Consider the following 144,179-nt stretch of genomic DNA (forward strand, 5'->3'; position numbering starts at 1 on the left):
AGGTGGATAACATGGCTAAGAGTATTAGCTCGGTAATGCATGAATATCGCTGAGTTTTTAGCGATATTCATGCATTGCGGCCGTTTATTATCGCATTTGCGATAAACCTTGATAATAGTAAGGTTTATCTTCGATAATTTCTGACGATGCTTAGTGGTAAAAAATTGGTTGGTAAGCATCGTTAGCGATAAATATCGCTTAACTTTGGTAATATGCCCCAACGTCTGTTAACGTTCGATTCGAAGGAAATGAGGAAGTGTTGAAAAACATTGTCTGCGCCATCTTGCATTTTTTGAAATGCCACACTTTTGTCGTGCACGGCAGCCATTTTAGATGTCTTGACCAGACCCACTCTCTGCACGCTGTCGATTCGTAGCATGGCTCCTCACCCTCGTAAGCATCTCCCCCAGGCACTGGTCACCACCGCTCTCTGTCTTATGCATGGGCAATAAACCTTCCCCCATCTGCGCTGCTCTTCCCTGAGAATCACACTCTGTGCCCGCCCGACACCTCCCTTTCGCCCTATTCACTACCGCACCCTCTGACACTCCTCTTCCTCTGTGTCCGATTGTCCAGGCTATCAGCTAGCCCTGCAGATGTAGTTTATGGCTCCAGCTGTAAAGATTCACCCCTCTTCAAAGGAGTTATAGTAGATCAAGGCCCACACCCGATGAGATCCGTCACACCACACGTGTTCCTACTATCTGAAAACCATCCTGTATTGTGATTGGTGAGGGGACCGAGCCTGAAGCGGAAGATTCTAGGAATGACTCTTTGTACATCAAAGTTTTTACAATTATGTGTCACATTAAAAATATATAGCACTCCAACAAAGTAGTAGGAATATAAAACTTTAATAACATATAAATATATACAACAAAACAAAAACAGTAAAAACATTTAAACAACGAAGAGACCGTGGCAATTTCTTTTGAATTCCTGATGAGGACATGTTACTAGTTCTTTCAAATTATGAAAATTCAGAAGATGTTGCCTGGGGGTGGGTCGTCAGTAGCAGTCTGTTGTGCGAATAGTTCCAAGGCAGCAGAACGCGCTGAAATCTAGATGGCACGAAAGTGATGTCTAGTAAGTTGCCGCCCAGCAAATAACGGCGTGGGGCGCCGCGGGGGTGAGTGAGTCCAGTAGGCACCACAGCTATTCTTACCGGCATTGCAGAATTACTGCTGGGGACAATGCCTGTGCTGTAGCAGGGTCACAGCAGAAACAAAAAGGATTCTGTTGAAGATGTTGTTGGTTTTCAATTTGAAAACAGTTCTGGTGTCAACTGCTATGCTAATGTAGTGGTTAATGTTTTGTTTTCTCTAGAAAATGTAAAAGAGGGGGAGGCAGTCCAAAGTTCCGTTAAAAGGGCAAAGGAAAGGATCGGTGGTTTGAACTATCAGTCAAAAAGGGGAGGGGGTGCAATAATTTTTCCTACCGGGTCACACTGTGCTTTCACCGGAAGTGAGGTCTGCAGGATTGTAGTAATTCAAAGTGAGGCTGGCGCCAGCATGGGAGCGCCGACGTCCCGCGGATACAGTTTCGTCACTCCACGGGCGATCATGGCAGTCATTCCCCATCGGGGGTCGGAGACTCCCGCGGCTCCTCTAGAATCTTCAAGGTCGTGGAGGACTACGGTGGTGGAGTCAACCAGTGACCGGGCCATTTCTTTATGTTGGGCCCGCTCTTGCCAGGTCGACCGCCATTTTGAGAGTTCGGCAGCTACCGGCGATCGCGGGGTCACATGAGCGGACGGGCTCCACCCTGCCGGGCGAGACGTTGCAGCATGGCCACAGTGGAAGAACCGTTATCTAGGTCGTTCCGAAACTGTGCAGCACTGTAGTTGTTAGGATGCCACCGCCTGGAGCGCTGAGGGTGCAGCTGGGAAGCCTCCACCTGGGGAGGCGGGAGAGGCCTGTTCGCACCGTCTCTCCCTCCCAGTGCACCCCACGGCGTCTCGCTTGAGATTTGTTATGGCCGGACCAGGCGATGAGGACGAGGGGGGGGTCCGAGGCATGTGCAAGACATCCCCCTCCAGTGTTGTCGCAGCCATTATAAAAGAAAGAAGTGTCCCGTCCGTCTTCGGGCCGGGCTTCCGGTGGATGTCGGCCGGACGCCCCTGGCTCTGGCCCCATGAACGGGTTTCTTGGTTTATCGGCTGCAGCCGGATCCCGTCGGCCTCGGCCCCCCGACCGTTGGTGGTCGGACCGGAAGAGCATGTGGCGGGACTACCTGCAACTCTCAAGGGCCACCGCGGCCGGACTGGGAGAGAGAGGGGAGGGTCAAGGAGACATTCCCCCCCCCTGCAACTGTTCAGCGTTGTAAAGGCAATCCCCTGGCCGGGTCCCGCTGGTCTCGGCCTCTCCTCCGGCTACACCCTACGTTAGGATCTCCTGGCCGAGGCGTGGCAGCAGGACCTGCCTTATATGGGCTGCTCCCGGCTGGGCGTAGCCGGAACCCTGCCCCACCTTGGAAGTTTCCAGAGTGGGGGTGGATGTTCTACTGACTTGCATTTTCCCTAGTCTATCGATTTTTTTGGCGTGGCAGGCGGTGGGACAGCGAGGGGTGATTTGGTTTCTCTTACTGTTTTTCTGGTCTCTCACCACTGGCATATTTTAACGTTTTCTTGTTTCTAGGACATTAATAGGTTTTATCATTACGTTATGTTATAGTTTCTTTGTTCGTTGTTTAATAAAAGTTCATGTACATCAGTGGCCTACTGATTTTCGTTTTCCTATTTTTTTCTTTCCAGGTTGTTTCATGGTAAAGTTTCTGTTAACAGGATACAGTGATCACTTCGTTATTATTGCATATGTCCTTTTCACTAGGGGTGCTCTCTGGTCGGGCCAGATGACGTATCTCTAGTAAATGGTCCGGGTGAAAAAGGTGCATCAATCAGTGGGGAGTAGATAGGCATGACAGATTACAACGGGGGAGAAAGGTCCGCATTACATACCCTTTCACTACTTGCAAAGATTTTCCTACGTTTATTTGCAAACAGGGAATACCTCCAAAAAGAACTAATTCCCAAACAGTCAATGTTCGGACAATCAATCAATCAATGAGAAATGAAATAGGTACGACGTGTTAAAGGCTTGCGTTACCTACCCTTCACTATCTGCAAAGGGAGATAGAATATTCCTATTCTTCCTCGTTTGCAGGTAGAGAAGATCGTTAAGAGAATTAACTTCGAACAATTCAATGCTCGATTGAAACAATCAACAAGGGGTACTGTGAACACAAATGAACGCCGCTTATATACATACGCATTGCTATTTTCAACAGGTTGTTCCTAATGTTTCTATTTTAGCGAGGTCAAAAGAGATCCCATTAGTGGCCTACTGATTTTGCTCGATTCCTTTTGTTTTTTTACACGATTTTTCGCTATCTGCAAAGAGTAAACAGAGTATTGCGACTCTGTGCTTGTTTGTAAATAGAGAATGAACCAAAGAGAACAATCAATCAAATGGAGAGAGAAGCAGGCACGACGGATTACAAAGGGGGAAAGGGCTGCGTTAACTACCCTTCACTATCTGCAAAGAGAGAGTACTCCTAATAGAAATGAGGGGTGGGGGGCAGCAATCAAAGCAGATCAGTGTGCATAAACACGAAAAAAAAAATTCTTACCACGTACTTGACATTCGACAGCTTATGATATTTGCTATTAAAAAACCATTGAAATTCACTGAAAAAACCATAGGTTATAGACCATATATAGTTAGGAATTAGCATTTACAAAACCTTGAAAATTCACTGAAAAAACCATAGGTTATAGACCATATATAGTTAGGAATTAGCATTTACAAAACCTTATTTTACTCACACAAAACCATTGAAATTCCATATATAGTTAGTTGCACTAACTATATATTGCGCACCCGCAATCCACTGCTGATGATGTCACATATTACATCATTCATGACATGGTCAGTGACATGATGACATCACTGATGACATCTCAAATGACATCACTGATGACATCACTGATGACATCTCATTTGACATCAATGACCACATCACTGATGATATCATTCATGTGACAATACAATGCATCTCCTCACATTTTAATATAACCTCTGTTTCACCCAGTGTTAAAAACAGAGTATAATTTTTGAAACCATTGACACACCAATACTAGTTACTACATACGTACTCACTGATTCCTACGTCTACACACACATTCACTCATTCACCCATACAATCATTCATACATACAATCACTCATGTTTACAACACAATCATATGCACTCATACACCTATACAGACACTCACACTCTGCCACTCATCCATGGAGTTACTCACACACCTAGTCAGTCCTGTAAAGAATCAATCACACTTCCATTTTCTACTCTATACAGTTAAACATAAAGCACCTTACGTTTTCAACCATATACTAACACATACTTACTCTCTTATACAATCATTGATACAAGTACACATTGATCTGTACAGAGTCACACACCTCCCAGCCAGCCACACACACCCTCAGTCTCCCATGCAAATACTTGGGCAATCAATCAATAACCCATATAGTTACTCATATAGCTACTGATCAACACATGCAGCAGTTTACAGAACAACAGACATAATGATGCACAAATTAAGACAGTTTAGTCACTAACCCATGCACTCAGTGAGACACATTTAATCACTCACTCATACATTCAGTCATGCACCTACTAAATCCTTCGTCCAGACACTTATACATCCACTCATTCTTCAATATGTAAGACATATTTTAACTTTACAGAAACATAGTCACTCGATGTTGTCATCAGTGATGTCATCAGTGATGTCATTTGAGATGTCATCAGTGATGTCATCAGTGATGTCACTGACCATGTCATGAATGATGTAATATGTGACATCATCAGCAGTGGATTGCGGGTGCGCAATATATAGTTAGTGCAACTAACTATATATGGAATTTCAATGGTTTTGTGTGAGTAAAATAAGGTTTTGTAAATGCTAATTCCTAACTATATATGGTCTATAACCTATGGTTTTTTCAGTGAATATATATATATATATATATATATATTACCTACTGGCGGTCGCCAGTAGGTATATATAGTTAGGATTTTTTCCCTATGGGATTTTTGAAAATTCTATGTCTAATAACTTTGGCGTTTGTGGACGGAATTGGCTGAAAGTTTCAGGAAAATGGCACATTTTGTTTCTGAGCAGCCCTTGAAAATTTGGGGGGGGTTCGTCAAGGGGGGGCCGAGAAAAAAGGGGGATCCCAAAACGTGTTTTTAACATTGAGTTTTCCATAGGGCGGTTGGCCTCACTTTTAGCCCGAACGGCTGAATGGATTTGCACGAAACTTGGCAAAATTGTAGGGACTGGTAGCCCGATGTGCCTTTTGTAGGTCTCAATATATGTGCTTCAGTGGATTTTGAGAAATTAACGTTCAAAAAAAGATATATATCTGTAACAGCGGACCGGTCAGCGCTCCAGTTCGCGTACTTTTCGCGCAACGGAGCTTTGTGAAGCGAAGCTGATTGGTTCTCCGGCGTCTGTAAACATTCCAAACAGTCCGTAGCGGCCGCCATCTTGTCTCTCGGTAGGATCGAGAGACAAGAGGAGGCCAAAGCGAAGGGGCAAATGACCATAAGGGGGCATAGTAGATCCTCGCTGACCCCCTAGGTTTGATGTGGAGGTTTTAAAAGGGCCCCGCGGGGCAAAAAAAAAAAAAAATAATAATAATCGAACGGCTGAATGGATTTGCACGAAACTTGGCAAAATATTAGGGACTGGTAGCCCGATGTGCCTTTGCTAGGTCTCAATATATGTGCTCCAGTGGATTTTGAGAAATTAACGTTCAAAAAAAGATATATATCTGTAACAGCGCTCCGCTTCGCGTACTTTTCGCGTTACGGAGCTTTGCGAAGCTGATTGGTTCTCCGGCGTCTGTCAACATTCCAAACAGTCCGTAGTGGCCGCCATCTTGTCTCTCGGTAAGATTGAGAGACAAGAGGGGGCCAAAGCGAAGGGGGAAATGACCATAAGGGGGCATAGTAGATCCTTCCTGACCTCTTAGGTTTGATGTACCATTTTGCCAAGTTTGGTGTAATTCCGTTCAGCCATTCAGGCTGTAGACGTATGTAAATGTCCTATGGAAAATTGCATGGGGAAAACCCATTTGAAAGTGTTGAAATTTAGAACCAATTAAAATGTTACTTTGGTTTTGTATTTGTGTGTGATGAAAGTTAATTGGTTATGTATATATGTCAAATGAGAGGAAACCACAGCCATTTTGTGATACTACTGTCTGAGGTACATTTGTGAGGAATTTTTGGTGGTGAATTTCTGGTGTTTGATTTACACAGTACTAACACTTCTCCTACTTTTAAAAAGGTGAGTTGTTAATTTGTAAGGGGAACTATGTTGTACACTTGAAGATAATTTGAAAAATGTTTTCTGTTATTTATTTGCAGTCCTTCTGTTATACTAAATACTTGATAAAGTTAGTTTTATATTATGTATTACTAAAAACGATAAATGAAAGTGATTATTTTTTTCTGCAATTTACAGCAAGCAATTTCAAAATAAAATGGCTCACAATGAAGAGACCGTGGCAATTTCTTTTGATTTGTCCACTACATTGATTGAAATTGAGAGCACCAATAATGAAATATTGTCACAAGGAGGAGATGACTTGTATGATTCCATTAGATTGATTGAAATGGACAGCACCAATAATGAAATATTGTCACAAGGAGATGACTTGAATGATTCCACTACATTGATTGAAATTGAGAGCACCAATAATGAAATATTGTCACAAGGAGGAGATGACTTGTATGATTCCATTAGATTGATTGAAATGGACAGCACCAATAATGAAATATTGTCACAAGGAGGAGATGACTTGAATGATTCCACTACATTGATTGAAATTGAGAGCACCAATAATGAAATATTGTCACGAGGAGATGACTTGAATGATTCCACTACATTGATTGAAATTGACAGCACCAATAATGAAATATTGTCACAAGGAGGAGATGACTTGAATGATTTTTTTGATCAATCTGTTGATGGCGAATTTATCGAATGTTTGGAGACCATAGAGTTACAAGAATCATCATTGCAGACTTTTCATGAGGAAATTGCTGATGAGGACATGTTACTAGTTCTTTCAAATTTAGAAAATTCTGAAGAATAAATTTATATTTAGAAATCAAAAATTGTTTGAGACATTATTCATTTTTATTTTTAATTTATGAGGTTGTAGCGAAGTGATTGTAGTATAAAATGAGACTTATAGTATAGAGTGCAACATTTTTATGTTACATGGTAAGTTTACTCATATTTACTTCCCTTCTGCCACTATATTATCTCCAATGTGTATTTGACATCTCTTCTTCATCTCCGGCCTCCTTTCTCTCACTGTGTGTCTCCGATGCATCTTATCGCTGCTATTTTGTGTAATTACAGAAGAGATTAAAATAAAATAGTTCGGAACGTGAAAAGGGGGCAAAGTAGAGTACCCCTCACCCCCTAGGCCTTTTTAGGCGGTCCCAAAAGGATCAGTTTCTGCTTTCCTGAGAGATTATGGTATGAGTTCCATATACCACAATAATTTGCATTACAACATGCAAGATATCTATCTCCTATTACCAACTTTTGGAGATATTCGCGCTAAGCGCGAATATCTCCAAAAAGTAACACCTGCCCTGAGCAGTTCTTAGCCATGTTATCCAATGGGAGGTGGATAACATGGCTAAGAGCATTAGCTCGGTAATGCATGAATATCGCTGACTTTTTAGCGATATTCATGCATTGCGGCCGTTTATTATCGCATTTGCGATAAACCTTGATAATAGCAATGTTTATCTTCGATAATTTCTGACGATGCTTAGCAGTAAAAAATTCGTTGGTAAGCATCGTTAGCGATAAATATCGCCTAACTTTGGTAATATGCACCAACGTCTGTTAACGTTCGATTCGAAGGAAATGAGGAAGTGTTGAAAAACATTGTCTGCGCCATCTTGCCTTTTTTGAAATGCCACACTTTTGTCGTGCACGGCAGCCATTTTAGATGCCTTGACCAGACCCACTCTCTGCACGCTGTCGATTCGTAGGCATGGCTCCCCACCCTCGCAAGCATCTTCCCCAGGCACTGGTCACCCCCGCTCTCTGTCTTATGCATCGGCAATAAACCTCCCCCCATCTGCGCTGCTCTTCCCTGAAAATCACACTCTGTGCCCGCCCGACACCTCCCTTTCGCCCTATTCACTACCGCACCCTCTGACACTCCTCTTCCTCTGTGTCCGATTGTCCAGGCTATCACCTAGCCCTGCAGATGTAGTTTATGGCCCCAGCTGTAAAGAATCACCCCTCTTCAAAGGAGTTATAGTAGATCAAGGCCCACACCCGATGAGATCCGTCACACCACACGTGTTCCTACTATCTGAAAACCATCCTGTATTGTGATTGGGGAGGGGACCGAGCCTGAAGCGGAAGATTCCAGGAATGACTCTTTGTACATCAAAGTTTTTACAATTATGTGTCACATTAAAAATATATAGCACTCCAACAAAGTAGTAGGAATATAAAACTTTAATAACATATAAATATATACAACAAAACAAAAACAGTAAAAACATTTAAACAACGAAGAGACCGTGGCAATTTCTTTTGAATTCCTGATGAGGACATGTTACTAGTTCTTTCAAATTATGAAAATTCAGAAGATGTTGCCTGGGGGTGGGTCGTCAGTAGCAGTCTGTTGTGCGAATAGTTCCAAGGCAGCAGAACGCGCTGAAATCTAGATGGCACGAAAGTGATGTCTAGTAAGTTGCCGCCCAGCAAATAACGGCGTGGGGCGCCGCGGGGGTGAGTGAGTCCAGTAGGCACCACAGCTATTCTTACCGGCATTGCAGAATTACTGCTGGGGACAATGCCTGTGCTGTAGCAGGGTCACAGCAGAAACAAAAAGGATTCTGTTGAAGATGTTGTTGGTTTTCAATTTGAAAACAGTTCTGGTGTCAACTGCTATGCGAATGTAGTGGTTAATGTTTTGTTTTCTCTAGAAAATGTAAAAGAGGGGGAGGCAGTCCAAAGTTCCGTTAAAAGGGCAAAGGAAAGGATCGGTGGTTTGAACTATCAGTCAAAAAGGGGAGGGGGTGCAACAATTTTTCCTACCGGGTCACACTGTGCTTTCACCGGAACTGAGGTCTGCAGGATTCTAGTAATTCAAAGTGAGGCTGGCGCCAGCATGGGAGCGCCGACGTCCCGCGGATACAGTTTCGTCACTCCACGGGCGATCATGGCAGTCATTCCCCATCGGGGGTCGGAGACTCCCGCGGCTCCTCTAGAATCTTCAAGGTCGTGGAGGACTACGGTGGTGGAGTCAACCAGTGACCGGGCCATTTCTTTATGCTGGGCCCGCTCTTGCCAGGTCGACCGCCATTTTGAGAGTTCGGTAGCTACTGGCGATCGCGGGGTCAAATGAGCGGACGGGCTCCACCCTGCCGGGCGAGACGTTGCAGCATGGCCACAGTGGAAGAACCCTTTTCCGGGCGCCTGGAGCGCTGAGGGTGCAGCTGGGAAGCCTCCACCTGGGGAGGCGGGAGAGGCCTGTTCGCACCGTCTCTCCCTCCCAGTGCACCCCACGGCGTCTCGCTTGAGATTTGTTATGGCCGGACCAGGCGATGAGGACGAGGGGGGGGGGTCGGAGGCATGTGCAAGACATCCCCCCCCAGTGTTGTCGCAGCCATTATTCAAGAAAGAAGAAGTGTCCCGTCCGTCTTCGGGCCGGGCTTCCGGTAGATGTCGGCCGGACGCCCCTGGCTCTGGCCCCATGAACGGGTTTCTTGGTTTATCGGCTGCAGCCGGATCCCGTCGGCCTCGGCCCCCGACCGTTGGTGGCCGGACCGGAAGAGCATGTGGCGGGACTACCTGCAACTCTCAAGGGCCACCGCGGCCGGACTGGGAGAGAGAGGGGAGGGTCGAGGAGACATTCCCCCCCCCTGCAACTGTTCAGCGTTGTAAAGGCAATCCCCTGGCCGGGTCCCGCTGGCCTCGGCCTCTCCTCCGGCTACACCCTACGTTAGGATCTCCTGGCCGAGGCGTGGCAGCAGGACCCGCCTTATATGGGCTGCTCCCGGCTGGGCGTAGCCGCAACCCTGCCCCACCTTGGAAGTTTCCAGAGTGGGGGCGGATGTTCTACTGACTTGCATTTTCCCTAGTCTATCGATTTTTTTGGCGTGGCAGGCGGTGGGACAGCGAGGGGTGATTTGGTTTCTCTTACTGTTTTTCTGGTCTCTCACCACTGGCATATTTTAACGTTTTCTTGTTTCTAGGACATTAATAGGTTTTATCATTACGTTATGTTATCGTTTCTTTGTTCGTTGTTTAATAAAAGTTCATGTTCATCAGTGGCCTACTGATTTTCGTTTTCCTATTCTTTTCTTTCCAGGTTGTTTCATGCTAAAGTTTCTGTTAACAGGATACAGTGATCACTTCGTTATTATTGCATATGTCCTTTTCACTAGGGGTGCTCTCTGGTCGGGCCAGATGACGTATCTCTAGTAAATGGTCCGGGTGAAACAGGTGCATCAATCAGTGGGGAGTAGATAGGCATGACAGATTACAACGGGGGAGAAAGGTCCGCATTACGTACCCTTTCACTATTTGCAAAGATTTTCCTACGTATATTTGCAAACAGGGAATACCTCCAAAAAGAACCAATTCCCAAACAGTCAATGTTTGGGGAAACAATCAATCAATGAGGAACGAAATAGGCACGACGTGTTAAAGGTTTGCGTTACCTACCCTTCACTATCTGCAAAGGGAGAGAGAATATTCCTATTCTTCCTCGTTTGCAGGCAGAGAAGATTCTTAAGAGAATCAACTTTGAACAATTCAATGCTCGATTCAAACAATCAACAAGGGGTACTGTGAACACAAATGAACGCCGCTTATGTACATACACATTGGTATTATCAACAGGTTGTTCCTAATGTTTCTATTTTAGGGAGGTCAAAAAGAGATCCCATTAGTGGCCTACTGATTTTGCTCGATTCCTTTTGTTTTTTTACACGATTTTTCGCTATCTGCAAAGACTAAACAGAGTATTGCGACTCTGTGCTTGTTTGTAAATAGAGAATGAACCAAAGAGAACAATCAATCAAATGGAGAGAGAAGCAGGCACGACGGATTACAACGGGGGCAACGGGGGCAAAGGCCTGCGTTAACTACCCTTCACTATCTGCAAAGAGAGAGTACTCCTAATAGAAATGAGGGGTGGGGGGCAGCATTCAAAGCAGATCAGTGTGCATAAACACGAAAATGTTTTTACTTACCACGTACTTGACATTCGACAGCTTATGATATTTGCTATTAAAAAACCATTGAAATTCACTGAAAAAACCATAGGTTATAGACCATATATAGTTAGGAATTAGCATTTAAAAAACCTTATTTTACTCACACAAAACCATTGAAATTCCATATATAGTTAGTTGCACTAACTATATATCGCGCACCCGCAATCCACTGCTGATCATGTCACATATTACATCATTCATGACATGGTCAGTGACATCACTGATGACATCACTGATGACATCTCAAATGACATCACTGATGACATCACTGATGACAACATCCAGTGACTATGTTTCTGTAAAGTTAAAATATGTCTTACATATTGAATAATGAGTGGATGTATAAGTGTCTGGATGAAGGATTTAGTAGGTGCGTGACTGACTGTATGAGTGAGTGATTAAATGTGTCTCACTGAATGCATGGGTTAGTGACTAAACTGTCTTAATTTGTGCATCATTATGTCTGTTGTGATGTAAACTGCTGCATGTGTTGATCATTAGCTATACGAGAGGCTATATGTGTTATTAATTGGTTGCCCAAGTATTTCTATGGGAGATTGAGTTTGTGTGGGGGTGGCTGGAAGGTGTGTGACTCTATGCATAGATGTGTGAGCAGTTTATTCACTAGGTGTATGAGTTCAAGACTGCATGTGGAAACAGCTACATGGGCAGTTGACTGTGTGCATGAGTGTATTGATGAGTGAATGGATATTTCAATGCTACATGTCATAGTAAGTACATATGTTAAACACAGTACATGTGAGAGTTGGCATATATAAATAACTGTGCATGAGAGCCACTGAATGAGTGAGTGGTTGTATCGATCATTGTGAACTTGTATCAGGGATTGTATAAGAGAGTAAATATGTGTTAGTATATGTTTCAATAAGTAAGGTGTGTTTAACTGTATAGTTGAAGAAATGGAGGTGAGATTGTTTCTTTGCATGACTGACTGGGTGTGTGAGTAACTCCATGGATGAGTGGCAGTGTGTGAGTGTCTGTATACACTGAGTGTATCTATGGTTATATTAGAGTCTGAAGAGGTTTATCGTATTAGCACAAGAATGATGTCAAATGAGATGTCATCAGTGATGTCATCAGTGATGTCATTTGAGATGTCATCAGTGATGTCATCAGTGATGTCACTGACCATGTCATGAATGATGTAATATGTGACATGATCAGCAGTGGATTGCGGGTGCGCGATATATAGTTAGTGCAACTAACTATATATGGAATTTCAATGGTTTTGTGTGAGTAAAATAAGGTTTTTTAAATGCTAATTCCTAACTATATATGGTCTATAACCTATGGTTTTTTCAGTGAATATATATATATATATATATATATATATATATATATATATATATATATATATATATATATATATATATATATATATATATATATATATATATAAATATATCAAACACACAGTTTGCCTGCTGTAAGAAAAGCCTCAATCAGGTAGGTAGGTTTGCGCCAAGAATTTATTGAAGGAAACACGTCTTCCAAAAAACAAGCAGTGCCTCGCACAGGATCTTCACCTTGCCCTACGCGTTTCGTGTTGCCACTTCCTCAGGGGCTGCAGGCATGTTGAAGCAAAGTCACGGCAGTTATCTGATTTGCACTTATATTGAAACAAAAGTCTCCACCCAGGTGGGCGTGGCCTACCGCTAGGCCTGCTGGAACTTGAAGTGCCATCATGTTTCTCCAGTGAGTAGTCGTGAAATTGCTTGATATTATAAAATTGAAATCCCAAGTGGGTAGCGACGACAATGTTCGTGTTGGAATAGTCATCTCATTCCTTCAATGGCATACCTGACTCAAAACTGAAGCGTCGGGTGGCGCCTCAGCAAGAACTGCACGCAGGTGCAGCCGGGCTCTTCTCGCGGCTCAGGCTGGACCGCTTTAACATCAAACACACAGTTTGCCTGCTGTAAGAAAAGCCTCAATCAGGTAGGTAGGTTTGCGCCAAGAATTTATTGAAGGAAACACGTCTTCCAAAAAACAAGCAGTGCCTCGCACAGGATCTTCACCTTGCCCTACGCGTTTCGTGTTGCCACTTCCTCAGGGGCTGCAGGCATGTTGAAGCAAAGTCACGGCAGTTATCTGATTTGCAAGCAATTTCACGACTACTCACTGGAGAAACATGATGGCACTTCAAGTTCCACTTCAAGTTCCAGCAGGCCTAGCGGTAGGCCACGCCCACCTGGGTGGAGACTTTTGTTTCAATATAAGTGCAAATCAGATAATTGCCGTGACTTTGCTTCAACATGCCTGCAGCCCCTGAGGAAGTGGCAACACGAAACGCGTAGGGCAAGGTGAAGATCCTGTGCGAGGCACTGCTTGTTTTTTGGAAGACGTGTTTCCTTCAATAAATTCTTGGCGCAAACCTACCTACCTGATTGAGGCTTTTCTTACAGCAGGCAAACTGTGTGTTTGATGTTAAAGCGGTCCAGCCTGAGCCGCGAGAAGAGCCCGGCTGCACCTGCGTGCAGTTCTTGCTGAGGCGCCACCCGACGCTTCAGTTTTGAGTCAGGTATGCCATTGAAGGAATGAGATGACTATTCCAACACGAACATTGTCGTCGCTACCCACTTGGGATTTCAATTTTATAATATCAAGCAATTTCACGACTACTCACTGGAGAAACATGATGGCACTTCAAGTTCCAGCAGGCCTAGCGGTAGGCCACGCCCACCTGGGTGGAGACTTTTGTTTCAATATAAGTGCAAATCAGATAACTGCCGTGACTTTGCTTCAACATGCCTGCAGCCCCTGAGGAAGTGGCAACACGAAACGCGTAGGGCAAGGTGAAGATCCTGTGCGAGGCACTGCTTGTTTTTTGGAAGACGTGTTTCCTTCAATAAATTCTTGGCGCAAACCTACCTACCTGATTGAGGCTTTTCTTACAGCAGGCAAACTGTGTGTTTGATGTTAAAGCGGTCCAGCCTGAGCCGCGAGAAGAGCCCGGCTGCACCTGCGTGCAGTTCTTGCTGAGGCGCCACCCGACGCTTCAGTTTTGAGTCAGGTATGCCATTGAAGGAATGAGATGACTATTCCAACACGAACATTGTCGTCGCTACCCACTTGGGATTTCAATTTTATAATATCAAGCAATTTCACGACTACTCACTGGAGAAACATGATGGCACTTCAAGTTCCAGCAGGCCTAGCGGTAGGCCACGCCCACCTGGGTGGAGACTTTTGTTTCAATATAAGTGCAAATCAGATAACTGCCGTGACTTTGCTTCAACATGCCTGCAGCCCCTGAGGAAGTGGCAACACGAAACGCGTAGGGCAAGGTGAAGATCCTGTGCGAGGCACTGCTTGTTTTTTGGAAGACGTGTTTCCTTCAATAAATTCTTGGCGCAAACCTACCTACCTGATTGAGGCTTTTCTTACAGCAGGCAAACTGTGTGTTTGATATATAAATATATATATATATATAAACACCATTGTGTAGTTACAAGAGCATAATATATGTAAAAAACATTGAATACTGAAAGGAGTTTATAAAAACTTTATTGTTAGTCGTCTTAATGATCATGTTAAAGGTAAAGTAATATGTAATGTGACTTGAAGGACCATTTATGACATCTGAAATTACATCTGACAATTAAAGGGTGCTGTCATGAGGACTGCATTTGGTATTGGAGTATGGTTTGCCGGACCGTTATGCTGTTGTGTATAGCCCTGCAATATATATGTATATAACAGCCTTGCAAACTGTATCTCGCTCACCAAATGCAGTGCTCATAACAGCACCCTTTAATTGTCAGATGTAATTACAGATGTCATAAATGATCCTTCAAAATAGATTACATATCACATAACCTTTAACACTGACATGATTATGGCTAACAATAAAGTTTATATAAACTGCTTTCATTATGCGTTGTTACTTATATATATATTCTGTTTTTCTTTGCTGTTATTTATTATGATAAAATGTGAGGTCATAGGCATTGCATTCGTTGTAGGAGTAAATGCTTTCATGACAGTTGTAAGAGTTGTAGGTTGCCTGGCTAACAGTAACTGGTGAATGTTATTAGGGTTTAGATTTAGTTTTAAATAATAATAAAAATCATTTATAAAGTGCCTGGTTACCTCAACTGGCCTGGATTGTTTGGCAGGCTCTTAGCCACCCCAAACTGATTTCTACTGATGAAGGATACTATCCAGAAACACGAGCCATGTCTTGTGTTTAGAGACACCTTATACCAAGCACCGACTTGCACCAACCATGGTGAAACATTTACGAACTTTGTCCTGAATCAAACGAACTGCATGTACCAGAATGCAAAGGGGCGACCCAGCTGAGAGGTCAGGAGTGTGCTCCCTCCCTGTTTCCTGTTTAGGGCTCCCGTGAGCCTCCGTAGCTGACGAGCTATAGGCGAAGCACCTCTGCAGCCGAGAGGCAACGAAGCCTGGATTGTTTGGCAGCCTCTTAGCCACCCCAAACTGATCTCTAATTATGAAGGATACTATCCAGAAACTCGAGCCAAGTCTTGTGTCTAGAGACACCTTATACCAAGCACTGACTTGCACCAACTTGGTGAAACACTTACAAACTTTTTCCTGAATCAAACGAACTGCATGTACCAGAATGCGAAGGGGCGACCGGGCTGAGAGGTCAGGAGTGTGCTCCCTCCCTGTTTCCTGTTTAGGGCTCCCGTGAGCCTCCGTAGCTGACGAGCTATAGGCGAAGCACATTCGCGCCCGAGAGGCAACGAAGCCTGGATTGTTTGGCAGCCTCTTAGCCACCCCAAACTGATCTCTACTGATGAAGGATACTATCCAGAAACATGAGCCATGTCTCGTGTCTAGAGACGCCTTATACCAAGCACCGATTTGCACCAACCTTGGAGAAACACTTACGAACTTTGTCCTGAATCAAATGAACTGCATGTACCAGAATGCGAAGGGGCGACCCGGCTGAGAGGTCAGGAGTGTGCTCCCTCCCTGTTTCCTGTTTAGGGCTCCCGTGAGCCTCCGTAGCTGACGAGCTATAGGCGAAGCACCTCCGCACCAGAGAGGCAACGAAGCCTGGATTGTTTGGCAGCCTCTTAACCACCCCAAACTGATCTCTACTGATGAAGGATACTATCCAGAAACACGAGCCATGTCTCGTGTCTAGTGACACCTTATACCAAGCACTGACTTGCACCAACTCTGGTGAAACACTTACGAACTTTGTCCTGAATCAAACGAACTGCATGTACCAGAATGCGAAGGGGCGACCCGGCTGAGAGGTCAGGAGTGTGCTCCCTCCCTGTTTCCTGTTTAGGTCTCCCGTGAGCCTTCGTAGCTGACGAGCTATAGGCGAAGCACCTCTGCACCCGAGAGGCAACAAAGCCTGGATTGTTTGGCAGCCTCTTAGCCACCCCAAACTGATCTCTACTGATGAATGATACTATCCAGAAACACGAGCCATGTCTCGTGTCTACAGACACCTTATACCAAGCACTGACTTGCACCAACCTTGGTGAAACACTTACGAACTTTGTCCTGAATCAAACGAACTGCATGTACCAGAATGCGAACAGGCGACCCTGCTGAGAGGTCAGGATTGTGCTCCCTCCCTGTTTCCTGTTTAGGGCTCCCGTGAGCCTCCGTAGCTGACGAGCTATAGGCGAAGCACCTCCACACCAGAGAGGCAACGAAGCCTGGATTGTTTGGCAGCCTCTTAACCACCCCAAACTGATCTCTACTGATGAAGGATACTATCCAGAAACACGAGCCATGTCTCGTGTCTAGTGACACCTTATACCAAGCACTGACTTGCACCAACTCTGGTGAAACACTTACGAACTTTGTCCTGAATCAAACGAACTGCATGTACCAGAATGCGAAGGGGCGACCCGGCTGAGAGGTCAGGAGTGTGCTCCCTCCCTGTTTCCTGTTTAGGTCTCCCGTGAGCCTTCGTAGCTGACGAGCTATAGGCGAAGCACCTCTGCACCCGAGAGGCAACAAAGCCTGGATTGTTTGGCAGCCTCTTAGCCACCCCAAACTGATCTCTACTGATGAATGATACTATCCAGAAACACGAGCCATGTCTCGTGTCTACAGACACCTTATACCAAGCACTGACTTGCACCAACCTTGGTGAAACACTTACGAACTTTGTCCTGAATCAAACGAACTGCATGTACCAGAATGCGAACAGGCGACCCTGCTGAGAGGTCAGGAGTGTGCTCCCTCCCTGTTTCCTGTTTAGGGCTCCCGTGAGCCTCCGTAGCTGACGAGCTATAGGCGAAGCACCTTCGCGCCCGAGAGGCAACGAAGCCTGGATTGTTTTGGCAGCCTCTTAGCCACCCCAAACTGATCTCTACTGATGAAGGATACTATCCAGAAACACGAGCCATGTATCGTGTCTAGAGACACCTTATACCAAGCACCGACTTGCACCAACCTTGGTGAAACACTTACGAACTTTGTCCTGAATCAAACGAACTGCATGTACCAGAATGCGAAGGGGCGACCCGGCTGAGAGGTCAGGAGTGTGCTCCCTCCCTGTTTCCTGTTTAGGGCTCCCCTGAGCCTCCGGAGCTGACAAGCTATAGGCGAAGCACCTCCGCACCAGAGAGGCAACGAAGCCTGGATTGTTTGGCAGCCTCTTAGCTACCCCAAACTGATCTCTACTGATGAAGGTTAGGACACTATCCAGAAACACGAGCCATGTCTTGTGTCTAGAGACACCTTATACCAAGCACCGACTTGCACCAACTCTGGTGAAACACTTACGAACTTTGTCCTGAATCAAACGAACTGCATGTACCAGAATGCGAAGGGGCGACCCTGCTGAGAGGTCAGGATTGTGCTCCCTCCCTGTTTCCTGTTTAGGGCTCCCGTGAGTTGTTTCAATGTCCTCTGCTTCAACAATAGATCTCTCTCTGCTGCCATCTTTCATGCTTTGACTTGAAATGTCTTCTCGTAGTCGAAGTGCAGAATTAGTGGAGTTGTCTCTGTCATCATATCAGCTTCGGGTCTTAAAGCTTCCAGGTGACCTTCCTATGATTTAATTTCTTCTTCTATATATGATCCCCAAAGTGTCAGTATTCAATGGACTATTATTTGGTACCACTGAACAAGACATCTAAATTGCACCCATGGTCTTGGTACAGAAGCAGCTGACTAGCAAAGGGGACCGAGTGTTATTCCAAGATTTTCTGAGTTCACAGTCCCAGTAACAAGACCGTGAATTTTGAAAGGAAACCTAAAATGGGTCTAGGCGTTTCATAGGCTGTAGTCCAGGTACTGGAACTGACGACCTTTGACAGGTGACACACTGGAAGTTTGCAGACCAGTTGCAACATGAACACATTTGACTTCAATTTTGAACTATGATGGGTTCACTTTAGCGCTCCTTTCATTAAGACCACTTCGGTCAGGGTCTATGCTCCCTGACCCCTTATGTGGTCTTTTATTCTTTTTTCAGGCCACTGCCTGCCAATCAATGCCTTTCGGTCCAGGAAACCAGCTTAGAGCTCATGTACTTGAAAGATGGGGAAAAACGCTTCCTTAGCCAATCAAATTGATATTTCTTTTTATTTCGGTCACAATCGCTCCTTTAACCTGACTTCAAGGATGGCTTGTGGACTAATAGTACAATATCTTCACCTTTTTTGATCCTTTCAAGTCCACTGACAGTTTTTGTTTTACTAATTTCTCAAATACTACTGAACTGATTTACACCAAAGCAAAGGCACTTTATTGAGTAAAGTTCTACTTTCATGGCAAATCTGGTGTCATTCCATTTAGTGATTTTTTTCTAGCAGAGTAGAAAGATTCCTACAGGAGTGAGGAATGAGTAAAGTAATATTGTTACCCCTATGTATTCCCCCATTCAACGGATCTGCATGAAACTTGACAGGATGATTCCAAATCTTTGCTTACTATAAATTTTCAAACGCATTTGCCAAATGGGGTCAAAGTTATTAAGAAACAAAAATGACTTTTCAATGTAAACTCAGTGTGAAATAAATGACGTTATGCTGTGATGCTATAAAGGAAGTACCAACACTGTTAATTATGCAGAATTCATACTGTAGTGTCTCAGTGGTGAAGGCATTCAAGGATCTAAGTCATGAGGCACTGCTGCTTTGTGCACGAAGTTTGGGGCATATTATCAAGGGGGTTTATCTCCGCTTTTTGGGCTTTAAAAGCCAAGAAAGTGGAGATAAAATTATCTCCCTATTACCTAGCTGTCGCTAACACCAGTTAGCGACAGCTAGTAGGAGATAGCGACCATCTTGGGCCCCACTTTGCATGTCAGTGATATTTATCACTAATGACATGCAAAGTGGGCGTGCCAAGATGTTAGCGACTGGAAACAGTCGCTAACATCGCTATCTCCTATTACCAACTTTTGGAGATATTCGCACTAAGCGCGAATATCTCCAAAAGCTAACACCTGCCCCTGAGCAGTTCTTAGCCATGTTATCCAATGGGAGGTGGATAACATGGCTAAGAGCATTAGCTCGGTAATGCATGAATATCGCTGACTTTTCAGCAATATTCATGCATTGCGGCCGTTTTTTATCGCATTTGCGATAAACCTTGATAATAGCAAGGTTTATCTGCGATAATTTCTGACGATGCTTAGCGTTAAAAAATTCGTTGCTAAGCATCGTTAGCGATAAATATCGCTTAACGTTGGTAATATGCCCCTATGTTCTTTCACCAGAAAAGAGTGCACCATTAACACAGGATTTATTTTATTATTTGTCACTCCATCCGTAGGAATGATTCAAGCAGCGTAGTTTATTAATTGAGGTGTTATTAAGTACTGCCCATACATTAATGAGGGAAACCAGTTTGTTAAGCTTTGTTCTAGGTAGTCATGGAGTACGCACAGTTCCAGAAATGAGTGATATTTATTAAAGGCAATGTTAATAAGCATGCCTCAGGTATGGATGAAATAAGGTCATCTATTAATTAAAAAAAAACAATTCTCTCTCAGTCCTATTGATTGTGCTATGGCAATTTAACAAACCCGTGTATTAAATTTACTCATTCAAATATGTCAAATCGTACCATTAAAGACACACTTCATACAGGCCGCTATTTCCTCGACGAAATCTTTAAAGAGAACTATTATTTTTGAATGTTAGTTACACCCATTAGCAAATTTAATGCAGTGCGTTTAAGCTCTTGCTCTGACATAAAGTTGTATTTGAATTCTATGTCTCTCCTATGCTTAAAATACACACATTTTATACAACCTCAGTATCATTTTCTAAAAATTTCACCCCATATTGACGAATGCTGCTCACATAATGTGTCGATAGATGTATCATATTATTACTGACATCATCAACAAATCTTTGGTGGAAAGGTGTGAAAAGTCTTTACACTTTGGTTCAGTGTTATATAACTGATTGGCTCACCATGTCTGTCATAGTCTGGAAGTTTAAATAAATAAATGACCGTTCCTTATATCAAGTCCACAATATTGATTGCAACATGTCATCAAGCTTAATATGTACGAAGTTAAGAATAGAGAACTTGGGGCCAGATGCACAAAGCAATTTACTAGTCACAATCGACTGGTAAAATGTATTTTGTTATATACAGAAGGCAAAGTGGGATTGGTAACTTGTTATTACAGAATCCCATTTTGCTTTTTCGATTAGGTATTAGGAAGGGCTGTGTTGAGGGCGCCCCTTCCTAATACCGAATAGCACTGGTAAGTTAGAATGTTTTGTTACTGGGAACTTCAAGTTGGCGGTAACCCATTCGCAAACAGGAAGGAGTCACCCAGGGACCTCTTCCTCCTCTGTGAACGTGAACATTAACATTTTTTAAGAGCAGGCACAGCTCATATGGACCACTGCTTGATCTTAAAAAATTAAAAAGGTAGCTTTTTTAAAATTTTTGAAATGCATCCTGTTTTCCTTTAAGGAAAAAGGGCTGACTTACAAAAAACAATATTGGTTTATTTAAAAAGCAATCCCAGACATAGTAGTCTGCTGACTACAGCAGGCCATCATCCCTGTGATAGTAGCCATTCACAATGGATCACAAATTACAACCTGCATTATGAATATTGATGAGGCAAGTCTCTATGGGACCCACTGTGAATCACTAACAGTGTCAACACACTGTTGTACATCGCTGTTTGCAATTTCCTAATAGCGAATTGCTAAAATGTGTTTTTTAGGAAATTACAAAATCAGCAATTTTGGACATCTGGGGCCTCATTTGTGAAAAATGACGCATCGCTGCGTGAAAGCAGCGATGCGTCACTTCTCAGTGCGCACTCCTTGCGACATTCCTGATGCGTCATATTTAATGTATGACGCATCATGTCGCAAGGAGTTACAGATACGTCAGTATTTCTGACGTATCTGTAAGCGCAAAAGTGACGCATTGCTGGAGTGTGTCACAAAAGTGACGCAACTCCAGCAATGCGCCCTTTCACATGGGGCAAGCCCCATGTGAAAGGGCCTGCGTCAGTCTTACGCCTGCTGTGAGGGAGGCGCAAGATTTTGAAGCAACGGCGTCCTAAAAGTGACGCAGTGAAATCTCATAGATTTCACTGCGTCACTTCTACGACCCTTCCTTGCGTCAATACGCCCCCCCTTGCATACATTATACCTGGCGCAGGTATAATGTGGCGCAGGGGTTTACAAAGTGACACATCTACCTAGATGCGTCACTTTGTAAATATGGTGCCACGAGGCACATTATTTACGCTGCTGGTGCGTCACAAAAAGTGACGCACCGGCGGCGTAAAAGTGACGCACGGCCTCATAAATGAGGCCCCTGGCCCCTATTTTTTCCTGTTTAGGAATATTGTAGTGATATTGTGATATTGTGGAATTGATATATATGCTAATCAATATTCTGGACCTCGATATTGTGACATGCAACCAAAACCGAACCTGCATTTGCAGAATGATAGTGATTGTACTTACATAGCAAGATGTGCACCCTAATATTAGCTTGATAGCACTCAAATCTATCATTAATGTTTATGTTTATGTATTTATTTTTCTATAGCGCATATATCACCGTTCGGTCATCACAGAGACAGATCACTCTCAGCCAAATGATTGATTGGCCTATACTGCAGCCATAAAGCAGATTCATACGCATGGCCACACTGATAATAGGAAGCCACACTGGTAAATTAAATATACAGGCTGTTGGTAAATATAAGAAACAATCCCAGCGGAAAATATATAAGGTGATGAAATACATGCAGTAATACTGGGTCTGCACAATATTCACAATTAAATGCTGTTAAATTTGTAAATGCATGGCTACAGTGTCACTCCTCAGACCGTGATTACAAGTTCTCTGCTAGGCAATTATTATCACACCTTTTCAAATCCAATATTACAGCGATCAGAATTTAAAAAGATGCAATAATGATTGCCTATTTTGAGTTGTGACTTTAAAATGAGTCATAAAATGCGGAATTGGTGTTCAACATACCTAATTCTGCATATTTTTACCCCAAAAATTGCCACTTTGCACATGTAAGACCTTCCTTGATATATCTGCAAATGTAGTCATCACCCTTGATATATTATGGGATTGCACATTTCTTATCAGGGGCCGTACGCCGACGGAAAACGTTTGATTAGCTATTGAATTGGGACTGGTACTGTAATCTTGTAGGAAGCACTGATTCTAATTTTATATGAGTACTGTATTTAATGCACCTTATTCTCGCTTAGGCCGTTTATTTTTTTTGAATTTTTGTTTTTTATTTTGCACACTGTTTATTTTATTTTATTTATGCAATTTGTAGAGCACGCAAATACCCTTGGGTGTCTCGGCGCTATGGAGTGTCTGGAGGGCGAGACCAGTGATGGAAGTTTATTGGTCAAAAAGCCACGTCTTTAAAAGTTTCCTGAAGATAAACAGATTTTGACATCATTTGATGTGCATGGGAAAGGTGTTCCATAATTTAGCAGTGGCAACAACGAATCTTCTGTCACCCCAGGAGACTTTTTTTGACCAGGGAACCTTCAAGAGGTTGGCCGTTAAAGAGCGCAAGGCTCTGTTGGGAGTGTAGAAACAGAAAGCCTTCTTCAGGAAGTGCGGTCCTGTATTGTGGATGGCCTTCGATGCGATTCACAGGGCTTTGAATTTGATTTGGCTTGTTATAGGTAACCAATGGAGTTTTCGGACTTGCGATGCGATTGGCTGGTATTAGGGGGTGTCTGTTATCATTCTGGCTGCTGAATTCTGCACCATCTGAAGTTTGTTGGTGACCTTTTTCAGGGCGTTAAGGAAGAGGACATTGCAGTGGTCAATTTTTGACATTACTATTGTACTGATTATGGTTTTTCTGGCACTGGGTCATAGCAATGAGAGTGTAAAAGGCTGATGAGACAATTGTGTTGGTGTGTGATAGGAACGTTAGTTTGTCATCAAACATGACACCTAGATTTCTCACTTTGGTTACCGGGAGAGGTGATGGTCCCAGGATGGTTGGCCACCATGTGGAAGACCAAACCAGGTGTAACTTGCCGAAGATCAAAACTTCAGTTTTATTGAAATTTAACTTTAGGCAATTATTGGCAATCCAAGTGCTGATCGCCTGCATTCCATCTTGGAAGATGGCCGCGATTGCTCCTCCGTCATTATGGATAGTGAGCACCAGTTGTGTGTCATCGGCGTAGGAAGTGAGTCTCATCCCGTGGGCTTTGATGACCCTGGCCAGGTCCGACACATAAATGTTAAAGAGTGTCGGGCTAAGGGATGAGCCTTGTGGCACACCGCACAGGAGGGAGAAAGGTGCTGATTTGTAGGAGCCGGGGGCAACAGATTGTGTACGGTTGGAGAGAAACAAGGCACGTAACTCTTTGGCCTTCTGTGTGATGCCTATGTTTGAGACACGATCGATCCGATCAGTGTGGCGTGATCGACTGTGTCAAAGGCTGTTGATAGATCTAGCAGCACCAGTACTGCAGTGCCCCCATGGTCTAGGATGGTCCTTACTTCATCTGCTGCTTTAATGAGGGCGGTTTCTGGCCGTGGCCTTTCCTGTTGTGATATATTTGTGAATGCCACCCTCATCCTTTACAGGTTATGGAGGGGTGAGTTCCTCAGCATGGACCTTCTGCTGAAGGATAATTTTTATTGGGTACTGAATGAGGATTAATAATCAAATCTTTTAGGAAGTATTGTTTTTAATTTTGGGTTGATATTGTTTAACATGTATCTTATTAAGGTCTTGTCAGTATTCTAGTTATATCATGACAAACCACATACATATAAGTGCTAAGAAATTGATAAACAACTATTGTACATGCTATAGTCGCTTTGCTCTTTATTACTATGCATCCGTATAGTTTTATTTGTCTACCCTTTGTGTAAATGTACTTTTATGGTCATAATGTGGCCGAATAAAGTTTTATTGACTGACTGACTGACTGTCATATTTTTCCCCATACATTTCCAACATTTTTCCAGATAAATGTTGGTAGGGTTGATAATTATCTCACAACTCGTAATTCCAATCCTTGAGCAAACACATGTGTGCACACAAATCACTTTTTAGCTCTGCACTTGTAATCAGGGTCACAGCGTTGTTTTTTTAATGCAGATTTAGCACCCTGCCAGTACCATGCAAATCGTAATCATGGCCTCAAAATAGTAAGCAACCGCCCCTGGAATCCAATCCAAAGACTTTGCATACATTAATCTCATCACCATAATTTAATAGTAGTTCAGATATACATCTTTTTCACAAACATCCCCCCAACTCCTAAATAAGGCATTCAAAGTAACTAATAAACCACAACATGTAGTCTACGAATCAATGTGTATTATCTAGACTAGGACTTTCTGAAGAGTTCTATCATTGGGGGACCTCATTATGAGTTGCCCATAATCTCTTTTGGATCCAGTAGCTGAGTGTACCAGCCCATTGTTACTACAGTTAACACGGAAAAACTTCCGGCCCATTGATTTCACTCTGGGGAAACTGGCTGCTCAAATCAGTCGAACGCTCTGGGTGAAAATCTGAGCAAGAATGGTGTATAACCATTTGAATCAATTCTGTTAAATCCAATTCTCAATTTTTCCCCATTCCTAAAGAGACACTAAGGGACCTCCACAGTGGTCTGGCTGGCATCTCTGGGAGGCAGGGGCAAATTTCCAGACTAATTAGCGGACAATTTGCAGTGGAGTCCATGCCCTTGAAGAGGGCAACATCTCATAATCATCTTTTTGATGCTATTGCACAACAAACAAAAAGTGCCAGACATGTAAAGTGTTATTGCTTTTGGACTGAATCAAAGGCTGAAGGGATTTCTGGTTTTTCAAGTTGTGCAAAGCTTCTCCCATATTAAACACACCTTCATTTACAAGTCTGCAGTAGACACTTTAAGAGTCACCCGCAGCTCAACATGTGTTTACACGCATACAATCATTTCCTGCATTTAGGATTTTTGAACAGGTGTTCACCTCTTCACGTCACTTTTCTGCATTTGCTTTGGCCCCCTGCATCATACTCTCTGGCCTTCTTCACCTCATAACTCCTCTGCCTCAGATACCCTGCACGGTTACTATCCCAAATTCTCTTCTCCTCGATCACCTAGTTCCACACCCTTTGTCCAAAAGCAATAATTATCATTAGCATAATTACACCCTGCTCTGCCCAGATTCCCTTGTGACCTGTATATATGTCAAGCACTCTGGGTCCTTTCTCAGTCCTGTTCAAGCAAGGAAGCCTAAGGTAGCTCTAACCAGGACCTGGGACCAAGACAGCACCTTCAGGTATGAGCAGCACTGCACTGCACTATTATCTGTATTCCTCTCTCTCACTCCTAATGCAGTGTGCATCTAAGACACGACTTTGTGAGCTAGTACAAAAGCTATTTTACAAGTTTATTCCACTAGTTACTGGTTATCATTAATATCTTGAGTTTTATATAGCGCTAGCTAGACCCGAAGGTATCAGAGCTCTTTACATGGTATGTGACAATGTTTACAAGAAGTACATGAGGGGATTCATACGATTCATACTTAGCAGCACAACATTAAGTGGTTATAAAGTCATACAAGTATAACTCAAGGACACATTGAGGAATGGCTGTTTTCACCATCATCGAAATATGATTGGAGAACACCTACAAACCTCACCCATGACACCACACATGCAACCACCGAAAACCCACACTCTAAAATCACAATAGTTTGGTTGACCATCCCAGAAAATGGTTTCTTTCCTTTTTTTAGGGGTGTGATCTGCTCCTCAACTTCAACAATATATCACTGCCAATGTGGTCTGTGTGCCCAGTAATATCTTACATTATTAAGTATATATAATGATTAGAAGCATAAATTCACATCTCCTCAAGGCATTGGCGCAGACTGCACTTTGGAAATAATGCACAACTATAATGCCACCAATATAATAAATACATGTAACTCACAACTCCTTAGTTTTATTTACTTTGCTACATATAAGTGATAACAACATTTTCATGGACATTATTTTAAGTAATTTCTTTCACTTCCTCCCTAAACTTTAACTTGGTCATTCACAGGGTTATTTACTAAGGTTGCGCAGGAGCTCGGGCGGCACTATGCAATTTTGCACCGTGCCTGAGGATTTTTATAATGGTAACTAATCAACACAATGCTTACAATGATTTCAACAACTTTGCTTCATGTGCACCACAATTTGCTGTTTTACTTTTTTTTATATCAGCACCTATGTGCACACAAATTTCGTGTATACAATTACTTTTGAAGTGGCACTGAATTATTCTTGGTAGCGTGACCTCACTTCCAGCGTTTATACTCAATTTATGGAAAATATAATCGCAACATTGTCCAGAAATATCTGCCACCCTGTGTGTATGCATCTTTTAATCCTTTTCAGAGGTCAGTTTCACATACAAGCAGTTACTAATATGGCATCCTTCCATGAACCATACCGATCAATAAAAATGCATAACATGGTAAAATATCCTGTTTAATATTTTCTTCCCCCAATTCCACTTGCATAAATGTAAATGTCTACCTGTCAGTATATGTATGTTAGTCCAAAGTTTGACATTAATGTTCCCTTTATATAGTTTTCCAATGCATTACAGTTGCTGTGGAGTGGTTATTGCATAAGTCGATATTTTGAAAGATGAGGAAGGGGAACTGGGGAAACAGCCCGCCCCCCACCCCCGTTTAAGTTCTTCACTGCACCTGCTTGCAGGTAGATCTCCGCCCTGCTTTAAAATTCAAGCCAGTTGCCACCTGTACATTGAAAGACAGACTGCATCTGCTGTAGCCAGTTCCCATTTCATTCATCCTTTGTTCCAATTGAAGGGATGGGTTTGTGCCTTCACTGGACATTGTATTTTCTAATATAACACCCACATGTACCATAGCCAAAGTAGTATTATTCTCCTGGTGCCTGGTAATCACTCTAACTTTTGAATATACAAAGAGCAAGCAATTCGTAAGAAGGGTAAAATGAGAGATCCCGTAGGTATCATACCCATGTCAAGAAAGGTTAGAGGAATATGAATATTCAGAAGCAAGAGCCCTCATCCATTGAGTTGGGTGGCTTGATTTAACATCAGGCAGCTCCTTGTTGGGCCGATGCTGCAATGCCCACCAGGCCCCTCAAGGGGGCTCTTTGCCAGAGATCTTTTTAGAAGTTACTATCCGGTGAAGACCCTAAAGGAAGGGTGCTAAAAGTGTAGAATGGTAAAGAAAGTAAGAAGGGATAAAAATGGTTAAAGCCACCAAAAGACTTTTTTATTGAGTTGATGGATTCTGGCATATCTAAAAGGGACCTGAAACAGTGAAGTAAATGATGTCCATACATGTGTCCAGTGATCTATTTAAAAGAGGGTCAACATGTTTCTGGCCAACAAAGTAGTCATGGATGAACTAGGGCAATTTGTCAGGACCGTTCGAAACCTAATCTACATACGATCGGGTCAGTAGTCCAGCTAGTTTAAGTGTCCAATCCAAAAAACACCCTACAAGTGTGATAATAACAAACCCTTATGTAAACTAATTACATGGAGATAGATCCTACCCTATGTAAACTATTTACTTGGCTACACATCAGACACTATCCTACAGGATTGTGGAGTGTGGTTTCCTTTGCAAGACCTAAAGGGCATAGATTCTTTTTCGATAGGGTCGGATCCGTCCCCATGTAATTATTTTTCATAATGTCAGATCTGTGCCTATGTAATTAGTTTCCACTGTACTTTTTGTCGGTTTCATGTTAGTTTTCAAAGAGCCATTTTCTACCACAAATGGAAAGAGGGCATCAATATGTAAACTTAGTGTATCAATTGGATCCCCACTAGTAGGATATTTTGTACTCAACTATGTTTTTATATGAATGGGATCCTAAGATTTACAGCTAACACAGGAGGATGTTAATGGGGTAAAAATTAATCTTTACAGCTTATCCTTTAGCTGTTTGAAAGAAACCATAATAATTTGTCCAGTCCAGCATTATTATGGTAGCTTTTCCAACACAGGGGCCAGATGTAAGCACCCTGTCGTAAATTCACCCTTTACCATGAGGGACCTATAAAGTGTATTTGAAAAAATCAAATCCATCTAAAGCTTTTCAAACGTTAGTTGCATTAATATTGTGGGATTCCAAGATTCTAATGTCAAAATCATAAAAAGGTCAACTTAGGAGTTGGATTACAAAGTCAAAGGTAAAATATCTAGCAAACTGTTCTCCAATTCCAATATTTTTTTGGGTGTGACACCACACAATTATAAAGGTCACAGTTGCAGACAGGTTTACTTCAAACATTATCATCATTAGGAGTGTCCTGACTAATGGGCTGGTATTTGACTACCTTCGAAGTAATGAGACCAGGTCTACTAGTAACCTGAGGAAAGGAAAAATCTGGCCCTTTTTGAGATGAGCTCTGGGGAATACCCGAGAAAAGAGAAATTGCTGGAGGACTGAGCAGTTATGGTTCAGATTCCCACCAGATATTCATCTTAAGAGTTCAGCGCTGTCAGCAGACAACATCTCTGGGTAAAAGAAAAAGTGATCCACTGAATTCTTGAGGTTCTCATAAATCTGAGTGGGCCGCCACTTCCACAACAAACTGCCTCAAAATGAAGTAGCCACTCATTATGAGTGCCCAGGGGTTCATATGCTTAAATCTGGTCTGATTGGCATGGCTAAACATTTCTATCATGCCTGTAGGTAGTCGCTACCCCCCTACACTGAACATTACCTCTATTCACCCTCAGAATGGAGTGGCTAACAGGGATTTCTCTAGAATGGGTAGTTTCCAGTCTCTTTTAGCCATTTCTATGTGATTAATGGAATGCTATGGCAAATGTAGATGGTCAAATCAATAATTTCACCAACTACTGAATGTAAATGGTGGGCATTATTCATAGCATACTTGCAAGAGGACTTTTCTACCGAGCTTTGACCAAAGTGTTTGCTTCCCTCTTCCTCCCTGTTTCTGGAATTCATTAGCTGAAGCCATGTTTTAAGAAAATATATTATTTTCTAGTAGTACATCAACATTTATTATTTGGGTTTGGTAGCCTGAGGACTCTGAGCACCATGCCAGTCCTAATTAGTGTCACAGCACCAATACACACTTGGTAATTGAATAAATCCAATACACATATTCAGCTTTCAAGTAAGGCCATGCTAAGTTGGCAAAGAAAATGCACAGTGGCATGAGAGCTAAATGTGGCATGTGGGCTGCAGTGTTTATATGCACCACTGAAACCTAAGACTAAAATATATGGCGTGTGGGGGTCAAACACCATTTCTTTGAACAGGCTTGAGTAGGAATAAAAGCCAATTCTTTCAACTCAGCCTGGTAAAAAGTTAGAAAAAATATTTCAACGCTCTTTTTATTTACTTTCAAAATCATTTTCCTTGGTGAAAGCTGATTTTTGATAAATATATTGGAAAGTTAACTTTTAAAAAGGTACTTTGAGCTGCTAGAAATCAGACTACATTATAACCTGTTCTCCTGGGAACCCAACTTTTTAGACTGTAAACATTATTCCAGAAGAGCTGTCATCGATTTCCCTCAGGGAGGAAAATAGAGCAACTTCGGGGAGTGAGAAGGATACCAACAGTGTGCCAACAGTGTCCGCTTAGCAGGGGTGAATCATGAACAGATGTCAATACAAAGGACTGCCTCAATGGTTCTTTCCTTGAAGTTGAGGTCCTGAATGATAGCCACAGGAGTGGAAATCATTCATTCCCTGTTGTGTCACACAATTTTATGTGCCCACTGAAGGCAAAAACCGATGTACAGCATAAGGAGAGAGGAGGTTCCCTCATTTCAATGTGGGTGTTTTTGAAAGTGAATACCTTACTTGTACACAGGAAAGAAGGCTAGTGTAATGTTAAATGAGGCTCTCTGGAAGGATTTGTAGTAAAGGTAAAAAGGGGATGCTGCACCAGCAGATTTTTTTTCCATGTGAAAGTTGACAGGACTGAATTAGGGAACTCTGCAATCAATTCATGTGCACATGATAAGAAAAAGACTACACGTATACCTTTGCCTCTGAACATCCTTGGACCTTGAAGACAAAAGATTCCGCCTGATTGCTGGAGAAGAAAGACAACTGACACCCATGGACTGCGACTGATCTCTAAGAGTTGCAGGCCTCCTGTTAATATTAGAGTAGTACAAACTTTAAAATACATCTGTCTGGATAGAGGCCTGTTGCCTAGAAACCTTCTCTGGGGGCTATGGGTTGTATGAGATACCAGGACTGTTGTTACCAGCATGAATAAATGTTTGGGAGCTTTTTAAACTCCGTGGCTCAGATTTACAAATGCTTTGCGTCAGGTTTGCGTAACATTTGTAACAGAAAAGCCCATGTAAAGTGTTCAGGTGGGATTTGCTATTCAATGCAAATAAGGATTTGTATTGGATAGTAACCCAAAGAAACACAAAGTTGTGCAATGTGCTGTCTTGCATTACTTTGTGTCCCGGAGGCACTCTATGGGTAGACCATGGGTGTTCCCACGCAACCAATCATGGGGTTTGATGCAAATCCTTATATACAAAGAATTGTACAAAGGGATCTGAGCTGAATTTCTAGCCCTTCTTGAGACTGAAGCAATGAGAAGAAATGTTTTAATTCCTCCTTATTTTTCCCAGTGTACATGTGTGTTGCATTGTGCAGCACACATACAAAGTGGGAATAGCCTTGAAGCATAGGTGTTTAATTGGAAAGGATCCCTTCCGATACAATACCTATACTTCGGACAAAGCAGACACTCTTGCACTTGGTGCAGGGTGTCTGCATTGGCTCTTTGATGCCTAAAGTTCAACAGTGCACGGAGAGAGCAGAACAGCACCACATCTTCATATATATGGCACTGCTCTGCTCTCTCCCTTTCATGCAACGCAAAGCAGCTTTATTGTCTGTGCTTTGCTGTGCTACACGACTTCTTGATAAATCTGGAACAGGTACCTAGGCCAGGTTTCTAAGGAGAGTGCACCCTACGGAAACAAGGATTTTCAAGTCAACCAGCTTAGAACATTTGTCAAGGTGAAAAAGGCTTCAGCAGGATCTCACATTGATGGTATCCAGCATTGTGCAGCCCTCTTTGGTTACAGCATCCAGACTTGATTCACCGAAACATATTGGAAGAAAAAAGTGATGAAGTAAAAAGTTAAAGTTTGGGAGCTAGGTGAAGTTGCTCCAAAATCAATCTGTGTCCTGCTCAAAGCTTTAGGTGCCCAAACTGAAGGCTTCGGCTGGAGCACAATGACAACATATCTGAGTTTGATGGGCTTTTGCCAATGTCTGGATCCCAAATTGCCACATTGGAGAATTTTGCGAACTAGAAGACTAAGAAATCCTTGATTAAAAACCTTTGAGCAGTGCAAGTCACTGGATTCGCATGCCCCAACTCCATTGCAGTCAGCCTAAAATCGCTCCTAGGTACTCCTCATGAAAATGATGATATTGAGTAGTGCTTTCTGTTTTCTTTGTATTTTATGTGTCTTAAAAATCCATACATTTGTTATCATTACCTGATTTGAACCGTTTTATACCAATTCACTTTTAATTTTTTTTTAACATTTCGAAACTGGTTTGGGAGATTTATTGCTTGGTCTTAACTTTAATGATTTTTTTGTATTACTTAAACTTACCTCAAAGTTTGCTCAAGAATTGCCTATTTGCTTGTGCCATTGTTACCAGTAGTGAAACGGAAACTGACTTAGAACTCTGTTGTGGCCTAACCATATTGTGTTTATGAATTTGGTTCGGGAACTCCTTACTAAATTAATTATCCTCTTGGCACAGGTACTGTGTTGTTCAACGTCATTGTAAACATTTGTAAAAAGTATACCATTTCAAATGCACTTGGCTAGGTACTCTATTCAACTGCATGGTGAGCTTACCAGGGGGATTTATACATTAAGATAACTTGATAGGATTTCCTGTAATCTTGAACTATTCATATAGGTATATTTTAATGCCTTTCTTTAAAGTTCCTATGTCATGATGACATCCTGGAAAATCCATAAAAGAGACTAGTTATATCTTAACTGTGGCAGTCACTACTCTACTTTCAACCAATATTACAGGTCTCCAGACCAGCCAAATTAAGGCTCTTCAAATGTAAGTGAGGATGCTTGAAAATAAGTGCTTGAAATATCACACCTGTACCAACCCAGAAATAACCTGCAAGTGATGATCAGCCGAAGTGATAGGTCAATACTTTTCACAAGGACCTGGAAGACGTCTGGCCCTTCAGCCTAATAGAGTTCCCTTCCACTGACTCAACCCTTACTTTTTCTTTGACAAAGATCAGGTGAGGCAACCAAAAGAGGTAAAGAAAAGGAGAATGAGAGGGATAAAGAAGAGAAGAAGAGAATGCAAGTAAGAGAAAGAGAGAAGGCATGGGAGAGTTGTGAAATATCAAATAATACAAATTAAAAAACTGTGGCCGACCTGCTGAAAATGTCAAACTGTACACCAGTTTCAAGCCCATGATCTATTATCATAATTGCAGAGGATATGGTAACAGATCAGCTTTTTAGAAGAACCAATGTTCTACAGCTCATCCAAATCAGCTTCTAGATTAGGGAGTGGTACACAGGCAGCAAAAGCTGATATTCAAGACGTTCTGCTCTCTTGCCTTGATGTCCAACCTGAACTTTTAATTCTACTTGATCTCTCTGTTGCAAAAGGTACTGGTGCTTATTAAGTGCTTTTAGAGTGACAGGAAAACTGAGGCAGGAGCCCAAGAAAGGCCCTTTAGGCCCAATCATTCGAATCAATCTGCAGGAAGAAACTGAGAATTCGTTCTGTATTCATGAAAATAACACGTTCCATACTGAGTCACACAGGGAATGATGCAGTTACAAAAGTGCACTGATGATATTTAACTCCATGTCAGGCTAGATTGTCATTAACATCATCACAAACATGTCAGGCTTCCTAAAATACATATACATGTGTTGGAAATTGCCCTTTATGCAGGGTTACCCCCAGACATTTTGCCTTCCTCCTCTCCTTTTTTTCTGCATTTGTTCTTGTTGGCCTTAGGACTCTGGGCACCTTGCCACCACTTGCCAGTGCTGAAATGCATGTGCTTTCTTCTGAAAACATAGTAACATTGGCTTATCCATAACTGGCATATTTAATGTACCTATAAGTCCCTAGTAAGGTGCACTCCATGTACCCTGGGCCTGTAAAGTAAATGCTACAAGTGGATCTACGTTTAAAGGTAACAAAGGTCCTAAGCTATGGGAAAATATAACAAGTGAGAATAGGCATAGACTTAAAATGAAGACTATGTATCTTTTACTCCAATGTCCAGCCGGACAGGGAGGTATTTATTTTAAGAATTTTGTGCATATATACAAGATTTAGGAAGTGGAACAAGCCACAGTTTACTGGGCACAAGCCTGTACCAAGTCAGGGAAAAGGAAAGGACAATACATGGGGGAAGGATAGAATAACAGGCAAACAAGTTGGAGAAAAACGGTGGCTTAAAGTACAATAAAGTTTTTCATAAGCTCAGAACCGACAGTAACTGCAACACATGTAACAAGATTGAGAAGGGAAGCAGTACTGCACAAACTGTCGACGTTACGTTTCGATCCCTGTCTCCAAAAATTAAAATGGGATCATCTTCAGGACTACAATAAACATTTTGCCCGAATGTATTTTTAACAAGTCGGAGTACTTAGTAGAGGGGCGATCACGGCGTGGGGGGACCCGGTGGTGGGAGGCATCAGTCCATCTGGGGCGCCTGACAGTTATGCTTAGGCGGCCTCCTGATGCATCTTCACTGTTAGAGATCTAAAACAGGCACTGGGTGTATGAGGCGTATCTCCTGGCGTGCTGTTGTGCTTAGCGTTGGAGGAGTTCAGAGTCGCCGTACACAATTGGGCAAGCCTGTGCTTAGAGTTCTGTGATACGAATGGCGTCGGGCGGCGGAACTGCTGACTTGCTTGTGCCTGACGTTGAAGAAGTGGTCGCGCACAATGGGGCGAGCCGGTTCTTGGCGTTTCGTGATAGAACCGCCGTAGATCTGCGATGGGACCCGTCTGGTATGCCGGATCTACATCACTAATTGTACTGCCCACTAAAGTAGCCCCTTAAACGTACACCAGGTCCGCCATTGCAGCCTCAATTCAGTGTCAACCTGCTTGTTAGACTTGGCACTATAACGCCCTTTGCCAAGAGTTACGCTTCACTTTTATTGCACATATGTCACCCCTAAGGGAGGCTCTAGGTAACCCACAGAGTAGGGTGCATTCTAATTAAAAGGTTGGCCATGTACCTTTAAGTTTGACATGTCCTTGTAATGACAAACTCCTAAAAGAAATCACTACTTTGAAGCCTACCTGTCCCATAGGATAACATTAGGATGCCTTATTATATTTACTAAGTACTTACTTTTGAATAAGAACAGGAGTCATTTCATATTTGGAATGTAAGAAATAGTAATTAAAAAATCTCTTAAATTGTAAAGTAGGACTTTAAATTTCAATTTTGAAAATGGCACTTTTAAAAAGTTGGCATTTTCATGCCCTTACTATTTGCTGCCTGCATCCTGTCCTAGGTAACATGATTTGGTGTGGCTGGCAGTTGGACTTTGTGTATTCCTCCTAGACATCCAAAAAATAGAGATATTAGGTGTGCCTGAATGGAACATCAAGTGGCAGGATGTGGGAGCAGAGCAGGGCACTGTCCCACTTGCAACTGAATAGGCTTTACGCTGACTTCACACAAAGTCCTTGTCACGAATGCATTGGTACAGGGGAGTCAGGAAACTTCAAGCACTTCAAAGGAAATTCTCTGGAAACCTTTACTACTTCAAAGAAGACACAAGGTCTAAAAAAGGGACCTTCAGACATACTGTTCAGTATGTTTTCTGGACCTGCGGAAGGCATCTCAGAGAACTGTCCACTGCTGTGACCTGCTGTGTACTTCACAAGACTGTTTTGCTGCACCTAGAAGTACTGTTCTGCAGGCTGCAGCCTGCCTTGAACCCTCTGAGGCATGCTATACTGCTTGAGCCTTGCTTTCTCAATTGAGTCCAGGATTACCAGAGTTTCTTCAAGGGCTAGTTGGCTAGCCTCCAGGGCAGAGCCCCAGGGACTGAAAAGGCTTCAACTATCTTGAACCCACACCTGAATCCAGCCTGAGTGAGTCCTAAACGACCGATTGGATACCCCTCCAGTCCTGGACCCAGGTTTGTGGCGTGAAAAGTGCTCAGATAACCAAAATCCACAACAGGGGACTTAAAAAATGTTTGACTAAAACTTGCTCTGAAAACAGAAAGAAGACTGGGACAATCTGCTCATCTATCTGCCTAAGAAGCATTGCCAGTCGGACCTGACTTCGTGGCTGCTACCCCTACTTTCTCACCTAAGGGGTATCTGGCCTCTTGGAACTCTCATCAGCTACAATTGCGTCCCTCATCCTACTGGAGTTTTTTGGACTTCCAAAAAAAGAGAATAAGTCAGAACTTAGAAATTTCAGAGGGACTTTGTCCAGCGGCTCCCTGATGACGACGCTCCTGCCTGCAGCCTTGCCAATTGAAATTAACCTTGTCTGAACATTTTCTTGAAAAGTCCGTACGTCAAAGGTAGGTCCAAGGTTAGCACCAACTGGACCCAATCCACATCTTATATCCGACTCACACTCCATCATGGTCGGCCATATGTCTCGTGCGACTTAATGTCCATAGTTGGTGCTTTGATCATATAGGTGCTATTTTTGACATTAAAATGTATAACTCTGGTTCTATTGATTGGATTTTTTTGTTTTGGTGTCAAATAATTTGTTAAAATTCGCTTTAATTTTCTAAAGTGGTGTGGGATTTTTCTTATGTTGTGTTTCTCATGTTATTGCTGTTTGTGTGCTGCATAAATGCTTTACAAGCCTGACTGCTTTTTGTGCCAAGCTACCAAGGTCTAAGCACAGGTTAATTTAGTGACATTGTGGGTCACCCTGACAGGGACCGTGGCTGTTGCTTGAACAGGGGTCACCCCCATTCAACCAACATCCCAGTTTCTCACAGTGTATATACGTGGGTTCTCCCAATGATAACTGTTGTGAGAAAAAGTTATCATGACTGCAGGACTTTTTGGATGTCAGATGGTTGATTGTGCTGACAATTTGAGTTACTTACTGATGCATGAAACACCACATCAAAGGACTTGCAACTGAAAATTATGTGGTCTGAATAGAAACTGCAGCACTGACTGTCTTGCCTTCTGCAGAATTTAATACACCACAATGCTCCTATTACTATAAAACCAATTACTGGCAGTTGATAACAGTTTGTGAGGTCTCCTTTAAGGTTTTATCCAATCTATAACACCATTAGGAAGGCTGTGTAAATGGAAATCATTTGATTAGACCACTGACAGTGTGTACAGTGTGTAAATCTTTATGAATTTTGGGTGCTAGGCAAATTTGTACGTATTTTAACAGATAGTACTATTCTCTTAGTTTATGATCTTTAGATTTCGTATTGATTTGATAATAGTACTATCTAAATTGTTTACCTAAACAAATTGCAAACTATTAATGGCATGAAAAGACCGTAGAAATGGAAGAACAAGATTAGGGAGTTTTATGGCAAACCATTAAAGCAGAAGCAAAAAACACCCTTGTATTTGATACATTTTAATTTCATAGTGTGTGGTGCAATATATGCAAATACAACCTCCAACAAATAAAATATAAGCCCTGACGTAATGAAACGTATATTACCAGGTCACTCGACTTTCCTCTGATGGCTGCCCTCCTATCATGAGCCTGTTGTACTCTCTAAACTTTTTGTCATGTGGTTATTTGTTGGATGCAGTGGAGATAACTACCTAGGCAGTAATTCTAAAATAATGACAAAGTCATGAAAGGACCAACACTAAGAGTAAACAGTTTCCAAATAGTTACACAATTTTATTACAATGATATAAATCAATAGCTAAAAATATACATTCCATAAAAATTGAATATATATCAACCATAACATAAAAAATTCTTGTACATAGAAGAGTAAGTTGTGTGTCGACGCGTTTCGGCGACCAGCGCCTTTCTCAAGACAGATTTACAACTTTCTGAAAATAAAACAAATCTAGTTTAATTTTTTATCCATTGTCAGTTATCACAGTATTTTCTTTACATGTATAAAATTTCATTAAAAACAACTTATATATACAATGTGGTCTCTTTAGAAAAGGAAACACTGTTCGGGTCTCTTAGGTCCTAACATGATCAATACACAATACACAATTAATAATCTCAAGGATATCCTTGAGATTATTAATTGTGTGGTATAATCAGTACTGACTTTGTCATTATTTTAGAATTACTGCCTAGGTAGTTATCTCCACTGGATTATTCCCTGACCTAGGGGTTGTTTTTCATTTGTTCTCACAGGGAACCCTTGTTGTTTACAAGTGTTATTTGTTGGATGCTCACCTGTATGAAAGTCACTGGTCTGGTCCCCTGGCCTAAGAACATTGCTGGTTGAAGTAGCAACTACCACTTGCACTCAGGTCACTGACCTGCCACGTTTTGTGATAAAAAGGGAGGATATGGCTTTTCATGTGCACTGACTCAATGATCGCAAGTCTGGTTTACATTATCTGTTTATCCCTTTTCCCCATTTTTGCAGGAAAATCAAAGAGTAGCGTTAAGGATGCTGCCCAAAATATACTTCGCGCTACTGTTATGTCAAGCTGCATGGTCCATGGAAAGTAACCCAGCTCTGAAGGTTCAATTCTCCAAAAAAGGAATCAACTATGGTAAGACCTGCTGGAGCAATAGTCTGGTTAATGGAAGCGAAATCCACTAGAAAACTGTGCACTCTCAGTGGTTGTTTCAGATAATCAGTGGCCAGGAGCGGCGAATCTGTGCCATATTGTTGTTCATGTTAAACTCAATCTATGTCAATGAGTTCCATTCAGATTCATTGTATTCACGTGTAATGTATGTCGCTATCCAAAAAATCTTGCATAGCTCTGCCTAGTCCAGACATAGCCTGGCCAACAATGTCCTAGATATTGCCAACCACCAGGGAAGCTATTGCTGTGAGAACCAAATGAGAGGGCAGACTAAGGCTTTCTTCCTAAGGCACAACATTCTGGAAACCAGTAACAGCTAAACCTGATCTCTCATATCATATCCCAAAAATTAGACATATTTTTTTATCCGCCTTAGGGCCCAGCTTTATCTTTACTGATTGAATGTGGAACAAGCCAAACATCTGTAGTATTGTTATAGTCTTATAAAATCCTTGTACAAATCTGCATGCAGCACAACATTAATTTGCTAAGATAGATCACATGCTTCATACAATCACATTTTCATTGCCCAAATTTGTCCGATATTAAAACAGATAATAAGTATAAATGTATGTTTTTTGGTGTGGGGTTACAATGTGATCTGCAAGGAACTAAGCTCAGATTATTTTACCAGATATTGGTTATTTCCAGTACTTAATGTTCGTTCATTGCCTTTGTGAATGAACTCTGAAGTCTAGCGCTAACATGCTTAGTAAACAGGGCACTTTATAAGCTCATGTAAAATAACAACTTGCCATTTAAGAAATATTCAAATAAAGTACGAACAAGATGTGGGGGCATATCATCATGGACTGGTGATAATTATCGCTAAGCGCACTTAGCGCTAGGATAATTATCGCCAGGTAACGTGGAATTTTATTAGCAACGCTTATCTCAAAAGCGATACATTTCCAAGCGCTATACCAAATGTGAGATTATCGCTGGAAATCCCTGCTTTTCGTCCGAAAATGGACGCAAAAGCGGCGATAATTTTATATCGCCTCGTTGATGATATGCCCCATGGTCTTTCATCTTACCTTTAATGCAGGTGCAGAAGGCGTTTGAGTTTAGGTGGAGGTAGTCACGTGATGTCAGGTGCATGAATTGAATGAACACTCTCCTGTCCCTGCAGGGCTTGTCTGTTCTAGGTGTAAAAAGGCATGCACGAGGAGCAACAAACAAAATAAAATGCTAATAGCTCACTGTTGTAAAAGTGGTATTCCTGTTGGGGTTTGAGTTTGTCATAGAAACACTCCATGGCAAGATTCGTTCTCTAGAAACACTGAAACCCTCCCTGGAGAACTTTTTAAGTTCATGATCATCCAAATGATACTCATTTAGTGTGATAGTTTCATAGCTCGCCGTGGGTTTTTGTCCAGGTGTTCCTGTGGCTCAAAAATGTTGGCTTGGGGAGATCTTGAGAGAACTAATGAGGGCACCGGTTGTTATTACCCTCCTTAACGGAGCTCAATTTACCAACCTTGGAAGGATGAGGATTTGACTGGTGACTGCCGCAATTTAAACCCATAACGAGGCAGTTATTTTACACTTAAATATGCTTTATTAAGGACATATAAATGCAATGAAAAATATTAATAGCAAACATTTATTATTTGAAAATATGCAATATTTGTAAGTAATTCTTATAAAAATTATTCGTGTTTTGAAAACGTACACGTCATAAACAATATCAACTGTAAATACATTACATTTAATAGTTGATGGAAAATTCAATACAAAATAAAGAAACGCGAGTAGATTAAAAAGATGAAGAAAGGAAAAGTGAAAAAATACATTTGTTTAAATAGTGGAAATAAACAATAAGGAAGTAGTCTCAAGATAATAATGTGGTATAATCAGTACTGACCAGCTATTGGTGAGAAAAAAGAAAACTGTACTGTAAGTATAACAAACTGTTATAATAAAATTATTATGGAAATAATACATAAAATCATTATACCCATGCAGGTTTTAGTACATCTTTGCCAAATACATCCTTTTTTCTCACTATGGAGACTAGGGTCCTCATTTAAAAATGTTGGGTGCAGGGAAGGGCAGCAATTCACTTTGCTGCATTTCTCTAGGTCAAAAGGAAAGTACAGGAATGGGCCGTATTGATGATATACGACATATTCATGTCCAATCAGCCAGCGCTCAATTTGTTGCCTAGCACCAACGCAGATACCCTTGCATCATAATGCAAGGGCAACAACGTTGTTGGCAGGATTATTTTTGTGCAGGATGGGGCACCTTCATGCAGTTGTATGATGGAACCATGCTTGCGGTTACTATGCATGCCTTTACAATGCAGTAGTCACAACGCGGGTACTGCTACACACGTTACCTTTACCAGACTGTATGTTACAATGATTATCCCTTCACCACGCATGCCTTTACAACGAATTTTGTTGTAAAGGCATAAATGGTAAAAGCATATGCATAGTAAATGTTTTTTCCTCAAAAACAAAAACACCTCTCTCCCAGACCTGAGCCCTAAAACTGGCCACTGGCACAACCTCACTGGCCACCACCCCTAATAGAAAAACCACCCCGACCCTGAGCCCTAAACCTAGATCCCGGCGCGGCCCGCTTTACATTGCACTCCCTAAACTCAATCCCACACCTGGCCGGCATCCACAATCCTACTCCTGATCCCAATCCTAGCCCTGAGTCCTCAAATCGCCCACTTGTGCAACCCCCCCCCCACAGCCCCCAGCCCTTTAAAAAACTCACCCCCAGCCCTGAGCATTTAAGTCCTGAACCCTAAAACATACTCCCAATCCCAATCCAGGCAGAGTCCCAAAACACTCTTGTGTGCATTACCCATACCTATGGCAGGAAAAGGGGGAACAAGGCCATATTGATGTCTATCCTGTCACCGGTTTCTTCCAGGTGCAGTAGGTATTCGGCTTTCGTCACAGCTGAATGAGGTAAAGACGCTGATTACCTTTAACATACATATGCCTTTATCGCCTATACCACGCCTACTCCTTTAACGTTCATACGTTTACAATGTAATTCATTGTAAAGTCATGCGCGATAAAGGCATAATCACTGTAAATTCACTTGTGGTGAAAGCTATGCACGGTGTACAGTGCACTGCATGTGCCCATTGCAGAGCTTGTGTGCAGTCTGATACTGCCATGTTGACTGGGCATGTACACCCACTTGCCCGTCCCTAAACCTTCCCTTTTTCTTCACATCAGACACCCTTATGGTAGGCCCAAGGGCAGGGTGCATTGTAAGTATAAGGTAGGACATGCCCTGGTATGTGTGGCATGTCCTAATAGTGAAGTACAACCATTTTCGTTTTTCACTATTGAAAGGCTAACTATTCCCCATAGGCCAGAATGGGCAGTTTGATTATTACATCTTATAATCTAATAATCTTACTCAGGGAACTAGATAGAAATTCGAGTTTAGTATGCCCGAACTCAGAATGATAAAATACATCTTTTAGTGAAGTTGGTTTTAACATTCTGTGTTCTACCTACTTTCTGTGTTCTACCTACTTTCTAAAAGTGGTATTTTCTTGTCTAACCATCCAAGCCTGCTGTTTGAGTGACAGGGGATGGGGGATTCCAGGAGACAGGGTGAGTCAGCCCAGTGGTGAATAGAGAGATCTGCATCTAGATGGGAGGGAGGAATTGCACCTGGGACCTGAATAGGGCTGTGCCTTCCGTCCACAATGCTGGCTCCACCTCGTGTTTATCGTCTGATGTCTCTGCCCTGCACTGTGAAAGGAGTGAAGGAGTCATGTTAACAGAGTGCTCCAGGGGTGTGCCTTCCCTCCACAATGCTGGCTCCACCTCATGTGGGGCGTATGATGTTTCTGCCCTGCACTGTGAAAGGAAAGAAGAAGTCATGTAAACAGAGTGCTCCAGAACTGGTTTGGACTAGGCAAAGGCCCCTCTGCCCTCAGAGGACAAAGGATTTTGGCATGTAAGTATTGGTACCCTGATCCCAAGAATTTAGATCACTTTTGGACAACAAGAAGAAACCTTTGCTGAGGAGAGGAACCTGAAGAAACTGAGGAGAGACTATCCCTAAGCTGAAGTGCTGCTTGGGGGATTACCCTACAGTGGTTGCCAAAGAAAGGAGAAAGAAACTTTGTGTGCTTTATTTCAACTTGTGAAGGGTCTCCAAGGGCTTGAGAGAAGAGATTGTCTCCTACTGAAGTCTCAGGGACAACAGACTTCAACCCCCAGTCCCCCCAGAGTTCTTCGGGAGTGCCTCCTGCTGTTTTGGGCCTTCAGAGGGACTGCATGTCACTAGGAGCTGGAAGCGCGGGTCAAGAGGGGGAAGCGTGTCGCTGTCGCAGCCGCTATCATCACATCGGGGATGTCGCCACCGTAGCTGACGCATTGCACCAAATCAAGAGAAGCGTCTCGCAATGAGGAAGAAGCGTGTCGCCGTCGCAGCCGCTGCATCACTGAGTAAGGATATCACTGATGTAGCTGTCGCATTGCACCGCATCACAAGAAGCACCTCGCATCCACAGAAAAGCTTGCCACCGTTGGAGCTGCTGCCGTAGCATCACTGAACAAGGATGTCGCCGCTGCTGTTGTCGCATCCAGCGGAACCATCTCGCATCGTCAGAAAAGAGTGTTGCCGCTAAAGCCGCTGTCGTCGCATCACTGTACAAGGGTGTCGCCGCTGCAGCTGATGCATCCAACCGAGACTTCTCGCAACATCGGAGAAGAATGCCGCATCAGGAACAACTTGACGTCATTATTTCTTTGCACCGGATCTTTGCCGCATTTCCATCTTGCAACACTTTCAATGCCCTGCGTGTCACATCTTAAGGTACATTGACTCAAAGTTTTGCACTTTAAGAACTAAAGAGAACTAAGCTAAAACTACCATTTTAAGTACAGTATTTTGGATTTCTGTCATTTGTGATCTTGTGTTAAATCTATATAAAGAATATTTATTTTTACCATAAAACTTGAGTGGTGTCCATCTGTAGTGTTGTCAGTAGATTACTGTATGTGTTCACAAATGCTTTACACACTGCCTCTGAGATAAGCCTAACTGCTCGTGCCAAGTTACCAAGGGGGTGAGCAGGGGTTATTTTAGAAGTGTACCCCCTTAACCTGACTGGAGGCAAGGGTCCCTATTTGTCACAAGTACCTACCTGTGCCAACTAGAGACCCCTAAATCTAACAGTAGCATACATTAAAAGAGGAGAAAACAAAGAGAAATAAAACATGTCTCCTAGTTGCGCCTTCTCTAGGGAGGTGTATTGTTTTGGTGATGCCCCAGCTTTAAGTGATTTTGTAAATCTAGGGCAGTATCAAAATCCATGGGTGTTGCGTTGGAAAACACCACAACACCCATGGAAAGCTTCCTTGATGCAAAGTAAGACAAGACAGTGCTTTGCGCTGCCTTACTCTATATCTATGAGGCCATTCAAAGCATGCAGGGTGACTTTGTGTCGCCACATAGATATGATTGAGAGGCCCGTGCCACTGGCGTAACTAAACTTGAGGTGGCCCCCCTGCAAGGTTTGTAGAGGGTCCCCTCTAGACTCAATTAGGCACTCTCTGGCCATAGTATTGTGCTGAGGGGGCCCCCTTAGAGCTTTCCCCCGCACCGCTAGGATTGCGGGGCCTATGTTATGCCACTGGCCTGTACCACTGTAGCGTAAAAGAAAGTCGCTGTGCAGACCTCTTGTAAATACCTCATATTGCATAACAGCAGGCTTCAAAATTAACATTCATAGCATTCTTCCAATGTGATGTTATTTGATGGAAGCCCCCAGGAAAGCTAAAGATCTATTAGCTGATGGGAATGAGGTAAAATTGATGGGGGACAAACCTCTCCCAATGCGGGGAAAGGCTGCTTAAAAACAACAGTCAGATATCATCTACGGAATATTATCACCAAAAATCATTATGATTTGTGTCCAAACGTTTCCCTAACATCTAGATGTCGGAGGGCTATTAAAGGGGATATGATTTAAGATGTCAGTGGTGGGCACTTTTCTCAAGGAGTCATGTTGGTTGCATATGCGACTTTTCAGTTCTGACATTATTTCGTATTTTCAGCTTCCTTCAACGTATACCGAAAAACAGACTGCTCAACCCATTACTTCAATTTTCGCTTAGCTTCTCTTATGTTAACTTTTTCCTCCTCTTCAGGTGCTCAGACGGCCATACACTACCTGGAGCCAATGTTGACCTCTCTCCCAATTGAAGACATGCATGGGAAGGCAAACGTCAAAGTTGATGTGGACTATAAAGTCACTGAGTGAGTAGGAATGTCTTTGGCCTAAACTGACAACACACACTCTCTCTATCTATCTATCTATCTATCTATATATATATATATATATATATATATATATATATATATAAAAGATATATATATAGATATATATATATATATATATACAGAACGATTGAGTGGCATTATTAACGCAAAAGCGGTTCAAATCAAATGTTATTATTTTTTCTGTAGTTTACCAAAGCACCTCAAAATATAAACCTACACATGTCAATGTTTTTTTAAATACATAAAAAAATGTGTACTGAATTAAAAATAGATATTGCTCCAACATTTGGAATAAAGTGCCAGGTAATTATGCTTCTTATAATTTGTAGTTGGATGTTTTAAGTAGTTTTATGTTTTATTTTCAAAAGAAATATATTCATGGCATTAGAATCACAAAATTAGACTACACTAGACTGTAAAAAAATAAAGTAAAATGTAAAAGAGAGAATAAAATATGTTATAACATAACACGTTAGATAACAATGCTCATAAGCAGCACCAACATGAATTGAGATTACGTTTTACTCTTTTTTGTGCTTTTTGTCATAATTTTGCAGAGGTTGTAGCTAATTTACAGATTTTCGTTTCTTTACTTGCAGTATCAAAATAAACAAGTTCAGTATTTCTGACGCGAATATCACCTTCATCCCGGGGACTGGGATCCATGTGACAATCTCTAACAGCAGGGCAGAAGTCAGTAACAAATGGAAGATTCACAGTTGGGTGGTGTAAGTATACCAGTCATGTCACGTGCTTGGCAATCATATCATGCGAACAGTTTGGGGAAGCAAAACCCCAACCAGTTCAGTGCACAACTCTTCAGCGATTCTCTTTCAGTTCAAATTTGGAATTATTATAATTTCTTTTTTCAGAGGCAGTCAATGTTAATGATCAACTAACTTGCCCAGGGACATCTTAAAGATGTTGGGGCCCAGGGCTAAACGTATTTTGGGGACCTCTGTTAAGAACGCTTTGTATTTATGATCCAATTTCAGCTCTTTCAAGACCTCTCTGTACAGGTCACTGAGATTGCACATTCACACACTGTCTAAATTCTAAATGTGTTTACATCTAATATTGGGGGATGACGTGTGTTTTTAATATTGAAACACAGCAGCAGCTCGCTAGGATTACTACCCATAATCGTTGTGCCCCCTCCCATTTCTGATATGTGAGGTCCCGATTTGTTAAAAAAAAAAAGCTTTTTATAGATGTTGCATGAAAAATACGCACAACATTTATCTGTAAAATATCTGTTATAGACTCTCACACATCACCCACATTAATAGTAAATTAAAGTCGAACAGTATTTAAAACAATTTGTTTAATAATTATTCAAGGTCATCAGGGAACCAGTCTCTGCAGACCAGAGCTGTGTCTATCATGCGGCCCCCAGAAATGGTGAGGACGGCACTGTGGGGCATATTACAAGGTAATAGCGATAATTATCGCTATGCATGGTTAGCGGCTAAAATTATATCGCCACGCTCCGATGATTTTTACCGCTGAGATACCTTGATATTATCAAGGTTTATCTCAAAAGCGATAAAAATCTTGCGAAATGCATGAATATCGCTGAAAAATGTGCGATATTCATGCATTATCGTGACAATGCTCTTAGCCATGTTATCCACCTTCCATTGGATAACATGGCTAAGAACTGCTCTGGGCAGGCTTTAGCTTTTGGAGATATTCGCGCTTAGCGCGAATAATTCCAAAAGTAAGGCTTTGTTGATAATTGGAGATAGCGATATTAGCGACTGTTTCCAGTCGCTAACATCTTGGCACGCCCACTTTGCATGTCATTAGCGATAAATATCGCTGACATGCAAAGCGGCCCCAAGATGATCGCTATCTCCTACTAGCTGTCGCTAACTGGTGTTAGCGACAGCTAGGTAGTAGGGCGATAATATTATCGCCGCTTTACCGGGAAAAAGTCCCGCTAATGTGGCGATAATGGCCCTTGGTAATATGCCCCTTTGTCCGTGCCTTAAAACTTCTCATTTACTTGCTCACTGTTTTCCGGACAATATTTGGCTTTCCAGATGAGAAGTGCTGCATTTGTATTTCCAAAAATCTTCCTTGTATTTCTTTAACTTTTTTTATCTGACTGATGAAAGTATATAGATCGATTGTTTATACTCCAGTGAGCTGCGCAGATAAATCCTTACATCTTGCCAATACTTTTAAACAGAGGTTATATCATGTTATGTTGTCGCCCGTCTGGTTGTGCTATTGCTGTGCTACGCTATACTCTTTCATGCTATCCTATATCCTATATGGCTATCTGGCTGAAATTTATTGGGAGAAAAAGTGTGGGAAAAAAGGAAAAACATGCAGAATTCTAGTGTTAAAAAACAATTGTCAGTTTCACGCCTTGTTTTTCTAATTAAAACACAGAATTAAGGTATTTACCATTTGTAGTAAATAGCTTGCTGTACTCCGCCCAACTCGTAATGAGGGCCTTGGTCAAGACTCACTTTTGTGAAAGAAGATAATGCCCTTTGGGTGGCCACTTATGCACTCTGTATGGAAGTAGTTCTAACTTCCCTAAAAATTCAGTTGAGAGCATCAGGCTTGAGCAGTATTGGGCTGATATGACAGGAGTAATGATTAACATCTCAACTCTGTAATTTCCTAGAATATTTAGAGTAGTTCTCAAGAGCAGTTTGAGAGCTAATTAAATCTGGACCAAAGGGGATGCTCTTCTGGGCTTGTCTAATATATTCTTTTAAGGGAGGGCAGTACATTTCTAACTGTCCAATAGTGCTATGCTTTGGACCAATCATGAGTCACATTTCTGACCCCACCTTTTAATACTTGCCCTACTTTTGTTGAAATATTTATTAGCAACATTCATCTGCAGAGTTGCAGGGAGATGACAGGGCTAGTTCTCTAAATAATCTGTTGTGGTGGGAATAGAACTGATGACTGGATTTTTTAATTTGTGGTGGGTGGAATATCAGATGCAATGAATGCTTTGATAAATTTTGTCAGTGAGGCCGTCCTGCTGAAACTTAAATGGATTGGTTTAGGAGTGTGGATGATTTGCACCCTTGACAGGTTTCGTTCAGATTTGTGCTGATCATTGCACACATTGCTTAGGCTTACTGTGATTCATCGGAATTATGGTTTAGTTACCCTGGGTATTTAGCCTTTGGCATTTTGCATTGTGCTACAGAGTGAAATAATGAATAGATTTTTAAAGATGATACTGCTTGGTATCTAGTGGGTGGAAGAGCAATTCAGCTCTCCAGCTCTCCGTTTCTGTTTACGTTGTGGTAAGCGTGGCCTACAATTAGGCTTTTGTGGGTATTATATGAAACATAGCGGTACATATATATGTGAGCAAGGACTAGTGCCTTCCGAAACGCGTCATATTTTGAGGAATAAAATCAACATCAAGCCATACCTTCCAGTGGTTCGTGTCTCTCTATTCGCCGGAAGGAAGTTGGAGAGTGATCTGTTCGTATATATATATATATATATATATATATATATATATATATATATATATATATATATATATATATATATGAGGCATACAACGTCTTCAATGGTGCAATTTAGCAAAGACGAGACGAACCCAGTACTGGTGCAAGTGTTATTTAATAAAGCCCAAACACCAAGTCAACCATAAATATATATATTAAAAACGTTATTTGATCTTTGAAATAAAGACCATAAAAGTACAATCCATGACACACACTTCAAAATCAACCAGTTTAAAAATCATCCTTGGTATTAACAGTTTAAAAATACATAGAATAAATACACTGTAAAAAAAGGTCCTGCAAAGGTACAAATAATGACAAATTTCCTATACTCCAATGGGGTTTAATTGCAGTTGTTTCTAAACCTAACAGCGTCTTTACAAAAACTAAGGACGCTGAAAATAATGTCTCCTGAAATCATTTGCAAGTATATGAGTGAAGTGCCAACCTGAGTAAAGTTAGCAGTGGTATAAAAAGGAAGCAAGTAAATCAATGGTTCTTTGTGTGCTGGGGCTTGTTGGCCCATTCTGGGGGAAGCAAACCTGCCAGCTCTAGGAGGCAAACAACAGCAGGCATCAAGAGCAGCTGGAGAAAACCATCACAAAGGGTGATGTGGCTTCTAGAGGGATGGGGAGCTCCTGCTTTCGATGTCCACGTCTCTGATAGGTTTGTTCTTGGGTGGGGGGGCTTCCCCAGGTGCCAGAGAATCGGTGCATGAGAGAGAACCAGGGTTAGGTAAGAATTTCCGTAGAAAGCATAAAGGCAAAGGATAGCAGATAATGTACAAGGAAAAAAGGTGATATGTAAAAATGGGAGGCAGATGTGCAGTGGAGAGAGTGATGTGAGGCAGATGTACAAAGAAGGTGCCATGTGCAAGGAAAACTCAAATGGTGCAAAGGAAAACTGAAAAGAAGAGACAGAAAGGTGCGAATAGTGAGTCAAAGGAGTAAACATCGATGTATAAAATATTACTCTAAGGATATTGAGCCACCATTACCAATACGCGGTGAAAAAACAGAAAAGCATGAGTGACCATTAAAAATGCTTTTTGTCACAAACTTCACCAAAGCCTTTCGCTACTTAATTTAGATGTTGATACAGTAGATCATTTCTGGGTCACCTGTTTAGGTGTAAATTCTTTTGTAACTGCCAGAAACACCCAATAAATGTATACAGTAGAAACTCTAAAGAGACAACCTAAGAAAATGACGAAAATATGGGGGTTGTGAGAGAAACAATATAACTAATGTTTTATTTTTTTAATATCAACTTTAACCGAAAAAAATAGCGACGAAAGACCGTAATGTGATTCTCATAACCATTGTTAGAATGACAAGTAAAAAGACAATATCAGGAATTAATTTGCCTGAATGGTGGTGATGTTGTCTTTAACAAAATCTCAGACAGCTGCAGTGTTCTAAATAAAAATTCAAAATTGTCTCTAGACTGATAAATACCATGACATATTATGATTACTTAAACATGCATAGTGCTGTGAATGAGAAATATTAATAAAGTTCCTGCATTGCAGTCTTTTATTTAGATATTCATAGACCACTACTCATTCTAACTATCATCCTTATCTTCCCTTTCCAGGAAAGACGAAGGATCCAGCATTCTGAACCTGGATGGAATTTGCGTCAACGCTGTCATCAATATCACAAAGACCAGCGATGGGCTTCCCTCCTTCACTATCACCAGTTGCAGCTCACAGGTTGAGGACGTCAAAGTCAAACTGATTGGAGGAATTGAGTGAGTATCAGAAACATTTCCACCTTGCCTGTCTAGATTCTCATCATGCTTTCGTGTTAAAAGTTATTCATCTGGGGCCATTTTATATCAACAGTTCCCCGTTATATAGATGGTTATGGTGGAAGGTATCACCTATGGTAGCATTACTTTTGAGTTGCAAAAAACGTATTTTCAGCTACTCCGTGGCCAAAAATATCCCGCCATAGTCAGTACAAATGTTGGCGCAAAGCAGCACATGGATTGCCAGTGTATGGCCAAAGTGCACTTTTAGTGTTAGTGAGTCTATCCCAAAACTCCTAACGATATTCACACCTGCACAAAAAGCTTTGGGGCAGATTTACAAGCCCTGTGTGCCACTTTTATGTCCCTTTTAACATGGGGATAAGGGACACAAAAGTGGCGCAAGGGGCTTGTAAATCTGCCCCTATGAGTTTTGGGATTAACCAGGCAACGACTTTAAGTATTATCTCATGGAAGGTGGTGGGTTTGTATACTAAGCTAGAAAATCAAGACTGAAGAACGCTGGTAAAATATTATGCCATAATCTATCAAGAGCTGGCTCAAGGGCCTGCCTTACATTGATGGGTATGCATATTATTCGGTCCCAGCCACCCCTTCTAAGTCAGGCCAGGCCAAAGGAGGTCTGACCACCTTTATCTCTATATCACAAGAAGACATTAAGACAAAAGAACTTACCTCAACATTTTGTTAACATTTGGTGTTTTCAGTGTTAATGTGTTAGGCAGACACCCGGGGGTTATAAGGATAAGTGGCGAAGCATGAAAGTAGAATAAGAGGTAGAGAGTTTGGGTATGTGGGGGGGTTTGTAAACAGTCCAACAATTTATGTGTGGGCTAAGTTCAGCGGCTTCTCATAACAAAACACGCATAGTCCTATGGGGGACGAACAGCTTGAAAGCACAGTGTGTGAAGAGGGGGAGACTGGAGGAGTTCAGACAGGAGGCAGAGCTTGGGGTTATCTTGACCTCGTATGTCCCAGTCAAGGGGATATGGGAGAGGTCCCATAATAAGCAGAACCAACTGTGTAAATATATGACTATTTTCATCTGGATCATCATGTTCAAAATTGATTATACTCTTTCATATGTTCCCAAACATTCCTTTGTATTTTTTCACCCCCTTATATCATTGTATAGCTACTCTGTGGGTAACATCCAGGAGGACATGTGGTCTGGTGACGTACGTGTAGATCACTGCACTTTAAAAACGCCAGTGCTTATCCCAGCACAGGCCTTGAGCAGAACCACATGTGATTCTGGACCAATCTCTCTCTACCACTAAAAACCTGCCAGTGCCCTGTCAAGTTCCACCGCCCAAACACAACATCCTGGATTTTCTAATGGGTTGTCCATAGAATGAGTCATTATGGGTTGGTCATTTTAGTGAGAGTAAAGCCCACATACATATGTTCCATTAAATGTTCCTCAACTTGAGTTTTGATTTGTATCTTTTTCCTTCTGTCAATCTTCATTTTGGTAGTTCATTTTGGTTTCACATGAATACTTCAGTGGTAGCTACCTTGAAAATGTTATACCCGTGTGCCTGTCCAATCCGAGAATGTTAATTGCTAAATTTGAACTTTACGACGGAAATCCCAATTCTTTTCCTAAAGTTTGTTTTCTGTTTTCTGTGTGATTTGTGTATGTTTATTACATAGTTTGATATATCTTGGAAACATCTTGGAACACAGTCCGTGTCCCTTGTACCAGAGTACTATACACCGTAGCATTGGCCCTTAGCACTTACTTTTGTTGTTGGCATTATGTAGCATACGTGCATATTAGTTACCAACACAAAAGGGGCTTAAGACTGTTGTTTCAAAGAAAAAAATACTAATGTCATGCTCTTGAATTTCCCACTTTTCTAGAATGTTCAATGGCATGATGACTGAACCTATGAAGAAGATCAGCCGTGAAAAATTTAATCAAAAGGTAAAGTAATACCAAGAAAACGATTGACCCCAGAACATCGATACATAATGGAGTAAATATGCAAGCGAGTATGGGGGGATTCCCCTGAGGCACCCAAACTATACAGTTATCCTTTGGGAGGAAAGATATTACAGCGGGCAGCGCAACTATTCTGAAGTCCCATCAGCCACCTTGGCACATATGCCAATAATGTGGTGGTATGCACCAAGATGGACGTTGACCAAAGAATGATATAGAATTTAGGTCTGTCGGATTACTTAAATTTTTCATTCCCAAACTTTGTAGTAATTGGTGATTGCAAGACGTGATAGCACAGGCATAACATTTAGGATTCAAAAGAAATTATTTTCAGTAGCCCGGGATTTGATTAGTAATAGCAATATTAGAAGGATTCATGTTATTTAATATGGAAATAAGTGAATATCCAGGTTGTTCATTTTTTTTTTTTTTTAGAAAAGTCTAACTGTGATCTTTCAGACTCATTTTAAGTTAATAACAATCATGACAATAGCATCATGTGTGTATGAAAAGAATACTCTGGATAGTTGGAGAAAAACAGTACACCAGCTTGAGGTATCAGAGAAGAGAGGGGCAATGAAGAGATGTAAAACAGAAGGAACATTGACCAGTGTGAGACTTAAGTACCTGATGTGGAATCGAGTTAGGAACAAGTTAAGGTCTTCTTTGTAACAATCACCAAGGAGAGGCTTCAAGGAGATGATTTTAAAATATTTCTTTTGTTTTTCTGCAGGTGTGTCCCATCATGAAGGAGCAAATTGAGAAATGGTCAAAGAAGCTCAAACTGGAGCAATGTAAGAGTCTACTTCCTTCTTTACAGTGCTCTTTTGTTAACCAATTGACCCGCATTACCTATTGGAGGAAGAGTTTTGCAGTAGCATATTCACCAGTGCTGATGCTGCCTGCTCAAAAGATAATGTTCCAGAGAAAAGTTGAACTTTGTTTTGGCGAAGAGTCCTGAAATACAGACCAAGGCAGAAAGAGTTAGGAAGTATTAGACGGCCTGGGATGGCGAGTGTAGGGCTGACTGTGGAATAGCTGGAACGGGGCAGTTACTTTATGCTGACTCCTAACAAGGGGAGGGCTGCACTGCTGGCAGTGCTTAATTTGAGCCGGTGGTTTCCGGAGCTCGGCACCAGCAGTTAATTGTCAACACCGGGGCTTGTAACAGTCTGCCACATGGTGGCACTGTCTGTCCTATTTAAAGATGAGCACAACAGTTGTTTATTAATTCAACATACATTTAAAATGAATCATGTAGCTCTGGGGGCCTGGAATAGACACTTATAGGAGTGTGATTATTAGTAAATGTGTTGGTGCTGCCATTGGCAACATTGGGAGGGGCAATGTGTGGTGCATGCTTCAGTGGCCTCCTGATGAAGGCCCTGGCACTTATTTTTTTACAAATTAAGCACTGATTGCAGGGAGTACTGATTGTAGAACAGTGACAGAGCAGCAGGTGTGATCTGCTGACTGTGTAATATTGAGACTTGAGCTGAGTTCGACATGCTCACTGTAGCAGAGTAGGAGTGCTTCAGGGCTTAACCTGCTGCACAGCAGTGATAGTGCAGCAATTAAAGTTATGTTGAGACTATAACAGTGCGAGTGCTGCAGTTGTAGTAATAATGACTGTATAATAGTTGTTTGTATGAGTAAGTGTGTAGTTTTTTTACTTCAACCTAGAAATATATTGAACAATACTGACTACCACAGTATTGTGAAAATATGTATTCATAGGTAAAATTAGGCTTACTATTCTTAACTCTGCATTTATATGAACGTTGATGATATGTATATATTATATAATCTAAACACCAAGCTCTCCAAACCTCCTCCCGGCGAAAAAAGAGTCACAAACTCCAGTGGGTAAATTGGCATGAAAGGTCTTTATTCCTCACAAGCCTCTGTTCTGATGCGTTTCGGTCAACAAGTCACCTTGATCACATTATATAATCTATATCCATATATTCACTGAAAAAAACTACAATGTTATAGATAGATATTCAAACGCTGAAATTAGTTAAAAACGAACGCTTAAGAGCCAAAGCAACTCAGAAATTTGCCAGTTATAGTAACTTGTGCCCCAATCATGCACTGCTTATTGACTTCATATATTGTATCACTCATGACATGTTAAATGACATCATTGATGACATCACTAATGACATTTGAAATGTCATAATCAATTACATCTTTCAATGATAACATCGCTCATGACATTGTTCAAGCTACTGCTCCTCAAATTACTCTATAAGCTACTTGATCATTCCAGAAAAAAAGTAAGTAGTAAAGAGCACACTAACATTGTATGTATGCGTGTGTATCTAAGAAATATTTATAGTGTAGTCCTGGAGACAAGTATGATTCAGCCCCTCCCTCCTGCCCTCCGTGGTCCATTGTGCTGGCTCTCTCCCAAATGCCCTCCATGGACATTTGAGCTGCCACTGCCCAGTTTGGAGCCCGTTGCTGTCACTGTTCCTGTCCCTATCCCATCTCCCTTCTGTCCATTGTCTGAGTCCCTGTCCTTTCCCCTCCCTCCTGCCCACTTTCTTTCACTGTGATGCTCCAATCCCAAGCCCTATATGGTCAGTTGTGCTGCCATCGCATCTTCTGCCTGACCTGCGTAGCCTTTTTTTTGCTCTCACTCCCGCTGCTGCATGGTCTGTCTTGCTGCCACTGCCTTTCCCATCTGCCCTACCTGATCAGCGTGCTGCTCCTGCCCATTGACCCCACCCAACTTCTCGCCATTGTCTGTTTGCATGTCTAAAAAACACATATAATTCCTATGAGCAATAAACAATACAGGAGCACTGCCAAGCTGCTTCCTGTGAAAACCCAGTTAAAGTGGGTAAATCTGTGGTTGTTCTACGACTGAAACAAAAAAAAGTCTTGCAACCATTCTGAACAACCCTCAGACAGCACCATGCACAACGATCCTCCCTTTTCCAGTGCCATCCTTAAAAAACTTTAAAACTTAGGATTCGTTGGCAATCAACATAGATACCATGATGTCTTGATAGAGCAATGAAGGAGACAAAATGGTGAACATATCCTTCTGAAAGTAGCTGGTTCGAATTTATCTAATATTAGCAACCATCACCCTATTGCAGATAATTGGCACTAGTCCTACTTCGGCCAACAAACTAGCTACCAATCTCTAACCACTTCCACTGCACCAATATACCATAAAAGTGGATCTTAGAATAAGAGTACACAAATATACTGAAATATTGAGCTGAACGGCGTACCCATCTATCAATTGGAAGTCTGCTCATTAAGAAGTACATATTACACCCTCTATGAGCATCAAGGAGAACTTCACATTAACACTGATGAAGGTTGAGAAGCTAGTTGGATACTCATTAAACTCTCTGGATCTTAAGAAACAATGGACCATGAAATATTTCTGTCCAATCTGAAAGCGCAAGTAGGGATATCCATAAGTGCCCAGACGAAACTTGCTTGCTTTAGATCCACAGAGTCATACATCCAGATGGTGTCATGCGCAGTGCCACACACACGCTCACCCTTTTCACTTTTTTTTAAAGGCTACACGCGCTCTCTATAGCAGGGCATCGGCGATTTAAGGTGAACTTCCAAAACTATGACTGACAATGTAATAAAGACCCGAATGATGACTTGCCGACACGCGTCACAGAACAGAAACCACACTGATAATTAGATGGAAGAATGTTTCCTCTTCCCAATAGCAATGATGGTTGGCACAGGTAAGAGTGATGGGGCAGGGAGGGAGCAGGGCGGATTGGTGGGAAGTCTACAGATGACAGGATAGGTAAAAGGATATAAAAGAAAAAATAGTACCACTTACCTCACGTTCACCGCATGGCCGAGTCGGCGATGCGGAGAGTGAAAATTAAGTGGTTTTATTTATTTATTTTTTATTTTACGGATCCCGTTGTCTTGTCGACTTCCCCCGCCTCATTCCAGCCCTACCGCTCTTACCTGTGCCGGCCGCCACTGCCTAATAGGGTACAAATCAGACTCACTGTTTGTGTGTGCGTGCATACACCAATGCACTTCCATAGAACTCAGCCCAAGCATGTCAGTTTTAGAAACAATATGCTGATTCTGTGGACACATTTCTAAATGAGCACCTTGATAATCTGCAGTCTAGACCTTCTTTTGATTCTCTGTGTAACTTGTATTTCTATTGTCTCTTCTCAGTCCGGATGAACGTAAACAAAGATGTTGGGTTTGATTATACTCTTGTGAGTAATCCTGTCACCACAGAGAATGATTTGACCTTCCCTCTAAAGGTAAATATCTACCGACAATCCCTCTAGTATCATTTACATTTTCCATGTATTGATCTCTAGTTCCCAGTGTTCATTGCCTGCTCATATTCGTGCCATTACGTGTAACTCACAGTTGAAATAGAATCTGAAAATACTTATGTATACTAACATTCAAAGTATTTTAGTGGTCGATATTCTGCCTGCGATGTTTGTAGAATACGATTTTTGTTCTCCATATTTTTTCATGCAACCATCCTAACCTTGCAAGTGCATAGATTACACATGTGCATAGGTTAGGCAAACAGGAAAGCGCTGATTTATGTGCCTATTGTATTCACACATTGCAGACAGTATACAGGAAGCCAAGGCATGTAGGTCCCACCTGCGCAATCACTTTGCATATACATTAAATGTTGTGGATCATGTTATGCCACATGTGTATGTTACTTTTTTTTTCTCCCAAAAAACAAGTTGGTGCCAATCCTTAAACCATCAAACTTTGAGAAAGTGTGAAAGTCTGTCAAACCTTGAATAGCTCTAAAATTCATGTGATTCAAGTTCTTATGGGTTGGTTTACCCAAAAATAATACTATCAACATGATTTTAGGCACTGTTTCATATCACTATCTTATTGTCAGACTCAGACAAATTGTGAATTTGTTCTTATGCAAAATATGCATAATGGTAATGAAAATGATGTGATATTATGCCTATTGCGCAAATGTACAAAGCCACTATTTCGTATAAAAACTGAACATAAAAGCATATCTTGTATTCAAAAGTGAACAGAGAAACTGGTAGAGTGCTGATTCAAGCAGAAAATAGCTCTCTGCGGCAGCAGACATGCCTTTTATATTTTTTGCATGGCACTTTCTGCTCAAACTGATCTCACTTTGGTAAAATTTCACAAAATAACGTGATAGTCTGAGAAAATATCAATAAATTGGTGGTATGCTAAATAAGCAAATACCACACGAACGTGATTGAGTTACAAGAAAAGTCTTCTAGCATTGATTATGTACAAAATCACGTCCATTTTGATTTCCTCTCCATAGGGTATGTTCTATGCAGTCAAAGCCCCTGAAGAAACTCCTTTTGCACCAGCATCTTTCTCCCTCGCAAGCCTGATTGACAACATGCTCTGTGTTGGGATCTCTGAATCTGTCTTCGGATCTGCAGCGTACTCCTATTACAGATCTGGTTTTTTCACTTTCAGCCTGGACCCTTTTGTGAGTCAAACCAAGTAGTGCACACAATTTTCATGATGTATACACATTTCCTAGCCTTTTCTCTGTTATTTACCACCTGGATTTGTTGTCTTTATCCTCAGCTATCTGCAGGGCTAGCCACAATGAACTCTACTACACTTGCAGAAATCTTTCCTGAGGTGAGTTATATTCGAGGCCAACTTTCATGCACCTGAAAACAATTGCTGGGCATGGGGTCTTGCAGTGAGTTCTTTAAAGCTGAGTGAGCTAGGACACGGAGAAGTTCCTAAATGAATTGTCTGCCCATAAATTTACTTGTCATGGATCTTGATGGGACTAATTTCTGCTTACATTACTTATATTGAAAACGTGGCTTATCACCAACCTCTATGGCTATCGATAAGTATGGCTGTACTAAATTATGTAAAGCATAGTTTCTAAACAAATTTGTATATTTCAGTGTAATGGTACTGACAGGATAATCAGCATGCCTGAAAGCAACTCCTCTGGCAAGGAAGGTTTTTGTGTCCACATACCTTAAGGACTCAGAAAGCCATGACCTTCCTGATGGTTCATTTTACCTTCTCACAATGTTGTAAAGGGTCATATACAATCAATCACATTACTAAAGCCAAATGATTCTTTCTAACAAAACCAGCAAATATTCTAACACTGTTAGCACAAAGCTCACTGAGCTAACAACACTCTTTCTGTTCTACAAGTTCTCCTTGCTTTCCATGATCTTTACTTCTCTCTGGAATTGATCACTTGCTCAGCATTATATGTTTCCAATACATTAACGATTTTCTGTATAATATATGGATATGCTTACTTGAGTATCTCTTCAACAGCCATTAGCTATATACCTCCCCCACCTGGTACACCCCAAATCGTAGCAAACACAAAAAGATAATGGACGGAGTGCTGAAACGTTTCAACCACTCACCCCCAGGCAAGAGATCTGGGTTTAATCCATCATTCTTTTGCTCACTATTTCACCCCAGCTTGGACCCAGCCATATGCTTATCAGTCTTGACCCTGTTCCTCATGGGAACAGTCCAGCCCAAACTGCCTGAGCAGGTCCTCCCTGGACTGGAAACAAGCACGGGGTTTCACCCATCATCAACTAGGCTAGCTTGAATCCAGTGGCACAGCGAGCAAGGGACCCACGTCTGGGCATACCCCAAATCATAGTCCTGAGTTTTCCAACAAAACATAAAGCACAACTATTCTGGGTAATTGGTGATCGCTGAGCTGTACAAATGCCACGTAGCAGAACAGCAACTGATGCCTCAGTCCTGTGGACAAACACTATTGTGTGGACTATCGCACTAGCTCTGACTATTCCAATATGAAGCACAGCAAAATCACCCATTGATATACATCGATGCTGCTACTACTTCCACCCTAATGATACTCTTTCTGCTACAGCTAATACTGACTCTACCACTGCCTTAGTACTACTGCTAATACTTCTGCTCCTTCTCCTCATACTGCTACTGCTACTAATACTTATTACTCCTATTGCTTCTACTATTGTACCACAATTACTTTTGTTGTTCATACTACCTTTAATTCTTTCCTGCTACTGCTACTACTAATAATACTCTTTCTACTACTGCTAATATGACTACTACTAGTTTTACTACTACTACATTACTACAGCTAACACTTCTACTCTGCCCCTTCTACTGTTACTGCTACTTACTAATGCTACTACTGTTTCAACTATTTTCCTCCAACTACTCCTGCTGTGCCTACTACACTGCTTCTACTTTACTGCTACAAATACTGCTATGGGTAGTACTACTTGTTTATTACTAATACTAATACTACTCCTTTTGCTACTGCTACAGAACATATTCGTACAGAACACATTAACCCGGGAGGTAAAAAAAAAATTAAAGCTACCTTCTTCCTTTAATTTCAAAATAAAATGGTATGAAGCATTTTGAAAAGTGAAGTATCCTGAAAAACAAAACTACTTCCAATGTGAATTTCGTTACTTGGAAAACACGAATGACGCATGGTTTACTAAAGCACACATCCTGATGGAATGAGTTACATTTTTAGAGCTCTGAGCACGACACAAAGTGTAAGTTTCAGATTGATGTGAGTGAGAAGCATATGTTCTTTGTAGATGTATGTTAAGGCAAAATGTTGTAGATGTTGTATTAAAAAGCTTCGGAACACGTCTCAGATGTATTTACGCACCGAAGTCACACCTTGGTTTGCAAATACATAAATTACAAGTGCAAATCCAATTAAAAGTCTCACCAATGTAAATGTATAGCTGTAAATTCATTCACTCACATAGATATTTTCACCACTGTTGTCTTGTGGGCTTTTCTGGATTGGAACACTTGCCAAAGTAGGACCTAAGACTCCGACTTGTAAGTCAGTGACACTTCGCAAACATCTGGCAGGCATATTCGCACCTGACAATGAGGGAAATGTTTGTAGAGCTCAGGGACAAGTCTGTTTTCAGGGTGGAAATGGGAAGAAGCACCTCAAAACTGTAGACCCTGTGTAAAGTTTTTTCCCGCGGGAAAATATATTTACACAGGTGAGAAGTTCGAGAAAAAAAGTTTAAAAGTGCAATTGCACATTACCATACCCTCTGTTCGTGCAGAAATGCATGTCTGTGTCTTTGCGTGTGGGACTCAGTCCTAATGGTATACTGCAACAGATGCAGCTACCCAGAAGATCTTGATTTCATAGTGAGACCCAAGTTGCAAGTTTACCAAAACATGAACGTAAGCCTACCTGTGAAACTTTCCAAATTGCATTTTGAATCTGTTGTATCCTTACTTATCGCCATCAGAATAACAACCCCTATCATGACAGATGAATGACGCTTGTATACCCAAATAAATTGATGTGGTTATCATGTTCTAAGACTTTATATCTACGCCTTTGTAGTCTCTAACAGTGTCTACAGCCTTCATCTAGATCTTTGCCGAGGCACCAGCTTGGCCCAGGCCAAATACTCAACGTCACCTCCCCACCTTACTCCCCAAGCTGACACCATTAATTTTCCTTGCTACAAAGGGTGGCCAGGCTTTGGCAGGAGAACTGCAAGGTCGTCGTATACAAAGGTGTAGCGATGGAGGCGCCATTATTCTGATGTCCTTGTAGTACCTGCCAGTCCTGCAAGGTCATTACATATAAGGGTTGACCCAATAAGTACGAGGACCTGGGTATTCAATGTTGCAAGGAGAAAGGTCCTAGTACATGTCATTTCAGAAGGACACAGAAAATTATTCTTCCACCAATAAATTAAACTAATTACACAGTATATGAGAGATGTTGTTTGATCACATCCTCATGTATATATGTATACATGAGGATGTGATCCACATGTATACACATGTGATTATTCTTCCACCAATAAATTAAAATAATTACACAGTATATGAGAGATGTTGTTTGATCACATCCTCATGTATACATATATATATATGTATACATGAGGATGTGATCAAACAACATCTCTCATATACTGTGTAATTATTTTAATTTATTTGTGGAAGAATAATTTTCTGTGTCCTTCTGAAATGACATGTACTAGGACCTTTCTCCTTGCAACATTGAATACCCAGGTCCTCGTACTTATTGGGTCAACCCTTATATGTAATGACCTTGCAGGACTGGCAGGAACTACAAGGACATTAGAATAATGGCGCCTCCATCGCTACACCTTTGTATACGACGACCCCACAGTTCTCCTGCCAAAGCCTGGCCACCCTTTGTAGCAAGGAAAATTACTGGTGTCAGCTTGGGGAGTAGGGTGGGGAGGTGACGTTGAGTATTTGGCCTGGGCCAAGCTGGTGCCTCGGCAAAGATCTAGATGAAGGCTGTAGACACTGTTAGAGACTACAGGTCTACTATTATTCTTCCACAAATGAATTAAAATAATTACACAGTATATGAGAGATGTTGTTTGATCACATCCTCATGTATACATATATATATATATGTATACATGAGGATGTGATCAAACAACATCTCTCATATACTGTGTAATTATTTTATTTTATTTGTGGAACAATAATTTTATGTGTCCTTCTGAAATTACATGTACTAGGACCTTTCTCCTTGCAGTCCTGCAAGGTCTGCTGGTGCAAACTGTCCTTGCCAGAACCCATGCAGGAAGCCCTCGGACTTCCATCACACTCCTGTGTGAGTACAGCATTGTGGGAAGAGGACCGAAGACTCCCCGGTCCAGGGGCCCCAAGCCTTTACCTAGGGTGTCCCAGTATCCCATACAAATGGAGAATCCTGGTGATTCCCTTGCGGGTACCACATCCACCTTATGAGTAGATGATCGGAGGTCACCTTTCAAGGCCTCAGTGGATCCACGGACATTTCCTTAGCCCTGGAGTGGGTACAGCCAATGCCCATGCAGGTAAGAGCGGTGAGACCTTGTGTGGGTATTTCGGCGGACGATGACGAGGGAAAATAATGATTTATTTAATTTTCCCTCGTCATTGTCCATCGAAATATGGACTGTGTTAGGGCTTTTACCAGGTTAGGACCATCTCACACACGGCCCCACTGCTCTTACCTGGATGAGCCGCGGCTGAGTGGGGGATGGTAGAGGGCTTGTACCATGTTAGGACTGTCTCACACACTGCCACACCACCACAGTCTTTCTTCCCCCAAGGCCATGGGAATATCAGACAGTGAGCACTACCATCCAGTTCTTTCATGATAGGTGTTTGAGGGGCACAGGAGAGGATATCAACCATATGATATGATTGGATATATTTCTGCCCCCGCCTGATTCCATCTACCAATTGTCATCTGGGAAGCAGGTGGCAGAAGGCTGTCAGAGGGAATTCGCTGCCCGTTTTCATCAAGTTTTAAACAGAGGCCTCAGTGCTGTGAGAACCTTCATTCATATTGTATTTCATATCAAATAAGCTATATTTCGACACGGAGCCATACACGCAAAGAGAGACACGAGTTACAGCTTAAAAGAAATAAAAACCAACTTCAGGAAAACATACCTTAAAAATACGGAATATATTAAGCACATTTCTTATCCGCTTTTACAATGTAATAAAAAAAGTACAATCTCCCAAAAACTCTAAAGCAGCTTTAGAAGTTGGACGACGTAAGCAGATGCAATCCCATTAAAATTATTTTTCTAAGGCGGATACTAATTTGGACCTTTATTGAGAACTGTTGTACCACACGAAAAAAAAGATCATAATGAGTCCCCTTTTTTTATGACCCATCACTAGGTTTCAAATCAGAAGCACCAATTGACAGGGATGGTGCAAGCCACCAGCGCACCACTAGTCACCCTGAAGCCTGACAACATGACTTTGGAAATCGCGTTCTGTGTGGAGATCTACGCCCAGCTGCCAAACTCTGTCAGTAAATTGCTTGTCAAACAGAACATGGTGAGTAAATAACTACATGGGTTGAGTGTGCTGGCGAAAATTGGCACTTTCAATGAGACAGGTGTACATTTTATGTGGTGATGCTATGGATTCAGAGAGGTCCCATGACCGCACATGACATCCATTACTTCTTCGCAATGAATGAACTGCAAACAACTGACTAGGGGCCAGATGTACGACCCTTACAATTTGCGAATCGCAAATTGCGTTGATTTGCGACTCGCAATTTGCGACTTGCATAATGTAATTTACTACAGGGTCTCAAACACTGCTTGTCATCCATAATAAGGGTCACAATTTGTATGCCTCATTAATATTCATGAAGCAGGTGAAATTTGCAACCCCATTGGCAATGGCTAATACTCCCAGGGATGGTGGCCTGCTGGGGTCAGCAGACCACCATGTCTGTGAATGCTTTTTAAATAAAGCTGTTTTATTAAAAAAACAATGCAGCCTGTTTTCCTTAAAAAAATGGGATGCATTTAAAAAGGAAAAAAATGAATTTTAAGAGCAGGCAGTGGTCCAGAGAACCACTGGCTGTTCGTAAAATTATTTTCACATCCATTCACAAACGGGAAGAGGTCCCCTGGGGACCCCTTCCCGTTTGCGAGTGACTGAAGTAAGTGGTAAACTGCAAGCATTTTGCAACCACAATTGTGGTTGCAAAACAATCGTATATTGAAGTGCGAGTAACTATTAGGAAGGGACGCCCTAGGCACGCCCCTTCCTATTAGCGAGTCGCAAACCCTATTTTATGAGTAAGTAATAGGTTACCAACTCGGAAAATAGGGTTTGTACATGGGGCAGACCTATTTTGCAACCGCAAAAACCGGTCGTACATCTGGCCCTAGATCAATTAATCAAGTCATGTCTCCAAGTTGAACAGCACATTGAAACACTTCAGCAGCCTCAGTTACAAATGTGCTCCTGTAGCAAGATTCCCTCAAGTGGCAGGAGACAAAATTGCATTTTGGAGTGCTCTTTTTGAGTGCATGCTTTGCAATGGAGTGTGAGATTACACTTTATGTTACCGTGTGCTTTGTTAAGTAGAGGGGCTTTTGAAAGAGTATTTACAACTGTAAAACATGTATGCTGCAGTGTGAGATTTCGGAAAAGCTTTAGTTATTTTCGAAATAAAGTTATATTTGCTGGGGATTTTTATGAGAAATGTACGGCATCCAGGCCCGGACTCGAAACCAAAATCTGCCTTAGCAAAATGTTCACCCCTACCCCACACCGAAAGACGTCACAACTAGAAGACCATGAGGACATTCTGGGGTCATAGAAGCCCACCCTGCTTTGAAAGCAGTTGTCGAGCGTGCAGCAAGCTGGGGAAATGCCCGGGTGGCAATTGCCCAGTCCACCAAGGAGGTACATGTATAAGTGGTCGGAGTCTGATATAAACAATAGGAATAATCTCAAAATGTCACTTATTATTTCAGTGAAATACTTTCATTCTATCAAAGGCACAAATGTCGATCGACAAAGCGGAAAACAGGTCAATATGTTCGGTGCACATTTATTTAGCACATCTTGTATTTGTAAATTGCATACATTTCAGCCCATATGGTAGAGGATATTGCAATTCATGCATTGGCAATATAAATTTAGAAACAGCACATTTATATACAATAGATGAATTCAAAAGTGTGTCAGTGCGCTCAAGGTGCATAGAGAAAAGGTATTTAGAAGGGATGGGTAAGTGGGGGTGAGGGTGGGGACCGGGTAAAGGTGGTGTGACTGAGTTAAAATCACAGTGAGAAGTGAAAAGCCTTTACAGTCTATATACAGATCCAAAGGTTCCAAGATAATCTCAAACATAGGTTCCGTAATTATCCATTATTAAGTCCTATGTTTGGAACAGTAAACAGTAGCGATAGTCGACGTTTCGACCCCTGAAAGGTACGGGTAATTCAGAACCTCAGGTTGGGGTCTTCATCAGGACGTGAAGTATAACAGGAGCGCCTATGGACAATGCGGAAATCATGAATGTAACTAATGATCCAGTATACTAATTAATGCACTCGAAATGAGGTGAAAAGTTACCTACTTCGCATGAGGCACGTTTGGGCCTACAGCATTGGGACCTTCCAAAGGTTCCTTAGTGGTGCGATACGCCTGTAATTAAGTAAAGGGGGTATAGTTATAATCAACTGGCTCGCCTGGGGATGAGGCACCAGTGTAACACATCATTCAAAAATCAAGGGGGAAACTTACTGGGAGCTTTTCATAAACTCGTTCGTACGAGTGGGATTCTGTGGTCCACTGGACCGGCCGGTCCGTGGTGGGATGCCGTGTGTCTCTGAAAAAGAAGTAGAGCATAAAACTCAATACTTGGGGTGGAGCGATGTTAAAGCGCCTAAAAATCACACAGGGGATTGTTTTGTAAAAAGCGTGCTTAGCATGGAAAATCAAGTGTCTCTGGAAGGAAGCGAGTCTCAGTGCTTCGAGTAGGTCAGTGTCCTAGCACCCAGAGTCACAGGGAATGACTTTGTGACAAGCGCGATATCAAATGAAAAATAAAAAAGTCGCATTGCTTCGGGTAAATCATTGTTACTGCACCCAAAGCCACAGGAAGATTATTTCATAACAAGCGCGGTTTTGGACGTATAGAATCAAATGGCCCATCATCCAGACCATGTAGTATATCACCAAAGGGAAAATGTACGGGGTGACCCGGGGCGCCCGACCCGGTATGGGCAGTGTCTTGGAAGATACTGACTCGCTGCGGCGATGCCGGTTTAATTAAGGCGCGACTATTGAAAATGCGTTTAAACTTAGGAAAACGCAACTCCTGAGTTGCAGGCTCTTCGTCAGTCTTGTAATGCTACGCAAAAGCGCTTTGTTTTAGATTAGTTACACAGAGCTGTAATGCCCAGGGGGGAGAGATGGAATGCGGCCAAGGCTCACCTGTTTATTCGCAGCGCTAGTGTGTCTCTTTCCTCTCCTCTGGCTGTCAGCATTGAAAGAAGCCGCCTCGAGGTGCCGGCGCTAAATGCTGCTTGGGGGCTCGCTCTGCTCAGGCCAATCAGTTGCGAGTGGCCCAGGGAGTTGGGAGAAAGAGTGTTACTGTCTGCGGTGGGGGGACTGTTTCCAAGCAAAGGAACTTCGGTGCAATCAAACATGTAGAGAGCATGTAAGTTATTTACGGATGATTATTGTGCAGCTGTGTACCAGCACATAATGTAATACAATCCGTAGCTTAAAGATGATCTTATTGCAATGTCCCCCGGGGGGAAAAACAAAAACAAAACTCGTGCGTGACAAATTATCTACCTGAACAGATTCAAAACACAGTTAATAGGTTGAATATTTACATAAGTCACTAATGGTGACACGGCTCGGTGTCATCAATATTCAGTGAAGTATACAGTTCTATCCTTGCAGTGTTTGTCGTTGCCATTTGGGTCACAAATAGAAGAGACATGTATGTGTCTAAGGGACTAATCATTTTAGGTAAGGCTTCAACACAGCCAGAGCCATGACAGCAATTCTTATGTGCAGACATTGCTGATATGTACATTTGATCAAGTACAAAAACCCCATACATATACACATCATTCTATAATCATTAGTTTGGTCCCCGAATGACCCAGTGTACATATCCATGGCATACAGTGTGGGTATATGCAAAAGTCATCATTACAGCCTAGATCAGGGCAGTAAGTCGCTGGTTCAATCCGGATCTAGCAGGGCCATCTGGGAGAAAGTAGTTTCCAGTTCATTAAGGCCCCTTTGCACAGAGTTAAACGATTGCATCCATTTGCATTCGCGCATATTGAGGATAGAATTGAGATTGCCACCCCGTGGGCCCAATGTAATTTTCTCAATAACCACCCACTTGAGTGATTCAGGTGTATGTGAGTGCTCCTGGAAATGCTCCACCAGAGGGGCTCCCGCTGTTTTGCACCTTATCCTGCTGCAGTGTTGTAGCACACGATTCTTTATCTTCTGTCTAGTCTGGCCTACGTATATCATTCCGCAGGGGCAGAAGATTGCATAAATCACCCCCTCGGAGTTGCAATTCGTGAAAGTTTTCAAGGGCACAGTCAGACCATTGTGTGTTATTGTTCTAGTTTCTAGGCATAGTTGGCAGGCCTTGCAGCTTCCGCATTTGTGGTTGCCCAAGGTGGCAGGAAGGTTCCACATTGATTGTATTGTGGGGGCTGTCGGGCTGTCCAACATGGAGCATACTACTGAGTCTCTGATGCTCTTTGCTTTTCTAAAAGCATGCATTGGTAGGTTGGGCATCTGGAGGGTCTTCGATACAATATTCCAGTATTTGTTCACGATCCTGCGTACTGCATTGCTTTTGTTGCAGTAGGTGGTCACACAGATCATCCTGTCATCCAACGGTTGGCGCACCTTCGGTGTCAGCAAAGATTCTCTATCGTTAAACCATGCCCTTTTCCGTGCCTTCTTGACCAGTCTCTTCGGGTATCCTCTTTCAATGAGTCGGAGGATGAGTTCATCGGATTCATGAAAGTAGTCATCTTTCATCGTGCAGTTCCTCCGGATCCTGAGGAACTGTCCGAATGGTAGGTTGTCCCGAAGCGCCCGGGTATGATGACTGGAGTACTGCAGCAGAGTGTTTCTTTCTGTCGGCTTTCTGTATAGGGTGGTAAAGAGGGCCCCCTCACTTTCTTTAATGGTTATATCTAGAAAGTCAATAGATTCATTACTGCAGGTGCTGGTAAACTGGATGTCACTTGATTGAGTGTTGAGCCAATGCGTAAAGGCCTCCAATTCTTGTTTGTCGCCTTCCCATATTATCAGTATATCGTCTATATATCGACGATACTCCAAAATTTTCTCATGGTACGGATTGTTAGAACAAAGAACCCTATGTTGTTCGTATTCGTTCATGTAGAGTATTGCCAGATCTGGGGCAAAGGCCGCCCCCATAGCTACTCCTTTCATCTGCATGAAAAAATCATCTTGGAATATAAAAAAGTTTTTGGTCATAGCAATCTCAAGTAAATCAGAGATAAATTCAGTTGGGACTTCCGCTGGTTGTGGACGGGATTCCAAGGCCCTTCGTATGGTTGTCAAGGCTGGTTGTTGGGGAATGCTCGTGTATAAAGACACGATGTCCATAGTTACCAATAGTTGTTTCTGTTTATCAAATGGGCGTTGGTCTATCAGGTTGATCACCTGCATCGTGTCTCTCAAGTATGTGTTGGTGGCTTCTGCCAGAGGCTTCAGGAAAACATCAATGTATTTACAGAGGGGTTCGAGGATGGACCCACACCCTGATATAATCGGTCTTCCTGGTGGTTTAGTGGGGTTCTTGTGGACTTTAGGTAGAACGTAAATCGTTGGTATACGTGGTTGGTCCACATTAAGGTAAGCATGTTCTTTCTCAGAGAGGAAACCGGTATCCTTTGCTTTGGCCGTGATTGCCACGATCTGTCGTCTGATTTCGTTGGTGGGGTTGGTTGTCAGGCGCCGATAACTCACATTGTCCCTCAACTGCGAGTATATCTCCTGTTTGTAGTCCTCCGTCCCCATGATGACGATCGCTCCGCCTTTGTCCGCCGGCTTGATGACCAGCGATTTGTTGTTTTTAAGGCCATCCAGTGCTGCCCTTTCATTCTTAGAGATATTGTGTCTTACGTATGGCCTCTCCTTCCACATCTTGAGTACGTCATTCATCACAAGGCTTTCATACGTCAGAATCCGATGGTTGGTCATGGCAGTGTGGGGTGTGAAGGTGGAGGGCGGTCGTAGTTGGGTGAACGATCTTGATTGAGTTAATGGTTTATCCAGGAAATAACCTCGTAGGCGTACCTTCCTGAAGAATCTGATCAATTCTGTTTTGATGGTGAAGAGATTCCCTTGTGAAGTTGGTACGAAAGAGAGGCCCTTGCTCAGAACTGCTGTCTCTGCAGGAGAGAGTGTATGCTGAGATAAATTCATAATGGGGCTTGATCTGGTTACCAGCGGTAAGTCTTCCTCCGTGTGCTGATTTCCCCATGGTTGGCCTGCTGGAATCTCACCTGCTTGCTGATGGTGTTGTAGCCTTGCTGCCTCGAGTCGTCCCAGTTCTGAGGGTCTTGACCTCTGTTCGGTCGTCTGTTCCATCCACCGCCTCTCCCTCGGGGGGGTCTCCATGAGTCGTTCTCTAAAAAAGGTTGTTGTTGTCTGTTGGAGGGATCCTGCGCTGGTTGGTACCATTGCTCTTGGTTTTGATAATTGCTCGGTCCAGCCGTCTCGTTATCACTTCCTCCACTGTACGAAGAGTCTGAGAAATTAGTGTATCGTCGCCCTCCTCGCTGGCCACCCCGATAGCCTCCTCTGCCTCTGTAGAAAAAACGCCCCTGAGTATCTTGCTTGAAATAATCCTCAGCTAAGTAGGGGTACGTTTTTTTCTTGTTGTAGTATTGTATATCCTTTGCTAATTTTTCCAATTTTTTGTTCTGAGTTTCAACATCAAAGTCTTTTAATGTTTTGTTGAGGCGATCAAGGGTGTCCTTCGCACTCGCAAATGCTGAATGACTGGCAATCTCCTCCTTTAGTTCTGCAATTTCCTTGCTTAACTGTTCCACCTGGTCTCGTGCGGTTTCGACTCCTAGGACCATCCAGTGGCGGGAACAGTTATTCGCCACAAAACTAAAGCCCTCCTTGAATTTTGGATCATCCACAAAGATTGCCGGCTCGTTGCGGACCTGCAGTCCCGTGGGTATGACGTTGGCCCTGAGGTATCCAGTGAGCAGGTGGCCATGTAGTTTGGTGCGCACTAGTTTCTTCTCGAGTCGTTCGAGTTTGTTGATTTTCTCATTGAGCGAGAAATCAACTGTAGTGATGTTGGTTGAGAGAAAAGCTGTACCGGTGTCTCCCCCGATTAGTTCTCTAATATGATCCTCAGTGTAAGAGAGGGTTTCAGATTGAAGCATGATAGAGCCCTCAATTAAAAATGGTACATGAATGTCAAGAAATTAATAGAAAAAACAAAAAACCCTCGCAAGACAGCTCTTGCACAGAGAGTAGTGAGTTACAACGGGGTGGACCCTGAGAACTCCCTGACCTAGGTCAATTAAACAGGTACATGTATAAGTGGTCGGAGTCTGATATAAACAATAGGAATAATCTCAAAATGTCACTTATTATTTCAGTGAAATACTTTCATTCTATCAAAGGCACAAATGTCGATCGACAAAGCGGAAAACAGGTCAATATGTTCGGTGCACATTTATTTAGCACATCTTGTATTTGTAAATTGCATACATTTCAGCCCATATGGTAGAGGATATTGCAATTCATGCATTGGCAATATAAATTTAGAAACAGCACATTTATATACAATAGATGAATTCAAAAGTGTGTCAGTGCGCTCAAGGTGCATAGAGAAAAGGTATTTAGAAGGGATGGGTAAGTGGGGGTGAGGGTGGGGACCGGGTAAAGGTGGTGTGACTGAGTTAAAATCACAGTGAGAAGTGAAAAGCCTTTACAGTCTATATACAGATCCAAAGGTTCCAAGATAATCTCAAACATAGGTTCCGTAATTATCCATTATTAAGTCCTATGTTTGGAACAGTAAACAGTAGCGATAGTCGACGTTTCGACCCCTGAAAGGTACGGGTAATTCAGAACCTCAGGTTGGGGTCTTCATCAGGACGTGAAGTATAACAGGAGCGCCTATGGACAATGCGGAAATCATGAATGTAACTAATGATCCAGTATACTAATTAATGCACTCGAAATGAGGTGAAAAGTTACCTACTTCGCATGAGGCACGTTTGGGCCTACAGCATTGGGACCTTCCAAAGGTTCCTTAGTGGTGCGATACGCCTGTAATTAAGTAAAGGGGGTATAGTTATAATCAACTGGCTCGCCTGGGGATGAGGCACCAGTGTAACACATCATTCAAAAATCAAGGGGGAAACTTACTGGGAGCTTTTCATAAACTCGTTCGTACGAGTGGGATTCTGTGGTCCACTGGACCGGCCGGTCCGTGGTGGGATGCCGTGTGTCTCTGAAAAAGAAGTAGAGCATAAAACTCAATACTTGGGGTGGAGCGATGTTAAAGCGCCTAAAAATCACACAGGGGATTGTTTTGTAAAAAGCGTGCTTAGCATGGAAAATCAAGTGTCTCTGGAAGGAAGCGAGTCTCAGTGCTTCGAGTAGGTCAGTGTCCTAGCACCCAGAGTCACAGGGAATGACTTTGTGACAAGCGCGATATCAAATGAAAAATAAAAAAGTCGCATTGCTTCGGGTAAATCATTGTTACTGCACCCAAAGCCACAGGAAGATTATTTCATAACAAGCGCGGTTTTGGACGTATAGAATCAAATGGCCCATCATCCAGACCATGTAGTATATCACCAAAGGGAAAATGTACGGGGTGACCCGGGGCGCCCGACCCGGTATGGGCAGTGTCTTGGAAGATACTGACTCGCTGCGGCGATGCCGGTTTAATTAAGGCGCGACTATTGAAAATGCGTTTAAACTTAGGAAAACGCAACTCCTGAGTTGCAGGCTCTTCGTCAGTCTTGTAATGCTACGCAAAAGCGCTTTGTTTTAGATTAGTTACACAGAGCTGTAATGCCCAGGGGGGAGAGATGGAATGCGGCCAAGGCTCACCTGTTTATTCGCAGCGCTAGTGTGTCTCTTTCCTCTCCTCTGGCTGTCAGCATTGAAAGAAGCCGCCTCGAGGTGCCGGCGCTAAATGCTGCTTGGGGGCTCGCTCTGCTCAGGCCAATCAGTTGCGAGTGGCCCAGGGAGTTGGGAGAAAGAGTGTTACTGTCTGCGGTGGGGGGACTGTTTCCAAGCAAAGGAACTTCGGTGCAATCAAACATGTAGAGAGCATGTAAGTTATTTACGGATGATTATTGTGCAGCTGTGTACCAGCACATAATGTAATACAATCCGTAGCTTAAAGATGATCTTATTGCAATGTCCCCCGGGGGGAAAAACAAAAACAAAACTCGTGCGTGACAAATTATCTACCTGAACAGATTCAAAACACAGTTAATAGGTTGAATATTTACATAAGTCACTAATGGTGACACGGCTCGGTGTCATCAATATTCAGTGAAGTATACAGTTCTATCCTTGCAGTGTTTGTCGTTGCCATTTGGGTCACAAATAGAAGAGACATGTATGTGTCTAAGGGACTAATCATTTTAGGTAAGGCTTCAACACAGCCAGAGCCATGACAGCAATTCTTATGTGCAGACATTGCTGATATGTACATTTGATCAAGTACAAAAACCCCATACATATACACATCATTCTATAATCATTAGTTTGGTCCCCGAATGACCCAGTGTACATATCCATGGCATACAGTGTGGGTATATGCAAAAGTCATCATTACAGCCTAGATCAGGGCAGTAAGTCGCTGGTTCAATCCGGATCTAGCAGGGCCATCTGGGAGAAAGTAGTTTCCAGTTCATTAAGGCCCCTTTGCACAGAGTTAAACGATTGCATCCATTTGCATTCGCGCATATTGAGGATAGAATTGAGATTGCCACCCCGTGGGCCCAATGTAATTTTCTCAATAACCACCCACTTGAGTGATTCAGGTGTATGTGAGTGCTCCTGGAAATGCTCCACCAGAGGGGCTCCCGCTGTTTTGCACCTTATCCTGCTGCAGTGTTGTAGCACACGATTCTTTATCTTCTGTCTAGTCTGGCCTACGTATATCATTCCGCAGGGGCAGAAGATTGCATAAATCACCCCCTCGGTGTTGCAATTCGTGAAAGTTTTCAAGGGCACAGTCAGACCATTGTGTGTTATTGTTCTAGTTTCTAGGCATAGTTGGCAGGCCTTGCAGCTTCCGCATTTGTGGTTGCCCAAGGTGGCAGGAAGGTTCCACATTGATTGTATTGTGGGGGCTGTCGGGCTGTCCAACATGGAGCATACTACTGAGTCTCTGATGCTCTTTGCTTTTCTAAAAGCATGCATTGGTAGGTTGGGCATCTGGAGGGTCTTCGATACAATATTCCAGTATTTGTTCACGATCCTGCGTACTGCATTGCTTTTGTTGCAGTAGGTGGTCACACAGATCATCCTGTCATCCAACGGTTGGCGCACCTTCGGTGTCAGCAAAGATTCTCTATCGTTAAACCATGCCCTTTTCCGTGCCTTCTTGACCAGTCTCTTCGGGTATCCTCTTTCAATGAGTCGGAGGATGAGTTCATCGGATTCATGAAAGTAGTCATCTTTCATCGTGCAGTTCCTCCGGATCCTGAGGAACTGTCCGAATGGTAGGTTGTCCCGAAGCGCCCGGGTATGATGACTGGAGTACTGCAGCAGAGTGTTTCTTTCTGTCGGCTTTCTGTATAGGGTGGTAAAGAGGGCCCCCTCACTTTCTTTAATGGTTATATCTAGAAAGTCAATAGATTCATTACTGCAGGTGCTGGTAAACTGGATGTCACTTGATTGAGTGTTGAGCCAATGCGTAAAGGCCTCCAATTCTTGTTTGTCGCCTTCCCATATTATCAGTATATCGTCTATATATCGACGATACTCCAAAATTTTCTCATGGTACGGATTGTTAGAACAAAGAACCCTATGTTGTTCGTATTCGTTCATGTAGAGTATTGCCAGATCTGGGGCAAAGGCCGCCCCCATAGCTACTCCTTTCATCTGCATGAAAAAATCATCTTGGAATATAAAAAAGTTTTTGGTCATAGCAATCTCAAGTAAATCAGAGATAAATTCAGTTGGGACTTCCGCTGGTTGTGGACGGGATTCCAAGGCCCTTCGTATGGTTGTCAAGGCTGGTTGTTGGGGAATGCTCGTGTATAAAGACACGATGTCCATAGTTACCAATAGTTGTTTCTGTTTATCAAATGGGCGTTGGTCTATCAGGTTGATCACCTGCATCGTGTCTCTCAAGTATGTGTTGGTGGCTTCTGCCAGAGGCTTCAGGAAAACATCAATGTATTTACAGAGGGGTTCGAGGATGGACCCACACCCTGATATAATCGGTCTTCCTGGTGGTTTAGTGGGGTTCTTGTGGACTTTAGGTAGAACGTAAATCGTTGGTATACGTGGTTGGTCCACATTAAGGTAAGCATGTTCTCTTACACTGAGGATCATATTAGAGAACTAATCGGGGGAGACACCGGTACAGCTTTTCTCTCAACCAACATCACTACAGTTGATTTCTCGCTCAATGAGAAAATCAACAAACTCGAACGACTCGAGAAGAAACTAGTGCGCACCAAACTACATGGCCACCTGCTCACTGGATACCTCAGGGCCAACGTCATACCCACGGGACTGCAGGTCCGCAACGAGCCGGCAATCTTTGTGGATGATCCAAAATTCAAGGAGGGCTTTAGTTTTGTGGCGAATAACTGTTCCCGCCACTGGATGGTCCTAGGAGTCGAAACCGCACGAGACCAGGTGGAACAGTTAAGCAAGGAAATTGCAGAACTAAAGGAGGAGATTGCCAGTCATTCAGCATTTGCGAGTGCGAAGGACACCCTTGATCGCCTCAACAAAACATTAAAAGACTTTGATGTTGAAACTCAGAACAAAAAATTGGAAAAATTAGCAAAGGATATACAATACTACAACAAGAAAAAAACGTACCCCTACTTAGCTGAGGATTATTTCAAGCAAGATACTCAGGGGCGTTTTTTCTACAGAGGCAGAGGAGGCTATCGGGGTGGCCAGCGAGGAGGGCGACGATACACTAATTTCTCAGACTCTTCGTACAGTGGAGGAAGTGATAACGAGACGTCTGGACCGAGCAATTATCAAAACCAAGAGCAATGGTACCAACCAGCGCAGGATCCCTCCAACAGACAACAACAACCTTTTTTAGAGAACGACTCATGGAGACCCCCCCGAGGGAGAGGCGGTGGATGGAACAGACGACCGAACAGAGGTCAAGACCCTCAGAACTGGGACGACTCGAGGCAGCAAGGCTACAACACCATCAGCAAGCAGGTGAGATTCCAGCAGGCCAACCACGGGGAAATCAGCACACGGAGGAAGACTTACCGCTGGTAACCAGATCAAGCCCCATTATGAATTTATCTCAGCATACACTCTCTCCTGCAGAGACAGCAGTTCTGAGCAAGGGCCTCTCTTTCGTACCAACTTCACAAGGGAATCTCTTCACCATCAAAACAGAATTGATCAGATTCTTCAGGAAGGTACGCCTACGAGGTTATTTCCTGGATAAACCATTAACTCAATCAAGATCGTTCACCCAACTACGACCGCCCTCCACCTTCACACCCCACACTGCCATGACCAACCATCGGATTCTGACGTACGAAAGCCTTGTGATGAATGACGTACTCAAGATGTGGAAGGAGAGGCCATACGTAGGACACAATATCTCTAAGAATGAAAGGGCAGCACTGGATGGCCTTAAAAACAACAAATCGCTGGTCATCAAGCCGGCGGACAAAGGCGGAGCGATCGTCATCATGGGGACGGAGGACTACAAACAGGAGATATACTCGCAGTTGAGGGACAATGTGAGTTATCGGCGCCTGACAACCAACCCCACCAACGAAATCAGACGACAGATCGTGGCAATCACGGCCAAAGCAAAGGATACCGGTTTCCTCTCTGAGACAGAACATGCTTACCTTAATGTGGACCAACCACGTATACCAACGATTTACGTTCTACCTAAAGTCCACAAGAACCCCACTAAACCACCAGGAAGACCGATTATATCAGGGTGTGGGTCCATCCTCGAACCCCTCTGTAAATACATTGATGTTTTCCTGAAGCCTCTGGCAGAAGCCACCAACACATACTTGAGAGACACGATGCAGGTGATCAACCTGATAGACCAACGCCCATTTGATAAACAGAAACAACTATTGGTAACTATGGACATCGTGTCTTTATACACGAGCATTCCCCAACAACCAGCCTTGACAACCATACGAAGGGCCTTGGAATCCCGTCCACAACCAGCGGAAGTCCCAACTGAATTTATCTCTGATTTACTTGAGATTGCTATGACCAAAAACTTTTTTATAGTCCAAGATGATTTTTTCATGCAGATGAAAGGAGTAGCTATGGGGGCGGCCTTTGCCCCAGATCTGGCAATACTCTACATGAACGAATACGAACAACATAGGGTTCTTTGTTCTAACAATCCGTACCATGAGAAAATTTTGGAGTATCGTCGATATATAGACGATATACTGATAATATGGGAAGGCGACAAACAAGAATTGGAGGCCTTTACGCATTGGCTCAACACTCAATCAAGTGACATCCAGTTTACCAGCACCTGCAGTAATGAATCTATTGACTTTCTAGATATAACCATTAAAGAAAGTGAGGGGGCCCTCTTTACCACCCTATACAGAAAGCCGACAGAAAGAAACACTCTGCTGCAGTACTCCAGTCATCATACCCGGGCGCTTCGGGACAACCTACCATTCGGACAGTTCCTCAGGATCCGGAGGAACTGCACGATGAAAGATGACTACTTTCATGAATCCGATGAACTCATCCTCCGACTCATTGAAAGAGGATACCCGAAGAGACTGGTCAAGAAGGCACGGAAAAGGGCATGGTTTAACGATAGAGAATCTTTGCTGACACCGAAGGTGCGCCAACCGTTGGATGACAGGATGATCTGTGTGACCACCTACTGCAACAAAAGCAATGCAGTACGCAGGATCGTGAACAAATACTGGAATATTGTATCGAAGACCCTCCAGATGCCCAACCTACCAATGCATGCTTTTAGAAAAGCAAAGAGCATCAGAGACTCAGTAGTATGCTCCATGTTGGACAGCCCGACAGCCCCCACAATACAATCAATGTGGAACCTTCCTGCCACCTTGGGCAACCACAAATGCGGAAGCTGCAAGGCCTGCCAACTATGCCTAGAAACTAGAACAATAACACACAATGGTCTGACTGTGCCCTTGAAAACTTTCACGAATTGCAACACCGAGGGGGTGATTTATGCAATCTTCTGCCCCTGCGGAATGATATACGTAGGCCAGACTAGACAGAAGATAAAGAATCGTGTGCTACAACACTGCAGCAGGATAAGGTGCAAAACAGCGGGAGCCCCTCTGGTGGAGCATTTCCAGGAGCACTCACATACACCTGAATCACTCAAGTGGGTGGTTATTGAGAAAATTACATTGGGCCCACGGGGTGGCAATCTCAATTCTATCCTCAATATGCGCGAATGCAAATGGATGCAATCGTTTAACTCTGTGCAAAGGGGCCTTAATGAACTGGAAACTACTTTCTCCCAGATGGCCCTGCTAGATCCGGATTGAACCAGCGACTTACTGCCCTGATCTAGGCTGTAATGATGACTTTTGCATATACCCACACTGTATGCCATGGATATGTACACTGGGTCATTCGGGGACCAAACTAATGATTATAGAATGATGTGTATATGTATGGGGTTTTTGTACTTGATCAAATGTACATATCAGCAATGTCTGCACATAAGAATTGCTGTCATGGCTCTGGCTGTGTTGAAGCCTTACCTAAAATGATTAGTCCCTTAGACACATACATGTCTCTTCTATTTGTGACCCAAATGGCAACGACAAACACTGCAAGGATAGAACTGTATACTTCACTGAATATTGATGACACCGAGCCGTGTCACCATTAGTGACTTATGTAAATATTCAACCTATTAACTGTGTTTTGAATCTGTTCAGGTAGATAATTTGTCACGCACGAGTTTTGTTTTTGTTTTTCCCCCCGGGGGACATTGCAATAAGATCATCTTTAAGCTACGGATTGTATTACATTATGTGCTGGTACACAGCTGCACAATAATCATCCGTAAATAACTTACATGCTCTCTACATGTTTGATTGCACCGAAGTTCCTTTGCTTGGAAACAGTCCCCCCACCGCAGACAGTAACACTCTTTCTCCCAACTCCCTGGGCCACTCGCAACTGATTGGCCTGAGCAGAGCGAGCCCCCAAGCAGCATTTAGCGCCGGCACCTCGAGGCGGCTTCTTTCAATGCTGACAGCCAGAGGAGAGGAAAGAGACACACTAGCGCTGCGAATAAACAGGTGAGCCTTGGCCGCATTCCATCTCTCCCCCCTGGGCATTACAGCTCTGTGTAACTAATCTAAAACAAAGCGCTTTTGCGTAGCATTACAAGACTGACGAAGAGCCTGCAACTCAGGAGTTGCGTTTTCCTAAGTTTAAACGCATTTTCAATAGTCGCGCCTTAATTAAACCGGCATCGCCGCAGCGAGTCAGTATCTTCCAAGACACTGCCCATACCGGGTCGGGCGCCCCGGGTCACCCCGTACATTTTCCCTTTGGTGATATACTACATGGTCTGGATGATGGGCCATTTGATTCTATACGTCCAAAACCGCGCTTGTTATGAAATAATCTTCCTGTGGCTTTGGGTGCAGTAACAATGATTTACCCGAAGCAATGCGACTTTTTTATTTTTCATTTGATATCGCGCTTGTCACAAAGTCATTCCCTGTGACTCTGGGTGCTAGGACACTGACCTACTCGAAGCACTGAGACTCGCTTCCTTCCAGAGACACTTGATTTTCCATGCTAAGCACGCTTTTTACAAAACAATCCCCTGTGTGATTTTTAGGCGCTTTAACATCGCTCCACCCCAAGTATTGAGTTTTATGCTCTACTTCTTTTTCAGAGACACACGGCATCCCACCACGGACCGGCCGGTCCAGTGGACCACAGAATCCCACTCGTACGAACGAGTTTATGAAAAGCTCCCAGTAAGTTTCCCCCTTGATTTTTGAATGATGTGTTACACTGGTGCCTCATCCCCAGGCGAGCCAGTTGATTATAACTATACCCCCTTTACTTAATTACAGGCGTATCGCACCACTAAGGAACCTTTGGAAGGTCCCAATGCTGTAGGCCCAAACGTGCCTCATGCGAAGTAGGTAACTTTTCACCTCATTTCGAGTGCATTAATTAGTATACTGGATCATTAGTTACATTCATGATTTCCGCATTGTCCATAGGCGCTCCTGTTATACTTCACGTCCTGATGAAGACCCCAACCTGAGGTTCTGAATTACCCGTACCTTTCAGGGGTCGAAACGTCGACTATCGCTACTGTTTACTGTTCCAAACATAGGACTTAATAATGGATAATTACGGAACCTATGTTTGAGATTATCTTGGAACCTTTGGATCTGTATATAGACTGTAAAGGCTTTTCACTTCTCACTGTGATTTTAACTCAGTCACACCACCTTTACCCGGTCCCCACCCTCACCCCCACTTACCCATCCCTTCTAAATACCTTTTCTCTATGCACCTTGAGCGCACTGACACACTTTTGAATTCATCTATTGTATATAAATGTGCTGTTTCTAAATTTATATTGCCAATGCATGAATTGCAATATCCTCTACCATATGGGCTGAAATGTATGCAATTTACAAATACAAGATGTGCTAAATAAATGTGCACCGAACATATTGACCTGTTTTCCGCTTTGTCGATCGACATTTGTGCCTTTGATAGAATGAAAGTATTTCACTGAAATAATAAGTGACATTTTGAGATTATTCCTATTGTTTATATCAGACTCCGACCACTTATACATGTACCTGTTTAATTGACCTAGGTCAGGGAGTTCTCAGGGTCCACCCCGTTGTAACTCACTACAGTCCACCAAGGAGAGCATCAGAGTGGGTTGTAGTGTTCTGTGGTTGTAACCCGAATTATTGAAACAGTCTTTGAGTTTTTTATGTTTAAGGACTGATTTTCTAGGTGGCAGGAGACAGTCTCAAAGTCTGGTTTCAGTTGTATAAGGAGTAGCTTTTGGTGGCGTGGTTGGGATCAAGCTTAATCAATACATTTCTTCTTTCAAATCTACTTTTTTCAGGTGAGGTGGCTGCTTTTGGGGTTTTGGCGAATATGTTGTACTATTGCTGTGCTGAATGGTATTTCCTTTATTGTTTTCTGTTCGTGAGCTTGCTCATTGGTCTACAATGTTGCATGGCCCCAAGTATTCAGGTATAACAATGTGTTCTGTTTCCCTATAGATTGCCAGCATCAGTGGAAACCTCTCCCTCTCAGACCATGAATCCCCTGACACAGAGCTAAAGGTCACTGGCATACTGGAACTTAACAGGTGACATTGATTGTCTAATCATTCAAACATTTGTGCTGTCTTTCAATAGCATCCATGAAGTTAGTTGACATCATCTTGTTCTACCACTGAAAAAATAGTTGGAACACATGCTTAATTTAATTATTCTATTTGTACTTTTCAAAAGAGTTTAGCTTTTAAATGCAAAACACCTTTCAGTTTTTTGTTATTTCACCACTATCGAGCTGCCTTAGACCATAACTCCTACGGGAATAACTCTGATTTGTTTCAAGCAACACCATTTTGAGGAAGTTCAAAGTGATGGAAATGTATCAGTATTTTTCGTGGGTCTCTCTGGGACGCAAATCTGGGGCCTAAACTGGGTGGGGCACCTCAGTGCTAACCATTCAGCAATTGGTGAGATGCCAAACATGTCCAGTCATCAAGGCCTGCCCACAACCTCTACTACTTGAGGCATGAAACCAGGGAACTCCACTGTGCCGCGCCTCAATCGTGTATTCTGAATGATTGAACTCAGTGAAAGAAATAACTTTAGGCCCCTTTTGGCTTCTCACCTGGTGACTGGAAGGTGGGTGGGAACCCATGGATTCAGGGACAGCTCCACTTGCAGGGTGGCTAAGAGGGATATGTGTTCGGAGCCCTGAACTGGAGACTATGTATTTGGGGGTCGGGCAATGCCCCAAGAAACACTGCTCCATTCTCCGCTTGAAGCCTCAAATGCGGGGAGCACCCAAAAACTGTGCAGCACCCCACCCTAGAGGTGTCGGGCCATGCCCAGGACTGAGGCTCCCCCTCTGACCACCTATTGGATGAGAACGGCATAGGGGCATTACTACACCAGGCCCTTTTGTAAAGATTTCTTGCCAACCACTTCCAGTGGATCTTTGGACACAGAAGGGGGATATGCACCCCTCCGTGCCACCATTAAGGGAAGGGCTACTTTGCATAACTCACAATGCATAGCACTCAGCCGTCACACAGGGCCTCTCCAACACAGAAGATGCAGTATCTGTGGTGCTACTTTTAAGCCTTCAACAACCTGACACAGCAACTCAGACAATAGCACCGGCTATACCCGGGCAGTATGATAGTCAAAGGAAAGCACAACAAAGAAAACCTTGTAGTTGATACGTGGAGCAACAGGGGAAAGACCCTCTAAACCTGAAGTAGTACCCTAACAAACCATACCACCAGGAATAATCTCAGCCATCCAAAACTATATGGAATGATTCCTGGTGGAGATCAGATTAGACATTAACCTATTATGCTCTCATTTCAAATCATGCCTACAAGAGCTGAGGAAAGCACTGACTGGCATAGGACAACAAGTAGACAACCTAGAGAGCACTGTATATGTGAGGGCCAAAAACAAGGAAATGCCTTGGCAACAAGACAAATCATTGGAAGAACATACAGCGGACCTACAGATGAACCAACAAGACATAAAAAATCACAGCAGCAACAACATATGCATTAGTGGCATCCAACTCGCAGCAAAAGGTTCTGACATCTTTACCTTCATCAAGGACTTTCTACAGGTAATCAGAGGTAACCAAGGCCTACCACCTCAGAGGCTGGATCTAGCTCACACAGGGCCCGATTCACAGAACTAACTTAAGACAAAATCCTAAACTTACTACTTTTTGTATTCACAGAAGTTAGGATTTTGTCTTAAGTTTGTCTTAAGACAAACTTAAGACCGACTTAAGACAGACTTAAGACAAACTTAAGACAGACTTAAGTTAGGATTTTGTCTTAAGTTTGTCTTAAGTCTGTCTTAAGTCTGTCTTATGTTTGTCTTGTCTGTCTTAAGTCTGTCTTAAGTCTGTCTTAACTCTGTCTTAAGTTTGTCTTGAGACAAACTTAAGACAAAATCCTAACTTCTATGAATACCAAAAGTAGTAAGCTTAGGATTTGTCTTAAATTAGTTCTGTGAATCGGCCCCTCTGTCTTCACCTACTATACCAGATATGACACGTGCTGGACATCCTAACGTGTGTCCATTACCTTGAAGAAAAGGAGGATTTACTTCGGAAGGCCAACTGTTAGCTGGACATAGTTTTCCGAAGCCAACCATCCATCTATTCTAAGATCTGGTGGCCTGTCACTTTGCCGCCACAGAGCATTCTGCCCCATCACGCATTTTCTCATCAACAAACAGATCAAATACTAATGAGGCCACCCTATCAGCATCGTGTTTCAAAGGGCAGGGAAACGCTGCATAATCATAACTCTCTCAGAGGTCCAAGCCCTATTGGGTCTATCCCCCAGACAATGAGAAGGGCTCAGCCCTGGAAGACCCACTAAAAAAAGAGGATGCACCTGCATCCAGAATGGCAGACAGAATGAAGGAGCTCTAAAGTCTTAACAACATCCAGGCAGAAGAAGCAAAATCAGACATTGTCTCCCATCTCTTCAATTTGAAACAAGAGCCTGATCAACACCACCAGACGAACATCTGGAGGCTACCCTATATGTATTATATCAAAGGGGGATGACAAGCTCGGTATTTACAGAGGTCCTACACCTATGCTTCTCTCAGAAATAAACGAATTGACTGTCAAAGTAGGAGTAGTTCCTCATAGGCCAAGTGGTCACACAGTGGTGAAACTACGAGGCAAGTAATACTGTCACGGGGGAACCAAAAGGTCAGATCTTAATGCCCTCAGACACCTGTTAGGGTGTCATGCTTCATCATTGGGCGCTCCTCGTCTGGCCGGCACTGCAATACCTGACGGGCTTGGTGTCTCTTTGTCGAATATCTTTTGATCTGAATACGCCATTTAGGTATATGCCTGAGAGGGGGTGTGCGCAAGTGTGTCAGGTGAAAAGTGGGGTGTGTCTAAAATAGACTCAGGTGCCCTAAAAGCAATTATATATGGGGAAAGGCACCAGGACTAAGTTTAAACAGTGGTGCTATTGTACGATCATAATGTACCTAGATAGCTATCAGCAAAGTGAAGTAGACATGTTTCGTGCCTTGATTGCCCAAAGGGTCAGTTGACATTTCATCAGGACCAAAAAAATAGTGATTTAGCACCCCCTGAGGGGCATGAGACCTCCTTTCTAATAAAGCAGGTCACTCAAAGTGTTTGATACTGCACCATGGAGGAGGGTAGGTCTTGCGGCACTGTCCTGGACCTTACTAATTGTCCGGCAGTTTTTCTGGGACCCTCCAACTTGCCTAAGGGGTATTGTTCTGCTCACCTTGGGGTGGAATCACTGCACTGCAATCATTGAAACCGTGTCTGATTTTAAAATCAATAAGGACAAATCATGCATGCTAAATCTCATGATCAGCCAACAGGAGATACCAGCCCACTCCAATGGGCTTCAATATCCTTTTGATATCTTGACCTTCAGATTACCTCCCATCTGGAGGACTGGTCTCTGGCAAATTGAACACTGTACCATAAAGAAATTCAGAATTATTTGAGGCAATAGAAACTGCTCTTCTTATCCTGGCTAGGTAGGATAAATGTTATGAAAATGAACATCATACCCTGACTGCTGAACCTTTTCCAATCTCTTCAAACACCTGTTGACATCATCAACCTACAGACTAGATTACGGACATTCATATGGAATGAGAAACAACTGCATATGTCAAATAAACTCCTAATGCTTCACAGAGAGAGAGGGAGCTAGTCTGTCCCAACCTCCTGGAGTAGTACTGGGTGGCCCACCTTCGGTTCACCTCATACTGGACGGTGAGGGGAAGTGAGACTAGTTCCATATGGATCAGTCGGTCACATGCCACCCAATATGGGGCCTCACATGGCCCACCCCAAAATAACCTACTTGGCCACACCAAAGTGAACAGTCTTTATAAATGGGACTGCCTGGCTTCATGACGAACCTGTCCCAAAAGACATTAGCAGACCAAAACCTTGACTTTACACTGGCCAAAGACCCCAGATCTTTCATTAGTTGGACAGAGAGCGACTGCCGCACAATACGAGGTATCTTCCACAACAGGTCAGGCAAACCATTTGAACAGTGTAAGCAAGAGTACTCTGTCCCTGAAAACCCCTGACTCCAATACTGCCAACTTCGCTACTGGGCCCTATTTCCGACCAACGCACCAGCGACAACACTGACAGTGACACCCTTTGAGGACCAAATAAACTTCTTTTCCATCTCAAAAGGGTTGATCTACAGGACATACAAGGTGATACAGGCTTTAAAACCTGAGACCACTCACCCCTACAGTCAAATGTAGGTCATTGAGACCAAGGACTGGAATGAGCTCTGGCATGACATACCCTAAGCTCTGAGGAATATTACCAGAGGGAATATGCCTATAAAATCATGTTCCACTGGTACCTTACACCAACCCACCTCTACAAAATATTCCCCACAGCGTCAACTCTTTTTTAAAGATGTGGGGAGACAGTGGGATTGTCCCTACACACCTGGTGGGAATGTGCACTCATTCAGATGTTCTGGAAGGGTATCCCCGTCCATGCCAAAGGCAGACTAGGTTACGCAATCCCAGCACAGCTGCCCAGAACCCTCTTAGGAATATTGCTCTCCACCATGAAGAAAGTAATCAGTGCTGATAAGATACTCATTCAACACATAACGGGCACACAACTTAGCGCACTCAGTTGCAAAAAGAAAGACCCACTTTCGGAATCCCTCTGGTTCTACAAAGTGTGACAAGTTTTCAAAATGGAAAGGATCACCAACACACTCACTTACCCCCACCAAAAATGTGCACGCATATAGCAACCGCTAATACATGGTGAGACTAGACTTTGTGTTCTCCTGTGTTATTCTTACAACTATTAATATCACATCTTCTATGGGCAGCGACCATCCGCTCACTGATAACTATTGTATACTTCCCCTCATTGCTCATTGTCTATTGCTGTATTAGCCTGGAAAGCTTATTTTTCTCACTTGCTGTTCATGTACTACTGAAAAACAATATACAGACTTATACAACAGAGAACCCCATTGTAAAAGCTTGATTTAAACAGTCTAAGGAGTTAATTGCTTGCAATAACATATAGTTATTTACTTATTAATTTATTATCAGTTTTATACCGTAGGGCCCAGTGGATGGCAGACAGTTTCCCGTGTTATATGATATATAATATAACCAAGTTAGTAAAAAATATTATGATGTAAAACACAACAGAAAATAAAAGAGGGACTATGAAATATATCGTAGGAAATCATAGAAACTTCATCTATACAAGGTTTGAGCCATACAGACATAGGATCAACTGAAATATGGTAATAAAGAAAAAAGAGATGTTCTCAGTTACCTCTGTCATCCCTAAATTTATATTGCCCTCCAGAGATGGGGAAGCCAGTATCTTGACCTTCCGTTGGGACAGAGGGATAGTTTTCTGCTGTGGCTTCTTGCCTTCTTGCTCTTGGAGCTACATTTGTCACAAAGCTTGATGTGTTGGAAGCTGTGGAATCCAGGGAAAGAGGGCATGGCACCCTGCTTAAAAAAGCTCCAAAAGCTCCGACTGCTTTGAGGCTATGCCAACCTGGCACATTGGGATTGAGCGATAGAGACATTGTCTCACCCTTGTCACACTGTTTGCTATGTTTTCATAAGGTAACCAGACTGAAGAGTCCTTGAAGATTTGTGAACTCCAGATTCTGCAAATAATTAACTGTGGAACACTTTGAGTGCTGCCTGGTGTCTGTCTAACCCTACTACAGAGAGGGTACATTGCCCAATAGCAAAGCTTGTGACTTTGAAACTGGGGTGATTGGCACTTGAGTGAACACTCTGTATGTAGGCAAACCACTGTATCTCACAGTGCCTAAATCCTAAAGCTGTATGATACCAGTCAAGTTGTAAATAAAATGTACTTGTACAATTGAAGTATATAACTCCCCATTGTATGTACACAATGGTGTCTCATCTCCCAACGTCCCCTATTGATGCCTGTTGCTTCCAAGCTAGGTAAATATTTGCTAGATTTAACATCTAAGAACTTTGAACACAGGTACAAAACTCTACAACATGGGTGGACTTGCCTGTAAAAACAGGAAGCTCTTTGGGGGAGTCTCTTGATTGAATATAATAATGTTACTTGTTTTCCTAAACCCAATGCTATCTTCGGATGTTCTCTATATTACGGAAGACTAAATGAGGGACACAAGCAAATTAAAACTGATGGTAGACACCCCACACATTGTTGAGGCCATTGATAGTCTGATGAAGACATAAGGAGGATAATTCTACCCTATCAATAATTTAACATTTTGTAGCCTCCAACCAACAGCCTGTAGTCGGTCTGGGGTTTTTGAAGCTTTGTTCATGACATAAGCCATAAAAATACTGCATGAAAATGCTCCCCGAGACACATAAGAAATGTGAAATGTATGTGGGAGTAACCAGAGATGATTACATAAAATTTACAGTGATACTGCTGATACAAAACTAGTCTTAAAATGTTGTGTTGGGCCAAGAGGACAAGAAGGAGAAGGATTTTCCCTTTGTCCTGCTGAAACCCTGGTGTGGAAGTTGTGAGGTCCCTGTAGGGGCAGCAGTGCTGAGAATTAATCTATGGTGAGCTGGATATGTAGCTCGCTTGATATAATTGCATGTTGGCTGTCCCCACAAGCTCCATCACCAAGTGTAACCACTTCAGAATTGACCAGGCATTACATGTAGGGCCTGGTTTTCTGGTTCTTGTTCAGGCTAAACAGTCTGAAGAAGATTAGAAAACATTCAGCGTTTCAACTGTTAAGTTCAGTCAGACTTACTTGATAAAACCATCAGCTATCCACCTGTTGTAGAAAGTGTCATTGGTTACCACCTTTTTTTGCTGCTACAGTCTGAAAGCAGAATTTCTTCACCTGCAGTAACCCGCAGTTTTATTCAGATCCAAACACGATGGTGCAATAAATTCAGCATGGCACAGAGTTGAACCTGCAACCCTACCAAGTGCAATCAGAATAATTCACCCAATGACTGCAATTTCACAGTGTGCACCAATTATTATTGTGGGATTAGGATGAGGCATTTTGGTTGTAGGTACTTTCATTTACATATCTGACAACTAATGTTTCTTCTTGCCTTAGATTTCAATTCAGTCCACCTGAAGCCAAGAAACAAGGTCAAGCCAAGGCCAACCCATCACAAGTAAGTATGATGTATTAGCATTGTAGGTCATTGGAAAATAGAAAGTGCAACATGTAAATAAGAGTGCAAAAAGGTGATAGCATTATTCACTTCACATAGATAGTGAAACGGTAGGTTGTTACCCATTTAAATGGGCTGACCTGCAGAATTAACTAACAAGGAAACATTCTTACGTTCCCTTTGAGGTCCTAATAGATTAAACTCAAGAGGCACAAATCTATTACAAGAGTTAGAGTTAGTTAGTACAATGCTTCCTATTAGCAAGTACCTCACCTTCTAAAATTTACTTCACATGACCCTGAAGCATAAAATTATCAGCAACTCATGAGTTTATGAGTAATCAGCGGCGGTCGGTGCAGGTAAGCAGGGCGGGGATGTTAACAGGCGACGCAATAGGGTAAAAAATACATCCTATTCTATCATCTGTCAACATGCCCCCGCCCTACCGCACCGTGCTTACCTGCACCAACCGCCGCTGTGAGTGAGTAAGGAGACCTTAAGACCACTCTTGGGTGAAGGAACATGCCGCCGCGGCCGGTGCAGGTAAGAGCGGTGGGGGGGGGATTTCTAGAGACGCCCTCGAGGGAACATTAATTATTTATTTAATTTTCCCTTGTGGTCATCCCTCGAAATCCTCCCCCAACCGGCCTCACCGCTCTTACCTGCAGCAGCCACGTGTGGGAACTTGTGCATATTGTGTGTTCCCTCAAAATGCAGGACAGCTGAAAACTGTTGGAATTGATACCAACTTGTATTAAGAAACAGATATATAGGAATATATAGGCTATTTCTTATTCTTATGCACCAGCTGCAAGAGCCATGATCGCAATTCAGATTTGAGATATCCTCGTGCCTGTAGCATTGCTCTGCCGACACGGATGTATGACATTATAACGCATGCTTTTACCACGCATGCCTTTACAACGCTGTTTTTACAACGCATGCCTTTACAATGCATAGTGCTTTGGGGAGCTGGATAGTGATTAGTTTAATTTACTATTCCAACTCCAGTCCCCGTGGATAGTAGGGAAGGTGTTGGATAGTAAATTAAACCCATTCCCTATCCTAGAGCGCCCCCCAGCGCAATGCGTTGTAATGGTTTGCGTTGTTAAAGTTGCGTCGTAAAGGCGCTGCGTGGTAAAAGTTGCGTTGTAAAGGATGTTCCCTCCCGACACAGATTCTGCACAAGAAAATACCTATTTTTAGAATAAAGCCAATCGAAGAATTGCATGGCATAAACTACATACAGATGCTCTTGGTAATCATTGATGAGGGTAGGGCAGCTGTCCCGCTCGAGGCTTCACCTCTAGTGAGTCATGGCTTGTACCTGTCCTAAAGAATTCAAAACTACCTTCCAGAGTGTGTTGGTAGGTTGTATGTGCAATGACAGGAGTTAGCCTGTTGGATGGTTGCTTGTCAGTGGTTTCCTATTGTGCTTTTATATGGTGATTGTGCATCCTCTGTCTAGATTATTTAGCCAGTTTTTGTAATTCCTAGCTTTAAACTTCTCACTAAGAATCAGAGTTTTGATTGAACATTTTAACATTTGTATGATAACACCAGATCCCTAAAGCAACCCTGAAAAGTGCTTTCATAAAAGTCTAATATTACATACCACTTAGTGTCAAATACACATTTTAGCTCAGTCATGTGAAGAAACTGGCTAAAAGTCATGCAGAAAGCTTTCTAGAGCATTTCATGAAATACCACCATAAGTTCTGAGAAAGTACCCATAAGCATTACTTTTCTACTGCAGCAAATCATGTATGCACATACAAGGAAGTTGGACGTGTTTGCCTTTAGCTATTTTCAGGATTGAATGGGATTATGACCCCTCAGTTTATCCAGCAAAGGCAGTAGGTTACTTTCCCAATGCTAAGAGGATATTTTAGCTGCGTGGTTATGGCCAGTCTTACGTTTTACAGGGTTCAATCAAACAAAACATTACAATCATGGTCATATACAGCATGGTGGAAAGCAGATTTCGTAGGCAACTAAAGACCTGGCTATTTGTGCAATTGGAACAAGGATAAGAATCGGTTAATGGCTGAACGACGTGGCCGGTCCAGCATTTGGAAGTCGCTTCTCCTCAGAGTCATCTCTCAGCGCGGGAACACACCCGTGGTGTAACCATGCACTCTACAAATGAATAAATAAATAAATAGGCATTTGACAAAAATGGTGGTAGTCCGCCCACCAAACTTGTAGTTCCTCCCCCTCTTTTGCAGGTAAAGGTACCACAAGATTTCAGATGGAGGAGCCTTAACTGGTTCTACCAGCTTAAACCTTCGAAGCCACTGGGCCGCCAGCCAGTAATGATGGTATCTCACTCCAACCATTCATTGCATTCTCTCCTTTAGTCTGCTATACAAGACATGGTTAACCATGGCAGGGAAAACTCACAATGGTCCCCACATGCAGAAAGAAAACTCTCTACGCACGAAGGCCATTGGTTTTACTTTTTCAGAAAAAAAGCACTGCCTTGAGAGTTTGTTTATGGAAATGAAAAGCAAATGACAATCAGGCTGAAAAGAAACATAGCAGCCTAACATGCATTAGCAGTGACAAATGTACATCCACCATTCTACTAAAAGATGTCAGGTATTTTACACACTCAGGGCCCGGTTCACAGAATGAACTTAAGACTCAATCCTAAACTTACTACTATTTTGGTATTCACAGAATGCACTTACTACTTTTGGCATTCACAGAATGAACTTACTACTTTTGGTATTCACAGAAGTTAGGATTTTGTCTTAAGTTTGCCTTAAGTCAAACTTAAGACAGACTTAAGACAAACTTAAGACAGGCTTAAGACAGACTTAAGACAGACTTAAGACAAAATTCTAACTTAAGTCTGTCTTAAGTCTGTCTTAAGTTTGTCTTAAGACAAATTTAAGACAAAATCCTAACTTCTGTGAATACAAAAAGTAGTAAGTTCATTCTGTGAATACCAAAAGTAGTAAGTGCATTCTGTGAATATCAAAATAGTAGTAAGTTTAGGATTGAGTCTTAAGTTCATTCTGTGAATCGGTCCCTCAGACCTAACAAAGGCATCAAATGGCCCAGATTATACAAAGTCATGCTTAAAAAATGGGAAGCTATCTTCAAATTATTGTCAAATAAAAAAAATATATGTTTTGCTTTATAGCTAAAATATGTTTCTTTACTTTCTAGGTATCTAAAATGGAGAATTCCATAAAGAGCTTGGCAGAACAAGGGCTGCTAAAGATGTTGAATGGTAAGATATTGTGGAGGCATGTGCACTGAGATTTGATATTGCATCCTGTGATGTTGTAACGTATCTAAAAGTGATAAAGCCATCTAGTAAATACTTCTTAATGCACGTCACAATACTAACTCCTTTTATCAGCATTTACCCATTGATTGGGAAACTCCAATTTTTTCACATAAAATCCTTATTAATCAGAAGAACATTGTACATTACTACCTTGTCCAGTCCTGTATCCATGCCTTCTTTCAAGAGTTAAAAAACGTATATGTGTTCCTGACGTGAAGCTAAGTCACTATACTTAAGACTTGTTTTTGGATTCAGTCTCACTTTCATGAGTTAGAGCTCACTTTTACATTTTGTTTTCATCTGGGTACATCGGGTTTTGATGGATTCTTTGAAATCTAGTTATGTGATTTCCTACTTACTAAACCTGATCTTAAATCAAAGTAGGTCTAGCACTGTCCACCCATTCAGATTAAACATGGAGTGGGTGTGTCAACAGGGTGTGTTGTGATTTAAATATCCACCCTTTATTCCTGGAAGTTGCTTGAAGCTGCCAATCTGGTTACTAGGCTGCTTGCACCACTGAGGCAGCCGCACCTTAGAGGGCACAAAATGTTCTTGGCATGCCAGATGTGGGAATCCACGTATCCTGGTTTTCTTTTATCTTGTAGTGTCCTTAGATACAATTGATCTATGTTTACCTTGTTACCAATTTTCCGTACACAGTTATTTGCTACTCTCTCCAGAGTCCAGCTTCACTATTACACAAGGGGATAGAATTTTCACTAGTCTTTAAATTATAGCCCGGAAAATCGCAGATTTTTCAAACAGGAATCATGTTATTCACTTGTCACCAAGGTTGGAATCATCCCTTATGATTTATTTGAAGTAAAACTGTGAAAGTTTACATTTAATATTTTGTCAAGCCATTAAATTCTGTCCCATTGTTTTTTTCTTTGGTATTTTATTGATTTTAACATGCATTTGACTTCATTGATACAGCATGTATGATTAGATATGGTGATTTAGAGAATAGACAGACGCTAAATTCAAATGTTCATGAAAGAAAATATAGTACTAGCATGTAATTATATGTTCCACGCCCTTCAACATTTCAACGTTATCAGTGTTAATCCCCCTAATCACACAGCAGCTTAACACGTGATGCATATGTAGGATAAAATACCCCCTACCGTACATTATAAGGATATTGCAAGTGACCGATAAGTCCAGTTACCATATAAAGGAACAAGGCAGTAGGCTGAGTTCCTTTATAAGGTTATGGAACTCTGAGGTGACTTGCAGTATCATTATCATGCATGGCAGTTGGTAGTTTGTTCCTTATAATACATAGTTACACCATCACCCTACCCACAAGCCACCTTTATCCTTGGTGCATAGTTCGTTCATATGAAAGAGAGAGCATTTTTGCAAACATGAGGAATAAAAATAGACTCTCTAGCACAAAATAAAATACATCAAAAAAGCTGTAAGATATTTGTTGCAAAAATATATTAGAATAAGTTTATAAGTCAGTTGTATGTAAAAAAAAATGGCACAGTAGCTCGGAATGTTTAGAAACATACAGAAAGATTTTAACTTTTCTATAAACACGTTGCCTTAAATATCTCCTTTCTGCACGTCCATGTACAGCAAGAAAACAAAGCAGAAGAAAGAAAAGCCACAATTCATTTTTGTTCCTTAAACAGCTGCTCCATGACCTGACCTGCCTTTCCCCTCCATTGCTGGGTCTGGTGGTAGGCATTGTGACATCAGAAATCAACTATCATAAGCTATTACAGCTGAGATCTGTTGTCATTTCTTTAAAATAGGTGACTGTGAGTGTCACAAGTTGCCTATTTTATATGGGATAAGGTACCCCCAGCCCTACGTTATAAGGATATTGCACGTCACCTAGGTGTTCCATGATCATATATAAAGGAACGAGGCGAAAGGCTTTTTCCTTCAGAAGGTTGTGGAAATTCGAGGTAGTTTGCTATAGCCTTGCCTTTTACAGCAAGGGGTTCTTTATTCCTTATAAAAGATGGGGGCATATTATTAAGGGATTTATCTCCGCTTTTTTGCTTTTAAAGCCAAGAAAGCGGAGATAAAATTATCTCCCGATCAACAACACGGTGTTAACACGCAAATTTGCAAGTTAGCACCCTTTTTCTCTACACTTCCCCTTACATCTCTAATGAGATGCAAAGGGGGCGTTCCAGAGAAAAATAATAGGAGAAATGTTGTTAAGCGACATTTCTCCTATTATCAAGGATTTCGCTAACCCTGTTAGTGATAAAAAAAAGCAGCGCTAACCGCGGTTAGCCCTGCGTTTTTTACACCCGGTATTTTCCTGACTTAGCCATGATATCATATGGAAGGTGGATATCATGGCTAAGTTGTGAGCCCCTATAATCAAGCTAACGCCAAACTTTGGGAGATTATCGTTGGTTTTCCAGCGATAATCTCTCATTTGGCAGTTAGCACAAGGATTTTTATCACTTCTGAGATAAACCTTGCTAATAGCAAGTTATCTGTATGATAATTTCCGGCGATGCTTACCGTTAAAAAATTTGTTGCTAAGCCTCGTTAGCGATAAATATCACTAATCGTTGGTAATATGCCCCATGGTCATGCCATCACCTGTCCTACAAATGACTTACATTCGTGGTGCATAGTGCCAGAAAAATAGAGAAAGATTCTAACTTGCTATAATTATGGAAGGAGTGCAAAAAATAAACATGTTGTTATAAATATTTCATTTTTGCTTGTCACTGTACAGCTAGAAAACCAAAGCAGAGGGAAAAAAGCACAGTTTTGACTTTGTTCTTTAAACAGCTGCTTTAATTATGTCCTGACTTTGCACTCCGTTACTGGTCCTGGCAGCAGGCATTGTGATGTCAGAACTCAACAAGCTTTTATACAGGGATTGCACAATCCCATATATTATATTTTTATACAAATAGATACAATGTAATGTACTGGAACGAATTATGAGTTCTAAGATAGTGTAATGGTAGACCAAAAACAACAACCATTATAGAGCCAGGGGACAGGGTGTGTGCACACATATTCCGTATTCACATTCCTCTTCTGCATCGGTGTAAAACTATGACTATAATAGTAATCCACTGTTGGGAAAAGAGAGTACTATTGAAAGGCAATGAGAGATACCTAGTGCACCTTTTTACATCTTTGCCCAAAATTACAATAATTATAAAAGCCCTGAAGTTAAGAAGCATGGGGACGATTAGACCAAAGATAGAGAGTTTTTGCTAATATTTATCTGCTGATCTGCATCATTTTAAATAGCGGTGTGCTCATATGGATGTTAAAGTATTTCGGAAGAATTTCTAGCAGTATTACCATCAAACTAGGGTGTATTATATGTCTGGGTACATTGTGAAGATTTGACTCTTCTTGTTTAGGCATTTTGGATGTTTAAGTTAGATATGTATTAATTGTAAATTGTCTGTCCTGAGGAAGATGGAGTTAATGAGTTTGCACCACTAAACAATGCCTTGACATCATGATTAATAGATTCATGATGACACTCTGCAGTCTTTTGTGACAAATTATGGAATTAAAAGTTCTGCAATGATGTGATCAGATAGGATCCAGGTTTGTTACATTACATTATATAGAATTTGGATGTTTGTCTTAAGGAATAGGGTGGGTGTTGTGTTATAAACATGCAACCGTTTCCTGAATTTTATGACATCAACTACACATTTTAGAATTTATTTTCAATATATGGCATATTTTTATTGGTACTAAAATAATAAATGTATATTAGGAAACATGAAATTTAAACTGTGCATTTTGTACACTCACAACCTACATTCAATTTGGTTTTCTCTCTGTCTTCGGCTGCTTTTACTATAAATTCGATGAGATAGTTCTCTAAGTTTTGGAAACATAATTTTTAGCATTTTTACAAGTTAGTGTAACATCATATGTTTATTTTGTAGATCAATTGAAGAGAGGAATTGATATACCTAACCTGCCATTCTTCCCACTGATAAAGCCTGCCTTTAAAATTGAACAGGTGAGAACATTGTTCATCTTTAGATTTACTTTTAAACTGATATTCATATCTTTATATTTACACACATCTTGAAATTATCATGTGCAAGGCCAGACTTCCCTGCAGATGGCTTGATGCATGAGGGTGTATTGGATCTTTGGTTGTCCAATTGTATGTTACAGGTTGCCAATCTGTCATTTAATTTAACAAGGACGATATTTAGGGCAGATAACCTTTGGATGGGAACTCTGAAAGACAACTTATAGAAACAGTATGTGACTGTTAGACATGACATCTTTGGCATGGTCTCCTCTGGCTTTTGGCTTCCGACCTCCTGTTTGGACCTTGCTTTTCTGGGTTAAGACTTTGAGTACTTTTCCACTGTCATGCAGTGCCAAAATGCTGTGCTTGTCATATACATACTGGTGATTGGTGTATACATGATTGGCTGATTTGAGTTAGCTGTAAGTCCCTTGTCCAGTGATAAGACATATACCTAGAGCATAAAACCCAAATGCTACTCTGGGGAATTGCAGCACTGGTTATGCCACCCAAGGCAGTAGCTCTTCAAAGGTACCACAGGTTTGTCATGGCGGGTCTCTGTGTGCAGGGGACTGTTACTCAGATTGACATTTAAAAGACACTTGCCCAAGTTCTGCATGTCTCTCGCTAGATCGGAGTACTCCCTTGGGGCAGGGTGCAGTGTAGGGAAGAGGGAGGGCATGTGCACGTGTGCTACATGCCCTGCTAGTGAATACCATCAGATGGTGTGTTGAGTATTGTGAGGCCTGCTTCTTGCATTGATGAACATGGGGATCTATGAAAGAGCTATTGAGCTGTATTTCCTACATGCAGAAGATTAGCAATATGGTGTTTGGTATCAATGGATTAGTAAAGGCAAATCCTTTCTGGTAGTGAGTGTAGATTCGACATTCCTAATGTGGAAATGACATTTTGGGAAAGCGGCCACTTCAATGCTTGTGGCTCTCTGATGTGCCTGTCAGCCTGTCTTCAATCCATATCTGGGTGCTGTGGGGACAGCTACAGATGCACATTCCTACAAGATGACAATAAACTAGGGATACTCAAGGAAAACTGCAAACCCCTGACTCTGAGGGGCCTTCCTAGGATGGATAAGAGGCGGTGGAATTGGCACTTCCATTCCAAGGGGCAGGGTCCTGGCCCCACCAAAGATACTGATTAAGCCTCCCTCGGTAGGATGGCACAGAGGACTACATTTAGAGATGGCCTGTGCATTTCAAAGCTGGCCTTTTGAACTGATCTCATCCTCAAAGGTCATTGTGGGTATAATTATTGGGGCTCTGTCGTCAGGACTTTAGAGATGCTTTCAGGATTGGATCCATACTACGCTGGTTCAATGCTGGGAAGGTGACAAGAGAAACCATTGGGGCAGAAGGGACTGCAACTGTATTTTCCACAGGCTTGTGGTGGCCTGGGGTTTGTTGTGCTCCAAGAAGGTTGATTTTGCCTGGATGCTGCTGACCTGCAGCTAATTGCCAACTATTGTGGCACTGAGCACTCTTCAAGAGCCAATTGGTTGGCCTCCTATCTGCAAGATCCCAGAGACAGAAAGAGTCTCCTCATCTCCATGAGAATGTAAGGACTGTGCAGGGAGCGGTGGAAATGGGTGGAAGTTATCGTCGGTTGGGGCAAGGACCATCCTAACGGATGCAGTAATCACACTGTGGAGAGCTGTGTGCTTGTAGAGATTAACGGCCCACCTAGAGGTTCCATAACACGAGGAGCTTGAGGAGTGCTTGGGAGTTTGCCGAGTCCAAAGGGCCCGAGCTTGCCTGAAACCTGTTCTAGCTCACACTTTGCAGCATGTTGTGCCCTAGGGTGTTGAAGGGCATTTGCCAAGTCCACAGGACCACAGCCAGAAGCCTGGACTGTCTCCAACCTCCAAATCAGGCGAACAACAGAACTTGACATTGCGGGCTCAGTCCGAGGTCATCGCCTCCCTCCCCACAGATCCTCGCTACAAGGTACTCTGTTGTTGGTAACATCATGACTGGATCCGAGGGGTCTCATTGTGCTTTGTGTGTACCCACAGCTATCTGCCTGGAGCAATTATGGCTAGCACCTCTGCCTAGGGTGGGGGCATTTCTCCAAACTGTAAGTGTGCCAGTTTCAGGTGTCACAGTCTTTTGCATAGGGGGATAGGGATCCAACACTCGTGAAGGTGCCGCTGGGTGCCTTGATGGCCTAATCGAGATGAACAAAACAAAGAAACTGCTTCCTTCTGCTTTAGGTGATCCTGACAATTTAAACAAAGTGATGCCAGCGGGTGCAACGTTTATATCGTTGGCTGGTGTAATTTGAGTGGCCAAGGGGCTGGGTCATGAGGCATTGTCAAAACTTGTACAAGTGAATGCCTATGAAGGCCTTATATGTTCATGCCATTCTGCTGCTAATGAGAGAGTTTGACAATTGCATATACTTGTAAAGCATATATCCAATGTGTATGTCCTTTTGATTTCAATGTATGTGCAATACAAATACCAGTGTTGTATTCATACTGTGCTGTGCCTTTTTGTAGTGTACTCAGTGTATTACAAGGGTGGTGCTGTGCCAATACTTTACACTTTGATCTTGAGGAAAAGCCTGACTGCTCTGTGCCAAGCTACCACAGAGTAGCACAGACTTTGTGATAAGTGTATCATATGCATCTTATCTAGATTGGTGGATTCTGTCTAGCTTCTGGGTGTCCCCGCTAGCCAGAAACTACTGGGTCTAACAGTGACCAAACAGCTATATCTCTTTAGTCTGATAACCGTTTTTGTGGACTTACACAGAACGAGGGACAAAACATGAAAGACAAGTGGGATTTCTGCAGGTATGATTACTTGATTATTCAGTCATGAATCATAGAAAGTGCTTGATATGAGGAAATGTGTTTTTCATGGTATGTATGGACAGTTAACATACATTTCATTTTGTGAAGCTTTGTAAGGATGAGTATAGTGTCACTGACATGCAGTATTGTTTACATTTCCTGTCCACAAAGTGAGTATTGGACTAATTGCCAAATAGAATGGAGCTGTAAAATTTAAAGATTCTTTGCAATACACTAATACACCCCTTAGTCGCTACTGCTTGCAATGCATATTGCCAGTCAGGAAGGTTGAGGGATTAAGATGGAAGGAAATATTATCTGTGGTGAGTGGCTGGAGATGTGAATGAATCTCCATGAATTATTGCTGAGTTTTTGTTTCCTTAAGGAGATCCGATGACTGATTGGGTGGATAGATTACTAGTCACTGATGTGCATAAAGAGTAAGTCATAGAAAAAGAGACAGTCCTCCTCCTGCTAAGGAAATAGAAGGAGGACTGTTTCTCAATTGTTCCTGTGAGAGAGAGAAATGTATTTATAAGAAGCACTTGAGACAAAATATGAATTAGGAAGCAAGAGCATAAGTGAAGTGCATATCCTATTTGATTATCTTAAGAAATACTCACATTCAGCCTCTGTTGTTTTTTCACTGTTTCTCAAGGCATTGAGACATTTAAAGCCTCCCTGAATGCTCCCGATACTATCCTGTGAATTTGGTCTATACCTCTACTCTGGCCTTGTAAGGTTGAACTCTGCAGTTCCTTTTGCCCCTATCTGGGAAATATCTACTATTGTTCCCCCTGCTATAACCTTGATGATGATGCCCTTCTGATTTGGGGTGGACCCCCTTATATTAGGAGTTCTTCATCTATCCCTAAAACTGGGTTGAGGTCTAATGTGATCTGCTCCTATTTGGGTGAGAAACTGCATCCCTTGCACAGTGGAAAGGGTATTTATGTGGGTTCCCAATGAAAGGGCGTTTTCCCACAAAAGTACATCTTTAGTAAATACAAACTTTCCAACCAGTGGAGTTGGCAAATTCACAGCAATAAAATATACTTCAACTAACAATACTTTTATTGTTTGCAGGGCTTCATCAAGATATGTGGCGATGTTAAGCTTGTACCACCAAAAGTGTAAGAGGATTGCAGAGTATAATCCTTGATGGCTTCCTACAATAACCTAATGCACTGTTCACTACTCGATCTCGGCTCTATTGCTTTCAACATATTTCCACAGTCGAAGAACGGCTGAGGAACAGAGATGAATGAAGACAGTCCAGCAACCATCTCATCAACACCTATTCTGAAATGTCATATATTTATTTATAAAGTAGACAATAAAACTATACCTCTACCAACTACATTGTGTTATATCTTCAGTGTTCTACACAGGGTTCATATATGTCCTGCATGGGCTGCTAAAATAACTTTGCTGTCAATTATATGGGTTTTCTGTATGTGAAGCAGGAGCCCCTGGAATTGTGCAGGATGTTCTCCACACCTAAAAGGTGAGTTGAGTTTCGTTTCAGATTTAACAGAGAGTGGTGTCACAAGGGACCCTGAAGCCCCCACAGTGGATGGATACCAATCCATCAACATGACCCACCCTCTAGGGGGTCACCACTCAGACCAAGGCATTGGTGTATTTTGAATGGGCCCACTCGAAGAAAAAAAGTTAGGGTTCCTCTGAGTGAATATGCATGGCTCAGAGCATTTCTCATTGTAACACACTAAGAATCGAGAAAAAATTGTAAGTAAAGTATTGAAAGAACATTAATTTCCTTGAAAAGGAAACAATGTATATTCTACGACAATCTGCAAAAACTATTCTTTTATCTCGAACATGCTTCAACAAATCACTACCCACCAATAAGCTGATTATTTTCAATTAGTTGTGTGGCTACACGCAGTATAGTAAGACACTGAATCAGAAACAGTGACGAAAAGATACAGATCTTGGCATCATGTTTGTCTGATGATATGTCTTCAAAGGATACCGCTTTGCTATTCATGACTGTTGCAAAGTCATCCTGTACCCAGGGCACCCCCAACTTTTTTACTGACTGGTACTGGTGGTAACTGACTCTGCCTGATCCTGGGATCTGCCTAACCAGACCCATGGCCAGTGCAATGCTGAATACACACTTAGAATACAGTGAAAACAACTGCAAACACTAGGGTACACTATTTGTTAGGCTATAAGGCTCTAGTTCATAATAGGGCAGGGGGTTGGATCTACCTTTAAGTCCCTAGTATATAATAGGGCCTGGCAGTTTAAAGGCCAGCAGATTTTCTGAACTTGCATGTGTGCACCGCTGAAACCTGAGGTCAGTTTAAAAGTAGCCATGTGTTGCAGGGCTGCATTTAAAATGCAAATTGTGCCCAAACTCAAATTTTCTGTTTGGGGTACTTACATATTTATAAACTACAATGTTTGGGCATATTAGGTACCCCCAGGGTCTCCCCTATGTGTCTCAAATATGGGGGTTAGGAGGTTATAAGGCGAATCCTCATAAAACATTTTTTATATGCCATGGGGTTAGTAAGATTGCACATTTTACTGCCCACATTGTAGTAAAGTGCTTCGCAAAATTGACTTTTGTGCTAGGAGCACTGTGAATTGAGGATATGCAATATTCTGATATACTGAGAACCCCCAAAGTCTTTTCTAGGTGTTCCAGGGGCAGGGGGTCCTGTAGGTATAAACAGAGTCCTTCTAAAACATGTGTTATAAGACCTGGTATTGGAGAACTTGCCGAGTTCATTTTTCCATTGCAGATCCCTAGCCCATAGGTTAACATTGGAAGAGGTTATCTATACTAATATAATAAAGAGAGAGCCCAAACCTTTGAGGCGGGTAATCTCAGGAACCACAGCACCAATCACAACACCCAATACAGCGTTGGAAAGGGCAGTTGCAGCAGAAGGACATAGGCTATGCAGACGCCCAGCATATACATTTAAAAGGTAAAAGACCCGTGCCAGCAAAGTAGTCCCTTGTGGTGCGGTGTGCGGTGGGCGTGTGCTGGGGGCGTGACAAATGCTGGGGGCGTGTGGTACGTTCCGCCCTTCATGCCATGTCTCATATCGTGTGCTAATCCCACCCTGCTCCCTTTAAATACCCCTGCACCCCATAAGCATAACCCACCCAACACTAACTCATCTTAACCCTATAAATATACCCTGTACCCCAAAACCCAAACCTAGCCCTGAACCCTATAAACACCCCTGTACCTCAAATCCCAAAACTACCCCGAACCCTAAAAATACCCCTGTACCCCAAAACCCAAACCTAGCCCTGAACCCTAAAAATACCACTGTACTCCAAAACCACCCCTGAACCCTAAAATACCCCGCACCCCAAAACCCAAACCTAGCCCTGAACCCTTAAAATACCCCTGTACCCCAAAACCCAACCTACCCCTGAGCCCTAAAAATACCCCTATACCCCAAAACCCAAACATATCCCTGAACCCTAAAAATAACCATGTACCCCAAAACCCAAACCTACCCCTGAACCCTAAAATACACTTGTACCCCAAAACCCAAACCTAGCCCTGAACCCTTAAAAATACCCCTGTACCCCAAAACCCAAACCTAGCCCTGAACCCTTAAAATACCCCTGTACCCCAAAACCCAAACCTACCCCTAAACCCTAAAAATACCCCTATACCCCAAAACCCAAACCTAGCCCTGAACCCTAAAAATACCCCTGTACCCCAAAACGCATACCTATCCCTAAACCCTAAAACTACTCCTGTACCCCATAACCCAAAACTATATCTGAACCCTTAAAATACCAAAACACACCAAAACATATACCTCATTACCCCAAAACAAATGCCCCTATACTCATACTTACCTTATTCAAACATTTAAAAAAACACATGCTTTTACCATTCATGCATTTACAACGAATTTCGTTGTAAATGTATGCGTGGTAAAAGCATATAAAATGTAATGCCATGCGTTATAATGGCATTGCAGAGTCATGGGTATTTACCCTCCCCGGTAAGTACATTCGTGGCACGGCGGCCCACATCTCCAGCAACATACTCATATTTTTTCACCACCCATTTGAAAAATGCACAGGTCTCTCTCATTGATGGCCAGCACTGACATACACTTTTAGACACACATCCTAGTTGTAGAATTGCGAACTTTAGAGCTGGGGAGCTACGTTCGAATCTCGGCATCAGCTCAACATCCTGTGATTCCAGGCAAATCGCTTTGTCTGCCCGTGCCTACCACAAATGAATGTGTTCTTCTGTAATGTAAATTGTGCTCATGCCATGTTGTGGAGTTCGCGCTATATAATATTGCAAGGAAAAATAAAGTAGGGAAACTCGAGTTCACACACTACTGAACGTGCACTTTTAAGTGCATCAGCAGTGCACTGTGAATCGGAGCGTTTCACAGGCCTGTCACAGATAAGAAATGCTATCAAAACGAAATCCTACAAAACAATATACTACTGGCCGCCTGCAATTCATACCAGGACAACGTCGGGACGGGCTGATAGTTCATTAATAACTGGAGAAAGGAAAGCCATTAAACTAGATGGGGGCTTAAGGATTATTCCCAGATGTAAAGGGAGTGGACCTATGCAGATGAAACCATCCTGTGGGCTTGTTTAGTTAATTCTGCTCCCTCTGCTGTAAAATCAGAAATGATGAATTTTGGAGAAAAGGTGCTCTCTGGGAGAAAATAATGCCATACTTTAGAGGATGTGGTCATATCCTGGGGTGTTGCCCTGCTCCTCATTGGACAGGAGTGACCTCCTGCTTGGCCCAGAGAACTTGGAACAAGTGTCTGAGAGGGACAGAGCCGCTTAGATCTGCTGCTTGAAACTCAAGAGAAGAAGGGTCCCTGCTGAGGAGTTTGATTTGCACCAACCAGGCTCTGCACACTGAAGATTGCACCTGTTGCACTTTCTGGAACTACAGCCCTGCGGACTAACCTTGCTTCAAAAGGAGTAAAGAGTAGATGCCCTGCAAGCTACAGGTTAACAGAGCTAATCTGGACCATCACTGCCAGTGGATTTGTAAGTGTTTGTCCAAACGGATTGAAAGAACTGAAGTCCAAAACTTTCAAGGACCTTCTTGGAGATTCCAGACCCTTGGAGTAGGTTTTCAACACATCGGGACCCTTTGGGGTACTTCATGAAGGAGTTCCAGAAGTTTGGAACAACTTTGAAAAAAAATCTCCATAAGTGGACGACTTGATCTGGCAAGCCAAACATGCGACCCTCAACTGTGACCTGGCCTGCCCTCCAGGTTCGTCCCACTGAAAAGCTCTGAAGGTCTGACTTCCAGAGTTTGACCGGGAGTAGGCCGAAACACAAGCCAGCAAACCCTCACCGAAGCCTGCCTTGTGAAGAGCAGCGTGATGTCCCTGAAGAAAAAGCTCCACAAAAGTTTCTAAGTCTGAATGTAGGAGAGGTGACCAGGACAACCGCAATAGGCGAGCCACCCACCTTCAACGGCAAGCCGGCCTGGATCCCTGGTTCGCCCCGCTGGAAAGCTCTGGAGGTTGGTCTTACATAATTTTGTCCAGAAGCTCGTTGCATGGCAAGCCGGCGAACCCTCACTGAATCAGTACTGGATGAGAGCTTCAAGGGACTCCGGGAAGAAAAGCTCCACAAAATTTCTAAGTAAGCTCCAGAAAAGTTTCTAAGTCAGAAGGTAAAAATGTTGACCGAGACCTACCACAAGGGGTAGTTGTGCAGGGTTCCAAGGTGGTCAGCCTGAAACTTTCACTTTGACCAGGTCTATCGTGACCAGATGTCCCATTAGGAGCTATGGGTTTCTAAGTGCTATATAGTGCTAAATCTTTAAAAATTCATATCTCTGGTTCCCTACATTTGATTGTTTCATTTTGGTCTCATTTTAATAATAAAAATATTTCCTATTTTAATAAATTAGTGTTTTTGTTTATTGTGTCTTAATTATTCACTGAATTTGTGTTATTAAATGCTTTACATACCTGTCTTTGAAGTTAAGCCTGCCTGCTCACAGCCAAGCTACCAGGGTTGAGCAAGGGAATAATTTCTAATACCTGTACTGAGCCTTATATTGTGGTAGTGGCCTTATTGCCAGAGGCAAATATACATCTGCCTCTACTAATAACCCACTTTCCACTAATGACTCTATGCCCCCCTGCTGCTAATGCTGGGGTTCTCACACAGACATATCAACTCACTGGCTTCTACTTGCTACATTTTTCATTATTTAAAAAAAATGTACAGCTTAACTTTCAAGTATTAGAAATATGCACAACACAACTGCCTTAGAAAAGATCAAACTATACAGTCATAAAATAGATGACAAATATAAACATTATGGGGAAAAATCTTGCCAGATATGAAATAACCTAGTCATTAACATATACTAATGAGCATTAATGACAGGTGATTATAAAATACTGATTAATTGAAAAGTCAGTCTTTTCAAACCTTAAGGTGAAATAAAATGGACCTGGGGTTTATTTCATTTGACACAATAAAATAAATGTTCCCTGTATTATCAAACATAAAGTACATTATCCAATGTGACTCCCATACAGTTTTGATGAATTTTCTAATTACAATGTATCAGCAGCTTACCTTCCATCAATCCTCTAAGACACTAGACCTCCCCTCCTGGATGTTCTGCACTTTCTTTCCAATCATAACATTTTTCAAGCTCCTATACACAACCATATAGGTTCTTATCAGAGCATCATCCCAAATGCCATGACCAACAATCCATCAATTTATTAAACAAGTTCCATCTTCCAGTTTCTTTTGTTTTTGAAAATTACTGGGGAGACTATTAATAAAAGCAGTTTATATTACATATGGCAAAAACAATGTCCTGCATACCATAATCTTCTAGCAGTTTCCTAACAATCTAACTGTGCTCCCTCAGCAATGTAATTTTACCAGCTTTTAAATCAAGAGCATTAAGTAACAATCAAGTCCACGCTTCTTGAGGACTTGAACTCTCCAAAGGAGCATGTCCCAAATCCATACAGATGCTTATCTATTCAGATACCATTCTTCGGCCAAGTCCCATAAATTGTTTCTTTTTTGATTTCAGCTTGGAAATATCAAGTAGGGGAGTCTTTTGAACACAATCCAGATTAAACACACTGCCCATGCCTACTTCCATAAATGTATGTTTTTTGCTGTTACAACATTTTCAACCTTAACCATTTCCTCCACACCAATTCAGGTTGTTTAAGGTGAAATTATCATAATTTTCATCTCCATCAAACCTAATGACTCTTGGAAGGCTCCTCCAGACAGCATATTTGTCATCTCTGTAATGCACACATCTGACAATAGAGATTTAAATGTGATAGTCAAAGCACCCCCACATTTCCATCTTCTAGGAACCTCACCACCAACATCTTAGTTTTTTTTATTAATGCCCAACAAAAAGCCTTCAACAGTGAAGTCAGCTCTTTTAAAATTTAGCTGTTGTATGGAGTGTGGAAATACTAAATAAACACCTAAACTTATAAAGAATCCCACTATATATAAACAACCTTTCCCCACCATCCCAATGTAATCTTTTGTTTTCAAATATTTTATTGTATTTAGAAAGAAGAAATGCAGTTGCAAATCCATAGTGATACATACAAATCAGACATTTGTGTAGGCAGGCACTATCTGCATTTTGGAAAAAAAGATAAGAGGTTATAATGTAAAAACAATGGTTAATAAATACAAAAAATCATTGAGTATTAATTATAATCTCAAGGAGTATAACAGAATATGTATTGCACGATGAATAAAATACCTCAGCAAAGGGAAGAATGAAAGAAAAAAAGAAAAAAGACAAGGAGAGAAAAAAGAGAGAATTAGACGGGAGTAGGATGCAATGGGACATCTGCCACATCAAAAAGAACTAAATCAAGAAGAGGACCCAAAAGGATGTTGAGCAACCAACCCCCAAGCGGAAAAATCCATACATTTGTCCAAAGAAGTCCATACATTCCGATTAATCGGAGGCGAGTCTTTCCTTCTCTTCACAAGAGTGTGAGCTCCATGAAGATTAGACACCCAGGCCCACCAGGTATGGTAAGATGAAAGATTAAAATATTTCCACTCTGTGAGTATCATTTTGACTGCATTGGATAAGAGCAAATGTAATAGCTCCAAATCTGAATTATCAATAGGCAATGGGGTAACAGCATCCCTGGGATCTAGCATAACTATAGGAAAGGAAAGAGTTACAGGTGTATTGAAAATTAGAGACAAGTGTTTTTGTATAAGGCTCCAAAAGTAATCTAATAATTAGCATTCAAAGAACATATGTTGGTGAGTCCCTGATTGTAAATTGCAATTCCAACATAAATCACTATCTCGTCATTTTAATTTATGTAAACAAGCAGGAGTCCAGTGTAAGAGATTTATAGTAAAACATTAAAAAAATTATTTTTATTGAAGTTAAGGCCAACAGTGGCCATCATTGTCACACACAAGGGCTGCAAAGGCGTACATTAGATCACACAGGGGGTACAGTGTTACTTCAGTGTCATGGCAACATGGCTGCAATATATATCAAAACAATCAGACGTCTACCTCAAGTACCGATCGTCGAGGCTGGAGGGGTTCACATAGGCCGCCTCTGTAGTCGTTCCATTTATCCCATACCTCCCCACCATTTCTTGGGGCACCCCCGGACTACATATACTGTCCTGCAACATGCACCAGTCCATGTCGCGTTTCCATTCAGCGAGTCGTGCAATGTTGCGCTTAGCTACCATTTGTCCGAGCATGGCCCAGAGCCTGCCTCTAGCTGGTAAGTCCGTTGGTTCCCATATGTTCAAGATGCAGCATTTTGCCTCTGGGCGCAACTCTACCCCCCAAACGTCTTGCATACAGTGCACCACCTTCACCCAATATGCCTGCAGTAGTGGGCACTCCCATAGCATGTGAAAGAAGGAGCCAACCATTCCGCACCCCCTCCTCCACCCGTCACCCTCACACCTGCCCATACTTTTCAGTCTGGTGTTTGAAATGTACACTCTGTGTAGAATTTTAAGTTGGATGAGCCGCAGCCTGGATGAGATAGTCACCTCCTTAGGGGAGGCAAGCGCGCACCTCCACTCCTCCTCGTCAATTTCCAAACCATCAGCCTCCCACCTCCCTTTAAGGCCCAGGAGTAAATCAGGAAGGGTATTTATCAGTTTCCTAAAGGTGAGGGAGATTGCGTGTTCCTGTATGTGACCATCCAACAGTCTATCTTACAGGGGGGATGCCTGAGGGGGCACCGTACCATGTGGGATGTTCTTCTGCAGTGAAAGGCGGACTTGGAGGTACCTAAAGTACTCGGTGTCCGCGAGCTCATATGTAGTTTGTAGGGATGGGAAGGATTTGACCCCGTCAGAGTCCCAGCAGGAGATACCGATAAGGTCCCAGTTCCGGAACCCCTTGGTACGACCCAGGAGGCCAAGCCGTTTGGAAACACAGAGCGGGGTGGCCATGGTAAGCATGTTGTGCCAGCCCATATTGCGTTGGACAATGTGCCACAATTGCACTGTGTGGAGAGTCGGCCCCGTTAGCGCGTGTCTACCTGGCCGTGAGTAAAGCGCTGCTTCATAATTCCCTCCCGGCAGGAGCCACCTATCCATGCCATAACCTGGGTCGTTACCGTCGCAATTGGTACCTTGATTTATGGCCGAAAGATGCGCGGCCCAGTAGTACTTACGGATGTCGGGCAAGGCTATCCCTCCATCGTACCACTCCAATGTCAATTTCTGCAGAGCTATTCGGGGTGCACCTGACCAAAGGAGGCTCCTCTGCGCCGCCTCAATAGCCGTGAAGTACAAAGATGGAACTAGATCAGGGTAATTCTGCAGGGCATAGAGGAAACGGGGCAGCGCATAATTTTAAAAAGCACTGCCCGGCCCAACAGGGAGACCGGGAGCTTCTGCCAGGCGGGGGAATCGCGCTTGAGCCTCTGAAGAGGCGGGGGCAAATTCCTATCGTACATGGCGGTCTTGTCCTTAAATATAAAAATGCCAAGGTACGTGAAGCCCTCGGTGACCACCTTTATGGGACAGTCGCGTGGAGGTAGTGGGGGTGTTGCCGTGGAGGACATACAATAGAGAATTACTCCAGTTGATGCTGTATCCGGAGTTCTTGCTAAAGTTTTTGAAAATGTCCAGGGCTACGATCAACGATTTCCGGGGCCGCGAGAGATATAGGAGGATATCGTCGACGTACAGGGAGATCCTGTCCTCCCAGCAGTCGGCCCACCGAAGCCCTTTCAGGGAGACGTCCCGTCTGATCCAGTTGGCCAGCGGCTCAAGGGAAAGGGCAAACAGAAGGGGCGAAAGCGGACACCCCATGCGTGTCCCACTCTCAAGGCCTCCGAGACCTTATTGTTCACGACCACCTGGGCAAGCGGCTCCGAGTAGAGGAGTCGTACCCAAGAGATAAAGCTGGGACCGAAACCCAATTTACGAAGGACCGCCATCATGTATGGCCATTCAAGGGTGTCGAAGGCCATTGTGGCATTGAGCGATACCACTACTGCATCTTCGCGTATCGTATGGCATCTCCCCAACCCCCCCGTTCAGTCGACGGAGATTAAGTGCCGTATTACGGTGGGGCATGAATCCTGATTGGTCCGGGTAGACCAATGTGGTGAGAACCGGCTGGAGTCTATTAGCCAGGACCTTGACTAAAATGTTAGGTTCCGCATTTAACAGGGAGATAGGCCTGTATGAGGCACACAGCTCCCTAGGCTTCCCTTCTTTAGGAATCGCTACAATAGTCGCTAATCTTTGGTCATGGGTTCAATACCCCCCTGGACTTGCTTTCATCAAACATGCGCTTAAGATAGGAGCTGATGCCATCAGGTTTGAGCTTGTAGAGCTTAATCGGAAGGCCGTTAGGCCCAAGCGCCTTACCAGGACGAAGATCTCCGATAGCACGCTCCACTTCCGCCGTGGTGAGTGGCGCCTCCAAGAGGTCGCGCTCCACATCAGAGAGGGCCGGCATCCTAAGATCCGCTGGTAGTGCAACCAAGTTTTCCACCCAGCGGTCAGACACCCTGCTATAGACTGCCTGGAAATGGCGGGCAAACTCAGTGACTATGTCTTGCGGTTCAGTAACTACAGTGCCATCCGCTGTCCGAATCTCAGCCACTACCTTACTTGCTTGTTGCTTTTTGTCGAGCCACGCCAGGAGCTTACACGCCTTGTCTCCCTGGTCGTAGATCTTACCCTCCCTAGCATCAGCCATCTTCTTTGCTGCCTCCGTTACCATCATCTGGTACTCGGCGGTTTTTAAGGACAGCCGATGACGCGCCTTGGGCATATCCTCAGTACGCGCTACCTCCTCCAACGTACCCAGGTCAGCCTCAATCGCAACCAGCTGCGCCTCCCTCTCTCTACGATGACCAGCAATCACCGAGAGGTCCTCTCCTCTGAGGACCGTTTTAAAGGCCTTCCATAATGCAATTGCAGATTCTACTGAACCATCCTTACTGGTGAAATAGTTGGCTATTGAGAGGGTCAGTGCCCTATGGAGGTCCTCGTTACGGAGGTACCAGGCATTGATAGGTGCCACGCACCCCTCCCGCCTACTGCCCATGGTAAGGTGGGCCATAACTGGCGAGTGGTCAGAAATACCTCTCACCAGATGCGTTGCAGCGCGCACTGTTGTGTCTTGGTGCAGAGGAGCAAGGATATGATCCAAGCGGGAGAAAGAGTGATGCAGCCCCAAAAAGAAAGTGTATTGAGTGTCTGTGGGGTGTGCCAGTCGCCATACATCCGTGAGGCCAAACGTTTCTAGGAAATCCCCCAACCATCTCTGCCCCCGTGGTGTGTCCCTGGGTGGATGCCTGTCCAGTGTACCGAAGACTACCGCATTAAAGTCCCCCCCTATGAATAACTGCCCGTCCAGGAGGGATAGGAGGAGTTTACCAAGATCAGTGAATGCCTGTGACTGGAGACCTGGTGGGACATATGTGGATGCCAGGGTCAGCCTGCGCCCCTCCCATCTACCCAAGACTGTGGCAAAGCGACCCTGCGGGTCTGTAGCAGTGTGGTCAGGGGGGAAGGGGAAGGCGCGCTGGAGAAGGATACCCACACCCCGGGACCCCGTGGTAAAGCCGGAATGGACTGCCAAAGCGTAACCATACCTATTCAAGGCGTGGCAGGTGTTGCCCAACAAATGAGTCTCCTGTAAAAGCACAGCATCAGGCAGGTGGCGCTTAATGAACTGCAGTACCATGGTGCGTTTAAGCTTGTCCCCCAGCCCATTAACATTCCAACTCAGTATCTTGAGGCTTTTGTCCCATGTCTTAGCCATATCCATCATACACATCCTGCTTATACTCTGGGACCCCTGCACGCCACCCGGCCCTCTCAGAACCTCTCAAGTGTGACCAAACAAACATTACCCCCCCCACTCCAACTCCCCGTAACTCTTCACCCCCGACCCCTGCCTCCCCCAGTACCCCCCTCCAGCTCCACCCCCCTCCCCCCACCCTCAAACAACCCCACGTTTCCATCCCTTCCTCGCCCAACTGGACTCATAGCCTCCCCCCAGAACAAGCCCCCCACCCTGCTCCCTGCTCTGTAGGTTTCAAACTACCCACTACCCCAATTAGCAGAGCGCCTTTCACCCAACCCCAACCCAGGAGTGAGGGAACCGCCCCCTCCCGAGGAAACTCTGTTAGGGAGAACGTGCGCCGGCCCCAGCTCCAGCCGCCGTGCCTGCTCTGCCCCCTGACTAGAAAACCCCTTCAATCATTAAGCGCACACAGACCAGCAGCAGAGTCTCGGAGTCACTTGGGCAAATGTATTTGCCATCCCTACATTAGAATTAAGGACTTCAAACTCCACAATTACAGTATACGTTACAGTTCAGCAGGGCATGGTCCCGTAGTAAAAGTCCTCAGCATGCAGCCGAATCCCGGATAGGGTCCCCTCGTGTTCTTGCTGCGCCTGGTCAGCCGGCGCCGCCGTGTCAAGCCACTCTTGGACTGCCGCTGGTGTGGTGAAGAATAGGGACCTGCCTCCCATGATGACTTTTAGTTTGGCCGGAAAGAACATCATATATTTTATGCCCCTGTCACGTAGCGCCGCTTTTACTCCCAGGAAGGAGCGCCGTTCCTGTTGGACCTGCAGGGTGAAGTCGGGAAAGAAACGGGTGGTGGCTCCTTCATATTGCAGGTCTCCCTGTTGCCTCGCCATCTGAAGGATAGCGTTGCGGTCCCTGTAGTTCAATATTTTGGCGATTATCATCCTGGACGGATCCCCCGGCTTGGGCTTGGGGACCGGTGCGCGGTGGGCCGTTCAATCGTAAAGATCTTGGACAATCTTCTAGGCTTCAAGTGGTGGAGGATCAAGACCTCAAGAAACAGTTCCACACTTTGCCCTTCCGTTCCCTCCGGCACACATACCACGCGGATGTTACTTCTCTGGGCCCTCCCTTCCTGATCCTCGAGCCGAAGGGCCATTTGGCGGTGTTGGTGCACAAGCTCATTGATTCGACCTTCAAGCCGCTTTTCCGAGGCCTGTAACGTTTTAATGTCCGCTGCGTTTGATTTCGATCTCTCCGTTGTCTTACCCAGATCCGTGCAAAGCAGGTTCACCTCAATGGAGATCTTGTCCATTTTTGTCTCAAGGTTGGTACCCAGCGTGTGAATCGCGTCCATAATAGAGGTTAGGGATAGTTCCATCTGGCCCGTCTGGTCCCCAGCCGTCGCTCTCGGCTGTCCTTGACTCAGCGGCACTGCATACTTGTCCAGCCTGTTCGTCTGGGTGACGCACCTCCCTTGGGCCTCATGGTGAACAGGTGGTACCCCCGTAGCCCAACCACCGGGGCCGACGGATCACAGGGCGGCAGTAGAGATCTCCGGTGCCTCCCCCTCCTTTTCGAGTGGCCTGCACCTTCCTACGACAGTGAGGACCCCACGATCTGCGATGGTACGTTCAGCACCTTTGGGCCCCAACGCGCCAACCTCAACCAGGGGCGTCCTCTCTCGGTCCTCAGCAGGCCCAAACAAACCGTCCGTGGGCCCAGTGCGTCACGGCTCCATACAATGGCCCACCAAGTGTCCAAGTTCACACTGCCGCTCCTCGATGATTACGGCGCTATTACAATGCCTTCACGCTCTTCCTGGGCCCCCTCACCTCCGCCAGTGCCAACGTTCCTGGGTCCGAGCCCAACCACGTCCAGTCCCACACTGCAGGGGCCTTGTCCCCCTGGGGCACTCCAGTGGGGCCCGACTGATGCCGCCCTGTGTTGCCGGTCCGAACACTCCATCACCGCAGAGACACCGCTGCCTCGTTGCTGGACTGGGAACCCCCTCCCAGATCCGGGGTGCTCGCTAGGGCCTCGTGTGCCCCACCAGGCGGTCTCTGTTGCTCTCTGCCTCCAGGCCCGGCCCCTACGGGGAACCGCGAGTGTGCGCCATCAGGATTTCCATCGGTGCCCCCGGGGGGCCAAAGTCCCCCCCCCCCTGCCTCCGGACGTCACCGGGGCCGACCAGGTGGCCGACAGAGGCGCGGACCGGGCGCTGAGTCAGCAGCAGGTTCAATGGGCCTCCGGTCCCCTTCCGGCCCAAATGGAAAAAGTTAGGCTCCAAGCCAGGGCCTCGAGTTTGACGGCTCCTGGCCCCAGGCTCCAGGCAGTAGGCCCCAGGTCCGCCGCAGTTGAAGAGATGGCCGCGATTCGACCGTACTGGGCCATAGAGCTCTGCTCTCCGCTCCCGTCGAGGGCGCCACGTATCAGGGGGTCAGGGCGCAGATGGGAAAGCGCCGTGGTAAGGATGGTCGGCTGATTTTTGCGGGGACAGCTTCGGTCCCGGCGGAGCCCGGGTACTAGGCGGCCATCTTCGCTGGTGCCTGGCCACGCCCCCCCATAGTAAAACATTTTAGATTGAGTCAAAGAACGAACAATTTTGTTGTGAAGGGATAGCTTCCCAATCAGCTACCAGGTATCCTGTGTAATATGATTAAAAATTAGCATCATCAAAATGATGATCCCAATGTAATTTACTTCATCTTCTGAATTTACGCCTACTTCTCGAAACAGAGGATAAAAATTCACTCTAATGACCTGATTCAAAAACGCATTTTCAGTGGGTAAACATTGTTTTAGCTGAAAATGTGTTCAGTTATGCCACTCAGGAATCTCCAAGAGATTCTAAACACATGTACCCTTCTTATTCTATCATCAATCAGATGTTTAATTACTCCCACACCAGGATGGTAATCAGACTGAATCTCCATGAGATTTGGTGTGGGTGTTGGGGAAAAGCTTTCTCTATTTGGAAAAATGTTGCCCCCATGGGAGAAAAAAGAAAAGAAAGAAAATCATCTTTTTGCACATTCTGCTAACTTTCCCACTGAGCAGAATCATATGCTATGTCCACCACGAGGTAGGGGAATTGGTAGCCTGAAATGTTACAGGACAGGTGCAATAGTACCTCTGGTGTCCAAGTGGGCTTTACACATGTTTTGTGAATTAAAAGGTAATATTACAGTACATTCATGCACAGTCATAGACCTTCACCCCTATCTTGAGGTCCGGGTCAAAATATTAATTTGCATGTATCTGGCACAATCACTGTCCTGCTTCAAGTGCCAGTTATCGAATTAATTGCTTAATATTCCACTCATGATTGTGTGATGTAAGATATTTTCCATGAGAGTTGATTCCTGACCTAGAACCAACATTTTATATGAGATCTACTAGTGTGGGTATCATTGTAACTGGATTTGACAACTAAAAAATGCAACAGCCAGGATACATTGAAAGTTTTCATCCCTTGAAACCAAACGTAATATCTGTAAAATTGGCATCAATTTTCATTCTAGATTAGCCCCTTTACTGCTCTTATTAGGCATAGAAATATGCTCTTTAACCATAATTTGGTCTACAAAGCCAGTATAGGAGGACTCCATTTACTTTTCTAATGTGCTCCTCAAAGCTCAGCTATTTAATAAAACTGCAGATGTTTCCACTAACCACTACATTGGATACTCGGTCTATAACAGAAAATGGTCTTGCAAACCTTCTTTGCTTTTTGGGTAGCATGGCTGAGCTGGCAAAGCCTACCTTAAAGGAATGATGTAAAGGTAGAGTCAGGTTACAGTGCTACAAAAACATCACAGTTGCAATCAGTGCAGGCCGGCATGACTCACAGGTGGTGAGGCGGCACAGGAGGGGGCATGTGAAGGCGGGCAAGGGGGAGAGCGAGGTTTAACAATTTAAAAGAAAAATATATACATTACACACTTACCTTGCTGCCGGAACCGGGTGCCACGTCTCTGCTCCTTGCTCCTGTTCTTCTCGTGGGACAGGAAGTCAAGAACAGCAATACAGCATTGCGATTGGTAAACACCCAGGCTCCCCTGACCAATCGCAACGCTGCATTGCAGCATTGCGATTGGTTTTGAGCATCCTGGTTCGACGCTCAACCAGGGAATGGGGCCTGGGCTTGTTCTCCATGCAGGCATGGAGAACGGCGAAAGTGCACATAACTAGTTTGCGCAGGCTGAGAGGGCCGACCAAACAGTCATTACGCACTTAGGATTGAGCAAACTTCTCCTCCCTTGCCCTGCTCCGTGAGCAGAGCAGCCCCGCAAACCCACCCACCGCAAAGGAAGCATAAAATGATAATAACTAATAGTTATTATCATTTTATATCTCCTTTCCTTTCCACTGCTAAAAAGCAGTGAGGCGATGCTCCTCCGCCATAGCAGAGGAGCCGCCACTGGTTGCAATAAAGATGGGAATGCCCAACCCGAGTTGCTATTTCATATAAAAGTATAACATTCTAATAATGCATTGAAGAATATGAGTTCACTATAAAACAGTAAGACACATCCAAATTAAATAGCTAACAGTATTCCCACAATTAAATATAATTGCACTTCTGAGCAACCAAGTACCACAGAATTTGTTATGTTCATGATTACTAACTAATTGTGAGCACTACAATGTTCATATAACAAGGAGAACGTGAAAGATCAGAAAAGCTTTAGATTACTGTTCATGTGCCTTACCTGACCATGTCCAATGTGAAAATTAGGACCCCCTGCTATTAATGGATATTTCCTGAACAGGGAAAATGTATAGTATGAAAAAACCCTAGGCAGCCAATTATTCACTTCAAAGTTTATGATCTATCTTCTTCTATATAAATAAAAATGTAAATGTTCGTTTGTTCAAAATCGCAAATCTCCGAAAGCACTTCACCGATCGCTTTGAAATTTTCACACAACGTTGGATTCGAATAGGCGCGTGTTTTTATATACACAACGTTGGATTCGAATACGCGCCTGTCTATTACGCAAGTGTTTTTAATGGAAAGGGCGAACAGACCCTATCGATTTGGTTGCTCCGCGAAAGTACTTCACCGATTGCTTTGAAATTTTCACACAACGTTGGATTCGAATATGCGCGTGTATTTATATACACAACATTGGATTCCAATTTGCGCATGTTGAATACGCGCATGTTTTTAATCGAAAGCACGAAAAGACACAAAGTAAATGTTCAATGAGAAGAAAGGGCGGTAGTGGTGTATCCAAATTGGAAAAGACCGCACATACACAATTTATAGTAAGATAAGTTACAGTACTGGATTAGTGATGGATCTTTAGTTATCAAAAGACGGAGTGCTACATAAACCACAGTCTCCCACTACCAAGAGAGACTGATGACAATCAAAGATTGGCATTCACAAAGCAACAAAAAAGTGGTTAAGGAGAGCACATTCCGAAACTACTACTATACAGAAAGAAGACTAATAGGTCTGTTTGGTGATTAAGCAACACTTATCGATCTGTGGTTTAAACGTTTAGACAGGACAAATAAGCAGAAAAGTTCGATTATTTCTTTTTTTCCCTTTATTAGAAGATCAACAGCCGACAGGTGTTTCGTCAGTACTATGTGTTAGTACTCTGACTTTTTCAAGGCATTATGGACAAGGTCAATGCGTTACATCCAAGATGTGGCCATGTTCCAGTCAAGAAATGTAAGAGCGATCAGACAAAGTTAGCATTAGGGTCGGGCAAGCAGTAGTAAGCGTATAATCTGATGGTATATCTTGAGGCAGATGTAATGAGCTGTCAACTAGTATAACATGAGAACGTTCCCATGAGTTAGTGGGTGCAACGAATCTCAAAAATACGAGTCATAAAAGATGCTAACTTTGTCTGATCGCTCTTACATTTCTTGACTGGAACATGGCCAAACAGACCTATTAGTCTTCTTTCTGTATAGTAGTAGTTTAGGAATGTGCTCTCCTTAACCACTTTTTTGTTGCAAAGTAAATGTTTGTTTGTTCAAAATCACAAATCTCCGAAAGAACTGCACCGAATGCTTTAAAATGTTCACACAACGTTGGATTTGAATAGACGCGTGTTTTTATATACACAACGTTGGATTCCAATACACGCATGTCGAATACCCACGCATTTTTTATTGAAAGTCTGAAAAGACACATAAAAATGTCAATGTTCGTTCGTTCAAAATCTAAAAATCTTCGAAAGTTCTTCACAGATTGCTTAGAAATTTTTACACAACTTTGGATTCGATTAAGTGCGTGTTTATATAGATACAACGTTGGATTAGAATACGCGCATGTCCAATACGTGCGTGTTTTTAATGGAAAGGGCAAACAGACCCTATCGATGCTGCACAACAACTACAAGGGACGCATAGAGACAATAGTCTACATATATTAGGCTGGACAGTTGGTCTCAGGATGGCAGACCGGGAAGTGGGTGGAGGGAGGGGGGAGGAGTTGGTTCACTTTGCAACATTAGCGAGTGTTTATATATACACAACGTTGGATTTGAATACATGCGTGTCCAATACGCACATGTTTTTAATGGAAAGGAAGGACAGACCCTATCGATTGGGTTGCTGTGCAACAACTACAAGGGACGCATAGAGGAGTTGGTTCACTTTGCAACATTAAGAAAGGACGCAAGGAGATAATTGTCTACATATATTAGAATGGACAGTTGGTGTCAGGATGGCAGACCGCGAAGTGGGTGGAGGGAGGGGGAGGAGTTGGTACACTTTGCAACATTAATGCATGTTTATAGATAACCGGCGTTGGATTCGAATGCGTGTGTGTTCAATACGTGCGTATTTTTAATCGAAAGGCCAAACAGACACTATTGATTAGCTTGATGCGCAACAACTACAAGGGACGCATAGAGACAATAGTCACAAAACATATTGTATACCCACAAGCATTTTGAAATTAAACGTATTTGAAACATGTGTTTACTCTTTTCTTTCTCTTCCATTTAACCAGAATGAGCCACAGCAACGCGTGGACGGGTACAGCTAGTATATACATATAAGTATGAAGGCCAGTTCCGCAAAAATATAAAATGAGAAACGTTTATTTTATTTTCACGTTTAGAATTTAAAACCAATAACATATACAATTAGATTATTCACAGTGTAATTCAAAACTACAAAAGGGGAATATACATTTCAAACATTTTGCTCATGCCAAAAGTCAACCCATAATGTATATCTGTACATAGTTATTGAACGCTATGCTCTTTGTAATCTGAAACATTAGGCCCATGCATCATTTTATATTTCGTAAAGTATACAAATGGTGTCACAAAGAGTAAATCAAATGATTCGTTCTCCAGGCGCATTTAGGTATTAAAATGATTAATTTCCATGAATGATAGCGATACATGTTGGACAGGACTCGGTTTATCTAGCATCCAAAGGATTCCCAAATGGATACTAAAACCGTGATAGATTCTTATAGTTGATGATGAATGTTAAAATCGAAGAATGTTCTTCTTGCTAGTTCATGCTTGTATCTGGACCAATGACGGCAAACTGGTGATGAAGATAATATTCACATGGAGAGAGGGTGTTCTCCGTGATGTCTACCTACCCATGGCCCCCAGAAACATTTCAAAAGACACCTTAGAGCACACTCTAAGAAAAGGAATACAGAATACTGCACCAATAAAAAATGTCATTCAGGAAAGGAAAGAAAATGCTATATCACAGACTAGCATTTGGATATGAATTTGGATTAAAGAGTTTATAAGTCATGTTCTTGGGTTCATGAGGTCTGTTTCACTAGATCCACAGTTCAGTAGAACAGATGTTGGTACTAGTGGGTGTCTAGCGACTGCCTGACTCAAATGAGTGATCAATATGTTAACCCACAGGCACATGCACAGACACTTGAATCACAAAAGTCCTCAAGCATCCTAGGTCAACATGACACACAAGCCATCTGCGTACTGGGGAACCTTGTTCCGTAAGGCTGACTACATCAAAGGGCACATTTACAAAATAAAAAGGGTCTAGAGCGGCAACCAAAATTGCTGCACTGCGTAGCTCATTACAGCCAGTCCTAATGGCTAAAAATGGTGGTGGTGGTAATGATGGTAGTAACTGTGGTATCAGTGGTTGTGGTAATGATCCCAGCGGTAATGATCGTAGTAAAGATTATGGTGGTGGTAGTGGTGGTAATGGTGGTGCAGCTGAAACATAAGCAATGCAGCAGCTGGGGAACTAATGGCGTGACTTCGAAATGAGCAGCTTGACCGGGCACTGCAAACAGCGAACAGGGGCTGCTGCATGCACTCAAAAGTGTATGGAGCGTTCAAGTTTTACATTTTATTGTACCGGTTTGAAATGTAGGAAATTACCTGTAGATTTTGTTTAATTCTGCCTGCAATCTGAGACAGAGAGCAAATGTGGCTAAACATCACAAAGAAAGGAGCGATGGCTGGGACCACCTCACGCAAGGACTATCAGAACTGTAAGCACTGAGGTACTCATTTATATAGCAGGTGTTGAACCTGGCATCCTTGGTGTGGTTTTCCCTGACTTTTTGCCTCTACCTCCTGTGTTTTTGATGCTGTTCTGGATTTCGTTTATGCTGTCTTAGATGCTTTGGGCATTTTGCCACTGCTGATCAGTGTCAAAGTGCAAGTGCTCCCTGTGTAAATTGAGATTGTGATTGATTCTCCCTGATTGGCATATTTGTTCCACCAACAGGTCCCTAGTAATGTGCACTAAGTGTGCCGGGAGGGTGAATCAAATGCTACTAGTTTGACAGATGGTGTTAAAGAACTGGCATCTTTTATTACAGTTGGAGTGCCCAATGGAAAGACCACTATTCGCAATGAAAAAAAACAAGAGCATTGGACAAAGAATTATCAGAGCAGATTTATCTTGCAACACATACAAGACAGATCTAAGAGCCCAATGGAACATGCATCCCATTGAAGGCCATCATAAATGCTGGAATTGCTCAGCATGCAGCTCCACTGTTGAAGGTCAAGAGTTCATACATGATTCCGTTAAATGGATTCATAAGGAATTCACAAACTGCAAAACCAGAAACACAGTGTATGCATACTATGTCTGTGTCCTAAATTATATATCGGGAAGACAAACCAACAAATCAACCAGAGAATAGTCCAACATCGCTCCTGAATTAAAAAGCAAATTCTAACTGTGCTGATGGTGTCACACTTCATAGGAAAAAATCATTCATAAAAAGAATTTACTTGGACAGTGCTATCAGGATTGAGGCAACCTCCCCCGGGGAGGAAATGTAGAACATCTATTATTAAAAAGAGAAGCTTATTTAATCCTGAAATGTAATTGTATCCAAAAAGTACTGAACGAGATGACAGAATTAAATCAAGCAATAAATTAATTTCTGTGAGTCAAATATCACCTTTTTGTTTCAAATATATAACACTTCAATTATTGAGTAACCGTATAAATGCTTGTCAGACCAGAATGCATGAAACCTTTCACCCCATACGAAATCTCACAGTGGGAAACCATTAGAACTACAAATCTCACAATACCGCGAAGAAGAGCACTGAGGAACTTCCTGCACCTTAAATTAAAAAAGTGGCAGAGCAAGCACAAGTGCCTGGGACGGAAGGGTCACCCGTTGCAGAAAGCTGAGGAGGAAGCAAGAAGTGAGTTTCAAAATGCATGCATTTATCCGTGCTAGTCAGAACGCTAGAAGCAAGTTAACTTTTAACTTTGGGAATTGTTCACCATGAGCCTAATCAGGAATGTTACAAATGTTCTCTTCTAACAATAGAGGATTAAGGATTGACGCCGCAATTTGACTTTAATACATCTAAGTACATCTAAGTACATTACTGTTCCCTGCTGATTGCAGATGTCGGCAGCAAATGTAATTGGCAAATATTAAAGCAAATATTAAAAGCTAAAGTCATAATCGTGCCAGGATCAGCTGGATTGTGGAGTTGTAGGCAGGAAGCTCTCTACTGACTGGGACCCCCAAAGTCCACTGTAGCTTTGGAACACCTACCCAGATTCTTCCTATCTTCTTGTCACTTGTTAACTGCTCCCGTTTGTACTTGGACCTGGACACAATCTGTCTATCAGGCACTTGTTTTCTCTATAGTGCCATGGACATTTTGACTAACTGTGCTATTGCTTTATCATCACTGCTGGCTACAACAAACTCAAAATTCAAATCTTAAATCCATAACCTGAACTCAAGCGCCAGTGGGGGATCCTGGGCACGTTTGAACTCTGGGATTCTTAGCCCTTGGATCTCAGAGACTAATTCCTACTAAGTGCTACCTAGCCCCAAGCCCCAAGCTTGAAAAGGCACACAGAGGAAGGAGCACACAAGAACAACAGATCAAAAACTAAAAAAAATGGGAACAAGAAATTCTGTGCAGCTGCAAAATTTCCATCGGCCTTATAAGACTGCTAAACGACAGAAAGCGAAAATGTTATATCCCACAGAAGGAAGATGAGGGAATCAGACCCAGTCTCAATCTGAGTGAAAATTGGAGGGGCATCAAGAGCCTGAGATGATCACATCAGACAGGTCTTGTAACACCTTGACAAACCCGTCAAAAAAAATTCAAGAATCTCATAAGAGAGCTCAACAAGGACATGTCCCGATGTTATTTATTCGGAATAACTGTGATACCAGAGACACTGGCAACATAAGAGATTATTTTAAGCAGCCTATTAAAGAAGCCATAATGTACAATCAAGAAATCCCCCTCAAGAGATCCGAGAGCTCAAAATCCTGTACCCAACGTGAGAAACCACGGGAAAGCACACTCCCCTCTGTTGATCTCTACCCAGAAATTATAACTCACGGGAGACTTTCAGACCCAGTAAAAACAACTTCTCCCCTTCCTCAAAGAGCATCTCAAGAATATCAACAGGATAACGTGCAAAATAACAACCTAACCCTGAGAGTGTCTAGATCGCCTGATAGTACCCCTGACAAATTGAAGCTAGCCGGGGCCAATCAAGAACCAGCCGAACGGCTGGTGCTCTTGGACCCGCGAAAGGGCAAAGCCCCAATCCCCATCTCAGCACAGATTATACTAGAATCTCCAATCTGGATTTCGTCCACCAGTTCAGTGAGCTTTATATCCCAGCACATCAGCCTATTGTGCCCGTCGCCCGTTGAAATAGATATAATAGAACCCAATGGCTCACGGCAGCCCGGCATCCAAACGTTCAAGTTTGACTTTCCACTACCCACCTCTACACCAACTTCAGTACCCTGTGAGCAAATGTCTAATAACCACCTTAAAGACCCTTATCAGACTTGTACTAGGGACTGTCCATTTAATACGGTATACACCTGTTACAACGCATTTTTTACTCCGCACTACCACTACAACGCGATCATTACTCCGCATACTATTACAACGCATTGCGCTGGGGGGCGCTCTAGGATAGGGAATAAGTTTAATTTTCTATCCAACACCTTCCCTAGTGTCCACGGGGACTGGAGTTGGAATAGAAAATTATACTTACCACTATCCAGCACCTCTAAGCGCTATGCGTTGTAACGGTATTCGTTGTAAATACCGCGTTGTAATGGTATGCGGAGTAAAAGTATGCGTTGTAACGTCATACATCCATTTAATACTCCTCTAATGTCCATAAATAACAGTAGAGTCGGCCAGGGTGATTTCAATCCACAGCTAAATTCACTACAAAATTTAAATGAACTTAACAAAAGAAAGCAAGCGTCCACAACCAGTAGCTCTATAAACTCAAACCTAATTCCCCTACACTGTCAAAATAATACCAGAGACTCTCTAAATTCTTAACTCCGGTTTAGGGAGCCATGTTATACTCCCATCACGCACAAGGTTGAGATGCTACTCTCTGATACCAACCAAGCCTTGACTTCAATGGCGAGCGCTGCCCATATGCACGCAGCATACACTGGATGCCCAATTAAATATCCTACAGCTAATAGCTGGTCTAATAACCAAAGTTGATGCCAAACTTGACCAACTAAACGCCCTGATATGCAGAGCCCAAAATAATGTAGCGTCAAGCCAAAGTAACAGCGGGTGTAGCTGTAACCCGATATTAAAAAAATTAGAAACCCTTACGGAAGTTATGTCCACATTAATAGAGGACCTGAAGAAAGAGACATGTAGACATATGCCGAAATCCACTCCTTCCAATCCCCTGTTGAACCAACACCCCCACTGGTCCACTCTAAGAAAACAACAATCCCACAGTATAGAGCACTCAGGGGACACTGAGATCAACTCAAAAGCAAGAACTCAGTCCCATGTCAATGGCCCTCCTGATCACACAGATAAGCGGACTATTTTCATACAGGACCATCTGATTAAACGTCTGAAAATTGTTGACAAACAAGACCCCGAATCCACCCTAAACGAAAAATGCACAACAATTGGCGCTGATAACTTCACTCAAGAAAATCCCATTCAAGTAACTATCTCCCAACCTAATACTGCAAAAGGAGCTAACAATCTGCCCCACTCCATCGAACCATTTAAGATGACAACTGTACCCCCGGCCGAAGAACAACATTTGTCCAGGCAAAACAAGAAGAAATTAAAGAAACAAAACAACGCTAGGAAAAAGAATGATGGGCTACTACGCTGACTCAGACCTGATGTCAACGACTCGAGAACCAACATAGTCTCAGCACCCAGCATAAACTCAGATGGAGGAGGAATTTTAGATACTCGCCTTCCAGTACAAACAAACGTTGTGCAAAATATGGACCAATGTAAGCCAGAACCTGCTCAATGTACTGCGGTCAGCCCAAAGGAGAAAACTGGGAATTGTATGGAAAGAAAAGAACCCAATGCATATTGTGGAGAAGTCCAAAAGATCCCTGATGAACCCATAAACCCACCAAGCGATCGAAACCCCACTCGACATGGTGTGAGAAAGCCCACGGGTCAGGATGCCCCCTATGAATCCACAAGCCGAAGCGATTTAAGATACTCACGTGAAACAGAAAAAGAGGGCCAAAACATAAGGAAAGCCACAGAGGAGATAGCCACACAAGTTAATCTTACAGATGGCTCCTAAATTAAACAAAATGAGAAGACTCTGAACTCCTTGGAAACAGTGGATCAGAGGCAGGACTTCCATCAAGGGAACATAAATGAGAACTCAGTTCCCTATGAGGTCAACCCGCACTGCCCTAAAGTGAACAAACCAGAATGGCTGAATCACCCTCTTAAGACCAACATGCCCAAAGAGGACTCAGAAACAAAACCTTCACACTAAAAGAAAACTGTTTCAATTGATGCCAGAACAACCCAATCACCACAAGAAGGTAAAAAGCTAACACTGTAGCCAGAGTATCTATCCCAAGGGAAATGGGATATCCTCAACAGACAAAACCTCCTAAATCTATTTTCGCACCTTCCAGGATTCGAAAATATAAAAACAATAGACATGAAAGTGTCGCTTTTATCGCCCCAGAACAGGGCCAAATTAATAATACCACGGTAGTAACCTTCCACAGTAAAGACATAGCTGCAGCCCTACTGTTGAATAAAGATCGTCTGGGCGACTGGGGCATTCAGACTAGTCTTGTGACCAAAGTTAAATATCCTGTCGTCTTAAAGGATAGAGTCCCAAATGCCTTAAAGGACTATAACACTCCAACCTTGGCAAACAGTGATACAACTAGCCAGCTGCCTACTTCAGTCTTTCTTGGTTCATTAGCGGCCACCCAAACAGCACCGTGGAAAAGGAACCAGCTTCAAATAACAACATCCAGAACAGGAGGCTCCCGCCAATGTGCACTAAAATGACAGAATTCTCAAGACTGGTCCTGGCTCTCCCAGGCCCTAGGGTGAAGCACATAACATCTCAAGTGGACATAAAACTAGTGAAGAAAATGTCCACCACCTCAGTATCTGTTCCTGGAACATCCGAGGGCTACCAAACGAAAAAGCGGACAGAGTAACAACCTCTTTTCTAAAAAAAATATGATATTATTGCCCTGCAAGAAACCTGGTCCTTGCAATGTACCACCTGGTAGGACTACACTGTATATGAATCCCGTGCAATTGCATCTCAAGTAGGTGGTCATGCGTCAGGAGGCGTATTAATAACTCTTAAGAACAACATGGCCCTAAAGGTCTCCATGATTTATGAAGGGCAAGGTGACTACATTTTCATTAATATTCAGTCACAACCATTGGAAAAAATAACACTAAACAACAAACTATTATCCTTGGTTGTGTTTATCTACATCCCTTTAAAACCAAGCGAGAGACAACTTTGAACAACATTTTCCCCATCTTGTGAGATCTTTTTGAACACTTCCTGAATGATATGTGGCTAATAATGGGAGACTTTAATGCCAACCTAATGGAGAAAAGCTTGGACCCCTCCATTCTAACCTCACTGGACAACCAAATATGGGCAATCCCAGATATAAAATGCCAGTACCAATGGAAGGATAATCAAGGGACAAAGGTGGCCGCAAGCTTAAACCAACTAGGGCTCCGTATCCTCGAAAGTAGACTGGAGTCAGACTCACCCGCTGCTTACACCCATGTATCTCCCTTTAGAATGGCTACCTTGGACTACATTTGGATCTCGGTCGCCCACTTCCAATTCGTCCAGGAATCTGTGGTAATCCCCTCATTGGAAAGTGATCATGCCATTTTAACATGCAAAGTTCTATCCAATCAGAGCTTCCGTCCAAAAACCTACCTGATTGGGAAAGATTCAACATTGGAGCCAATTAGAAAACTACACTGGACACTGGACCAACAAGAGGCAATTGAAGAGAAGGTGGTCATTTTTTTAGAAAACTTGAATCAAGAGTCTAGCAGCCAGCTGACACCACCACTGTGGGAACAGATAGTGGAGGACCTTAAAAAAATTCTATCTGTAAAGAGTGTTAAAAAGTCAAACAATTACCCTTCATCTATACCCCACCTCAGCAACTTCAAACACACCATGCTGAGTATCTATATATATATAAAAACGAAAGTATGTCTGTTTGTCCTTTATGCATTACTACACCATTCATCTGATCGGCATACAACTTTGGGAAGTTGTTGAGTACAGTCCCGCAAAGGTTTATGGCAAAAAAAAAGAAAAAAGAAAAAAAAAATGGTTAAAAGTTGTTGGGTACACTCCAGCGAAGGTTTCTGTCAAAAAAAATAAATACAAAAAAATGTGTTAAATATCGGCCCTCCGGCCCTCCATGGCCCTCATATTCTACCCAATACTGAATGTTTACAGTTTCTGGTGTGACTCGCTTTTGCAATGACCATCAACAAAGCACAATGACAATCGCTGCAAGTGTGGGGACTAGGGGGCCGATTAGGATGGCAGACGGATCGCCACCGCCATGCAGGCGGTGGCGATCCGTCCGCCATCCATGCTCGTCCGCTCTCAAATTCCCCCGCCATATTACAACAGCGGGGGGACCGCGGCGGTCAGAAACACCGTCCGCCGCTTTTCCGCTGCGGTCGGCTTTCGACAGTGGCGGAAAAGCTCTAATATGGTGGCATTGTCTATCAGACACCCCCAGCCATATTAGGATGGGCTGTGGGGTATGCCTTTCCGTGCCGGCAATGCTGCCACAGAAAGACATACGGTCTTTGCTTTGGGGGCCCGTTGCGGGCCCCCAGGGTGAAGGTGGGGTGGGCGGTGCACATGGGGGTACCTATGGTACCCCCTGCGTTTCCAAGTACAACATGGCAGGCACCGCGCGGTGCCTGACATGTTGTGCTTTGAAACGCACAGCATGCCTTTTTAGCATTGCGGCAGGCGGTGCTTTAAGCACCGTCTGCCGCAATGTTAAAAACTGCGGGATGCACCCGCCACTGTGGCGGGTGCATCCTAATTGGGGGCACAGTTCCTTCGCCCTTGTGGCGGATGGTACCTGCTCCAGACAGGATGGCGGACGGACTTTGTCCGTCTGCCATCCTAATCGACCCCCTAATTTGGAGAATCCGTGCTTCTCACATGGACAACTGTATGTGGCCAGCTCACGTGTCGGAAAATTTTCTGATTTATTCGTGTACGCACCAGACGGAAAAACAAAAAATACCATGTATCCACAAGCACTCAAATAAATAAACAGAATTAAAACAACAAATGTTTTCCATATTAAAATGAATAAGTTTCAATAAAAATGACACAATGTAAATTAATCGCAGATCGCAGCAACGCACGGCGAAGGTTTATGGCAAAAACATTTTTTTTAAATCGACCCAGAAGGGCCCTCATAATCTTTCAAATACTGAAATTGTCAGCGAATTTGCGAGCATCGTCGACAGTTATGACCCCCAAACGGAAATCGATTTGTCGATCTACATCTAAAGCACGAAAAAAAAAGGCATTACAAGCTTCAGAAACAGACGAGCAAGATTAGAAGCTGTTTGAACACAAACTGGTCAAGCATGTTCTTCTCAAACGAACAAGCAACGAAAATCAAGATTGTAAGCCGATCGAATACGAACTGCTCAAGCCCGTTCTTCACAAACGAACGAGCAACGAGAATCAAGATTGGAAACAGATCGATTATGCACTGCTCAAGCCAACTCGAATGAAACAGGAGAGCAACGAGAATCAAGATTGGAAGCCAATCGAGTAGGCACTGCTCAAGCCACACTTTCAAATGTTTTCCATATTAAAAAGAATAAGTTTAAAAAAAAATGAAACAATGTAAATTGAATGTTATCATATCGAGTTGCCTTGAATTTCCTTTCTTATGAGATCGCAGCAACGCGCGACGAGTAAGCTAGTTAAACATAAATTAAATACTCCATTGCGTAAAAGCACACATACCAGCTTAGATCAGAAATCCTTACGAGAGAAGATTTTGACCACCCATAAAGAGTATAGGAAATTAAGGTTCAAAGATAAAAGGATAAAAGAAGAGCAGCGCTGGACATTTGCCCATGAAATCAAAAGATCAAAAGAGATTTTGGAACTGGGTAAACAAGGCTGCTATACCTGCCCAACCATCCACCGTAACGAATGTCTCCCCCATTGAATGGGAGGCCCACATTGAAACTCTCTACGTTGAACTTGACAAATATAATTGGTATAACTATCATAGCTCTCACCCCCCAATCCCCTCCCTGGAATGTCACCAATTATCAAGAGTATTTCCAATCAAGTTGCCTTCATCATAAAACAAATCCATCCAGGAGGGGCCCCCGGCCCAAATGGATTACCAACAAAGATATACAAAGCTTGACTCACAAGTGGGCAGAACTCTTGGCCCCCCTATTCGAGATATGCAGAATGGGTGGTCCCATTCCTCATTATTGGCGAGGTTCTCTGTTCGTCCTTATCCATAAAAAGGTCAGCGATCTAATCCTGATAACTACCGGTTGATTGCACTCCTCGATGTTGATGGGAAGGCCTATGCAAGCGTCTTATTACAAGAACTGACCAGCTGGACGGAAGAGCGTATATTAATACCTTTCACGCAAACTGGCTTTCAAAAGGGTTGCCACATTGACGACAATCTGGTTTGCTTAGCCCATATGATAGAGGCTACTCTTGCAACAAAAGGAAAATCGCTGTTCCAGGGATTTTTCGATTTCCAAAAGGCATTTGACAACATTGCTCCCCCCAGGCTCTGGGAGAAATTGCTCAAATATGGCATTCCGCTAACTCTATTGAACGCCCTCATCGCCCTGTACTCTGTTACTTGGGTCAAAATAAAAGTCTCTGCTGGCTGGTCTACAACCAACAAAATCATGTCCAACAAAGACCTAAAGCAGGGATGTATTTTGGCCCCTTTGCTCTTTAATTTGTACCTCGCAGATTTACCGGAGTGGCTGGCCCGCTCTCAAGCTTTTCCACCAAGAATCGCATCTGTTAAAATCCAGTCAATGCAATAAGCCGATTATATGATTCTCCTTGATCAAACACAGGTGGGCCTTCAACGACTCTTTGATTCCTTGGCAACATATTGTGAAACTAATGCACTGAAGATTAATATCTCTAAAACCAAGGTGATGATAGTCTCGAGAAGCCGAGCGAGACAGCACCCCTGGTACATCGCTGTGAAATCTATAGAGGTAGTCACCACTTACAAATTTTGGAGTCTGGATAGACCACAGAGGGAGATCGGGTCTGAAAATCGCTGCAATGCAAAGTGTGGCCCGCAGCCTGGAGGGGGCCTTCCTACGAACCAAGAAAGCTCTCCATTCTCCTGACTTCACCTCGTTAATTAGAGTGATAGATGCCAAATTACTATCCACAATAGCCTTTGGCGCCTCTACTTTTAAAGATAAAATGTTCACTTGGCTGGATAGAATGCAATCAGCCTGCATACGTAGAGTGTTTCACCTACCCAATTCATCCTCTCATGCCCAAATCCATATGGAGTTCCACTTGTTCTCCCAACATTGGATCATGAAAGCAAGATTCATTGCCTACTGTGCAAAAACCAAAATGGCCCACGCCGCCACACTAAAGAGTTGCATCTGGACACTGTTAAACAATCCCAGCACTTCCTGGAATACATTTTTAACATTCTGCTTAGACGCATTAGAAGTCCACGATCTATAGGCGAGTTCGCTATCCATAGGAATTGCCACCAAAGCCCTGACCAAACAAGCAAAAATACTATCAGTGGAACACGATGCACTATCGTGAAAAAGCTATCACATGGCAACTCTTTGATCTAAAAACCCTACCACACTACCTGTCATCCTCCATTAAGGCATCAGTGAAACACCAGTTAATGAGACTACGATTTGGGCTAATCCCCCTGGTGGCGTCCAATTATGGACGGAGGAACAAGGCAGATATGTCCTCACAGTGCCGCTTCTGCAACTACGGGGAAGAAAATTGAATACACGTTTTGTGCATCTGTAGAACTTTACTCCCCCTTCAAACTAATTGGCTGCGCCCCATCTGGAGAATACTTAATGTACGGACATGCCAAGCTGCCTTAGAGGAGTGTATGAAGGGGACTCAGCACAAATGGCCGCCTGTTTCGTAAAATCTATGACCAAGATTAATTCAATTCTACCGGCAGATACCACCCATGAACCTTTGCTATGTCAGAAATGAATTTTCGTTTTCTGTCTTTTAAATTGAGAGCAGAAAGTGTTTTTTATGTTCTTTTTTTGTATGAATTGCAATGATTTTAATTGTGCAAATAATTCTATCTATATATCTATCTATCTATCTATCTATCTATCTATCTATCTATCTATCTATCTATCTATCTATCTATCTATCTATCTATCTAATCAGGAATGTCACAAATGTTTAATCAACTTCTAGTTACTGTTGGGGACCGCTAAAAAGTTATACGTAGTCCATGTGACACTCTAAGGCAGGAAAATAACAATGTTGCACTATCCTGCATTCCAGCTAAATGTTGAAAACAGTAATAGAAAACACAGGCGGCTCGCGCCTTGCTTGAAAAAACAATAGAAGCGAAGCAAAGTCAGAGCAACACTTCTATTATTGGTTTCCGTTAAACAAGCTTCAAAGTAAGAGAGATTCTGAACACAATAACATACGCAGAGGCAAATTTACGTTGCCTGATGCATCTCGGCAAATCGGCAGAGATGCGCCAGGAAAGATACAGCACGCAAGTTCATCCTTGCACCATCCATGATGCGCCGCATTTACAATGCGGCGCACCATGGCGCAGAAATGAACAGATGGTTGTGGCATCTTGGGCGTAAAGTTGGCGCAGTGCTGAAGTTGTGTTGCATGCGGCACGCAACTCCAGCACTTTTCTAACTTGCACTATCTTTAACGTGGTGCGTCAAGCCTTACTCCTGCTTCAAGCAGGCGCAGGGTTTTGACGCATCAGCGTTGGGAAAGTGACTCAGTGAAATCTTATAGATTTCACTGAGTCACTTTTCAGGGGCGTTCCTGCGACAGAACGCCCCCCCCCTGCACTGGAACGCCTACATGAAACCTGACGCAGGTTTCATGTGACGCAGGGCCTTACACCGTGACGCATCTCCATAGATGCGTCACGTTGTAAATGCCTCGTAGGGATGCGCCACATTTACGCCGCCTTGCGTGACGCAACAGCAGCGTAAACGTGGCGCAAGGGGCTTGTAAATCTGCCCCCATGTATTTAAACATGGTAAAAGGCAAAATGTGGATTGAAAAATTGTTGCTTTACTATAGTTTCAGCTATGAACCAAAAAGTCGAATACACAAAAACGCTCCCTCCAGCAGGATTCTATCCACAACAAAAGTGGAACTGACCATATTAACATCAAATCAGAGAACCAACAAACAAGTAAGCAATTTAACTGCTAATTACGATCCTGTTTGGCAGAAATAAATTCTAATACATTGTGAAGGGTAAGTCTTACAACAGACTTTCTTTTGTTTAGGCTACAAAGTCAGAAGCATGAGAGTTGCGCCAAAGAAGCTAATTCACCGAGTGCACTTCCATTGAGGAAAATACATGTATACTCTTGTCCCATTAATGGACTGAGCTCTATAGATGAGAAGGTTAAAATCGCCACTAAACATTCTCCGCCTCACTCCTTTGTTTTTAATTTTACACAGATTACACTGTGGTCCAGCCCTGTTGATAATCCCCGAAGTGATTAGGGGATTGGAAACGTGTCGGCATTTCCGTTTTTTGCCCACGAGGAACTCGTACTAAAAAGGACTCTGCAGAGGGTTTTGGTTAAATAAAAATATCCCTGCTGAGCCTGACACAACCCTTTGTTTCCCATGGATAGCTCGTCTCTAAACTAAAGTCAAGTAAAGGGCACTTAGAGTAAGCATCACGTCCTGATCTATATTGACTTATGTAATTGTTCACAATGAGATAAATGTATTTTGCACGTTTGCTTGTCCCTAGTTTGAGTTTCCACATTGTTATCTCTTGTTGTGAATTTATTTGTTTGAAATTTCTCTGTTAAATGAGTACTGTATTTTTTTCTGGCATATTGAATATTCTAATTTTTTTTAAAAAAAATGTGTAAAACAGGGCTATATGTCCACAGCAGGGTGCAGTGACTAAAAGCATTGTTCCTTAGACTGCAGAAATAAAAAGCAGCCTCAGAAATTGGTGGCAAGGTGATTTTCTTTTTCCAAACTTTAGCACATCCTACCAGGCCACCGAGATGGACGTAACCCCCCTTTGATAAACACTAGTGGACTTGCAGCACTGATTGTGCCCTGAAAAGTTGTTTCAGGCCTGACACCGCAGTGCCGGTGCGCGGTTTGTTAAATGCCATTTTAACCTGACCAGTGTACCCACTTGCCAGGCCTTACCCTTCCCTTTTCTTAAACTTAGGACACCCCTATGGTGGGCTCAAGGTACCCCCCTAGGCAGGGTGCAGTGTATGGGAAAGGTAGGACATGTACTGGTGTGTGTAACATGTCCTGATCCTGAAATACTGCCAGTTTTCTTTTTCAGTAATGAAAGGCTATCTTGCCCATAGGACTTAATGGGGAATGCTCTGTAACATTTTTACCGACATATCTTCCCATAGGAGTAAGATGGAAAATTAGAGTCTGGTATCCCTGAACTCAGAATTTAATAACACATCTTTTAGTAAGGATGGTTTTTAAATTCTGTGTTTGAAAATAGCACTTTTAGAAAGTGAGTGTTTACTTGTTCAACCTTTCTGTGAGCCTCGGCCTGTTTGTGGACTGACTGTCTGGCTTTGGAGTGACAGGGGCTGGGGGGCTCCAGGAGTCTGGGTGAGTCAACCCTAGGCTGAATAAGCTGATCTGCATTTGTACCTGATTAGGGCTGTGCCTGCCTTTCACAAATGACTGGCTTCACCTCATACGGTGTGTCTGAAGACCCTGGCCCACACTGACAAAGGAAGAAGTTGTACACTGGCAGAGTGCACCCAGAACTGGTTTGGATTGGGTTCAGACCCCCTTACACAAAGAGAACCAACAGCCTTATTCATCAACGGGCAGTTTTGCGAGCCCCTAATAGCGATTCATAGCGAATCGCTATTAAGGACTCGCAAAACGGTATTCATGTAGGAATTGCTAAATAAATAGCGATTCCTACACATTCCTTATTTGCGAGTAGCAAATTGCTAATCGCAAATAAGGAATAACTCCCCATTCATTCCTATGGGCCAAAAGGCCCATAGGAATGAATGGGGAGTATTCCTTATTTGCGATTAGCAATTTGCTACTCGCAAATAAGATAGTGATTTAAAGGGTGCCAGGGTTGTCCAAAGGACACCCTGTAGCACCCCTTAAATGCAAATTGAAACTGGTGTTGCGCACACACATGTCCAAAGGACATGTGTGTGTGCAACATGCAACTTAGAAAAATGCTTTTAAAAGCATTTTTCTAAGTTTTTGCTATTTACCGAGAGGTCTAACCTCTCGGTAAATAGCGGCCCGAAATTGCGAATTAGCAATTTAAAAATGGTTGATGAATTGCATTTAAGGAATCTCAAATAGAGATTCCTTAAATGTAATTCCTCGCAATTTAGCGAATTAGCAATTACCGAATTTTGCATTTGGGATGATGAATCCCAAATGCAAAAATTGCGCTCGCAATGGGCCAGATTCTCAGAATCTGGCCCTTTGCAAGCGCAATTCGGCTTGATGAATCAGGCTGTAGGAACCAAGACATTTTGGGATTTAAATATTAGACCTGAAACCTCTGAATTTTTGTGATCAAGAGGAACCTTTGCCGAAGAGGACAGCTGAAGAGACTGAAGAAAAGGTATGCCCATGCTGTGTGTCTGGGACTGGCCTGCAGTTTGCTGTGGCTGCTCAGGGAAGGACAAGGGACTTTGCTGTGTGCTGTGTCCACCCCCCAGCTTGAAGAGGAGTCTCCAAGGGCCTGTGTGAGCTGGCCCCCTGTTATGGGAAAGTTTCCCAAGATCGTCTCTGCGACGCTATATGCGTGTGTTTGCATACACCTGGTGACCTTCATGAAGCCTGCAGTGATATCCCGAAGCCGTGATTATTTCCAATATCGACGCTGTGTGCGTGTGCCAGTACAGAGCCCTTCCTGCACTGAGATCTTTGTGAAACCGCAACACTGTGTGTGTGTCTGCACATAGCCCTGCCTGTACCGTGACCTTCGTGAAGCCAGCAGCGTGGTCCTCAAAGTGCTGCGTTTGCCCCCGCCGCTAGCCCGAGCCATAATCATCGTAGTGTTGTGCGTGCCGTCACCGTCACCGCCCGAGCTGACTGCCCAAGATCACTATCAAAGGAAAGGGAGCAGTGCTGTGACCTACTCGGCATGGCCTGGCAACCAGAGCTCCCCAGCTCTGCTCTGCCGCTACCGACAGAGCCGCCCAGAAGAAAGTCAGCGACGCGGGAGAGAGAGCAACCCCCCGGTAATGCTCGGACTGAAGTCCTGCGCCGCTGCGTGTGTCGCTGTCTGGGGGGGTTGCAGGCTTGCAGGGAACTGTTCTGGTGGAACTCTGATAACGAGGCCTCCTTCTCTGGCGATCCCAATGTGCCGTACTTGCCCAGGCGGGATCTGCAGTATCGGGGACCTCTTTCACTCTTTCTCGCTTGCTTCGAGGGCCTCCAAGGGCATCTTTTTGCAGTGGTTCATAACAGTCAGCATTGCTGTTGAAAAAGTGTTTTTTCAGAACAGCAGGGGCACCGCACGCCGGTGCCAAGTGACAGGTGCTTGTAACATTACGATCTATGCAAATAATCTACTTCGGATCGGGGACTGTTTTACCCTAGTAATTTTTCACCTGAAAAGATACAGGTTAGTTTTGCAACAATCTTCTCAAAGACATTTCACTGAATATCTTCCCATGTGTAAGTTGGTTTGGCCTTGTCAAATTTAGATAACGATACCTTTATTTTTCTAAACCTGTGTGGTGACCATTTGTGGTGTTATCACTGTGTTACTGTGAGTGTTGGTACAAATACTTTACACATTGCCTTTGGGATAAGCCTCTTTTGCTCGTGCAAAGCTACTAAGTGGATGAGCAGGGGTTATGTAGACTGTGTTTCTCCCTTACCCTGACTAGAAGCAAGGGTCCCTATTTAATCAAAGGTACATACCTCTGCTAACTAGAGACCCCCAGTTCTAACAGCAGGTCTGTCATGTTTCAACAGGGGCTTACCTTTAAGTTGAATGTTGCTTTGACTGGAAATGTAGCAACATCTGCTGACAGTTGTAAGATAAAAAACGCAACATAACTGTACAACATTCATAAAGCAACATAAAACTCCAATTAAAATATAACAGGGCACAACATATCAAACCAGGAGAGTAAGAAAGACACACATCAATCACAATAAAACAAAATAACACATTGCATGAATGCAGAACCAAAAACAGAGAAGCTCAATAAAAAAACAGAACACATGAACCCCACTTTCAAATGTGCAACAAAAGTACTAAATGTTCTTACACATTCTACCACCTCCAGAACCATGTTTTCACAGCAGGCTGATAAAAGGTGTATGGAACCAGCCCTTGCTTAATTTTCTACCACGGACAGTCAAAATATTTTTATGATTTTGCCCTAGATCTCACTAACTAGATGACTAGAGATATGTAGCTCACTTTTATATTTTAGTTTCCTGTTTTGTTAACATTTAGAGTTGTGCAAATACATATAAAGCGACAACTCTCACAGATATTCGTATATTTTCGGCAGACAGAGGCTTTCTCTAATTATTACTATAGTCAGGCACCAGTGTTTCAATGAAAGTTGCATAGCTCAGCGAAAGGGTCTGTGAGAGCTAAGGGGTGAATAGATTTGGTAGGAGAAATGTATTTATGCATTCATTTCTTATAGTCAATCATACCAGGTAGATAGTATTACAGCGCTTCATGAAGTCGAGCGCCTTGAAACCCTCTTCAATGACAAACAGTCTCTACAAATCCACCTAACATTACATTACAATACATTGTGTCTTAATAATATATAGGAAACAACAACACTTGGGGACCCATTACGCTCCCCTATCCAGCCGCACTGCCTGGTCCGTTGCAAAATAGATCCAATAAATCAAATTGGTCCATGTACTCATTATTTCTTCCTTTCTCTTTTTAATCCATTATTTTATCAATGTTTTACAATAATTAGTCGATTTATTTAATCCATTCTTGACCGTGTTCAAAGAAATTCCACAAACAGGAGGTGGTTCCACATATAGCGACTTTATTAAAAATGCTCCCAATGCATTTCGGGATAGATTTCCCTTCGTCAGGGGTATCTACAAAAAAATCATTAATAGATCACCATTAATCTACAGTGTTAACGTGACTTCTTACATGCTTTTCATACTTTTTGCATTTACGATCCACAAATCATTCTCTAACATTATTTGCAACAGCTACTGTTTAATCAACCTAGTTGTCTTGTTATAATTCGGTTGCGACTCGGTCTATAAATATACACAGTCCCCATATTAAACGGACACATTATGTGATTCTCTGACGTACACCCAATCCTTTAAAAAAAGTACTAAGAGCCCCTTATCTCTCAGGCTATTTTCATGCAATGTTCTAACATAATTGTTCATATAATGCTTACCGTGCTGTATGTGAACTTAAAACAAGGATCGAGAGTCTCAGTCTACTCGGCTCATTATGCCTCTATCATTTCTGCGAGCACCGCGGCTCTTCTCGTGGTAGCCAAATCGTATCAACTGCGTCCTCGCTTCCCTCCCTCATATATAGCTCCACCCACTCCCTACTCATGTGTTAGATCCTTGTTCGCTGCGCAGGTGTTGCCAGTTAATTTCAATAGCCTACGTGAAGCTTAAGAATACTACGTGTACCAGCATGCTGTACTCTGAAAAACTAATCAAAGATAGACGGATTGTATGCCTACTATGACTCGAATATTTATACACATAATGTGCTCATATTTATGCCTATACATACTGTCCACATACACATTATGGTCTGTTTAAATACACTGGGTTCTTTTAGATATTGCCATTAGTTTTGCTGTTTGAAACAATGTTATGCACTGCTGAATGGCGTTCTGCCCCAATTAAAAACGTGCAAATAATATATATTTTATCGTTTCTATATGGAAGTCCATTCTCCTGTTCACGTGATACTTAATTGTTCAAAAAAAGTTCCATCTTAGTACTCCTTTGTTTTGTGTGTCCATTGTCAGTGGGTGCAATCTCACCGGAGGACGGCAAGGTTCATACAGAAAAGATTTGGGGTTGTGAGATGCACTCCTTAGTACTCTTATCTTATCAAATATATTCATTTTTAGTCTCTGTTCCACCGTTTCAAACTCGTTTCAGACTCGTTTATGGCGTGCGATACTGAGTTCGCGCTCCGTCCAATTGCGCTGGCAAGTAAACAACAACACTTGGGGACCCATTACGCTCCCCTATCCAGCCGCACTGCCTGGTCCGTTGCAAAATAGATCCAATAAATCAAATTGGTCCATGTACTCATTATTTCTTCCTTTCTCTTTTTAATCCATTATTTTATCAATGTTTTACAATAATTAGTCGATTTATTTTATCCATTCTTTACCGTGTTCAAAGAAATTCCACAAACAGGAGGTGGTTCCACATATAGCGACTTTATTAAAAATGCTCCCAATATATATAGGGGCATATGTACAAGGACTGGCGATAACTACCACTAGTTAGTGGCAGTTTTCTTACCGGTGTGTCCTGCGGAAAACGATTTGCCTTGTTAGCAACGTATTCACAAGATGTAGTTCATGGCGATAGCTTCAGGGATCAGCGGTGAAAACTGCAGGTAACATTAGCGTGATGGCGATTGGAATTCCGGTGTTAGAGGGCGAAAACAAACGAAAGGCCCATTAGCGGCAAAAAAACGCATGTTAGTCATGTTAGTCAGCCCAAAAATACCCTATCAGTCGTCCTCCAATGAAAAATAGGCAAAAAACAATGGAATGCCGAAAGGAGCAGCCAGGGACAAGTACAGCACAGATCAACAAACCCCTCAAGCCCCCAGCATCCCGGATGAACAGCCAGAATCCCTGGGGAAGAGGAAATGCACGGCTACATCCATGAAAAGAGGCGCATTGCTGTGCAACAGCAGTGATGTATCACTTCTCATTGTGCACTCTTCGCACCACCATGGGATCCAAAACCTTGAAAGCGCAGACAGTCCCTGGGGCACAAAGGCCTTGCTGGTCCTGCTTCTGGAGCCTGGATGCCTCACTGGTCCTGCATCTGGAGCATGGATGCCTCCCTTGTCCTGCGTCCGGACCCTGGATGCCTCGCTGGTTCTGCATCTGAAGCCTGAATGTCTCGCTGGTCCTGCGTCTGGAACCTGAATGCCTTGCTGGTCCTGCATCTGGAGCCTGGATAGCTTGCTGGACCTGCAACTGGAGCCTGGAGTGGGATGCGGAGGTGCTGTGGATTCGATGAGCCGTGGCGGTAGACATTGAGACACGGCTATCACCCTTACCTGGTGGTGAAGTCTGACAGGGCGTACAGAGACATGTTGCTGACCTGTACGAGAAGACAGCCTTGAGCCCCTTGGAGCTGGGAATGGTGGAGTCTGTGCACCAATGTAGGGAGGTCTGCATTGCATACTATGATCCACCACTGCACCGGGGTGCACGGAGGGGATTCCCAACAGTGACCGGTGCCTCTCTGCATCACAGGCCGGATGAATTTGTGCTGGCCGGATGCTGTAGAGGGTGAGGCCCATGAGCTGCGCCAAATTTGTGTGGCGGGAGCGCTGCAACTTCATGCCTAAGGGGGCCCTGATTCATCACCTCCATTGGGAGGTTCCCCAGAGGACCTCGCGACGACTACTGTACCCAGGCTTGTGAAACCCCACCTGGCTGAGGCTTATGCTGGCTGAGTCACAGATTTGGAGAGAGTGCAGTTGATTGCGCCACGGTGTCAATGTCCAGGTAAGGAGGTGGGACACATAGCAGAGGAGGACAGACCCTAGCACCTGGTGTGATGCACCCCCAGTGGCGGCTCATCCGCATTGACGGAAAAGCATCACCCCACTGCCTTCAAGCAGACTCAGGAGAGCAGGAACAATGAAGACACAGGAGGTAATATGTCTTTCATTTAAATATTTACAACACCCACTCACACACACCCCCACGTCTCTGCCCCATCCAGTGTTCTTTCTGGTGTTTCCCACCTCCAAGCTGTCCAGTCCCCCCCCGCAGCACTTTTCTATGGCGGGCGCTTGCACCCATGCGCAGCGGGTGTACCACTGGTGTGCCAAAGGTATATATGGTGTTACAACGCATACCATTACATCCCATTCGATCACATTGCATTCTACTACTACACATATTGCAACAGTAAGGAAAGTGCTGGATAGCGGAGATGAAAACATTACTATTCCCACTCCAGTGAGTGCAACCCTAAAACTTACCCTTGCACCCCAAAACACACTCTGCACACTAAAATTCATCTTTGATCCCCCAAACACACCCTAAAATTCATATTGGTCCCCAAAACACCCCCCAAATTTTATATTATACCCCATAATACACCCCAACTTTCATCTCTGACCCATGAAACCCATACCCACCCTAAAACTTAAAAACACCATTACTAACCTCACAATGGGTTGGAATGAAATACAATGTAAAGGCACCAGCGTTTTTGTAGTTGCGCTGAAAAGGCATTACGATGAAATGCCTTCATTGTAATGGACGTCTCCCATGCCAAAGGCAAGCCCGTCTGCATCGGTCTGCCCCTGGACCGTGCTCCGCACCAAGACTCCTTCCTCTTGGACACTGCACTGTTACGATGCCAGCACCCTCCTCGCCATCAACCCTGGATGCCACATCGCTTGCCAGGACCAACCTCTGCTGTGGACCACACATCGCCATCGCCATCACTGATGGCTACTAAATCACCGACAAGGACCACCCCGACCGTCCAGGAGGAGGCATTGCCATCACCTACAGAAGTACACTCCGACTGACCATGCACTCTAATGACCCATCGGTGACCATGGAACACCTCCACTCTAAGATCCCGACCAACCCAACCCACACTCCATCCTCTGCGGCACATCATCTGCAGGCCCCCGGACCTTGCACACCCATTCTCCGATACCATTGTCGACCTTGTTGCACCCCAGGCTCTCTCATCCACTGCCAACATCCTACTCAGTGAACTCTACTTCCAGCTGGACAACCCCAGTGACCAGAACACCACCCCGTCGTGGGGAAGCTCACCAACATCAGACTCAAGCAGCTAGTCATCGCAGTAAGCCACATAGCAGGACACACGGTCAAGCAGGTCTCCTCTGCCAGTGGGAACTTCAACAACAGACACAACACCGGACTCTCCTGGACCAACCATCATTGTATACATCAGGTCTTCACCATGCCCGACGTACATCACCTCCATCATCGCCCCCCCTCGCAGCTGGATCAAGGCCACAGAAGAACTTCCTCAGCTTCAGCACTCCGCCAATGCTTACAGATGATAATACTGCAGCGCGCAACCGCTACTGACGGATCTCCAACTGCGCTGACACCCTGGCACTCCTCAAGAAAAATCTGGCACCACGTTGTGCCGTATTTGCAAAGTGGTGTATGATGTATGCAGGGTGTGCATTCCCAAGCGACAAGCCCTCATAGGACTGACACAGTGAAATCCATCATATTTCACTGTGGGAAAACGGGCTTCATTTAAAAAAAATAAAAACTGCTTTGTTAAAAAGCAGGCCCAGACATGGAGGTCTGCTAAGCCCAGCAGGCCACCATCCCTGAGAGGGCTGGCATTCCCAAAGGGCATGCAAATTGCGAGATTATTATTAATGAGCCTCGCAATATGCGATCCCATTTGGAATAGCAAAACAGTGTAATAACTCGCAATGAGTCGCAAATTGTGAGGCGCTAAATGAAAGGGTTGTACATCTGGCACCAAATGTCTTTAATTATTCCTTAAATACACACAACTTCAATCAATTAAAATTACTTTATTCTGCTAAGTTAGGCCATAAAAGTATATCGGAGAAATTAAATACATTAAAGAATCCATAAACATCATTAATATATCTCAAAATATAATACAATATTTGTACTAAAGTCTCAAAAAACAAATAAATTAAGCTACTTGAATGTGAACCCATGTCCTAAACCCTGTAGTCACATTAACAGCTCATCTGGTGCAAGGGTGCCTGCAAACCAAAATCGGAGCTGCACCACCTCCAAACTAACATATAATCCAGTTAGAGAACAGATATCGAAGTATCATGATTAGGTAGAAGGGACGTCTGTCAATGCAATGCATATGTTCATCTTCTTCTTTATCAATGTTTGTTCTGATCATAAAAACCATCAGCCAACATGTTTCCTCCTTTGTACATAGGTCTTCTTCAGGGCTGGAAGTTAAAAACATATATAAGGTATATACACATTAAAAAAGACACTCCATACATGAATGACTACTTTAATATGTACAAAGACATGTATATACATAAACACAGGACATTTAACACAATACAATACAAAAAATACATCTAATTGTGAACTTTAACCGGTGAAACTCGTTTTTCTGTGAGCATTTGCTAAGACTATATCCCTACAACATAAAAAACAAATGACAGGACATCCCAATGATATAACAACATAGGTGCTTGACTTGCCAAACGTACAACGGGCATTGCATACCCAGATGCAAATGCAAGGACACTCATTATGATGACTCGTTGTGACACCATATTTATGTAAGAACACAACTGTCTTGTAGGGTCCAGCATATAGAATTCAAGATAGAGGACCTGTAAGCCAGGATTACCTATGTGCCACGCACACTATAAGCCCTCCATCCATATTAATCTAAAATAATAAGAAAAAGAAAAAGTAAAAAAGGGTAAAGGAGCACCTCACCAAAGTAGACCAAAAGGAAAAAGAACACCCATAGAGACCATGTAGTGAACTAATAAAAGTGTACATAAAAAAGGCATATCAATATCATAATGAAGCACCAGACAAAGTCGCTCAAGTGCATCATCATCTAATGTCAATTCCAATGCTGGTCCCTAAAAAGAGGGGGACAAGACAAAACAATCCATAGTCCTGTAAATCAGAGAGAGTATATTCTATTTCTATTTCTATTTTCATCATTTGTAGAGCGCGACAGCTGCCCCAGCCAAGGGGCGTCTCGGCGCTAACAAAAAACAGAAGCAATAATACAAAACAACGGTCTACACAGTGGGAAAAAGAAAAGTTTTAATAGCTTTCCTAAAATCGGTAAGGTTGTTGAGGCCATGAATATGAGGGGGCAGAGAATTGCAAAGAATTACCGCTCTATAACGGAAAAAATGACCTCCAGCTCAAGTTTTCCTAACTCGAGGAACCCGCAGCAGATGTTGGCCCATGGAGCGAAGCTGGTGGGGAGGAACATAGAAAGAAAGCAGATCTGTCAGTGCGCTAGTGGATCCAAGCTTCAGGATTTTAAAAGCTATACAGAGGGCTTTAAACTAAATCCTTTGAGCCACGGGCAGCCAGTGGAGGCGGCGAATACTGCCAGACACTGAGAAGACTCTACGCAAGCCCAAGAGGGCTCTCACTGCGGCATTCTGAACCCTCTGTAACCTTAGGACTATGTTGTATTCTACCTATTGCATATTCCCATGTATGCCTTAACCCACTTAATGCCCTTCTTGTGGAATGTCTCTGCACTGTGATGCACTACGGAATGTTGGGTGCTGGTTGAAGATAAGCACAGTTGTGATGGGGCTGAGCTGAATGCTGACTGCTCCTGGTGGGGCTTATTCCAGGATACTTAACATCTTACAATAAATCTTCATGAAATACCTCAACCAGCCTGGAGTCAATTACTACATTTTGATGGCGACGATTTGATCTTACCTACGTGTTCAACTCAAGAAATCAAGCTTCAAGAAGGCAAGTCTTTCAAAATCTTTATCTATCTTCCAACTTCAAACAAAGACTCTGGCACCAAGCCCCACCAGTGACCATTTCATCGGTCGCCCCCAACTTCTTCGTGCTAGATTCCTGTTCACATGTCTCAATAATTGGACTTTTCAACCATATCACATAACCAGTTTGGCTCTATGGATTAGCTGTTGAGTGTGCCTGCCATATGTTGTATGATATTCAAGCTCTGTTCCTTTCAATCTCAAACAAATCCAAAAATGGGAGTTCATCCTGCTTACGTCTCCCTTCTACCTCGCACTGCCAGCTAAGTGATGTTGCGCAAAGACACCTGTTTGTGTCAAAACCCCATCCATCAATAAGGCCCTAATGGTTTGGTGTTTAATCAAGATTTAAGAGCGGTGCTGGAGTGGCGGTGTTTCCACAGTATCTCAAGATTGTAACAGATTTTATCCAGTTGTTATGCCTTCAAGTGGTTTAAGACGTTTCACAAGCCTGGTGACAATCGATGGTTCAGTCACACCATACATCTCTTCAAACTTGGCTGACATCCCTGTTATTGAATCTCATACTTCTTGCCATTTCCTGCCACCTCCTGCTGCACTCACAGTACCTCAACTATGATGTTAAACTGCCTCAAGAATCAAGAGTCGCCAGCTCCTGCTTCCACGACGTCTAACTGTGTGCGCTACAAAGGAGTGCCTACATGACATTTTCAAGTGCTCCTTGCGTCTAAAGTAGGAACAGAAATTTCTACATAGAATCCTGCAATAAAACGGACCTGTCAAAATACTGTCAACTGTGAACATATTCAACGAAGTAAACAAAGCACGAAGCAGAGCTGTGCACATTTACAACGTTGATACTTCAAATCAAGCAGGTATGCAGTTATCCAGTTATGAACTTATGAGGTAAGTCTATTTTTTCTCAATTGTGGCCCAGTCCTCTCCTCGACTTTTGGGCAGTTCAAGCAGTCTGAAGAAATGGCAATATCTTTTTTGTAAAAGTCCCAAACTTCAAGATGTCTCTACAAACTACCTAGTACATTTGATCTACGGTGGCATCCGGATTTGTTGAGACATATTTTTGTCTTTTACGGTCTCAGGCACTTGAAATACTGTACATGTCAACCGCTGTGCATATTTTTGAATTCAAGCACGAGTCTCACCCGGCACGTGCACACTCACCGGCATTCTTTTTTCATGCTCAGCTATTCCAGTCTGATCACTGTTCTCAAAGCTCCGTTGCTATGGAACCCAGAGCTCTGTAATAGACACATTACAGCACGCCTTCACCAGGTGCCATCCGGCGCAACGTACAATGCGTTCGCCACACTGTGATTGGCAACGTCCTCCTCTTGTGCCTCTGCCGTTTTCATTCTATTTACCAATCACATGCAAGGTACGCACTTTCAATTATTGTTGTTTGGGAATCACCTGTCATTCCCCAGTGTAGATGCTTCCCAGTGAAGACACGTATCTACCCGAACGTTACTTCAATATTTCAAAGGTACTTTTCAATTTCCACACGCTAAGTTATCTTTGGGACCCTTCAAGATCTCCTCTTGTGTTTTCCATTGAGACTGTTTCTAGTGCTATATAAATGACGTTCTGCAAAACGCTGAGGAAAATAATTCTCTTTGAGCACAGAGACTTGTCAGTTGTCAAAACTTCACAGGAAAGCACAGTCAAGTCAAAACAAAGTCTCTTAATTTATTGTTAACAGCGACACTTGGTGGATATTGGTAGTATTTTGAGTGCTTCCATTTCTCAATATGGATTTCTTTCCAAAGGCAAGCAGAACGAATGTCTTGAAATAATTAATTGAGGATAATAAAACCTTCTGTCGCACCTCTAGTAACTGTCAAAATGTCGGAAAAAGTATATCTGAACAGGCTGATACATTAATGAAACACCAAAGGGAGTTCATCCGTCTGATGGTGGTTGAATGCATAGCAGCAAAATTAATCGCATTTTAGAATTATATTCTCAATGTTTGGTAGACTGTGAACTCCATTTTAAATTCATGTACATGCCCCCTGTTGGAGTTCTTGGTGTTTTTTTTATTCGTTCCAGTAAAGGGACGCCTTGACTCGAAATCAACTACAAAGACCACGTTTTGCTGTCTTGAAAGGTACTTTTGGAAGTCATGCCATCTTCAGGACCTATCAAATTTCAAGTTCTTCTCAATTGTCAAATACCATATTACTCAAATTACATGCTCTCAAAATTTCTATTACTCTACATTCTCAATGTATTTTATTTATCAATGTACTTACATACTTTCAATTCATCAATTATATCAATGTACATGCATGTGATAGTTCTATTACTCCATGGTTTAAGTTTATTTGCATGCATGTTTGCAGGTTTCTCTATTTGAGATTGCACATTTCAAATTTTCTTTTTCTATGTGCACGGGTGTCTGTTGCATTTTCAAGTTGGACTGTAAATTTCAATTGTTTATTTATCAATGTACATGCATGTGTTCATTTACTCAAGTACGAGGTTCAATTCTATTCTTGTTTTCAAGTTGTGCAGTATTTTTCTACCAAGGTCTGTACAGTTCAATTTTCAATTCATTTACTCAAAGACGGGGTTCAATTCTATTCTTGTTTTCAAGTTGTGCAGTATTTTTCTGCCAAGATCTGTACAGTTCAATTTTCAATTCATTTACTCAAGGACGGGGTTCAATTCTATTCTTGTTTTCAAGTTGTGCAGTAATTTTCTGCCAAAGTCTTTATGGCTCAATTTTCAAGTTGTTCAGTAGCTCCCGCCTTCCAGAATCAAAGCCTATTGAATCAAAGTTTTCACTTCCTTGTCCCTGCTACTCTAGAAGTTCCATCTCTATTTCACCTGTCAAGTGTGTCAATTC

General features: G+C 43.0%; 1 protein-coding gene across 1 annotated transcript; it reads left to right on the forward strand.

Annotated features, from left to right (window-relative positions):
• The first annotated feature begins 25,932 nt into the window (after window positions 1-25,932).
• Window positions 25,933-98,617, forward strand: LOC144768430 (BPI fold-containing family C protein-like). The gene is made up of 16 exons (XM_078652076.1): window positions 25,933-26,084; window positions 38,443-38,572; window positions 44,755-44,863; window positions 45,487-45,615; window positions 49,978-50,133; window positions 52,021-52,084; window positions 52,836-52,896; window positions 56,288-56,379; window positions 57,414-57,587; window positions 57,689-57,745; window positions 62,816-62,977; window positions 79,951-80,039; window positions 87,075-87,135; window positions 90,313-90,376; window positions 94,345-94,421; window positions 98,344-98,617. The coding sequence occupies exons 2-16, from the start codon at window positions 38,467-38,469 to the stop codon at window positions 98,392-98,394; spliced, it is 1,452 nt and encodes a 483-aa protein (XP_078508202.1). The 5' UTR covers window positions 25,933-26,084; window positions 38,443-38,466; the 3' UTR covers window positions 98,395-98,617.
• The last annotated feature ends 45,562 nt before the right edge of the window (window positions 98,618-144,179 follow it).

This window comes from Lissotriton helveticus, chromosome 7 (genome assembly GCF_964261635.1).
Source record: "Lissotriton helveticus chromosome 7, aLisHel1.1, whole genome shotgun sequence".
NCBI lineage: Eukaryota > Metazoa > Chordata > Amphibia > Caudata > Salamandridae > Lissotriton > Lissotriton helveticus.

What these genes read in the sequence shown, in the direction of transcription:
- LOC144768430 (XM_078652076.1), top strand. Translation starts at nt 38,467, where the DNA reads ATGCTGCCCAAAATATACTTCGCGCTACTGTTATGTCAAGCTGCATGG. An exon ending in CCAAGGCCAACCCATCACAA is followed by an intron (nt 87,136 to 90,312) that starts GTAAGTATGATG and finishes TTTACTTTCTAG; the next exon opens with GTATCTAAAATGGAGAATTC. An exon ending in CTGCCTTTAAAATTGAACAG is followed by an intron (nt 94,422 to 98,343) that starts GTGAGAACATTG and finishes TATTGTTTGCAG; the next exon opens with GGCTTCATCAAGATATGTGG.